Source organism: Ananas comosus, linkage group 6 (assembly GCF_001540865.1).
Source record: "Ananas comosus cultivar F153 linkage group 6, ASM154086v1, whole genome shotgun sequence".
Taxonomy (NCBI): domain Eukaryota; kingdom Viridiplantae; phylum Streptophyta; class Magnoliopsida; order Poales; family Bromeliaceae; genus Ananas; species Ananas comosus.
Genome location: NC_033626.1, coordinates 12,495,324 through 12,610,884, shown reverse-complemented (window position 1 = coordinate 12,610,884; position 115,561 = coordinate 12,495,324). Strand labels below are relative to the sequence as shown.

General features: G+C 37.6%; 16 protein-coding genes and 1 pseudogene across 23 annotated transcripts; 8 read left to right on the top strand and 9 right to left on the bottom strand.

Annotated features, from left to right (window-relative positions):
• On the top strand, nucleotides 3,700–5,601 carry LOC109712144 (protein JINGUBANG-like). Its single transcript, XM_020235568.1, has 2 exons — nucleotides 3,700–3,756; nucleotides 4,384–5,601. Exons 1-2 carry the CDS (start codon nucleotides 3,700–3,702, stop codon nucleotides 5,599–5,601), a joined length of 1,275 nt encoding a protein of 424 aa, XP_020091157.1.
• On the top strand, nucleotides 7,718–11,749 carry LOC109711462 (protein CREG1). 2 transcript variants are annotated; one of them, XM_020234508.1, is made up of 6 exons: nucleotides 7,718–7,902; nucleotides 10,133–10,168; nucleotides 10,267–10,468; nucleotides 11,065–11,143; nucleotides 11,264–11,381; nucleotides 11,521–11,749. In XM_020234508.1, the coding sequence occupies exons 1-6, from the start codon at nucleotides 7,736–7,738 to the stop codon at nucleotides 11,549–11,551; spliced, it is 633 nt and encodes a 210-aa protein (XP_020090097.1). In that variant the 5' UTR covers nucleotides 7,718–7,735; the 3' UTR covers nucleotides 11,552–11,749. The 2 variants fall into 2 exon arrangements, with proteins under 2 accessions (XP_020090097.1, XP_020090096.1); XM_020234507.1 differs by lacking the exon at nucleotides 7,718–7,902 and adding an exon at nucleotides 8,914–9,152.
• LOC109712143 lies at nucleotides 12,754–13,913 on the bottom strand (annotated as a pseudogene).
• Nucleotides 14,691–16,495, bottom strand: LOC109711460 (U-box domain-containing protein 39-like). The gene is given in 2 exon segments (XM_020234503.1): nucleotides 14,691–15,025; nucleotides 15,028–16,495. Coding segments are annotated over 2 exon segments (1,521 nt in total). The 5' UTR covers nucleotides 16,331–16,495; the 3' UTR covers nucleotides 14,691–14,807.
• On the top strand, nucleotides 16,267–22,043 carry LOC109711461 (putative DNA glycosylase At3g47830). 2 transcript variants are annotated; one of them, XM_020234504.1, is made up of 5 exons: nucleotides 16,267–16,393; nucleotides 19,232–20,572; nucleotides 20,657–20,857; nucleotides 21,534–21,590; nucleotides 21,667–22,043. In XM_020234504.1, exons 2-5 carry the CDS (start codon nucleotides 20,264–20,266, stop codon nucleotides 21,904–21,906), a joined length of 807 nt encoding a protein of 268 aa, XP_020090093.1. In that variant the 5' UTR covers nucleotides 16,267–16,393; nucleotides 19,232–20,263; the 3' UTR covers nucleotides 21,907–22,043. The 2 variants fall into 2 exon arrangements, with proteins under 2 accessions (XP_020090093.1, XP_020090094.1); XM_020234505.1 differs by having other exon boundaries at nucleotides 19,232–20,576; nucleotides 20,664–20,857.
• On the top strand, nucleotides 24,930–30,175 carry LOC109711784 (chaperone protein dnaJ 16). The gene is made up of 12 exons (XM_020235005.1): nucleotides 24,930–25,494; nucleotides 26,212–26,335; nucleotides 26,506–26,588; nucleotides 26,695–26,806; nucleotides 26,902–27,006; nucleotides 27,554–27,604; nucleotides 28,134–28,220; nucleotides 28,308–28,416; nucleotides 28,497–28,645; nucleotides 29,073–29,126; nucleotides 29,215–29,435; nucleotides 29,523–30,175. The coding sequence occupies exons 1-11, from the start codon at nucleotides 25,334–25,336 to the stop codon at nucleotides 29,428–29,430; spliced, it is 1,251 nt and encodes a 416-aa protein (XP_020090594.1). The 5' UTR covers nucleotides 24,930–25,333; the 3' UTR covers nucleotides 29,431–29,435; nucleotides 29,523–30,175.
• LOC109712142 (peroxidase 31-like) lies at nucleotides 30,767–32,263 on the bottom strand (the record flags this gene model as incomplete). The annotated part of the gene is made up of 2 exons (XM_020235566.1): nucleotides 30,767–31,634; nucleotides 31,722–32,263. Coding segments are annotated over 2 exons (1,326 nt in total), but the record flags the coding sequence as incomplete, so codon positions are not given.
• LOC109712187 (alpha-mannosidase I MNS5) lies at nucleotides 32,604–38,591 on the top strand. Its single transcript, XM_020235618.1, has 15 exons — nucleotides 32,604–32,922; nucleotides 33,594–33,636; nucleotides 33,721–33,786; nucleotides 33,892–33,953; nucleotides 34,418–34,517; nucleotides 34,669–34,851; nucleotides 35,049–35,097; nucleotides 35,178–35,357; nucleotides 35,567–35,687; nucleotides 36,161–36,242; nucleotides 36,326–36,411; nucleotides 36,859–36,959; nucleotides 37,297–37,438; nucleotides 37,583–37,733; nucleotides 38,172–38,591. Exons 1-15 carry the CDS (start codon nucleotides 32,765–32,767, stop codon nucleotides 38,394–38,396), a joined length of 1,749 nt encoding a protein of 582 aa, XP_020091207.1. The 5' UTR covers nucleotides 32,604–32,764; the 3' UTR covers nucleotides 38,397–38,591.
• Nucleotides 41,619–43,718, top strand: LOC109712186 (xyloglucan endotransglucosylase/hydrolase protein 2-like). Its single transcript, XM_020235617.1, has 4 exons — nucleotides 41,619–41,855; nucleotides 42,481–42,581; nucleotides 42,851–43,044; nucleotides 43,197–43,718. Exons 1-4 carry the CDS (start codon nucleotides 41,672–41,674, stop codon nucleotides 43,594–43,596), a joined length of 879 nt encoding a protein of 292 aa, XP_020091206.1. The 5' UTR covers nucleotides 41,619–41,671; the 3' UTR covers nucleotides 43,597–43,718.
• LOC109712185 (factor of DNA methylation 5-like) lies at nucleotides 44,063–49,021 on the bottom strand. The gene is made up of 8 exons (XM_020235616.1): nucleotides 48,885–49,021; nucleotides 48,038–48,110; nucleotides 47,032–47,936; nucleotides 46,006–46,187; nucleotides 45,430–45,519; nucleotides 45,010–45,297; nucleotides 44,702–44,920; nucleotides 44,063–44,489 (listed from the first exon to the last, which is right to left on the bottom strand). The coding sequence occupies exons 3-8, from the start codon at nucleotides 47,930–47,932 to the stop codon at nucleotides 44,256–44,258; spliced, it is 1,914 nt and encodes a 637-aa protein (XP_020091205.1). The 5' UTR covers nucleotides 47,933–47,936; nucleotides 48,038–48,110; nucleotides 48,885–49,021; the 3' UTR covers nucleotides 44,063–44,255.
• LOC109712141 (protein INVOLVED IN DE NOVO 2-like) lies at nucleotides 49,447–52,741 on the bottom strand. The gene is made up of 5 exons (XM_020235565.1): nucleotides 52,727–52,741; nucleotides 52,376–52,393; nucleotides 52,120–52,175; nucleotides 50,667–51,544; nucleotides 49,447–50,017 (listed from the first exon to the last, which is right to left on the bottom strand). Exons 1-5 carry the CDS (start codon nucleotides 52,739–52,741, stop codon nucleotides 49,791–49,793), a joined length of 1,194 nt encoding a protein of 397 aa, XP_020091154.1. The 3' UTR covers nucleotides 49,447–49,790.
• LOC109712184 (nuclear-pore anchor) lies at nucleotides 53,279–78,722 on the bottom strand. 6 transcript variants are annotated; one of them, XM_020235609.1, is made up of 49 exons: nucleotides 78,304–78,721; nucleotides 78,054–78,200; nucleotides 76,419–76,517; nucleotides 75,740–75,868; nucleotides 75,561–75,653; nucleotides 75,393–75,458; nucleotides 74,851–74,940; nucleotides 74,668–74,745; nucleotides 74,345–74,469; nucleotides 73,409–73,529; nucleotides 73,198–73,290; nucleotides 71,313–71,361; nucleotides 70,613–70,716; nucleotides 70,473–70,541; nucleotides 70,118–70,258; nucleotides 69,922–70,026; nucleotides 69,635–69,748; nucleotides 69,450–69,528; nucleotides 69,189–69,232; nucleotides 69,009–69,082; nucleotides 65,884–65,986; nucleotides 65,532–65,666; nucleotides 65,355–65,453; nucleotides 64,981–65,022; nucleotides 64,840–64,893; nucleotides 63,980–64,159; nucleotides 63,857–63,898; nucleotides 63,447–63,497; nucleotides 62,641–62,724; nucleotides 62,479–62,553; nucleotides 62,170–62,354; nucleotides 61,990–62,092; nucleotides 61,135–61,251; nucleotides 59,820–59,912; nucleotides 58,834–58,986; nucleotides 58,703–58,756; nucleotides 58,372–58,485; nucleotides 58,170–58,247; nucleotides 57,859–58,008; nucleotides 57,704–57,775; nucleotides 56,825–56,980; nucleotides 56,696–56,749; nucleotides 56,464–56,551; nucleotides 56,313–56,380; nucleotides 56,110–56,238; nucleotides 55,659–55,721; nucleotides 55,106–55,286; nucleotides 53,735–55,008; nucleotides 53,279–53,591 (listed from the first exon to the last, which is right to left on the bottom strand). In XM_020235609.1, exons 1-49 carry the CDS (start codon nucleotides 78,607–78,609, stop codon nucleotides 53,547–53,549), a joined length of 6,168 nt encoding a protein of 2,055 aa, XP_020091198.1. In that variant the 5' UTR covers nucleotides 78,610–78,721; the 3' UTR covers nucleotides 53,279–53,546. The 6 variants fall into 6 exon arrangements, with proteins under 6 accessions (XP_020091198.1, XP_020091201.1, XP_020091202.1 ...); XM_020235612.1 differs by having other exon boundaries at nucleotides 69,189–69,229; XM_020235611.1 differs by having other exon boundaries at nucleotides 53,298–53,591; nucleotides 56,313–56,377.
• Nucleotides 83,653–87,225, top strand: LOC109711732 (LIM domain-containing protein WLIM1-like). Its single transcript, XM_020234926.1, has 5 exons — nucleotides 83,653–84,005; nucleotides 85,111–85,207; nucleotides 85,286–85,326; nucleotides 85,470–85,559; nucleotides 86,487–87,225. The coding sequence occupies exons 1-5, from the start codon at nucleotides 83,865–83,867 to the stop codon at nucleotides 86,913–86,915; spliced, it is 798 nt and encodes a 265-aa protein (XP_020090515.1). The 5' UTR covers nucleotides 83,653–83,864; the 3' UTR covers nucleotides 86,916–87,225.
• On the top strand, nucleotides 87,397–91,030 carry LOC109711731 (ankyrin repeat domain-containing protein EMB506, chloroplastic). The gene is made up of 7 exons (XM_020234925.1): nucleotides 87,397–87,846; nucleotides 88,618–88,697; nucleotides 88,891–88,989; nucleotides 89,067–89,165; nucleotides 89,524–89,622; nucleotides 89,701–89,799; nucleotides 90,591–91,030. The coding sequence occupies exons 1-7, from the start codon at nucleotides 87,450–87,452 to the stop codon at nucleotides 90,693–90,695; spliced, it is 978 nt and encodes a 325-aa protein (XP_020090514.1). The 5' UTR covers nucleotides 87,397–87,449; the 3' UTR covers nucleotides 90,696–91,030.
• Nucleotides 91,366–93,432, bottom strand: LOC109711168 (tRNA (guanine-N(7)-)-methyltransferase). The gene is made up of 3 exons (XM_020234089.1): nucleotides 93,293–93,432; nucleotides 92,726–93,167; nucleotides 91,366–92,170 (listed from the first exon to the last, which is right to left on the bottom strand). The coding sequence occupies exons 2-3, from the start codon at nucleotides 93,047–93,049 to the stop codon at nucleotides 91,709–91,711; spliced, it is 786 nt and encodes a 261-aa protein (XP_020089678.1). The 5' UTR covers nucleotides 93,050–93,167; nucleotides 93,293–93,432; the 3' UTR covers nucleotides 91,366–91,708.
• LOC109712259 lies at nucleotides 96,435–98,119 on the bottom strand. The gene is made up of 3 exons (XM_020235729.1): nucleotides 97,562–98,119; nucleotides 97,266–97,415; nucleotides 96,435–96,897 (listed from the first exon to the last, which is right to left on the bottom strand). The coding sequence occupies exons 1-3, from the start codon at nucleotides 97,838–97,840 to the stop codon at nucleotides 96,790–96,792; spliced, it is 537 nt and encodes a 178-aa protein (XP_020091318.1). The 5' UTR covers nucleotides 97,841–98,119; the 3' UTR covers nucleotides 96,435–96,789.
• On the bottom strand, nucleotides 110,853–115,518 carry LOC109711994 (nucleobase-ascorbate transporter 6-like). The gene is made up of 14 exons (XM_020235395.1): nucleotides 115,222–115,518; nucleotides 114,401–114,498; nucleotides 114,082–114,258; nucleotides 113,888–113,988; nucleotides 113,720–113,795; nucleotides 113,546–113,605; nucleotides 113,265–113,449; nucleotides 113,064–113,160; nucleotides 112,849–112,935; nucleotides 112,699–112,757; nucleotides 112,510–112,601; nucleotides 111,985–112,062; nucleotides 111,715–111,875; nucleotides 110,853–111,427 (listed from the first exon to the last, which is right to left on the bottom strand). Exons 1-14 carry the CDS (start codon nucleotides 115,340–115,342, stop codon nucleotides 111,209–111,211), a joined length of 1,611 nt encoding a protein of 536 aa, XP_020090984.1. The 5' UTR covers nucleotides 115,343–115,518; the 3' UTR covers nucleotides 110,853–111,208.

Here is a 115,561-nt window from a genome sequence, read left to right as displayed (position 1 = left end):
AAGAAATATGATATATTTTGTTCTAATTATAGAAACTAAATTTTAAAATTACAGTATAATAATGTAAAACATTCTAAAAATAAAAATCGGCAACTAAAACTCGAGGAAGCAAGTGATCCGTTTACTATAGCATTTTAGTATTTTAAATAAAAGATCCATGAAGTTTATGAGATCTAGTTTAAATTGTCTCGGCTAGCTGCTAAGCTTTCAGCGTTGTAGCTTTTGCTCGACCTTCGTGCCTTCCGAGGCACGAAGGCTATCGTATCTTCGGAGTGAGATATATATATATATATATATATATCTTTTTCTATCAAATTTCAGATTTGGATATTTCTACACCGTTAAACTTGCAAACGGCTCACTACGGTCATTGAAATTTGTTGATTTTGAGCTCATTCGATCACTAGGCAAATGATATCGAAAAATAATAAAATTTATTTTCTAGGTACTCCAAATACTCTAGATCAAGTTTAAGGGAGCCGATCGACGATTTGAAAGTCGCAACATCGAAAACGAGCTGGAAGTACGGAAGGCTCCGTGCTTCCGATAGCATAGTAGCCTCACTCTCTCTATATATATATATATATATATATATATTCTCGAGCTTTTCGAGCCTAATTCAAACGAGCCGAGTAATACTCAAGTTCGGCTTGAAATAAATTTCAAGCCTTTTTTTTTATTCAGGCTCAGCTCATTTAATTTCGAGTCAAGCTCGACCGAGCCAAATATCGAGTCGAACGCGAGTCGAACACGAGTCGAACACGAGCTGGCTCGCTTATTTGCCAGCCCTACCTATATATTATAGATGCACAGATGTATAAAATTATTTTTTAATAAAATTATAATAGTAGTTGTATACTTGTGTTTCCTACTCTTATTGCTCCGCGATCTTACACTGTACGAGAAATATCTAGAACAGTAGAGACCAGCAATTGCAGATCAGAACACAGGTGGGATTCATCATGAGTTCACCTCTGGGTGGAACCATCTACATAGCTGGAAGTGGCAAAAAGAGAAAAAGAGAAGAAGAAAAAGTGATGTCTAGTGGTGCCATGAAGAAGAAACAGTATGGGCTCAGAAATTCCAATAATGGTCATTATCAAATAGCAAGTTGTCTTAAACTAGAAAAGTAATTATATATATATATATATGGCCAATTTATATAAAAAATTTATTAGTTTTGAGATTTTGCAAAATTATATCGTCTTTTTAAATTTTGCAGATTCAGTCAAAATTTTTCATCATCTGATGAAAATGCCCACCATCCTCGTTCGCGTCGCCTGTATCCACTCAGATACGTCTATTATACTATACGGCAACTGGGCGGACATTAAATGTGGTCCATGCCAAATTACGCAAACCTTTTAATTAGTCTTCAAAATTCGAACCAAATCGCTCCCGCTATTCGTCAGCCCCAATATTTGCTATTCGATTTTTCAAAAATAAATTTTTGAAGCTATATTAGAAAGAAAACGCGGTAGCAATAAGAATAATGGTGCAACAATACGTCAAACAGTGCAATACGCACCTCATACCAGTGCAATCCTTCCGCTCACAGTGCAACGCGGTGTCAACTAGTGCAATATGCCACTCCCCCATCAGTCAATCTTCTTCCGCTTTGTCGACCGCCCTCTCTCCGGCCCATAAGATGATAAGGGGTTTAAAAATAGAATAAGCAGCACGGGACATCAGAGAGTGGGTGGATGGTGGAATAGTATAATCTAAGAGGTGGAATTGGTCAAAGCGATAGGGATAGATCTAATGATGGAAAACTTATATGCACCACGTACTTGGTGATTTTAAAGCATGATAGCCAGACTATATATATATATATATATATATAGTTAGGTTGAAATGCTTCTAATAGCACCAAATCATTAATGCTATTACGTTTTCGGCCCTTAAATGAAACAATGTGCAATTAAGATGATAGTGGTTCCTTAAGGTTAAGCGGATGATTGGTTGAATAGTTTGATCTAATGGATAAAAATGATCAAAATGATAGATCTAATGGCAGAAAACTTGGTAACATCAAGCGCTTGGTGCTACTGATAGTGTAATAGCCCGACTATATATATAGCAGGGCTATTGTACAATTAGAAACACGGTAGCCTTTGTACTCGTAAGTTCGTAACCATCCATCAATTTTGATTGGCGGTTAGGATTAATATATCATTTCTCTTATTTCTCTCTCAATTTCTCTTCTTTTTCAATTCTTTTTTCAATTTTTTTTCTCTTTTTCACCCTAGCCATCCATCAAAATTGATGGATGGTTATGAAGTTAAGAGCATAATGACTAATGTGCTTCTAATAGTATAGTAGCCCTACTCTCTCTCTATATATCTAAAAAAAATATAAGTATTCAAAAGCTAGTAACTTACTTCCTTACACGTTAATTTTCACATTGATCTATCTTTTTTGACCATTTTCAACCGTTAGATATACTATTCAACCAACCACTATACCCTAGAGGACCACTATCATTTTAATTGCACATTCCTTCATTCAATGATCGAAAACTTATGAATATAAAAAAAATCTATATAATAAGAGTATAGCATTATATATAATATATATATATATATAATATATATATATTATATTATATATATATATTATATATGAGTAGAACTACTGTGCTATTAGAGACAGCCAGCACCCTTGTACCCTAATTTTCTAACCACCCATCAAATATTGATGGCGTTTAGAATAAGAGAGGGAGGAGATATTGGGGAGAAATTGGGTGTTTCAATTTCTCTTCTCCTTAAATTTCTCTTCAATATCTCCTCCCTATCTCATTCTAACCGCCCATCAAACTTGATGGGTGGTTAGAAAGTTAGGAGCACAAGGGGTGCTGTGCTCCTAATAGCTAGCACAGTAGCCCTGCTCTATATATATATATATATATATATATATGTATATCTCAATAAGTTAACTTTTTTTAATGGTCGAACAGGTTTTTTATGGATCTTACATTACCTAAAAAAAAATGTTATTTAATGAATGGATTAAGATTATGAAAACTCAAAGAAGCCCCTTTGTGTTGGTGTAAATTTTGTTCTGAACTGATGATAGTCCACAAATGATAAGTTGGACTTAATCCAAGAAATTATTATTCCTAAAAATGAGAGCCAAATGGGGTAGGAAGGAAAAAAGAAAAAGAAAAAGAAAACTGCCTTGTGATGCATGGTAATTAAGAAGTAGGAACAGTAACGTATTCATATATAGTGGTTTCTGTTGTGCTAGTTGGGATAATCTTTTAATAGAATCATAAACCCTAGAATTCTTTTTTTCCTACTTTAGAATGACACCTTGGAAGATGATCATATCCAGTGAGAACAGCAATTGGATAATTCATTATTTTACTTTTGACAGGTATAAACTTTTTGTATTTTTGCCTAGTGGTGGACTCCATAGCAAGCTTCTTAAAAACCACTATGTACATTTAAACAATATTATCAAAATTCCAAACACCGAGAGTGAATTATGTGATAAAAAAAATACAATAAAAAGTATTTTATTTATTTTTGAGAAAGATATGGTAATGTATAGATCGTAATAATTTAATTATAAAATAATTTTTGCAATCTCATTAAAATTTAATGCCACTTGTGGCCGGGATACAGAATTTGATCTGATTAAAATTTAATTTTATTCAAAAAATTTTGTGAATTTAAATTAAAAAAAAGGGGTAAGCAAATGTGGGCCACTTTCTTGCTTCTAGAACCCGACTGTTCTGCATGTAAACCGTTGAAGGTGCTTGGCCAACTGCCTCTGCTGCATTGGCACTCGAATTTTATCTGCATTGTCTTTTTCTTGAAATTTTTTTATGCTTCTCTTAGATGCTATTTAATATAAATCTTTTTTTGTTCATGTAGGCTCTTTTCAGTTATATATTAGATAACAAAATTACATGGCAACTTCCAGTATAGTTAAAAATTTTAACTCGGCTACGAATAAAGAAAAAATTACTGAGTTTCAAATCGAACAGTTAAAATAATAGATATTATTTAGAACAGAAATTTTTTTTCTGAATTATAAATACTAAATAAAATAATATTTAAATAATACTAACAAAAGTATTATATTGGTTTATCTCTAATTTTTACATTGTTTTTTTTTTAAATAAAATCTGTTTTTATTAAGAAATAACAACAATGGGGAAGAAAAAAGGATGAAAAAGAAAAAGACACTTTTGACCCACATATAAATATTGGCCTCTGTTCTATCCCTTCACACTCACAAAGTCACAACTCTCCTCTCTCTCTCTCTCTCTCTCTCTCTCCCTCTCTCTCTCATGGGCCTCACACCACCTTGCACCATACCATGTGAGCTAAACACGAAACAACATGTTGAAGAAGCTCAATCTGAATCACACCACAGGCTCGAGCGCCGCCTCTCCGAATCAACCTCGTCGCGACCCTCCGAGCCCACTCCTCCTACGTCTCCTCCCTCGCCCCGCTCTCCACCTCCCTCTACAGCGGCTCCTCCGACGGCTCCATTGTCCTGTGGGAGTGGGACCCCCTCTCCTCCTCAGGCCCCACCACCACCACCACCAGCTCCGTCGCCGCCGCCGCAAAAAGCCCCGTGAAAGCGCTTCTGGTCGTCGGAGACCTCGTCTTCAGCGCCCACCACGACCACAAGATCCGCGTCTGGCGCCGCGGCCGCCGCCGGCACGCGCTGCGCGCGGTGCTCCCGACGGCCAGGGACCGCGCGCTGAGCCTGCTGCTGCCCGCGAACTACGTGCGCGTGCGCCGCCACAAGAGCCGCACGTGGGTGCACCACGTGGACGCGGTGTCGGCGCTCGCCGCGTCGCGCGACGGGGCCCGCCTCTACTCCGCGTCGTGGGACCGCGCCCTCAAGGCCTGGCGCGCGCGCGGGAGCTTCCGCTGCGTGGCCTCCGTGGCGCGCGCCCACGACGACGCCATCAACGCCGTCGCCGTCTCCCCCGACGGCCACATCTACACCGCCTCCGCCGACGCCAAGATCAAGGTCTGGCGGGAGCTCCCCGGCCGGCCGACGACGCTCGCGCTGGTCGCCACGCTCGACCGCCACCGCTCGGCCGTGAACGCGCTGGCGCTCAGCGACGACGGGTCCGTCTTGTACTCCGGCGCCTGCGACCGGTGCGTCGTGGTGTGGGAAGGGTTCGGCGCGGACAAGGCCCCGACCGGAGCGCTGCGGGGCCACGCGAGGCCCATTCTGTGCCTGGCGGCCGCCGGCGATTTGCTCTGCAGCGGGTCGGCGGATCAGACGGTGCGAGTGTGGCGGAGGGCAGCGGAGGAGAAGGGCTGCCGCTACTCTTGTTTGGCCGTGCTGGAAGGTCACGTAGGAGGTATCAAGAGCCTGGCCGTGGCGGGGGAAAGCGCTTCTGGGAACGGCACTGCTGCTGCTGCGGCTGCTGCTGCTGCTGCGGCTGCTGCGGCTAATTCTTCTTACCTTGTTTACAGTGGGTGCATGGACGGCGACATAAAGGTTTGGAAGATTTTTGTTCCTCTTCCGAAGGAAGAGCCCTGCTTAGAAGAAGAAGGACAGACGGACAAAATCAATCCGAACATCCAAAATGTAGGCTCAGTAGTGCAGCAGCTGAGTGTAACTTCTTAGCATGTTCTGAAATCTAATACATGTAACCTGCTCGCTTAATTAGCTAACTAGCCAGATTGCACTAACAATGGTTGAAAATACATCTCATTATTTCAGTTGGAATTAAAAAATAGTAAAAACTTACAAACGGAATAGCCAACATACAGGTTGCTTGCTTTACTAGTCTTCTTGAATCGTTCTTGTTTGATCCGAAATGGAGAATCACTTGATTGGTGCTTAAAAATTTCTGAAATCACACTTAACAATAAATACTAATAAGCCTTTTAACTTTTTTGTTCAGTTCATGCATTCTTCTTTTTGAGTTGGACTCAAGCCTGTGTGTGCTTTATCTCAGATTTTCAGTAAACCCGTACCAACCAAATAAATCCTAACCTTCCACAGTCCATAATGTTTTCGGCTCCAGCATACCAAAATTGCACCACTGCCAGGAAAATGTGAGGCCAATTAAGTTTGGGAGACTTCTCAATCTTTCCCTCATCACAATTTGGCCTTGTACTTTTTTGCTTTTCCATTTCCTACTGAGCCACTTGCTTTCTAAGCGCAGCAGCTTGAAAGTGTCAATAATTTTATCTTGCTTAAAATAATTCATATATTACGGAAAAGTTTCAAGCCTTTTTATGGAAGGAGAGGTAGTTAAAAAAGAATCTTCCTTTATAACACTTTACGATTGCTTTGTACTACATTCCTGTATTATAATGTGATTGATCATGACATTTGAGGTTAGGATGAGCTTTGGAGGAAATTAATATAGTATCAGTTTATAGACCGAGCACTGAACCATAAGTAAATCGGACCTGGTTCGGGACTATCAGTTTGGTTTGGGTTCGGAAAGAACTCAAATTTACAGAACTGGATTGTGTAGTTGTCTCAGTAGACCAATTGGATATCAATAAAATTATACTCTTTCAGAATTTATGTTGCGTTTTGATTCATTACCACCTGCTGCTAATCTAAGCGGCTAACATATGTTAATGGTACTACTGTCAAGATCTTAAATTTGATCCCAAAATCTAGAATCCACGATGCATATATATGAGCATCCTCAAAAAAAGAAGTGCAACTCGTGAAACAATGTTTCACGAGTTGCACTTCTTTTTTTCCTTTTCGTTTTTTGTTTTTATACTCTTTACTATTCCATTTGCTAGGCAAAACCAGCAACTTGAAAGTGTCCACAAATTTTTCTTTTTCTTTATTACTATAACAATTGATGCGGTATAGCTGGTATATAATTTGAGTAAGGCTCCATTTATTGCGGAAAAAAGCTACGAGTCCTTCAATGGAAGGTGTTGTGTTTAGTAAGAATCTCTCCTTGATGCACCTTGAGGATAGCATTAAAGTTTATAGCATCCAAGAGAAACTGAGATTCAACGTGACATTCTTTGTATTATTTTTTCTAAAATAACAAAAAACAAAAAGCCTACAATTTTGTTTTTTTTTTATTCACATTGTTTGCTTGGCTGTAATTCAGAAATCTTAATTATATTTGATATGGCGAGGCAATGCGACATCCTTGTAGTGCTACTCCCAGAGAACAGATTATCATAATCTTAATTTCTCTTCGTTGTTCCTTCATAAAAGTTAATGGGGTATTCTTTTTTTTTACAGGTGAAAGTTCAAAATATAACTCGGAAGATCATTAAAAATATTTACGAGTACGCATTAGAGAAGCGAAGGCCAGGCACAATCTGATCCCTGATACGAAAATTGGGCCCAGTGACGCCTCTGGGCCTATGCCTGCTACCATTAGGCCCATTAATAAAACGGCATGGGCCAGGTCCGTATAAACGACATTAATGGGTCCAGCTGTAATTCTCATAAGGGGACATTCACAATGGGTCTTATAGACTTGTCTCGTCAAAATCTTTTCTTTTTTTCTTTTTTCTTTTTTTTTATAACTAAAATTTAAAGAGTTTAATCCTGGATGTAAATTTGTTCATGAAGTATCTTCTAGGAAAAAAACATTATATCCTCCAATCACCAATTTTTTAATGGGCCCAGCATAGTGGCCCTTAGGCCGTAGCAATCTACTAAATAAATGCGTCACGCCGGGGCCATTTACAATAATATAAGATAATAATAATAATAAGATAAAAGGGCAAAAAAGACGAGGAGGGAGAGAATCTAGAAGGCGCCAATGTCTTCTTTTCATCTTATCCTCTACCCAACTCTCTTCTTCTTCGTCTTCTTCCTCACCTTCGTCTCCGGCGGCGGTCGCCCCCTCCGGCAATCGAAGCCCGACCCCTCCGACGCCGCCGCCACCGCTCGGTGGCTCGCGTCCCAGAACTCCTGGGGCGTCCTCAGGTCCCCCCCCTCTCTCTCTCTCTCTCTCACTCCATAACACTCTGCTTATTAGATCCAAACCCTAATTGAATTGAGTCGATTTCGATTGTGAAGCATNTCCTTTTCGTTTTTTGTTTTTATACTCTTTACTATTCCATTTGCTAGGCAAAACCAGCAACTTGAAAGTGTCCACAAATTTTTCTTTTTCTTTATTACTATAACAATTGATGCGGTATAGCTGGTATATAATTTGAGTAAGGCTCCACTTACTGCGGGAAAAAGCTACGAGTCCTTCAATGGAAGGTGTTGTGTTTAGTAAGAATCTCTCCTTGATGCACTTTGAGGATAGCATTAAAGTTTATAGCATCCAAGAGAAACTGAGATTCAACATGACATTCTTTGTATTATTTTTTCTAAAATAACAAAAAACAAAAAGCCTACAATTTTGTTTTTTTTTTATTCACATTGTTTGCTTGGCTGTAATTCAGAAATCTTAATTATATTTGATATGGCGAGGCAATGCGACATCCTTGTAGTGCTACTCCCAGAGAGCAGATTATCATAATCTTAATTTCTCTTCGTTGTTCCTTCATAAAAGTTAATGGGGTATTCTGTTTTTTACAGGTGAAAGTTCAAAATATAACTCAGAAGATCATTAAAAATATTTACGAGAGGCACAATCTGATCCCTGATACGAAAATTGGGCCCAGTGATGCCTCTGGGCCTATGCCTTCTAGCATTAGGCCCATTAATAAAATGGCATGGGCAGGTCCGTATAAACGACATTAATGGGTCCAGTTGTAATCCTCATAAGGGGACTTACACAATGGGACTTGTCTCGTCAAAATCTTTTTTTTTTTTTCTTTTTTGTAACTAAAATTTAAAGAGTTTAATCTTGGATGAAATTTTGTACACGAAGCATCTTCTAGGAAAAAACAATATATCCTCCAATCACCAATTTTTAATGGGCCCAGCATAGTGGCCCTTAGGCCTTAGCCATCTACTATATAAATGCGTCACGGCCGGGCCATTTACAATAATATAAGATAATAATAAGATAAAAGGGCAAAAAAGACGAGGAGGGAGAGAATCTAGAAGGCGCCAATGTCTTCTTTGCATCTTATCCTCTACCCAACTCTCTTCTTCTTCGTCTTCTTCCTCACCTTCGTCTCCGGCGGCGGTCGCCTCCTCCGGCAATCGAAGCCCGATCCCTCCGACGCCGCCGCCACCGCTCGGTGGCTCGCGTCCCAGAACTCCTGGGGCGTCCTCAGGTCCCCCCCCTCTCTCTCTCTCTCTCTCACTCCATAACACTCTGCTTATTAGATCCAAACCCTAATTGAATTGAGTCGATTTCGATTGTGAAGCATCCATCGATATCGAAAAATGGGCTTGTGTATATATTAAACTTAGGACGCTAGAAAATGGTGTTTACATTCAGTACTTTCACTCATGGCGTTTATATTTGGTGTTAGATCAGAACCAGTTTGTCATTCGGAAGTGTAAGATGGATCTTACATCGCTACGTAATTTTGGTTTACAGAGTAACGAGGGAATTAGACCTGAAGACCCCCTCAACTATTGGCCTCTTTGCAATAGACCGCTCAATTACTTTTATTTTGATTGAGAGTGATTTGAGTTTCTATACAAAATTTGTGTTCAATTTAATGACTCTATTTGCTGTTAGCTGTTTAATTAATCTGGATTTATCCGCTAACAAGTGATAGAAACTATTAAATTTGATGAATCCACCAATGAATTTAACCATTTAAGAAAATCCCCTGTTTAATTGGCTAAAATCACAAAAAATGGAGCTATTTCGAAATGGCCTATAGTTGAGGGGTTCTCCATACATTTCTATCCTTTATCTGTCCTTCTAGTTTTTCGGCAGGAAGCGAAGTGTACTTTGTGCCGTGTTTTACTGGATTGTAATGTATTTGCAAGCTTAACTTATAGTAATATTGGATTTAGAGAGCATGTTTGTCTCCACACTAGGGAATTGAAGGGTATAAAATGATAGTATAGATGCTGTATCTTGCTTTTCTTGAGGATATAGATCTTGATAGAAACAGATAATTGGAAGATTGGAGATGATACTTTGCATATCACAGAATGTTAAAAAAGGGATAAAAAGTAACATGTATATTGATTTTAGGATAAGTACTACTTGATGTTGATTCATCTTTTCAAATCTGTGCATACTTTATACAGTTTTCAGATAAAGTGCTAATGTGCCATCCCCCTTTATGCACAGCACCATCTCGAGTGATTTAGGAGGAACTCCATTTGGGTAATCTTTCTAGCCTTGTTTTGAGAAGCAGCAACTTTCAAAAAATTTGAGGAAGCAAGTTGTTCTATTTTATGATGCGGTATGTGTTATACATGCAGAAATGTTGTTTCATATAGTGATGGATTACCTGGTAAGGGCCGTGGCATCCCCTATTTCTATTTGACAACACTTGATCCCACTGCAAGGGATGCGCTAAAGGATGAAAGATCTTCTTTTACTCTCAGTGAGTTCCCTCTCGGAACTTGTGGCAAGATAGATCCTGAGAATCCCACTTGTGCGAAACTTACCCTTACAGGAAAGGTACATTATCAAACTACCCACCATAGTATCGTGGAGCTTTTCATTATCTCCAATGCTCTTATTAAAATTTCTTTACAGATGAAGGCAACGGTAAATCTTCTTTTAATCTTGGCTCTGTTTCTGATAATTTTTATCTATGTAAATTACTTGTCAACCATGTATTCGTTTTGCTTATTCTGGATTGATCATGCAAAGCATACATGTGTACAGCTTTTGTATGCTTCAGAATCTTATGAGATGGAATTTGTGCCTTTTTTTTGAGAGAGAGAGAGAGATAGGTAGTATGCTACCTGCTTTACTTATTTCATTTAGAAATAAACTTAGCTGAAAATGTGAATCAACTAGGATTCGAACTTGGGACCTCGGGTATCAATTACCAAACTCTTTGCCACTTGCAGTGAAAATTTGTGCCTTCTTGTGGGGTATCCGAATCCTATACCATTTTAATATTCTTACAACTTGTACATTAGATTATGCGGTGGTCTGACCAATATCATACAATGTGTATTTCGGATATCCCGATGAATCAATGTTTATTTTGTTTGCAGGCATGTATTCTCTTTACGAAATCCATGTTTAATCTTTTTACTGTACAGCTGAAGTTAGTTGATGTCCAGTCCGCTGAAGCAGAGATTGCTCAAAGTGCACTATTTTCCAAGCATCCAGAAATGAAGGGTAAGCCTTAATAACTTCTGACTGATTTATATTTTTGAGTAACTTCATTTTTTTGGATTTCAGTGAGACAAATTTTCGAGCAACCCTATTAATTTTACCACTTTCTTTTCTTCGGCTCAGATTGGCCAGAAGATCACAACTTCCAAATATTCAAATTAGATATTGAGAACATATTTCTCATTGACTGGTTCGGCGGGCCCAAACCTGTAACTCCTGCTCAATACCTGGATGCCGGAATGTGAGTAAAGCGGTATTCAGTTTTTTTTGTTTTTTCCTCTTTTTTGTCACTATGAAAATCATACGTTCCTAAACAATTTAAATATACTTTTTTTCTTTTTATATGTTCCGTTTCATAAATTTAATTTCTTGTTAAGCAGGACCCTGCTTTCCCGGATATCCATAGAATAAAGCTTCAAACATCCTTGGTGACATCTCAACTCAAGCATGTATGTGTCCATGGAGTGAATATTGTTTCTGTGCATAGTATGAACTGCATAATATGTAATTCCTGTAAATTAATATTCTGGTGATCAGCGAACTTAAAACTTTGTCGAACACTCAGTACAAGATTATAATAAAGTATACTATTCAAATTGTACTTAACAATATCTGACTGTTGACTGAACTGATCTTGAGTTGCAGCGAGAACTCCAAGAAGGCGCCGAGGGCTTGTTTAAAGTTTAAGATTTAGGATCTTGTTTTGATATTTAAACAGCCTCTTAAGTAAAATAGCTGAAATGTAAGGACTAATCAACGCATTTAACTTCCATTCTGAAACAAATCCGGGATGTATTCATTTGACTTTCATTGGACTTCATTAATTGATTTATTCAGGAATATAAGCTTGATAAGCATGCATCGTATAATTTTAAAAAAGGAAAAGGTAAAAAGAGTGTAGAGGAACAAGCCAATCTTGTTATTAATTAGCAGAAAGATAGAAAGCTCAGAAAACTGACTGTTTTCGACAATTTTAGCAGCAAACACCATTTCCCATCTTTTTCCAGCAAAATGAGTTTTTGTTCATTTTCCTTCATCAATTTAAAAAGAGTGTTGATAGCAATAGCTCTATTTTTCACTTTTCATGTATATATAAGCAATTGTCCCTTAATAAAATACCCATTGAAAAATACCACTGATAGTAGTAGCAAGCAAAAACCACCCGCCCACTTCTCACTGTGAACCGCCCACTTCTCACTGCTTCACAGAGTTTCTTTTTTTGTTTTTTAATTAAAAAAAACGCCTAATTAAGCTGTGTTTTCTTTTTTTTTAAAAAAAGTCATTGGGACTGCACAAGAGTTGGTTAAAGACGGGGTTTGCAGACACAGTTCCGCCGTGGCGCGGCTGCACGGATCGCAAAGCACTATTCGCGGCTCGGAGCGCACAGATGGGGCTGGCAGAAATGGAGCTGAGCTCAGCGAGACTCCCCCTCAATCGATCTTATTTTTGTTCTTCAGAACTCGGTCGACTCGAGATTGAGGAGCCGCCGCCGCTGCGGAGATCCCGCGGCGCCGCCTCCGGAGCGGCAGCAGCCCCTCCGACACGACGCTCTCGTCTCCCTCCTCGGCCGCGTCCTCCCTCATCGCCTGAGCGTCATCCGCGCCATCTCCTCCTCACCCTCCCGCCCCCTCCTCCTCCTCCCTCCGCCACCTCGCCAGACCCTCTCCGCCCGCCGCCCTCGCCAGCCCCCGGAACCTCACGCTCCCCCTGCTCATCCCGCGCAGCGCCGCCACGCAGTATCTCTCCTCCTCCCCTCCCCCTCTCTCTCATCATCCCACCACGCCCCCACCGCCCCCTCGTCCATCAGCGCCCCTCTCCCCTCCGCCGTCCCCGCCAGGCTCGCCACCACCTTCAGCGCCTGCCTAATTAAACCGGCCTCCGCCCCCGCCGCCGCCAGGAGCGACCTCACCGCCCCGCTCGTCGCTGCGATCTTCGACGCGTTCATCCCCACCAGCGACAGGTAGTAGAGCGCCACCCCCGCGTCCCGCCGCGCGGGGAGCGCGTCGGAGTCGCCCCCCGCGAAGACCCGCCGGCACCGCGCCGGCGCGGACGATGGGCACCTTGTTGGGCTCCTCCAGGGAGAGGTTCACCACCGCGGCGGCGGCGTTGAGCTGGACGCCGGGGTGCCGGGAGAGGAGCGCCAGGCAGAGCGCTCCGAGTGTTCTCCTCGTGCACAGGGCGATGCGCTTCTCCGAGCTCGCTCTCGTTGCGCGGCGGAGGGAGACCAGCGCCGCCTCCTGCTCCGAGGGGTCAGAGTCCATCAGCTTGACCAAGATGTCGTCTTCCGAGCACTCGACGTTTGAATCAGCTGGGGAAGAGGATGCGCTCGTGGTGTTCGACGAATCGCCCACTTCAGGGGCTTCCTGATCCCGCGCTTCCTCGGCTTCTCCAGCAGCGACGAGGGAATTCTCCCTCCGCGTGCGCACGGAGCGCGGCCCCCTCGGCATGAGGCTTCGGACGAGGTCGAGAGCCGCGTCGGGGGAGAGGGGAGCGGGGCGAGGGAGCCCGGAGCGGTCGCACCAGCTGAGGATCGCGTTCCTGAGGGCGACGTTGGGGATGAGGAGGGGAGAGGCAGAGGCGGAGGTGGAGAGGTCGAGGGCGTGGGAGAGGGACGGAGGGGTGAAGGCGAGGTCGAGGCACGCGTGGACGCAGCTCCGCTCGAAGGACTCGCCCGTGGGGACGATGACGGGGTCCGCCATGAGAGCGCCCGAGATGGGGCACAGGAACTCCGAGGGAGCCTCCTCCGCCATTTGTCGAGAACGACGACGATGATGGGAGAAGGATTTTGGGGCTCAGCGTGTGAACAGTAGTAACATGTGAGCTGATTCTTTCCCTACGCGTGTTGCTTCCTCTTCTTTGTTAATCTACGTTGGAATTTGTTTTATTACAAGCAACCTCTGGAATAAATGGGAATAGATCAACGGTTTTGGGAGCAGAGTAATGTCGTAATCTGCCACGTCGGTAGCGCTTAGCACACTGTGGCAAATAGCATTAAGCAAGCCAGAGGTCAACCCTTATTGCCGTTGACTTGTGTTCTTTACTGTGTAAATATTTTTTTTAAAACTTGTATAAATTACGTTCTGATAACTGGCATAATTAGAGGCAACAAAATGAAGGGCTAAAACACGAAAGGTATTCATATTTATCATCATTTAGCACTCAGTAATTCCTCTTGAAAACATTCACGGATTCTCTCACTAGTTGTCTCTAAATTACTAATTGCTTAAGGCATTGTATTGTGGGAATTTTATTGAAATATCTTATTCCTACGAAAACTAATTTGCTATCGAATCTACATCGATTAGAATTACTGCTGACTCGCTTGGACCCTTTTTGCCTCTCTCCAATTTCTTTGAATTCGTTAAGCACAAACCAAATTTTATCATTAGAGGAACAAAAATTTTGTGAACAAAATACTATCTAGATTTTCTATTCTTTTTTTTAATTGCATTAATTTGCCAGGTGATCTTTATATGATTGATTGATTTTCTTCTTCAGTTCATAAATACATGTTTATAAACAAGATAAGGCATTTTGCAGAAAATAAACGAAAAAATAAAACTGGGCAATAAAATCACAATAATTCCAAAGCAACAAGCTGTTTAACAAAGTTTACAATTGAGCAGGACCAAATGGAATAATAATAATAATAATAATTTGCAGAAAATCAAAACTTGGTGGTGTTAGTCCCTGAAGTCCCCCGGAAGTCCCTGTGGCGGCCACGGTGCGCCGCTAGCCCTTCCGACACGAAGGTGCCGTCGTAGTCGTCGAACCCGACCGATCCCACCGCCGGCCCTCCCATGCCGTCGTCGTCCCCCCTCATCGCCCTCAGCGTCCTCCTCGCCATCTCCCTCCTCACTCCCCCGCCGCCTCCCTCCGCCGCCGCACCCTCGCCAGCACCGCCTCCGCCCCCGCCGCCCTCGCCAATCCCCTGAACCTCAAGCTCCCCCTGCTCATCTCGTACAGCGCCGATATACAGCACTCCTCCTCCCCCGCCCCCGCCCTCATCATCCCCACCACCGCCGCCACCGCTCCCCCGTCCATGAGCGCCGCTCTCCCCTCCGCGCACCCCGCCAGGTTCGCCACCACCATCACCGCGAGCCTCCTCACCCCCGCCTCCGCCTCCGCCTCCGCCGCCGCGTCTAGGAGCGCCCGCACCGCCCCGGGCGTCCGCGCGATCTTCGACCGGTTCATCGCCGCGAGAGAGAGGTAGTAGAGCGCCGTCCCCGCGTCGCACCGCGCGCGGTGCCCCCGCGAACCACCGGCCACTCCGCCGCGGAAGAGCTGCACCAGCGGCGGGATCGCGCCCAGGACGCCGATCGCCGCGCGGTTCTGCTCGTCCAGGGCGAGGCTGTAGATCGCGCCCGCCGCGTGGTCGCGCGCCTCCGGGTGCCCCTCCGCGAGCACCTCCACGAGCGGGGGCACGGCCCCGGACCGGACGATCGCCGCCTTGTTGGGCGCCTCCAGCGAGAGGTTCACCATCGCCGCCGCCGCGTTGATCTGGACCGCGGCGCGCTTGGAGAGGAGCGTGGCGCGGAGCGCGGCGAGGATCCGCGGCGTGCACAGCGCGATCCGCCGCTCCCGGTTCTCCCTCGTGGTGCTGCGGAGCGACACCATCGCCGCCTCGTGATCCGACGGGTCGGGGTCGAGCAATTTGATCAGGATGTCCTCCTCCGAGCAATGGTCCCCCGCGATCGAAGCTCCTACGGGGGCTTCAAATTTGCGGGTGTCCGAAGAGGCAAAGGGAGAAGAAGAGCGGGGCTCCCTCTTCGTGCGCACGGAGAGCGGAGGCGGGGTTTTGGGGGCGACGGGTTCGGGGGGCGGCGCCATGAGGCGGCGAACGAGGTCGCGAGCGGCGTCGGGGTGGAGGGGGCGCGGGCGAGGGAGCCCGTTGAGCTCGCACCAGTTGAGGATCGCGCTCTTGAGGGCGACGTTGGGGATGAGGAGGAGAGAGGAGGACGACGAGGAGGTGGTGGAGAGGCCGAGGGATGGAGGGGTGAAGGCGAGGTCGGAGCACGCTTGGATGCAGCTCCGCTCGAAGGACTCGCCCGTGGGGACGATGACGGGGTCCGCCATGAGAGCGCCCGAGATGGGGCACAGGAACTCCGAAGGAACCGCCTCCGCCATTTCCGACCGCGACGCAGAGCGCTCGTCGAGCGACGGGGTCGAACGCCGCCTCTCGCTTCCCATCACCACCTCCTCCGTTCCACTCTTCAGCGTCTGCAGGTTGACGTCCCTTTTATCGGTTAAAATGTAAGTATAGCCCCTCAGCTTTCCCAATATTGTGTTTCACTCCCTATATATTCTCCCTTTTTTTAAAAGCCTTTTTAGTTTGTTAGAATCAAAATAGAGTAAAATATTTAGAAAGTTGAAGCTGATCATATACTAACAAGTATCATTAAAGAAGGATAATTCTTTTTTTTTTTGTTTCTCTTATTAAGATGAGTGGGAAAAAACTCATTGGTTCTGAATATATAACCTGTGTGCAATTTTGAATATAGGAATTAAAATGAAACGAAATGTGAGATTTAAAAACCAAATGTGAGAATTATTGAAGCAATAAAATATTCCTCGTTCGTCCATAGGGAGACATGGAGTGTTAGGTTGTACAAAAGAGGAGAATGTTAATGAGTCTTGGATTTAATTTATGCCACCAAATGCCAAATTAGCAATTAAAAAAAGGGACAATGATCAAGCAAATAATCAACTATCTTATTAAATTCCATTTTGAATATAGATAATCAAAAAGTCTTCTCTGCAAATGCTCACACCACGTAGGAGCTCAGTGAGCCAATCACTGTTACATTGCATTAATTAGAAGCTCATAACCAGTATTATTCTTTACCCTCTTTTTTACTTAATTTTCTTGAAATACTGCTAATTCAATAGCACTATCTAATTTAACATCTGATTTAGTAATTGGATTGTCGCTTATAGACGCAATATTATGTATCAACTTAAAAAGAACTCTCCTATTCTACATGATATAACCGAATCAGTAGTTGAATCAGTAACCAGGTCAAACATTATGAATCGTACATTGAATGAATTTCTATAACAACTGGCATTAGTGGTCTAATTTTAATGAGAGTTGTGTGTATTGATAAATTAATTGGTTGGATCATGTATTAAAGGGGCATAATATAATGGGTCGGCCTATAAACATGCAATCCGTATTAGAGAATGTTGCAATCATGCTGTTCACATCCGAACAAGGATATCAGTAGAGACCAGGGAAATTTTCTTTAAAATCCCTCTTTTTGTATTCGTGAATTTCGTCAACGGTTGAATAGACCTCTTCTTTGCATGTTGTTAATATGGTAGTTGTTTGCTAGAAGCCACAAATTATGCTCTTCAATATTTGAATAGAAAGAATCTACCAAAGTAGATGATTGAGCTTGCATAAGAAAATAATCAAAAAACAGAATAAAAAAAAAGATATGCCTTTTGAAAAAAAAAACAAACTGTAGACTAACTTTTAATTTATCTAGTGTTAGTGATAATATGAGCTGGCAAATTACTTTTCAGCTTTATAAAAAGACATTTTTTATGGTGGTACACTTCACAAAGATGTGATACTTAAGGTATTTGGAGGACACGATTAGGAAAATAATTGAGCTCACTCGGTTTGATAGGGCTATGCAAATTACTAGGCAAAATAATTTCCATATTGTTGATTAATACATAATTTTAGTTACTGTTATGAAAAATGTCTAAGTAGTATGAGGACCAACACATGATTAGGAAACTTTCAGAACACGAGGGCAAGATCAGACTGCGTGCGGGTTGATAATGCTGACATATAATTAGAGACAAATTAAACATGTATTTTGACTAATTATTTATTCAATAGAAAAATGCCTTGACCAATTACAAGCAAACTATTTCAAGGGATGTAATAAAGCATGTTGCAGCTTGTGTATGGACATTGATAGAGCAAGAATCATCCTGTGCTTTTAACATCTGATCCTTCCTAAGGAGGTTAAGTTTTTATTAAGTGACTTCAATTTGGAGGAAAGCTTACAAAATCAGTGTGGAGATAGGGACACATTGGTAATAATTCGAAGGCAAGGAAAGGGTGCCCATCTCTTTTTGTTGTATGCATTTGAAGCCAAGCTGTACATTTTTTAAAAAATATTTTAAGTTAATCTCGTTGTAGATTTGCTTGCTATCACTGATATCATAATGGTTAAAGAAAGATATTTAGTGGATGAGAAAAGATCTTTGTTAGTTCAAAAAAATTGAGATGTTTTGCATCCGGTATGTGCGTGAAAGGAACTGCATCAGTCCAAACAAATCATGAGATAAGCAAGGGTACAGAGATTTTGGAGTGTGTGATATACCCTCACAGTTTTAAGGATCAAACAGAAGTTCAGGTATTGATTTGTGCAGCTTACACTAGATTATTCGAAACGATAAAATCGGATATTCGTGCTGCTTCCAACAGTTCACATACCAACTCTTTACAGCTTGTTCTGGTAAACATCTTCTTTATAAAGTTAGAATGTGGTCCACTGTGAGAAGATTTTTGGTACATTACTATTGTGTGGTGGGTCCAAGGAGATACTGAAACTAGTGGCGAACATGGACTGAGCATATATAGATCATGCCCTTACGTCGTCCATGCATTTCAAGGATCAGATGCTCAATCGTTCCGATTAAAGTTTCCTCTTGTGATTCTGATGAGGCGTTCAGATTTAACGAGTCTGAAATCACAATATTCCATTTTCAGTTCTGTTGAATACACTTTCAAAGGTTTTAGCTAGATCAGTAAGATTTTCAATGATAAGACACATAAAGAGAACTCATAAGATGTACTACTTTAACTGGCCTATGATGCATCCATTGCATACAAACATTTTAAAGGCGACATATGTTGGCTGCAGATAACTGCTCAACAGCCTTTAGTATATAATAACAGCACATTATTGAGAATTCAAGTTCAAGTTCAGTTGGAGAATTCGGAATTTGAATGTAGGTGGTGAAATTTCTGATCCTCAAAACTGCATAGATAAATAATCTATTGCCTTGCTCTAGTTTGGTCTAAAAATTTTTATCTAACTTGCCAATGTTATTTGGCTTTGTTTTCAGTTCAAACCTCCTGCAGTATACCACATATGATTCAAGCAATGAAAAGAAAGGGGGGTTAAAATCTCTATTTGAACCAATTAATCCATTCATTGCACAGATAAACATAAAGTTTCTTTGCAGAGTAATTACTTTGGGCTTTCACAACCATGATTTATTACTTCATTTTGAACTTCCTTAGTGCCATTTGATATCCCGGACAAGTGTTTTATACTTTTATTTTTTATTTTCTTACAATTATATCTCTATAAAGTAGTTAATTAGGGAGTGGTCTCAAACGGAGTGGGTGAAAAAAAAAAAAAGAAAAAGGAGAGCTTAATCGAGCCCAGTGAAGAAGCATCCATTAGAGTGTCCCTTGAGTACTCTTGAGCTGTGTCTCCTTGTCCTTGAGAACACAAAAAGGATCAGAAAAAGCAATCCAACCACTAGTTATCAGAATATATTTACATCTTTTGTGAGGAAACCGAACTTCGCTTTTCTTTACCAAACAATTTGTTGGAATCTTGGATGTAGAGAAAACATTAGGAACAAAAATTAGTTTAAAAATTATTTTTTCTCATCTGAAAATTAACTTTTCAAACAGAGAACCAGCAAGGAACAAAGAGAACTCTAATCTCTAAAATGAAATAATTTTAGATGAAAAAAGGTAAAAGTTTTGCGTCTTAATGTACGATTGTATTGTGACTTTATCCATGTAGTGTGATTCTACGTAGTAGAAGATTATACCACAGAGCTCCCTAATAAGAATAATCAAAATGAGGTTATCTTAAAAAATCCACTAATAAGAAAAAAGGTTAATATTCAAAAAATATTACAGGTTAATTATTATTATTAAATATGAAAGCTAAATATTAAATACGCTGTTTTTCTCGCTTGGGCCGTTTGAGCTCGTTGTAGCCCATTAGTACCTCAAATCGAAAGGGCCCTCCATTATGCCCAGCCCAATTTGGCTCATCCTGTCCTCTTCTCTCCCTCTCCGATCACCGTTCTCAAACCCTACTGTCTCGGCCTCAACCACTCCTCCTAACCCTAACAATGCCGAGAAACCCTAAGCGCAAGCTCTTGCCCCCGCCGGATCCACGTAACCCTCCTCCTGAGCCCTACCCGGAGCACCCCCTCCCCACCCCCGACCAATGCCGCGTCGTGCGCGACTCCCTCCTCGCCTTCCACGGCTTCCCCGACGAGTTCGCCAAGTATCGCCGGAACCCTAACGGATCTCCGCCGCCGGTAGAGGAGACGGTTCTCGATGGCCTCGTAATCACCCTACTGTCGCAGAACACTACGGATTCGAACTCGAGGAGGGCCTTCGATTCTCTCAAATCCACGTTCCCCTCCTGGAATCAAGTAGGTCGGCCGATCAAACCGTAACTTTTGTGCTAATTTAGGGGTTTTTGAGCTCATCCGAGTGATTTTGTTGTTGAATCGGAGGTTTTAGATGCGGAATCGAAGCTTTTGGAGGACGCTATAAGGTGCGGGGGATTGGCCGCGACGAAGGCGGCGCGGATTAAGAGCATCATGAGATCGGTAATGGAGAAGAGGGGCGAGATTTGCTTGGAGTACTTGAGGAGTTTGTCGATCGACGAGGTCAAGGCCGAGTTGTCGCAGTTCAAAGGCATTGGACCAAAAACGGTACCTTTTCTCCCTAATTATTTCTTATGTTATTCTTTTTCCAGCGTATAAGATTTTAAGGTAATGATAATTGCAGTGTAATTAGAAAAGCTTTGCTAGTAGTTAATCGAAATGAGTAACTCGTAGATGATAATCTTTGATGGTGGCTTTTCCAGTTCAAAAGTTCAATCTTCTTAAAATTTTTAGCAACAAAATGATCTTTCCTAGCTGATGAGTACACTTTAGTTCATTCATATGAGATTCTCTAGCTCTATAAGGTAATTTTAATGCTTAAAAGAAAAATGTCAACTGCTAGTTTTGAATGTAATGTAAAAGGTTTTGAACATACAAATTGCATGAAGGAACTATAAACCACATTTGAACTTCTGAACATTCACAAACTGCAAGAAAAAGAACAATGGTTGGTCGTTTTTAGTAGGTGATTTTTCAGGGGAATGGCTAGGAGGATCTGACAGTAACTGCATAATATACTCGTTACCTGAGTCGTGATAGGTACAATTGCTGCACTCTTCCTGAGTTGTTTCATTCACGTTGAACTTGCACTGTATTGGACACGAGTATAAGAGCTTAAGCTGCATGTTTGTCGAGGCAAACTTGTTAAATATGGTCCATTATTTTTGGCATATTTACCAAGTCCAAAGTTCAGTCTATATAATTGGTATTCAATTCATGACAGGTAGCATGTGTACTGATGTTCTATCTTCAGAAAGATGATTTCCCAGTGGACACTCATGTGAGTAGATTCTTAACCTATTTTACATCATGTTACATTCTTTAATAGATATAACGTTTCCATGCTTGGGTTATAGGTATTTCGGATTACAAAGGCCATGAGTTGGATACCGACGAAAGCAAATAGGGAAAAAGCTTATCTTCATCTTAATAGGAGGATCCCTAATGATCTGAAATTTGATTTAAATTGTCTTTTTGTAACTCATGGGAAGCTCTGTAAGATATGTACCAGGACAGTAAGCAAAAAGCAAACTGATGATTCTATTGCATTATGCCCTCTGACGAGTTACTGTTGTGTAGATGAACTTCAAGAGTAATTTCTCTGATTTTTTTTTTTTACTTGTTACCATGTACATATGCAGTGATAATGCATGTTTGTCGATTTATTCCTTGATCTTTGCACGGATGACTTTGTACTGATGCAAGTTAACAAGATCAACAGCCATTCCATCTCCAGAGGCTCCACCACTATGCATCTTTGTTTGATATAGTCGCACCAAATTAACTTGTTTGCAGTATGCAAATGTTCATGACTCTGCTAGTTTCTTGGTAGAGCTTTTGTATAGAAGTTGTTGGGTGGTACTGATGCAGGAATGCGAAAGTTGCTTGGTAGATCATGCAAATAGAACTCGCCCCCGGATCTGTTGTGTAACTTGTGTTTCGGCATATGTTGCGCAACTTGTGTTCAGGCGAGATGGTGGGCTCGTCTTCTGTTTGAAGAAGTTCACTGAAAAATCTTGCAGGAATTTCACCGAACCTCTCATCGGTTGTCACCTGCTGCTCGTGTTTTTTAGTACAATATCTCTATGCCATTGCTTTATGATTCTTCTCTGTTTGGATCTTCTATATGTTGGTGATTCCTCTGCCAAGCTGGAGAAAATCTAGCTTCACTTTATTTGGTTTAAGAAAAGTAAAAGGCTGCAGAAAATTCCCCCTTTTTTTATTTCCCCCGCGATATTTAAAAATCTATACTTTATCTTCTTAAAAAATAAAATATATTTACAGAAGAGGTACGGTGTTAATTTTGATGGCAAAATAATTAAATTGCCTCTCATTCTCTTCCACTCCTCCCCAATCCTGTTTATTCGCAGTCTTTCCTCCTTCGTCCTTCGTGCCTCCCTCGGCTCTGGCTCTAACTTCGTTTTTGTGGGCACGGATAGAGGGGTTTTGCGGGCACGGACAGAGGGGTGGGCAAGGGCGTGGCGGTGTGGCCGAGGATGTCGGTAAGAAAGGAGGCGTATCTGAGATGAGGATTTCAAAAATATTTTAAATATAAAAAATATATAATAATATGATATTAACGGATCCTAACAGAATACTAACGGTAAAACTCGAAGTGAATATTTTTTCAATTTTAAAAAAATAAAATATAGATTTTTAAAAATTAGAAAAAAATAAAAAAAGCACATATTGATGGAATGAGTTTTCTGCAATTTAGTCCAAATAAAATAGAGAATGCATGAATCTATTCTTTATGTTACCGTTTGGTTCGGAGTTAAGTAAAAACTTGTTATTTCAGGAGTAGAGTTAAGTTCAGAGTTAAGGTGGGGTTAGAGTAATTTGTGTTTGGTTGAGAATTTAGTTTAATCCAGATGTAGATAAAATACTGTTTGGTTGGAGTATGTCGGATAAGAAGGATAGTGGGTAAAATAGTGTTTTGTTTGATTGGAGTAGTGGGGTGGGGTGGGGTGGAGTAGGGTTAGCTAACCTCACCTCTCAAATTGAGTGTTTGAAAATAACTTCGGAATTAAGGAGTTATTCCACTTTTTAATCCCGAACCAAACGGGTGCTATAAATTCTTCGTTTTGTATATGAGCTTGCACACGGCAGAAATGTCTAGCATATCATTCCCCCCCTTAAAAATTGCCTGTGGCGTGTGTTCTTTGTTATCGTTTAGTCGTTTGTTCGGAGCATAAAATCTTTTAATTGGCATAAAGTATAAACCAAATTTCCTAATTCCTTTCTCGCCACTTGGTCATATCAGAACACTTCCAACACATTGTGTGACCTGTAATTATAGTTGTTCTCTCACCTTTTTTTAGTCCAAAACCTGGTCAAACATGCTTGAAGATTCACAGATCTTGAGTTAAATTTAAAAAACACTACTAAAAAAAAAAAAGCAATCAAAATATTCGCCGCTTTCGTTTACGGCAAATGAAGGATGGCATATGGAGAAAAGAAAGAAACAATTGTTATTATTTTCGAATACAGTTGATTTGTACTCTGACATACTATATTTAGAAGTTTGTTGGACTGGAACATAAGATAACAAAAAAGTAAAAATAAAAACAAAATCGCATGAGAAGAACAAAATTAAGTCTCCCAATGGAAATTGTACAATAAGAAGAAGAACAGATCTATTCTGAGATCACAATGATCAAAAATATTAATTGGAACAATTATTGTAGGAAGGAGACAAAAAGGAAAGCCGTCCAATCTTACACTACCCTTTCCAAAGTTGGTGAATAGCGGCAAGAGTGACCGACATTTATTTAAGGGATATAATTGCCTCTATACTTCTCAAAATTTTTAAATTTTTAAATTTTTTATTTTTTTAATATATTTTTTTAGTTGTTATATGTTTTTCAATTATTCTAAAATACTGCTGCAGTTATTACCCATTAAGTTAACTTGAAATAAACTTGAGTTAAATATCTACCAGAATTTTAAAAAATCAAAATATCTCTTTTTTTCTTAATTTAAAGACAAATAAAAAATATTAGTAATGATAGAAGAATATATTTAAAAAGATAAAAAATTAAAATATTTTTTGTTCTCCTAATTTAAGAATAAATAAAAAAATTAGGTAGTAATAAAAGAGTATATTTGAATAGGCAAAATTATAATTTTATAGAGATAATATTTATTATTAATAATTTATTAATAAAATCGAAATATATTTAAAATAGATTGAAACATAATTTTTTTTAATATTAATATTTTTAAAAAATAAATTAAAAAATTAAAAAATTTTAGGAATATATAAACCTTTTTATTTAACTTTGGCCTCCACATCCCACATCCGCATCATATCACGCTACGGCAGGTCCCAACCTCGTTGGCACAGCGAAAGCAACCGCCCTCCTATAAACCCACCACCGTACGATGTATCTCTATGCGACGTGCGCTATCAACCGTTAAATTTTAAGACAAGGATTTCATCTCAACGGATGGTGATCTGTCGTCCTCGCAGGAAAACTTTATGCGGACGGGCGCATGGGGCTAGGTGCGGGTCGGGTGGAAAGAGAGGGACAGTTTAACCGATCCACTGATCCTAGGGCACAGTAGATCTCTCTTCGCCTCTCCTCCCTCCCCTCCGCTTCCCACTCATTGTTCGTCTCTCTCTCTCTCTCTCTCTCTCTCTCTCTCACCTCTCATCTCTATCCTCCTCCTCCAACCAGCTCGAGCTTCTCGGAGAAGCGCTTTTGGCCTTCGTTTCTCCCCCTTTTCCCCCTTCGTCTCCGTCCTTGCGCGGAGCGCCCCCCACTCGCCTCGATTCGAGATCGAGCGCGCAGGGATGGGAGATTGCTAGGCGAATTCGCCTCTCCGATTCGCCATATCCAGCTGGAGTTCGTTGCGGGAGTTGGTGTGAAGGAGGGATTTTTGGGATCGGAGGAGCCCCTTTAGGGTTAGGGTTGTTGGTTTCGTCCTCGATAGGGGTTCTCCAGGTTCTGAGAGCCCTTAGGGTTGTTGGAGTTTCTTGGTTGCGGGGCGCGCGCGAGTGGGGGTCGAGGGAGGGGGAGGATGCCCTCTCCCGGATTCTCCTTTCCCAAGTCGGAGAAGAAGGGGGATGAGAACGGGAAGCAGCCGCAGACGCAGAGAAGGGACCCTTACGATGTCCTCGGCGTTGGCCGTAATGCGACGGATCAGGAAATCAAGAGTGCCTATCGAAGAATGGCCCTCAAGTAAATCTTTCTTTCTTGATCAACTCCTGTTCATTGGAATCTTTAGGCTGGATTGGTTTTTAGGCTATGATTGATTCAAAGCACTTTTTTGATATTTGGAATTGATTGTTTTTGTACAAAATGATTCCATATACTTGCTAAAGGAAAGATTTAATCGTAGGTCGGAAATTATAATTGGATGATAGTTCACTTCACTGAAGAATGGCATTCGGCTATTCATGGTCTTCTAAGTGATGTGCAATGTTTTCTGCTATTGTAAATCGTGTCATATTTCATTAAAGTCATTAATTGACAAGATGATTTATGACTGCAATATTTATGTTTTGTCACTTTTGTGGTTGTTGCTTGTCAGGCAGGTTTCTCCCCTGTTTAAGACTAAAAAATGGTCAAAGCCTGAACTGTTGGCTTTTTGAATGCGTGATTTTTGTGAACATTATACTCAGGATAGGCTTATTGACCTGATAAAATGAAATGCTAGGCTTATCCTTTTACCCATCTCTTATGTTTATAGCGGAGTTGGCCTGTATCATGCTTTGTTTGTGTTAGTTACAACTCCTTATGATACTGCTGTCAAAGCTCTTTTATTCCGCCGTTGGTGCACAATTGTTATTCTTAACATGATGCGGCTGTCAGATATTGTAAATTTTTTCCTGCCATATGAAGTATGTAAAGCGTACTTTTGGTCAATATGTTTCAATTTTGGATCATACTTTGCAGGTATCATCCAGACAAAAATGCGAATGATCCTATAGCAGCTGATGTATTTAAGGAGGTTACATTCTCTTACAACATCCTATCAGATCCTGATAAACGGCGTCAATATGATTTATCTGGATTTGAGGTGATTAAAAATTTAGGTGCATGTTGTGTATGTTACAGTTTCTCTTCGGTAAAAAAAAATCGTCTTTGTCATAGAGTCTTTTATTCCTTCCTATAATTAATAAACTTGCTCTGTCAATTTAAGCATTTCCCTAATGACACTCTGGTACTAAATTAGTTTCCTTTATCCAGGCTGTTGAATCCGATAGCCAAGATTTGGAGCTTGATTTATCAAGTTTAAATACTGTAAACACTATGTTTGCTGCTCTCTTTAGGTATAGCCAACCAGTATACACTGGCATGTATTTTATTCTCTTGGAATTCTCTCAGATTGGCATAAGTATGTTCCTCATTGTAGTACCGCTTTTGTGTGCAATTTAGTAAATTAGGTGTGCCAATTAGAACAACCGTATCAGCAACTGTGTTGGAAGAGGCGTTGAATGGGAGTGTGACCATTCGTCGACTTCAGTTGGGGCATTCTCTTTACAGGAAGGTTGGTTATTAGCTTTGCTTTTTTCTTCTTTTTTTTTTGCAATTTTTGCATACAAAATTTGCGACAACTAACCTTCTCATTTGTAATATTGACAGGTTGAAAAACAATCTGCTCATTTTTATTCTGTAGAAGTGACAGAGAGGGAAGCCCAAATGGGATTGGTGTGTCGAGTTCATTCAACTGATAAAAGCAAATTCAAGGTTGTATTACATCTTACGAACTGTCTAAGTATAAAATGTAAATACTTTCAGAGATTTCAGATTCACCTTTTTGGCTGAAAATAATTTTCATTGACACGATTTTCATGTTGAGCAACATTGCAAGTTTACAGTCATTGAAAATTGGCTAGTTTACATCTTTGCTATGTGTACTTGAACCCTATATGCCCATCATATACAGTATGTGGACAACGTGTCCTTGAAGCATTCTAGAAATGTTGGTGTTACCAACAGTGACTGCAATGTAGTTGTCTAGATCACTGCATGGAATATTCTTTATTTGTAATGCACTCCCACCCCTCGCCTTCCATCTCAATATTCTTTATTATTATTATTATTATTACTATTATTATTATTATTATTTCCATCTTCTTTGCCAACACCAGCTGCTTTATCACATATGCATGAAGATCTCTTCTTAAGTTTGTTTTCTTGTTTTGAAGAAACATGCAGCATGTTAGCAAATTCTTACAGTAGGAATTGCACTAAGGTATTGGATTGTTATTGAAGTATGGGTTTTCTTTTTCAGTTGTTGTACTTTGAGCAGGAGGAGACTGGTGGGCTGAGCCTTGCATTACAGGTATATATTTGCTGTCATATGTAACTAACAGAAGTTCATAGCTGCGGTACACTTGAAACCAAATCTTGATGATAATTTTCCTCATCTATTTGGGGGTTATTGTGACATCATAAGTGCAAAATGGTAGTAAAACTTGGCAGTTAGCTTATTTTACTTCGGAAGAACTTGCCGTTAGACTTTCAAGACTGTTATAATTGTAATCTTGCTATATAGTTAGTGCATGTTTCCTGTGCTTTTAATGTGGTCTTCAACAATTTCTTCTGGCACATAGAAATCTAAGTGGGAATCAGATTGTGGACTTTGTAGCAGGATATGCTACTGTAGTGGAGACTGTATGGTACATTGGAGGCTAGAGAATATCAAATGGAGGCAATGGTCGCATATAATGATGATGTTGCTATATGCTATTTCTCTATATTGTTTTATGCATTTTTTATTACTATGTTTGATCTGGAGGCTAAACACATTAGTGATCTTACTTAGTTAATAATATTGAGAGCATGTCCATCCAACATTTTGTTGGTTTCAGGAAGACAGTGCAAAAGCCGGAAAGATCACCTCTGCTGGAATGTTCTTTCTCGGGTTCCCCGTGTATCGGTTTGATCAAACTAATTCGGTAGGTTACGGCTACAAGTAAATTTCATTGTGGCAAAGTGCTTCCTCTATGGATTATTCCCTTGTAACATGATGTTCATTCTTACAGATGGCAGTTGCTAAAGATCCTGATGCTGCCTTCTTCAAAAAGTTGGATGGGTTCCAACCATGTGAAGTAAATGAGCTAAAAGCAGGCACTCATATATTTGCAGTTTATGGTAAGCTTATTGTCTCCATGCCACACTAGGTAAGCCGGTATTATATAGCTTTGAACCCTTTCTGACAGAAGTTTATTCAGGCGACAACTTCTTCAAAAGTGCAAGTTACACAATAGAGGTCCTTTGTGCTGAACCATTTTCGGAAGAAAAGAAAAACCTTCGAGATGTCGAGGCAAAGCTTTTGACAAAAAGAGCAGAACTGTCTAAATTTGAGGCCGAGTACAGAGAAGTTCGTTCTCACATCTTGCATCATATTATTATTGTTATGATATTTTCCAAGATATGTACATCTACGCCCTGCAAAATCATGTATTATTATATATCATCCCTGCAAAATCCTTATTTTTGTGTATGCCCTTCAAAAACTTAAATTTTATAAATATATAGTTGTACTTAAAAAATGTGCCTTTGTAATATATATATATATCTGATATCCAATGTTCTTCTGCGAATTGAATGACCCTATGGAAGATATCAATAATTTTCCAAAAGAAAAGGCACCTTTGAGGGGATATGCAGAAATCAAAATTTTACAGGGTGAGTTATCCAGTAAGATGATTATGTGGCAATACATATGTTAACGCTCCTATAATTAGTTCTTATTTCCCATACTCTTTTTCTGAAAGGGTAGTTGCTTTTGATGGTGAGTTTGGCAGGTATTGGCTAAATTTACAGAGATGACCAGCCGATATGCCCAGGAGATGCAAGAAGTAAGTTTAGTGGCACGTTATGCATGGAATAGTTTCTTCTCGTGCGAATTTGAGGTTCAATTTTTCCCTCTCTTTTTGGCTTTTCTAGATTGATGAACTTCTCAAGTCAAGGAATGCTATCCATGCCTCCTACACCAAATCACCTCTCAAAAGCAGTTCCAGTGGCACGAAGTTTAGAAATTCCTCCAAGGACTCTAAAAGTGATGAAGGACATCACAAAAAGGAAAAGAAATCGAAGGACCGCTCAAAAAGGAAGAAATGGTTCAAGATTCATCTGAAGGTGGACAAGAGAAAGCCTTGCTGAACAAAGTAAGGAAACTATTTCAAGCTATGTGGAGTTTCGTAATCATGCTTGCCTTTTCTCACTATTCTATTTTACCTGTTTCTACTCTGTAGGCTTCTCATAAAACCGAGGGTTTTATTGTGACAGCCTGTTCGGGAATCTGTTCATCCTTTCCTTCCTTTGTCTCCTGTTATCTGTTGTTTTTTCTTATTTTTTTCCTCTATCACTTTGATTTGTTTCTTTGAAAGGTTGCAATGTGCATGGTCATAGAAAAATTACGGAAAGAATCCTCTGCTACCATTTTTTGGCCTCATTAAACCTTAAAGATTCAAAGGACGGCTGCCCGTATGTATATGTCTAGCTTGTAGAAAGTTCATAGCCCGCCCTCAGAATCAGGTCATTCTTTCCTGCTGATGGTGGGAGTGCTGATCATTCTGAATATTGATTGCTGCACACTGTTCTTTTCTGGTGTATCATGAAGCATTTTTGACGTGTATTTCCCCCTCCGAGTATTCATTTGAAGTAGCAAACAAGACATGGGATTACAAACAGCCATGTATTGTTTTTCAAATCCTGATACAAAGTTACGTGAGCTTTTATCTGCTATCATTAAATAAAGAAACAGAGTTGATTGTACACAGGTGGCACACAAGTACCCAAGAGAGCAACCTGGTGTGGTGAAATTGTAATTTTCAACATAAACACATGTTCGACTAAGGAATCTTTTGCTACTTTCTGATAATGTGGATTGTGTAATTTCCATTCATTTTTCACCCTCATGGAAAATTGAAATTTGAACCGGATGGAACTATTTCTATGCCATTGGAAACGATACAACTCCAAAAATGTTAAAAAATGTGATTTTTGGGCGCGCGTGCAGCTGCAGGTTACCTTATCTAAAATCTCCAAATCCAAATTAATTGAATCTGACTCTCTCGCTTTGAGTCACACTTTGATCTGACTTTTGGAAAAAGGATGCTGGGCTAAGGACCTCAAGGATCCAGCAAATTGAGCTGTTCATGCATGTATGCTATTTTTAGTGTACTCACTGTTTACTCGTTGTACTGTAGTAGTGCAGCTTATTCATTTCAACACTTGATAACTCTTGGTTGTGCAATGTTGGATAACGGCATGCAAATTAATAAGCATGCAATGGCGAACCAGACGATCAATCGAGCAACAAACACATCACCGTCCTCTTCCAGGATAACAAATTAATTATCATCTGTCGAAGAATTAGAGTCTACTTCTAATGCAATCTTTGTGATGCTACACAAATGATCAGGTAGTATCACCAAATGGAGGTAGTATCACCAAATGGAGCCCCCCGGAAAACGTTTTATAATTAATGACGCCATAACCATAACCATACTTATTAATTTAGCTGTTAACAAGATAAAATCATATGTAAAACCAATTCTCTCTCCCCACAGTAACACTCTTATAATGAGTTGTTGGGGAGGTCGCAGCGGCGGCGCACCTCGCCCTTCCTCCCGGTCTTGACGCCGTAGACGCTGAGCTTCTCCATGGCGTGGGCGAAGTCGGCGAAGAACGCCGACTGGTTCGCGGCGTAGAGCTCGACGAAAGGCCTCGTCCTCTCGTCGGCCAGCAGTGCATGGTCGGACGCGAGCAGCCCCAGCCCCCTCCCCAGGTTCTGGAAGTACGCGTTGTCGAACTTCCCGGGCGTCGTGATGTCGTTGAACGCCGCCATCGTCGAGTCCTTCATGTAATTCGCGCACGCCTTCTGCAGCGCCTGCGCGTACCTCGGATTCATCGACGGGTCGAACGCAGCGGAGCCGCCGCCGTTGTAGTTGTAAATGCGCTCCGCGAACTCCTTGCAGTGGGCGAATCCTAAGGTGTGCGCGCCCGTGAGCGCAACCATTTCCTGGACGGTGAATCGCTTGGACGCGAATAAGGAGATGATCTGCGACATGCTCGTGTTGGCGCGGGGGAGGTTGGCCTCCACGGCGCCCGGGTCGGAGACGACCGAGTCCTTGCGGCCCAGTCGGACCGGGTAGAACGGCCCGCCCACCATGGACACGAGGTCGCGGGTGGCTAACGCCAGGATGTCCGCGCACGACACCACCCCGGGGCACTCCAGCTCGAGGTTCGTCTTCGCGCGGACCACCGCGTCGAATGCGTCGCCCGGGAGGGAGAGGTTGATGTCCGCGTCGCGCTCAGAGCGGTGGAACGCGTTGGTCGCCATCAGAACAGATGCATCGCACCTGATCATCATTGATAAATATATTCTCCGTAACTAATTACTGAATTCAAATCACGTAAGAGATATACGAACGGTTATATCGCAATACCCGCCGACGAAGCAGTCGTGGAAGAAGAGGCGGAGCGTGCCGGCGGCGGTGGTGGGGTTGGTGATCTGCTTGTCGGTGACGACCCTGGACACGATCTCCTGCAGCCGCGGGCACGTGCGCTCGTAGTACGTCGTCTTCAGCTTCGCGTCGGCCGGCGCCGAAGAGCACAAGAATACGATCGCCGCGGCGACGACGGAGGCTACGAAAGCCAAGGAATTGGGACGACCCATCCTTTCTCTTTTCTTTTTTTTTTTTCCTTTTTCGTTTTTTTTGGAGTACTTATATGAATGGATTTGGTGCTTCCTCTCAAGAGACGAGAGGAAAGGGGAGAAATGTGGGATTAGAAGAAGAAAAAGAAGAAGAAGAAGAAGAAGAAAGAAGAGAACAAGTATCCTGCTTGGGTTGGAGGGGGAAAGGAGAGAGGTTCTGTGGCAGGGAGATGTTGTAGGGAGGAGAGAGGGGAAGAACTCTACAGTGCAACGGCTGCATGTCGCGGGTGTAAGGGTGACGTGTGGGGCCCGGAGGAGCGTGGGGTCCACATTTCAACGCTGCAATGAGGACGCCTCGTGCTCGCGGTGGAATCTTTGGAGCGGCATTCGCGGGTTTGAACTTCGGAAATTCTAATTTGGATTTTGCTTCCCCATCTAATTATAGCTCCTAATTAAATTAATTTGGTGGCGTATGTGGGCCCGGCCCACGTTTTTGCCATTTTTAGGTCCGGCCCAATGTAGCGCTCGCTCACAAAATATATATAATATTTTGAACGCGTAAATATAAAACACAAGTTTTCGAGAGAGAGAAGCAATAAATTATACAATTCATATAACTTTTAATTATTAGATTTCACGCAAAACTTGTTAAACTTTGTTTCGACATGTCAGCGGCTCCGACGCTTCTCATTGGCTGCGCCTTCGCTGTTGACGTCACCTCGCATTCCTGTTCTCGAACCCCTCCACCTCCCTCAACCCTCTCCTAAAATCACCCGAAAAAAAGAAAAAGTTAGATAGAGAGGGGGGGAAACCCTACTCTCGATCACCTTAATCATGCGTTCTTTTCGATTCGGGAGAGGAGGAGGAGGAGGAGGAGGATTCAAGGAATGGGTTCTCCTCTTCCTGCTGCTTCTCTCTGCTTTCTCCCGAAGCGGGGCTTCCTCCTTTGGACATGCTCGGAAGATGCTCCTGAGGGAAAAGGTCCGCGAGATGTGAGTAGTATCACTCTTACTTGAATCCCATCATTTGTGTTTCCATGATTTAAATCCTGGACAAAGTATGATGCGTCTCGGATTGAATGGTTCAGGCTCTGATTCAGAGAAAAGTTTAAGCTTTTCTCGGCTAAATAGTTATATTTTCTTTGCATGATGTTACTGTTTGTGCTAAATTTTTCGATGAAATGGTGACGATAGGCGATATCCGTTTTAAGAAAGATTAGATTTTAGTCCAAAATTTTTGAATTTACTAAATGTCTAATGTGCGTGTGCTTGTATTAGCATAAGTTTGATCAAAGAGGTGCCTTATTGGTCGAGAAAGCGTTTCGGCAAGGAACGTTGCTAGAAGAAATAGCAAGAGCTTACCTTCTCGCTAAATTTGGTTTGGTTTCTGATCACTTAAGGATAAGAAAGACATACATCAATCTTAAAGAAGCTTTCTCTGATTAATTATCAGAATTAGGGTTTAGACATGTAGTGAGAGTGTGATGTGAAATTAGTGTTGCTATATCACATTTGAGATTAAGAATTTAAGATAGAGATACATATTTTAGTCAAACCACCTATTTCTTAGGTTATCTAGTGAAAGAATCTTCTTTTGTCTTATAAAAGTTCATGCCATACAAGCTTCTTTGATAGCTTAATTCATGTTTTATGTTCCTTTTCAGGTTTTACCATGCTTATGACAAATACATGGCTCATGCTTTTCCGGTAACTTCATCAGCCTTTTATGGTTTTCTCAAGTTATATTTTTCCTTAAGAAAGTTGCAATCATTATCTCTTTTCACTTTGCAGCATGATGAGTTAAAGCCTCTTACCAATACTTACACCGACTCCCTTAGCGAGCTTGGAAATCTAAATGTACTGATTTGTTGATTTGTCATCAAGTTGAAAAGTTTTCCATTTTAGCTAACAATTACAGATGCTGAATGTGAGATTATTATCTCGTTTCTTTTCTTATGTCAGCTTGAACACCTGCCACAGTATTATAATGGATCTGCCTTGACGCTTATTGAATCATTATCTAGGTATACTTCCTGAGCTCTTCACCTCGTTTGACTTGCAGAAATGCAATTATTGATTTAAAGATCAGAAACAACAATTATTAGCTGCTGCGCAATGTAATTTTTTGTTGTAAGTTTCATTTATATAAGGTCTGTTAAGATCGGTCGTCATGTCATTCGATTTTCGCTTATATTTCAAGCCTAGAAAACCCTTAGTCACAACAATCTTTGTGTAAATCTTTGTTATGTATGTCTAGTCTCCCCAGTCTTATCATTTCTGCCGAAGTGTTTTAGTTTGCACATTTAAAATTTGCAGACTAACTAGATGTATGGAGGATGCTATACATGCTCTTTTTTTTTTGTTTTGTCCTTTCACCTTATAGTATACTCTTTTATGTGTGTTGACCATGAACAGAACTTTCCTCATTTATTATATTAGTCTGTTCCTAAGGTTGAAAGGTGATTCTCTTTCTGTTTGGCTTATGCAGTCTTGTTGTCTTAGGTAACTACACAGAATTTGAAAGAGGAGTTCTTTGGCTTTCACATAACCTTACATTTGATGTGGATGCGCGGATAAATTTGTTTGAGGTACACTTTCTAGTATTTTACAATACGATATGATTTTTCACAAAATAGATAAATTTTTACATAAGAAGTCTATCTTCAATGTAGACATTTTTGTTTTTCCTGTTGTCTTCCGATTGCTCTTATTTTTACCTACTTCTTTTCACTTATGCAGTGCAATATAAGAGTTCTTGGAGGACTTGTTTCTGCTCATATTGTTGCAGCCGATAACAAGAGCAGGCTTGCTGATGGATTATACAAGAATCAGTTACTCAATCTGGCTGAAGATTTAGGTCGCCGCTTTCTACCTGCATTTGAGACTCCTACAGGGTTGCCGTATGCATGGATAAATCTAAAGGTCGTACGCATAAGTCTACTCCTTGATAAATGAGATTTATATTCGATATTTAGGTCTCTGATTATGTTCACTTGGACTACTAGCATACACCAGCCTACTTATTTTATTCGTTGGAATAGTGTATTAGCATTATTTGTTCTGTCCCTCTGTTGTGATTTAATGGCCATTCTGACTTCTGAGGGTCTTTTCTTTGACAGTACGGAGTAATGGAGAATGAGACAACTGAAACAAGCACATCAGGGTGTGGTGAGTAGGCCGATCATCTCAAATCTTGTTGCAGCACTACTTTTTCTTCGGTATACTAAAGAGATCTGCTATAATTTCAGGTTCTCTTATTCTTGAAATGGGAGCATTGTCGCGCTTGACTGGTGATTCTAGGTATGAAGCTGCAGCTGTTCGTGCGTTGCGTAAATTGTGGAGCATGAGAAGTTCTTTAAATCTCTTGGGCACAACTCTTGATGTTGTGACTGGAGAGTGGATAGAGTACTCGTCAGGCATTGGTGCTGGTACTTCCCCTTGTTTAACTGTATTCATCTGCAATGTGATTTATCAATAGAAATTGCCAGCTTCGGCTTAGTTGGTTACTTTTGCAGTTGAACACAGTGATTCCATTTAATTGCCATGATGCTACCAACAAATTAAATGATTAAATTGCTTCTCAATTATGAATGTAAAATTTTGAGTGATTGATATATTTCTTCTGCGACTTTTGTAGGAGTTGATTCATTTTATGAATATTTGATGAAAGCTTACATTCTTTTCGGAAGTGATGAGTTCTGGGACATGTTTCATTCTGCGTATATTGCTGTGCAAAAATACTTCCGGCATGGCCCATGGTGAGGTCTCAATCTTTTCTCTTCTGGATTCCTTCAGAGATGTTCCTAAAGTTCTTCCAACTTATGGATGTGCTATTTGTTTTATATGTTTTGATCTAATTAGATATGGAAGCAAATGTCCATAAATTCTCCTGCTGGTAATGCTATTTATGTGTAAAAAGTTTGCACCTATGAATGAAGTAGGCCTCTTTTGGTTACAATACTATTGTCTTGTCTTTTAAAATCAAATTTATGTGATGGAATCTGCTGGCGGATTGTTTGGCATTTGTTTAGGAATAAGATAAATTTTGTTGCAAGCTGCCATAGTAAACACTACCAAAATGACTTGTCATTTTAGAGAAAAGAATTGTCATAATATAATAATGCTTGTTTTTGTGCTTATCTATAGATAGCTTTTTCTCCCTTTGGAAGTTCAAAAATTTATCTATAAATAGCTTGTTCAACTAAAATTTAGTATAGGCACCTGTTTCCAGGTATCATGATGCTGATATGAGGAATGGGAAAGCTACATATTGGCAGCTAACCAGCCTTCAGGCCTTCTGGCCTGGTCTTCAGGTTACTATGTAGACCCATAAAGGCATTTTGTTAATGGTAAATAGATGTTTACATGTTTTAGACTCATTTCTTATTGCTAGCAGACTCTTGTAGGAGATGTTGCAGCTGCCAACTTGTCACATCGTGAATTTTTTAACGTATGGGAGAAGTTTGGTGTGCTTCCTGAAAGGTATATATGATGTTTCCTTTAAGAAATAAGCAATTTATCAAGGCTGTATCATATATTTGAAGTTAGAAGCACTTGACATCTACATTTAATGTCTTTTTTGCACCTTAGAGCATTTTGGTGGTTCAACTAGTTTAAGATGAATGATTTCCTCATTAGAGTGATTGAACTGGTAAAATCTGGCAATATTGTAAGGTTTTCTATATTAGATTGTTGTCACCATCATCATCTTAACCGCTGGCAGTAATGTGGGTAGGCTAATGACTCAAAAGTCAAAAGGCTTTGGAAGAGTTGACAAACTTTACAACTGGCTATATTGAGACATATCTCTTTGGAATAGGTGTAGCAAACCTCCCTCTTCATGTTTATGCAATGCATGATGTACAAGTTAATTTGTCATGCTTCTCTTGTATTAAATCGATATCGTGAGACATCTGTCTTTGTTTGCAGATATCTTTTGGACCATGACATGTTGCATCCAACGGAGAAATATTACCCATTGCGCCCTGAACTTGCTGAGTCTACATTTTACCTTTATCAAGCAACTAAAGGTAACTGAACTGTTTCTAGGTTTCGTTGATTTGTATGAGTTTCTTTGTATCCCTTGAAAAGTTGAGACTGATGAGCAACAGATGTTTAACTGAATGTGAAAGCAATATTTTATTATTCGGTCTTCACATAATACCGACAAAGGCAGCTTACACTTGTTTCAAATTTATTTGCTTAATTTCTGTGGGTTTTACTTAAAGAGTCCAGTCAGCTATTTTTTTGCTATGCGGCATCAAGTTAGCTTTCAAATTAGCCTTAGTATGGTTAATAGTTGATAATTTGATTCCAGATACTTTGCTATTTTTCTTGATGTAGGTTACTAATACGTTTTAATCTCAGATCCTTGGTACTTGGAAGTGGGTGAAGCCATCATTGGCTCTCTTAATCACTACACTAGAGTAGATGGTGGCTTTGCAAGCATCAAAGATGTTTCCACGATGCAACTTGAAGATCACCAACATAGCTTCTTTTTGTCTGAAACGTGAGTAGCCTTATGTCTGTTATCTATAATCTGCTACTAAGGATAAACATAATATATTTTAAAATACATAAGTGTCATTGGCGACTATTAGAATATTACCTGCCGATGGAATGAATAAAATTTGTTGCTTCTCCTTTTTGGCAGATGCAAGTACCTTTATCTTCTTTACGACAATTCTTTTTTGGCTGATAAAAATTACATATTCACAACTGAGGGCCATCCCCTCCCTGTGAGAAGTTGGTGGCAGGAGAGGCTTCCAGAGAGCCATATTCTGAGTAATTGGACATTCGGAAAGGTGTGTATCAGTCCTTTTTAATAACTGCAATTCCTTGGCACTACCTCTTTTTCTGTATTTTTTTTTTCCGGCATATCTGATCACTGGTTTTATTTTAGCTTGTTTACTTATTATTTTTCCTACTAGTTTGTATAGTTGAGACCTTTTTACCACATGTTTGTCCCTATCACCATAAATTGGTGAGGTCGATTTTGTCATTTAGTAACACAAAGGAAAGTGAAATAACTGCTTTTCTTAGCACATTTATTTATCAATCAAGTTGGAAAGTTCTACCATTAGATCCATAACTTTGATAAAGAATCCGAACTCTATTATCTCCGGTAGTAGTCAACAGATGAATTTGCTGACTTCATACGAAAAATGTGTACCGCAACAAATCCCTTATTTATTGGCAATTGACTTCTAATTTGGTGATGTTTTTTATTTATTTTCCTGTAGGGTGGAAATCAAGCAACTCATGTAAGTGCATTATCATCTCAAATTTGTCCAGAGACTATCTTCAGGGAAAGTGTCGGTTCACAGCACGAGAGTGCATGTCATGTCCCTGATGTCCATCCAAGTCACAGATGCCGATCTCACAACGAATGTGGCATCGACTCAACAACCTGTAGACAGAGAACTTGTAGTATGGCTGGTTATTGTGGCCTGTGGTTATTTGTGTAGCATAATTATTTGCTATATACTAGGTGGTAATTAAATTGTGTACTGTTCTTTTTACCAAAGGCAAAATAAACGCAAAAGGAATAAGCTAAATTAGATTGTAAGATAGTGTACATTAGAACAATATTTTTGTGGTAATTAATCAGCAATGTCGAGTAGCAATAATTTTAGATCTCGCTATTTGCTGGTTGTAGAATATATCTTCTTTTAATCATTTTGTTTGCACTTTGAAAGCTGAATCATGTTGTCATCTCTTATGAGGAACCAAATCGTTTTAAAGTTCAATCACGCTTTTTTATTTTCTTTTGAAGAATTATTGAGCATTTAAATTCTACATGGTATATTCGTTCTCTTTCATAGTAAAACAGGAGATATTACTAACGCTATTGAGTATAAGAAGTGTTCTTTTTTCTTTTCTTTTCTTATATGGTTGTTGTGCTCTTGTAGATTGAGTAATATCCAGGAGCTAACTACCATATGCTGTGAAAGTGTATAGAGAACCCTTCAACTATATATAGCATATTTGGACATCGATACCTAAACATTAACTTTTTCATGTCTTGTTAATTTCAATTTGAATATTCACATCCTTTTCATTTACTTTATGCAATAAAGAAATTTATCACGCTTTTAATTTGCCGATGAAAATATGGATTTTGTTTACAATTAGCTAGACTGATAACGGAAGCATAGGATTGATTATGTACCATATTATCCAAAAACTTAATGTGCCAAAATTGGTTCAAAAATATATATAACACTTCATACATTTTTACAAAATAGTTTTATTAGAACACGCACAAATGGACAACGATCGCGTAGCAGGTAGAGGAAACATTGCCCTTGGACTCAGCAACTTCTAAGAAAAGAGAAGATCATGACATGCGACGTATACTTAACGGCTAAATGGGATGGTAGTATTTCATTTTCTGCCATGAAGCATTGTACTCTTCCTTACCTGTTTGACCTTTAATTTTATTGCAAACGAACAGATGCATCTTCCGATGAAAATGCTATGAGAACCACGAGTATTAATGTAACTTACATTACGTTGCTGAAATTATTATCATTATCATCTAAATTATTCTCAAGCAAATTCTGATGGAATAATTGCACCTTCTCGACTGTAATCACTTCTTCTTCTACGACCGCATTACTCTTTAATCATGCTTTTTTTTTTAGAGTAAAAGCGGAAGAGAGTGTCGGATCGTTGGCGCTAACCATTAATCCCAAAAGGTCGAGCTGGTAGAAATACGCAACTAATTCACTTAAAGCGTACAGATACAGCGCTCACGGGTCTTGATTGTGACTCGGCCCAATCAGCCTCATGCCACTTCAAACATGACTCGGCCCACCCAGCCTTACACCATTTCAAACATGACTCGGCCCAACATGACCTCCCGCCACATGGCAGGATGCTGACCTATTTAAGCCAACAAAAAGGTACATAATTGATCTATCTTAATAGTGTTAAAAGTCTTATAACTATATTTGGAGATACCGCGCATTCACATTATATACATCTCATAATTCTAACTTGTATCAAAATGTGAAATTAACGGCTATCGTCTCAAAAGTAGTAAACTGTTAGATAACGGTATTCTAATTAATATTTTTATATTCAACAATCTTCTTCATATTTGAGCCTGAAATATTTTGATAGGTCTAAAACGTGCACTTAAATTAATAGAAGACAAAACTCATGCTCTAACAACACGTCAAAAATGACAAGCTATATTTAATTCTACTAAAACCACTAGTGAATTGCATAGCCCTTCAATTGGAAATGGTACCTTTGTTTTCTTGTGAAGAAATGAAAACATCACATGTGTAGCATTGATAAATTTGGAATTTCGAATCTACTAATTTGGCAGTGTCATATCCAACTGGACTTGCTTGCATGCCAGCAAGGAAGTGATGCTTCTGTAGAACTACCAATTAAGAAAATTATTGTTCATCTAGCACCATCAAGGCATTCAAAACTACCACTAATTGCTTAGTAGATGAGACCAAACTATATAATTATACAGTCGCTCCGTTTCTAATTAACTATGTTCCTTTGGGCAAATATAAATCAATCAACATTCTAATTTCTTGTTTCATCTCTTCAATTTAATTGCGCATGGCGAGTGGATGCGTTACTGTCTCTACGGATCTCAAGTTGTTATCACCTACATTCATGCATGCATGGCTAGCTCCGCTTCACTTTCTTCATTTTGTCCATGTGAGAAAACAATTTGAAATACCTCGACTATTAATTTCAGAACATGTGGGAGTCAAATAAGCAATGAATAGAAGCACCTGGGAACACAGGAAGAGATCATGAAAATCCTGATAGTAACAAGAATATAAAACAATTAACACAACCTCTAATGCGACATCAGCAGATGTAGTAAGCAAAATAGTACGCAAGGAAAAGGGAGGATATGTATATGTATTCGCTTTCTACAGGTGTAATTACATGATTGTTCCTATCCACTTTGAGTTTTTTCCTAACGTAATAAGCTGATGGAAAAGGTTGGTCATGTTACATTTTGTTAGTTACTTTTCAGGAGTCATAGCCTATCTTTAATTTGCATGGCGCAATTGGCACATTGTGCACTCAAATGATAGCAACACACTTACACTTATCCTAGTTTGTTTTCTTCACTCAACCAATCTTCTCCTTATTAACCAAAACGGCTGATCAAATAGTCAGACCAAAGAATAAGTCTTAAAAACTGTGCTCATGTATATAACATTGATTCGATCAATTGAGCCATGCTACGTGCACTGACGAGAGAACCAACGAAAGGGACATCTGAATATAATAGACAGGAACTTACACTACCAAATGGTCGAAATGAGAATTAAATCTAGGACCTCTTAGACTGGAGATAACGTGGGACTGATTCTCTGATACATGTATATTTATTCAGAAAAATTGATACGATAAGAAATGATCCAAAAATAGTCTAAGTAATCAGCTATCTATCTATCTATCTCTTTCTATCAAAACCAAAATAACCTCATGGAAAAGGATTGCGTCGAGGAGAGGTATACATAGATTGAATGGTTGAGTACGTCCTCAACCGCTCACACCCTCCTTGCTTGCTAGCTGGTGAGATCATTACGTTTGTGAACGCCCCTCTCTCTCTCTCTCTCTCTCTCTCTCTCTCTCTCTCTCTCTCTCTCTCTCTCTCTCTCTCTATATATATATATATATATATAACACCTATTGTATAAGCCACTCGTGCACAAGTATAAGCTATAAGCTAGGACAACGTTGTCAACACTTAATGGCTTCGACTCTTCTTTGGTTGAGTGTTCTTCTTCAAATGATTTTAATTATAAGCAGCGGTCTCACGATACCGTCCGATCAACCTAGCTTTGATCAGAATTATGCTGTGACATGGGGAGGAAACCATGTATCATTTCTAAACCAGAGAAGCGAGGTCCAGCTCTCCATGGATCAAAGTTCTGGTATATATAGATACGTACCCACCACTCAACCTATATATGCATTGTATCTTCTACGCTCACACGTTTTGCCATGTTCATGATGTTTTTAGTTTATTTTTTGAAAAAAAAATATTAAAGGACCAATGTTATTTTCCTTCTTTAGTTCTATCTATGATCCATTGTTCTTTTTTTTTTTCTTGTTCGTAAGATAATGAGTATTAATTTGCTTGAAAGAGCAATTAATATTGTGCATGGTGTTATATATATTACGTATTTTAGAGCTATATGCAGAAGGCTGTATATATTACTACCATGCTTCCGTGCATGCATAAAATGATAAAAGATCAACCGGATTTCTTGAAGCTTTTTCTGCTGATATGGAAATTAACTTTGTTTTAGTATTAATATTGTTTCTTTGTGCGTATGAGGTTGTGTTGATTTTATTACGTATTTATTTACGACGCGGCAAAACCAAATGAGAAACTAGCTAGGTGCGTACTACAAGAATTTTAGAACGTAGGGTATATTTAAGGAATATATATTGCACATAATTCTTTTCACAGCTCATACGTTTATGTTTTTATATTGCTTGTCTAAAATTAATGTTGCTGCAAATATCTAACCCAAAAAAACTTCGCAAATTTAGGTTCTGGATTCAGCTCCAAGTTGGGGTATGGTTCTGGGTTCTTTCACATGAAAATAAAGATACCTAACAAGGATTCTGCTGGAGTTGTCACTGCTTTCTATGTAAGCTTCCAATATTTTTTGTTTTTTTTTTTTTTTTTCGGACATGAATTAATGTCACTGTCAATTTTCATAGGATGACTAGTACTTGATATCCTTCTCATTAAAGTCTAATAAAGTATGTTGTTTACTTGCAAGAATGAACCATGCCATTAGATTTTCAAAGTAATTATAGTTTCCACTGATAATTAATTAAATACGTATGATATTTTTGGACCGCATACATAAACTAGTTAAAAGCGCGCGTATGATTTTTGTGTACAATTTAACAGATGTCATCTAATACCAGCAACCATGATGAGCTGGACTTTGAGTTCTTGGGGAACAAGGAAGGGAAGCCTATTACTCTCCAAACTAACATCTTCACCAACGGGCACGGGAACAGAGAGCAGAGGATATACCTGTGGTTCGACCCAACTGCAGATTTCCATGACTACAAGATACTATGGAACCCTTATCAAGTGGCGTTAGTACAGCTCATATTTAATCTACATATATATATATATATTGTTACACTTGGATTTGGAGAGGAACTCGCGACTTTTAAATAACACTAGTTTTCGTAAATTAGGATTAATTACTGCAACATGTTGAGAGATGTGTTATTTGCTCGATCAGGTTCTTCGTGGACGAAACCCCCATCAGAGTATTCAAGAACCTAACAAGCAGGGGAGTAGAGTACCCGTCACAAGCGATGCAAATAATAGCGAGTCTATGGGACGGCGAGGATTGGGCGACCGATGGGGGCCAGACCAAGACTAACTGGTCCCAGGCACCCTTCACCGCGCAATTCCAAGGTTTCGCCGTCGACGGTTGCATTTCACCTCCGGGATCGAGCGCCAGTTCATGCTCATCTCCAGGCCTCTGGTGGAATGCCGCGAGCTTCAGAGAGTTGGATTCTTCTCAGAACACAGCATATCAAAACGTCAGGAAGAAATATATGACTTACGATTACTGTAGTGACAAACAAAGGTTCCCTGTATTACCCCCTGAATGCGCTATGCAGAATACAAGATGAGTTGCAGTGAGAGACGTAAAAAATGAAGGGTAAATTTTCTGTAGAATAGCATGAAAACAAGAGTATAAAAATGAAGTAACAGCACATACCAAGAGAATAAAACTGGTCCGACGTGAAATTCATCCGCCGTGCATGCTTCGACTAAGTGTTCTTTCGTTTAAGATGATATGCTAATATTCAGAAGAAGTGTAAACAGATTTGGCCAGCAAAACAAGCTTGACATTTACAGCAGGATAGAATAATCACTCATTTACACGAGTACATTAGTTTCTATATTTACACAATTTTGCCTATAGTATTGTTTGAGAAAAACTGTTCAAGAAGCTCTGACATCGTTTTAGACAGCTTTTCAATATGAAACCAGAAGCAGAAGGTCCAAAGTGTAGCCTAGGCTATAGAGGTCCAAAGGATCAAGAGGAAACCGCGCATGTTTGGTTTTGTAAAATTAAACTGCCATACTGCTATCAAATGAAGAGAACTTCAGAAGATCCAAGAGATTTCAGATAGAAAGTGTGTTCCCAAGTAGGCGCACTATGAAATCAGTGTCCTAGAGTTAGAGAACCATGTTTTGTGTTTCTACTAGTTTTAAACTAGCCAATGGCGTTTCTTATACCCTACAACGGGTTTCACAACATTAAGCATAAATCATTAAATAAAGCCTACATTCCACGCTTTCTCTTATGCAACTTCCACTGCTTCAGCACATACTGTATGACTTCCTTCAGTGTTGCTTTCCTGCCTTCTCTGGTGTTCCAGAACTCAGGAACGACGTATCTGCCGCTGGGATTGTATTCATTCATCTCCAGCAAGGCCGTAGTCACTGCCTTGTAAACCTCAACACCGAGCTCTTCCTTCAATCTCTGCAGCTTCTCATCATCCTCCATTAAAACTTCCTGCACCACAGTATATAATTCCCCATTTCAAGTGCTCAAGAACATAACCAAGTTGAGATTGAATCATGAATCAGAAGCTGGGTTTTACAGTCAATTATAAAATCAGAGAAACCGATGAACTATACCTTGAAAGAACAACTACAAGAAACACGAGATTCTATTTACCCAAAGTTGAACTACCAATCGCCAGAATGTGGCTGTAGAAAATATACCTTTTCTTTTCCATCCACCATAACTACTTTGAAAGGAAACCATTCTGGATTTCTGAGCTCATCTTGCCATTTCGAGCACAAAATTGCAGAATTAACATCTGCCTCCTCCTTCGGGAATTTCAGCCTACACGCATTTTGAAAGACCTTTTCATCGAGCTCGCCCATTCTCTTAATTACAATTATTGAGCGGTTTGTACCACTCAACATCTCAGACAAGCCCTGCATGAGCCAAGTTCTTAGAGATAAGATTTATAATACAATAAGAGATTCATAGATCCAAAACTACATAAATGATCAAATTGTCATACCATTATCAGCTCTTTCCGAGCTTCCTGTAGCTCATCATTGCTCTTGCGCTCTTTGATGACAAGTGTTTGGTTGAGAGCTTCCATATCTTCCATTTCCTCAATTTTGTCTTTAAGCTGCTCACTCATCTCATCAATTTTCTTCTTCACAGCAGAATCTTCCTCCCCTCCCATATGCTTCATCACCTCCAGCTTCCCCTTCAGCTGCTGTATTTCCAGCTCAAGCTTCTGTTTTGCATCCAGCTGCTTTTCCAACTGAAGTATCTTCTTCAGAGCAGCCTCTTTCTCTCTCTGCAAGTTTCCTCTAGTCAGACAACTTTAAACGATATAATAAAACTAATTATTATTGCTCATGTTTTTATACAAGAAAAATAAACTGGCCAGGAAAGCATGAGAAAAAGGGGGGAAAAACTAAGCAGAGACCTTCTGTTCTTCCACGAGCCTCAACACACTTTCATCAGACTTCTGCTGCTCTATGGTTGCCAACTGAAGCGAGCTGTTCTTCATTGCATTCTGCAAGAACAAAATACAATCCAAATGAAGAATTTCTAGCCTTCATTCAAGTTTCGAATCATCATACTTACTCTTACACAGATTAAATAGCGGCAGCAGGGAGCTGGATAGCACAAAACAAAAGTGCATTTTAGGTCCAATTATACTGTACAAAGTGAAGTTCCGCTGGGAAAGGCAATTACAAGTAGATTTAATAGTATCCAGTCAAGACTCCTCATTCAAAACAGTAAAACCTTGCACTAACTGGAATTAACATTCTCATTGCTGCATACAAACTTGATTATCTGGAATTAACATCCTCAGACTAAAGGTTTGACAAGTAATGACAATAATGACATCAATAGAACTTTCTGAAAAGCAGTGACAAAGCCATAGGAAAGAGTGACACACAAATCAGACAATAGGCTGAATTTAAGCTTGACAGAAAAAAGATCTTTTAGCTGTTGCATTATCTGGAAGAATAAGGATAAACCGAAAGAAAGTCACCTTCTGCTTCTCTTGTTCAAGCTTTCTTTTGTCAACGTCATTTTGAGCAGCCAGCTTCTCCAGTTGTTCACGCCTTAAATCTAGTTCTTTCTTTTTAGAATCCAGTTCGGTTCGCAGCTTCTCATTTTCCTCAAATATTCTACGTGAATGATCACGAGCAAGATTCTGCATCTTTCGGATCTCTGACACAACAAAACAAGGATAACGAGTGAGAATGCAGTTAAACAATATCAAATGATAGTAATGATGTCCATAACAGAGCTACTAGTTAGGTTTCAACTGAAGAAAACTTAATATCACTACTCTGAGCAGAGAATTTTGGTTGAATAATTTTATGATGGTACCTAATTATTTAATTTTGAAACAAAATGATCGGTGGCAGCTACCTTATGAACTATAGCACATGAAGTTCAACAAGTTTAAAAAAAGTAGTTTCAAGTGCTTAACTGATAGTTAGCAGAACAATGATCCTATTTTGATCAACTTGCTTTAGCCTCTTTTCATCTGACCAGTACTACTCTATAGCACTTACCAAGATCTAATGAGGAATTCATAAAAGAAAGCTATAAGAATCTCGTAAACGAAATGCAACAGTCACAAAAATTTTGCACAGAATAAGAAGCGGATTGATCGTATGTGCGAACTACAATGAATAGATACTGTCGAGGATGAAAAGACAGTTTATGACATAAAGAATATGTTATAGAATATGAAACAACTCTGTAAAAGCTTAAGGTACCAAAGAATTGTATTTTTAATATTTATATTCAACACTCCCACTAACGTCTGAGCTCGAGACTTTTTAATAGGCTCAAGACATTGAATTGAATTGAATTATATAAGAGGATATTAAATGAAACAAAGGAGTCAGGCGGAACTCGAAGTTAGAACCTCCTGCTCTGAAACTATGGTATAGAATATGAAACAATTGTTGGTCTCCAAAAGCTTAAGCTACCAAAGAACAGTATTTTTAATATGTATATTCAACAAAATAAGCAATACTGATAACCTAGATACTAGACAAACCTTCATTATAAGCATGAAAGAGCTGGTCCCTCTGCTCCATCATTGTATCAAGGGCCATGTTGGTCTCGTTGTATTTACTTTCCAGCTCTTGCAAATGTCGATTCTTCCCCTCGATCTCACTAGCTAAATTTCTAACAAGGCTGTCAGTCTTCCGCGACTCTTCACTGGACAGATCGTTGATAGTTTTTAGGTCTCCATTTTTCCTTAAATGCTCCCCTATTGGGCCAGGAGAATTGTAATCCTCAGCACGCGCCACCCATCCAAATAAATCCGTCCCCTTGTGCTTCCTTTCTAAATAGTCCGTCTTACCAAAGTGCTCCGACTCAAAATGATTTTCAAAGGCCATTGAGTCTCTAAATCCAGACCAATCCTTAGAGAAATCGACAACGGCATTCCCAGTGTGGCCTTTATAGTTCCACAATGCATGGACTTTTAACGGGTTGAAGCGGGATAGCTGCTCCTTTAGCCTATTTCCGCTCTCACCGACATACCGACCATCCTTAAAGTCCCTTGGCACATTTACAAGAATGCCCATCCAGGGCCACACAAACTGCTCATCTCTGTTTTTGGAAGAATGTGGTTGTGGCGGCTCTATGATTGCTGATCGCACTAATTTCCCAGAAGTTTCAGAGACATCATTTCGTATGTATTTTTCGAGAGCCCGGTGGGTTGCCTTTAGTTTGCCCTTCCTGTTAGAAGCTCCGATTCCAGAAGCATGCTGGAGCAGATCTTTCAAGTTATAGTCTTGCTTCTTTTTCCCCACACAGAAAGGACATTTATATGTCCTCTCAGTATTTCTTATTTTATACTTCCCGGCCTTTAATCGTGAGTAATATTTCTCGATATGCTCGTTAATTTCTGACTCACTAATGTCAGATTCTCCGTCTGAACTGTGATCCATAAATCTGAAGAGGAAAAAGACCAAACAAGAGCAATACATTAGTGCTTTTTGTGGGATTGATGGTAAAATGTGCAAGTATTTTAAAATCAGAAGACAGTAAGTTACCAAAATTCTTCTTAAATCAGGAGGACGGAAAGTCTATAAATCATGAACAACAATTCTCCAAACGTAGTCCTACCTGCAAGGATATATGATCATTTTTACCATATGGAAAAATCACACTGCATGCACTGAAAAAGATGCAAATATATTATCAAGCATTGGATTTCAAAAGTTACACTGTGAGAAGGTAAATCTAATTAATAAATGAAAACACGAAGTATTCCTGTAATTTCCCCGAAAAACTTCTCAAAGAATAAAAAAAAATAAAGCAATGTATTCTTCTTCTTCTTCTTTTCTGGCCGGTAAAAGCATGAAATTCATGGTGAGTTGGAACAAAGAGCAAGAACAAACTCTTCGCTCTCGGTAGTTCTCCTTAATTACTAATTTACTCTCACATAATTAGTTTTAACTCCCTTAGGATCTTTCACATACTCATTTTCAACTATATCTACCCCTAAACCTTAACAATACTAAACAAGCCCGCTTGAACCTATCTCATACCAAATGCATGAACAGTAAATGTACTACCAAATATATCGGCTTAGCTTCAGAACATAGACCCCGAAAACTTCGGTTCCTCAGCCGCAAACAAAGAAAAATCTAAGAATAGAGGGCAATTTCCTATGACCTAATCTCCTAAACCTTGTTTACTCACTTTACGGAAGATCAACAAAAACTTGAACAAAAATGCAGCATAATACTACGGATTATTTGCTAAAAATCCACATTGTGAAGAACAAAGACGAAAAAAGGATTAAAAAAAGGATTAATTAAAAGCACTGATTTACCGAGAGAGAGAGAGAGAGAGAGAGAGAGAGAGAGAGAGAGAGGACAAAAGGCAGAGATTTACCGATCCTACATCGAGCGAAAGCTCCGTAGGTCGGAGAACGGAGTGGAGAGGAGAGCACGAAGAGGAGGGGTACGAGTAATGAATCAATCGATCGGGGAGAGCGAGGGGTTCATTGTTAGGGTTTTGGTGTGGGCCGGATTCGAGTTGGGCCCGACCCTTTTGTAGCGGGTTTCGAAAAGTAGACGGTTCGATTTCGCGCGTGTTTAAGTATCGCATATTTAGTTTCTTTGATTTGGTTAATTATTTTTTATCCTTAAATTTGTAAAATCAAACTGAAACAAATTATTAATAAAAAGTAATATTTTCAGCCAACCAAAATAAGTCGATTCAGTTTGAGTTTTCAGTTTTTAGACCGAACAACGCTCACAGATACGTGAAGAGCCTCTCTTATTTTATATCATATCTCATATATTAAATTTAAGATTGCATATATTAAAGCACAAAAGCCTCAATATTTTCATATACCCCAACATGGGGGGCTTAAATGGTCCATATCCCCTCGTAACACGAAGCAAGAGAAGATCATTAGACCACACATTTTGTCAATAGAATAAAATAAGCATACAAAAATATGATATACTATGTATGCTAACATAAAAAGATAAAAACGATTCCATCACAGTATATGAAGCTTTAGCTATGCGTACATATAGCACAAAAATGCATAGCTAGGAAGTACTAGATAGTCATGGGACTGAGCCAAGTGTGTGGTTAAACATAGCATAGAGCACAAGGCACCACAAGAACTACAGTAATACAGGCCAAGATAATCAGAAAACAGAAACCCTACTCTTTAAGACCCAATGAACCTAAGATCTAAAATGCAAATTTAAAATCACGCCTCTCATTCGTGATTTGTGCTGCCCGACAGTGCGCTTTGATGTTGCACTGCTTCTTCCTTGTTACTTATATGCTAAACTCCCTCACCTTCTCGACAATCTCAACAGTGTCCACTTCTTCGCTAGGAGATCGTGCGTTAAAGTTATCAGTCGATGGGCCCGCTGATTCAGCACCAAGTTTTCTTTTGTCGCTCTCACTTTGCGCAACCAGTTTCTCCAGTTGTTCTTGTCGTACGTCTAGTTCCCTCATTTTAGATTCCAGTTCCGCTTGCAGCTTTTTGTTCTTTTGGATCTCTGACACAGCACATACATGGAAAAAATGGGGTGAAAAGTAAGGATGTGGTTGATCAATGATAACCGCTAATAAGGAGGTTCATACAGAACTTTGAGAGAAGTAAACTTGCTACTCATTAACTATGAACAAAGCAAACTGGTAATGCTGCTAAAACAATGTTCTGATCAAATTTGAACTAAACTAATTTGCATTGGCAGCCTTATTAACTAATACACAACAGGAGTTACACAAGAAGATAAAATGAAGAGTTTCAGGTTCTTGAGCGATAAGAGGCCATAAATCATACTGTTCCGATCAACTGGCTTTAACATCCCTTCCAATCAACCAGTAATGTATGTCTTTAGCACTTGCAAAATTTAATAAAGAACACACAAAAGAAATTTATGGGATATTCGAATGTATATAACATTAAAGTGGAGTAAGTCTGCAGCAAATAGATTCTAAAAGATTACATTCTTCTATCAGTGTAAAGTACCACTTGAGAAACATCATATTTAGATAGGTTATATACCAAATATAATTTGAACATCATAAGAACAAATTAACCGGACATATATGGACTACGACGAACAGATTCCATTAGAAGCATAAAGAAAGCTTATGACATAAACAACTAAGGACTAAAGATAAGCCTGATATTACACGAACCTTCGTTATAAGCATTAACGACCTGGTCCCTCTGCTCAGTCATCATATCAAGAGACAAATTTATCTCATTGTATTTGAATTCTAGCTCTTCTAAACGTTTGTTCTTCACGTCGATCTGGCTGGTTAAATAAGCAAGAAGCTTGTCACTCTTCCTTGATTCTTCATTGGCCAGATCGCTAAGAGTTTTCAGATCTGCTTTTTTCCGCAAATGATCCCCTAACACACCAGCAGCATTGTAGTCATCAGCGCGTGCCACCCACCCATTTAATTCCACCCCTTGATGTTTGCTTTCTAACGAGTCGGTCTTACCCGCCTCAAAGTGCTTTTCAAAGGCCAACACGTTTATAAAGCCCACCCAATCCTTAGAAAAGTCGACAACAGCTTTCCCGGCGTGACCGTCGTGGTCCCACAAGACATGAACTTTTAGTGGACCGAAACAGGATAGCTGCTCCTTTAGCATGTTTCCGCTCGTACCGACATAGCGCCCGTCCTTATAATCCCTCGGCACATTAACGAGAACGCCCATCCAGGGCCACACGAACTGCTCATCTATGTTTCTAGAAGGGTGTGGTGACTCTACGGCTAATAACTGCACCATTTCAGCAAAGTCATTTCTTAGATATTTTTCAAGGGCGCGGTGGGTCGCCTTCAGTTTCGCCTTCCGGTTGGAGAGACCTATTCCGGAGGCATGCTGGAGCAATTCCCTCAAATCGAAATCTAGCTTCTTTTTGCACACACAAAATGGGCATCTATATGTCCTCCCTCTCTTTCTTAATTTGATCTCCCCTACCTTCAAACACAGGTAATATTTCTCTTCACACTCATCGATTTCCGAATCGCTAATGTCGGATCCTTCATCCGAATTATAACCCATGGAACTGGAGAGATAAAAGGACAAAACAAAAAACAGTAATATTAGCACTTTAAGCAAGATTGGTAGTAAAATGGGCAAGAGTATTAACATCAAAAGACATTAATATACCATTAATCTGCTTAATAAGAGTAGAAAAGGATTAAACGAGTAGTGAAACTACTACATCTTCGAGAATACTGAGAAATTGAGATCATTGCTTTCCTCTTAAATGATTAACCACCTTCTGATTTTTTTTTTTATATATAATACACTTAATAATTAGTTCATCCAAACACCCAACAACAAGTGCTAAATCCGAGGCAAAAATACTGAGAAATCACGCATAACAAAGGAACAGATCCTCCGTTACAACGCCTCAAAAATGGACCAAACAAATCAAAATCGATGCCCTAATCGAAAAAAAAAAAAAAAATCACATCAAAACACGCTACAAGGCATTACAACATCATCCAAATTAAAAATGGGCATCGTAAAATCTAAAATTTGCTAGTAAAAACGTGAATCTATGGTGATTTGGCAAGTTTTATTGGAAAATCGAGGTATATTAGGGTTTTAGGGTAGGAGAAGAGGAGAGAGTACCTTTGAACGAGGATGGGCAAAAGAGAGCTAAAAAAAAAAAAAAAGCGACGAAACCTCTCTCGACCAAAAAACCTTTTCAAAGCCCGTTTAAAAGTAGCCGGGCCGGGCCGAACCACGTCCAAAAGAGATTCGATATATAGATTTTAGAAATGGTATTTCGTTTGACTAACGGTGAAATATAAAAATGGTAAATTTGCAAGGAGCCACAAGTATAAGGTATTAGCTATAAATAAAATGTAATCAATCTTTCGCAAACTCGGACATCGTCCTGTTCCTGAGAAGCCATAAAATCACGTCATACACAAAAGGGCATATTTGTTTTTCTGAAAGTAAAAGATGAAATTATTTTTTATCGTAAATGCTCATTTCACCTATTTGATTTGTTGTTGTAAATTAGATTTGCTCATAACTCCACTTCTGTTAATGTATTGTAATTGGGTAATAGTTGGGATATCTCATCTTTCTATTCAACTCTCTTATGGTTTAATATTGAATGTCAATTGTTCAAGATAGATGCAAAGTTGTAAAACTTTGGATATGCACTGCCTTATCTTACGATTATCTGCGTTGTATTGTTCACCACGGGAAGTTATACATGAGTACTTACCAGAAGTGCTACCATCTCAGTTTCAGGTCAAGGTTCGCACCATTTTCTTTGGATCTTTTTCGGTCATCTTTAATAGCAGTTTCCTTGTTTCTCCACATTGTTTTTTAGTGCGACAACATGCTAACTACACATTTAATTGTCGCAATCGTAGGCAACGAGTTCCCAATCCTTTTCACACACTTCTAACCTGATTTTGTGCACATTGTGTTAAGACTCTTGGAAGAACATCCTGCATTGAAGAGGCTTCAATCCAACAAAAATAGTGAGAAGCAGGTGCTAAAAATTGGGATGCACTTACAGTTCTTGTTTATCGCTGGTGTGTCAGATCGACGTTAAATCATTTAACTCACAGACAATATCTAGTGACGTTTAGATCGTGCCAGCAGAAAGTTGTTCTTGTTACAACTACATCAACAATAACAGCAGAAAAACCTATCGCCATGCATGTATATCAGCCGGGCGAGGCACACCACGCTCGAAAAAATACTGGTGGATCGAAGTTGCCACAAAAAAAAAACAAAACAAAACAAAAAAGAATACAAAAAACAAACAACAACAACAATTACAAAGCTACAAAAACAAGAAAGAGAGCGGTTTGGTGTTAAGACCTCACAGATAGCAGTCCAAGGTTAATGCCTAAGTTATGGTGCATTAAGCAGCAAAAAATTTCCGGTTCTATAACTTTAACAGACAAAGTTTAGGAAATTTATATGCCAATGTGAATTGGTTGGCAAATAAAAGCACCCATAAATATAACTACCCAGTGCATCGAAAGCCTGTCATAAACTTAAGCCGCTGCCTATAACATGACTATGAAACGTTATGATTGTCCACGACCACCTCGGCCACGCGCCCCCCGATTAGCCTATCACAACACAGAATGTAAACATCATCTGATAATTGTCAACAACACAATCAGCCTCACCATCGCTGATGGTACCAGATAAATTAATTGACTGCAGTAATTGAGAAAAGGAAAAGAAATATAAAATGGTAAATCCAACTCACCCTGTAGCCACCAGCTGGTCTACCCCGACCTCTGGGAGTAGTTTGAGCTGCCGCCATCCTGGCTTGTCTGAGAGGGGCATTCTGTCTAGCTCTCTCCGTTATACTAATTGTTCTTCCGCGGCCCCGTGGTTCTTCCGTTTCTGAAACAGTACTGGAACCCTGCTGTTCTGGAGCTGCACTGTGAGGCAGAAGTGAACTTGGAGAACTCTCACGGACTCGTGATGGTGATGCTTGGGGAAGCGTACTAGGTGATCCTTCGCGTACGCCCAATAGTATTGGAGAACTTAGCTCAGTTTCAGTGATGCCCGGACCAGTGCTATTGTTATTATTATTGTTATTATTGCCTTCTGTAACCTCCTCTAAGACATCAGCGTTTTCACTCTTTTCAGTCACAGGTTCAGGGGAAGCAGGCTCCACAGTTTCTGGGGTTTCATCAATAGCATTAACCCCATCGCTAGGAGTAGACTCACTGTGTCCTTCTCCTGACGCGGCCTCCTCTATTTGCTGCTCAGGTTCATCCGGCATCAGCTCGCCTTCCTCTCTATCGTCTTCAACATCAAGGGGCATTATTTCCTTCGGATCTTCACTCCTTGGGCCCTCATCAATCAACTCCCCCGCATCTTTTGACTTATCTCTAACCTCCTCCATAGTCGCATCTTCTTCAGATTGAGCCTCGTTTTCTTGATTCATGCCATCGACTGGCGCACTTTGATGCTCCTCTACTTCATCCTTGTTTGCCATCTCTTCCTCCCCTGCTGCCTCTACAATCTCATCAGTATCCACGTCTTCCATAGGCGATTTTGCATCAAAGTTGTCAGCTGATGGGCCCGCTGGCTCTTGTGCTATGGCCGGGATTTCAGAAGATTGTACATCAAAATCTGCATCTTTAGATTTCTTTGAAGGAGGAACAGTTTCAGTGCCAGCCTCATCTTGTGCTACCGATTCTTCTTTTGGCTCAGAGACTGATGAAGAGGCCATACGTTTGCGAGAAGGCGGCGGGTGTGATGAAGACAATATTACACCTGATAGTTCTGGTTCATGAGATGAGCTGGGCTTGCGGTCCTCTGTCACCACAGGCCCCTCCGCTGCCGACATTTCTATATCAGCTTGAGACTCTTCGGGCCGCTCAAGACGGGGACGTACAAGCCTTCTTCCTGCCTTGCGAACTTCAGTACTAGGTTTGACAACAGTAGTTCCAGTTTTTTCCTCTGTTGCTTTACCTTGAGGAGTCACAGATTGTCTGGTCTGTGCAGTAGTAGGAGGAACCTGCCGACCTGAATAAAGAATATATATTTTTTCATTTATTTAGCCTGATGCATATCTCGTTTTTGCATAAACTGTAAGTAAAAACAAGAGATTAAAAACACAAACCTGCAGCTGCTAAAGAAGTATCTGCTGCTGAAGTTTCGGGTGGGAGAGGCTGAGTTCCTGACCCGTCATTTAGCAAGGAGTTGGCAGCGTCTTCAAAGCTATCAACGGAGAGAAAGTATGCAAAAGTTTGTTCATCTAGCGTGCTCCCAGATGGAAGTTGAGAAGCTGTTATTCCAGTACTCTAAAAACCGACAAATAAAATGCAAAACAAAACCAACAGAAAGGTAAAGACTGGAGATCCAACAAAAACAGATATCTACATAAGAACTCATCAATTCAACAAATTTAGTATAAGTTTCCGGACAGGAACATGCGCCATCTCCAGCTGCATCACTTATTCGCAGTTTCTTTGATGTGCATTTCTCATGGTTACCAATTTCAGCAATGATATACTGCTAAAACTCGATAACCAGGGAAACCTAGAAAAAGACACTCAACAAGAACCATAATAACAACATGGATGTCCCCTTGTCTCTAAAACAGAGTTAGCTTCACCCATAGGACATAAACTGAAGGGAAAAATAAAAATTATAAAACTGAAGTCTAGTCATACCTCCAACATGATGACGATAGCCTGTTTATGCTTTGCAAGCTCTTCTTCAACCTTCTTCTTATCCTGCAAACAACGAGGAAATAAGATTAGCACATCACAATAAAGACAATCAGACAGTATAGATACATGATAAGACAGATTCATCTATAAGTAAAGTGATGAAATTTGATATCCTACGGAGATATGAATACATGACTAATAACAATTCTTACAGCGTAAAAGGCAACAAAAAATAAATTAAAAAATAAAAGATACATAATGGCTGTATATGGGAAAAAATTAATTCTAGACAGGCAAATAGGTTCTCTTCATTTGCAAAGACGCATCAGCTATGCAGGAATTCAATAGAATACATCTTGAAAGTCAGAACTATTGCGGCATAAAGGTGGGTTAAATAACTATTAATCAACAAAAAAGGAAGAAATAGTGAAGCTTAAATTTTTGCAGAAACCTTGTTGACCGTCTGAATAAGATCTAGCACCGTCTTCTCAGTCTTTTGCCGCTTTAATTTCTCTTTCCGGTTGTCATCCCTCTCCTTCCGCAGATCGTCTCTCTCCCTCTCCAAAGTCTTCTCCAATATCTGAAATTTTTTCTTCGTTAGTGCCAAAAACACAAAAGACAAAAAAATAATCCAGCGGTATTGCAGATTCAAACCTGAATCCTTGTATCCTTTTCCTTAGCGGCCTGATCAATCAAAGTTTCATTTAAGGTCTTCCTGCCTGCTAACCATGATTAATTAGGACTAAAAGAGGAAAAAGCAAAAATAAATAATGGATTATGCAAAAAAAAAAAAAGTAACTGGTACTTGATTTAAGATCCTCTATCTGTTTTAAAAGGCCTTGTTTATCCTTGCTAAGTTCCTCCTTTTCCTTCGCCAGCACCTCATTTTTCTTCTGTAAAATAAAAATTCTGAGTAAAGCACACATCAAAGTAAAAATAACTAAGGCAATTACAATAGAATCAAGGAGAGATGAATAATAACTAAAAAAATTTCCACTATTTCGTAAAAGCATGATATGTACACAAAAAAGTACAACCTTCAAAGAAGAAATGATCTTCTTCTGCTTCTCGATTTCCATTTTGATACTTGCCTGCAGGTCATGATGTGTTATAACGTGCCAAATGGAGGTTCTAGAGCAGTAAACAACATTCACGTAAAGCTGTACCTCAACTTGAAAAGCATCATTTAACTTGTTTTCTCTTTCAGCTAACTCTGATTGACATCTAGCAAGGTTTTCTTCCAGCTTAGAAATTAATTCTTGCTTCTCTGAAACAAGATTCTTTGTCAGCTCAAGCTCAGTCTCCTTCTCTCTCAGGAGTACCTGTTGCCCCAAACAACTAATTATTACTCGGAAGTATTATAAGATAATAGATTAATGGGAGGTATTGGGCAACTATTTGATCCCACATGGACAAAAATAAAGGAAAAATGTGACATCGTAATTGACAAAGAAACTACTTTATGATAGCCATTTCATTCATAAATGATGGGCATTGAATAGCCATATTACTACATCCAAACAAGAATAAGCATACTAATACAGGAGTACAACATGAAATGCAAATTGAGGATAAGAAAAGTCCATACAGAGACAGGAGTCTCCGATACCTGAGGCATTTTGCGAAGAAGAATCATGGGGGATGCACCCAGCTTCCTTTTGATTCTTCTACTTCTTGTTATTCAAAAATATTTCCTTGCACTTAACATATCTTTTATTAACAAAACTAACTACATCACAATGATTTCCTACTTATACTAGATATTAACCAATATAATCATTGTAAACAAGATCCCTTTCCGAATAAATCCACACAAATGGAAAGCTTTGACAGCCCGGTAATCCCTCTAACTCTCAACCTTCACAATCTGACAAGCAAAGATCGAGAAGTCCAAACAAAAGTTACCTACAACAACACATAGCTATGCCTCACATAAACTCAGATATTTCCCTTTCCTTTTTTCTATTTTCAACAATTATCATCATAAATGAACTTCAAAGAGCCTGCAGCACTTAAAATAACTGTTGAAGTATTAAGTCAGTAACCTTGATACTCTGAAGCTCATCCTTCATATGTTCATATTCCTTGAGGTCGATGCTCTTATAACTTTCAACTAACTGCAACAAGAAATATATATTAGCCCCTCTAATGGAACAGAGAAAAATAAAACATCTTCCTTCAAATTTAGGCTGAAGTCTACCTCGGCAATCCTATTGTTGAGGTGTTGTGTCTCCATCTTTTGCGTCTCAGCCTCCTTCTGGCAAGCCTCAAATTCTAGCTCCTTCTCAAGTAAAAGATTATGCAATCTCTCGGCTTCCATTTTAGCTTTTTGTGCTTCGTCGCGGAGTTTCTAGGAAGAGAGCAATCATGCCTACAATTAGTCATGAAGCCCCAACTCCAAAATGCATTTAACATCACATCGGTACACCAATCTTCACTTACAAAGCACTTTTGAAGTTTCTCTAAAACAAATTATAGAGAGATTGCAAAGATAAAGAACTTTATCCAGACCTGGCATTCTTCAAAGTTGTGTTTGTTCTCCTCTCGCAGCTGTATGTTGCTTTCTCGAAGCAAATTAATCTCTCTTACCTACATCCATAATTTGGTGGTAAAAAACCATGATTACCAGAGTAATACTCAATCAATTAGCTTATAGTGTAATAAAACCTATCAAAATAGATTAGAAGTCACTGGAAGACAATAGAAATATCACCTGGAGCTGCAAGGACTTGAATTCTTCATCTTTAAAAACTGTTGTTTGAAAATTCTCAGATTGAGAATGTAGCAAGGCTTGAGCCTCCTTGGAGGCCTTTAATGCATTTTCTAGCTGAACGGGCACAAAAAAAAGAGAATAAATATAAATTATATTCAAAGTTTGTTTCTGCAAGATCACAGCCAGTGGCTGCTGAACAGGCACAAAAAAAGAGAATAAACTATAAATTATATTCAAAGTTTGTTTCTGCAGGATCATAACCAATGGGTCCTGAAATGATACAGTAACATAAAAGGTTATGTAAAAGGTGAGTAAAATTTCAAGAGCATACATGGGATTGAAGCCGTATCTTCTCTTGCTTTAACAACGACAGTTCAGTTTCTGCCTGCAGTTTTACGGCAGAGTGCATATCAATATAATAATCTGTAATGTCTAATTAAACTGCTGACAACGTGTACTTACTATTTCTTTCGATCTGCGTAGATAACTAATAACATTTTGCAAATCACTCTCCGTTTGCGAATCTGCAGTTTGGGATGACAATCCAGCGAAGCTACGTTCCTTGTCAGCTAATCTAATGCGCAAAGACTCGAGCTGATTGTGCAATATTTTATTCTAAAGGCCAAAGAAGAAAAGAATATACATGGTAATCAGAAGGAATAAACGTAATAATAGCAAGACACAAAACTAACAGATTCAAAAGCAAAAAAATTGAAGCCATGAACAGTGATACACACCTTTACAAGCTACTTGGAGTTGGATTCACTAAATAATTCACAAATTAGGAGATCAGGTGATCGAAAGATGTAGCTATCATATTATTCTTTAGGGGATGAGACCACCGTAGTGTAAGAATAACTAACTTCGTACAACTAGCGGGTGCCACATTATGTACACTGTGTACCTTATCATCCGATGGTACATACGGTGGAATTTAAATTTCAGCTACCAAAAAATAATGATCCAAATAATTGAACTTTATGCTAAGTAGGAACAAATTAGTGTCCAAATGGAGAAACCAATAAAACCAGAATGCCCAAAGTTTTCAGTCTGGATTAACATCAGCAACCGTATCTCACGAGCATCTATATAAGCAACATAATAGACCAACCCCAGTAAGCTAAAATGCATAAGCTAAACAGAAAGATCATCCTTTGACTGAAATAACACAGCAATACTTCATGAACATATAATACAAATGTACACGCATACGAGTCTCAACATAAATGACAACTACCCACATATTTGAGTAGTTCCTTAGTCTGCCATATTGCAACTGCACACTTTGGTATGATTAATTTGACAGCACAATTCAGTATGATTCATACTAGCAGAAATAAAAAGACCAGACAAATAAAGAACAATGATCTAGGAGTCGTTGAAGTTACAAACAACAAAAGGTATTTAGGCCCAAGTTTCAATACAAACCTATTTTCATTAACACAAACCTGTTCATTGATTTCATTATACTTCCTTTGCGCTTCATCCTTATCTCTCTGTAATTCCAGCTTTTCATGTTCCCATGATGATTTCAGGGCATCCTGAAAAAAATTAAAACAACTGTGTTAAATACCAAATATGTGTAAATACAGAGGAAAAACAAATAAATGCACCAAATGTTGAGCACAGACAGCCAACATCTAGTGGATCGCATATATAAGTCATCAGATGTTTCACACTAATGCTAAGCAAACATTATTATAAAGAGATAAACACAACAGATTCCTAAAGCAGATCTCTAGCATTAAAAAATTAAAATTAAAAAACAGATTGCAGAATTTTCTTTATGTAACATGCCAATTCTTACATGTGTAACATTCCCAGCAAAGAGTTTCCATGCAAACTGATCATAGGATGACCGTATATGAGACCATTAAAGAAGAAGAGGACTGTATTTTTCGCCTTTCTTCTATTTCAAATGTAAACAAGGAAAAATTCTAAACTATAAGTTCCTTGCCTGAGGATTGATAATTTTAAAACAACAAAGCAAGCCGCAAAATCATATTATGTATCAGAAGACATTTGATCATGGAGATTTGATTGCCGCCACATGCCCCCAATTTTTTGGTCATTTGGCATCAGCATGGTATGTGCTACGATACCTGTCAATCTGTCATGACTCGTGATGATACTCGGCTCAACTAGCATCTCTACTACATGGATCCTCTCTCATGTATTAGCATGCGACATGTGGCAAAATCACTATGCGCTCACCTTGTGAAGCAGCATGTATATATAATCATTATTTGCCAAACAACTTTTTCGCTTATCATTTGATGAGTATGAAAAAGGTAGGTACAAATTGACCACCATAGGCATGAAGCAGGAAAAGTTAGGCTTAAGTATTCTCAGCTTCTGGTTTATCTACCATTGGCACCATGAAACCGTATGCCACCGCAATACGTGCAGTGTCTGATTGGAAAGGAACTATGGGATCTTTATATCAATGGACTTCTAGTGGAATGAAGATACTCTACATTTTTTTTTGTTCCACTGCAAAACTATCCTTTTTAAGGAACAACTGATACATGAATATGCATCCTTTCATGTCATCTACTATATGATATAGGAACGACTGATCCATGAATATGAGTCCTTCCATGTCATCTAGCACATGATAAAGGTTCTTTCAAACTCTAAACCAGAAACGTATTAACAATCAGACGAAATCAATTGGCAAATTACAGAATGTAAAGAAATACGACATCAAAGGATAACCAGATGAAAGGCTTTATTTTAAATAGAAAAAGCGAGGAATATTACATTTTCAACTTTTTGTGCATCTGAAATATCTCGGAGCTTTGCCATTTCAGATTGCAATGAAGACAGTTCTTTGGAAACACTCGTCAACTCCTGGATAGTCTCAGATTGCAGAATAACCTACAGAATATATACAAATGTTAATTAGCTTCCGACAAATTATAGAACAAAAAGATAACTCTGAATCAAATAATTACATTACAGAATTCCTACAAATTGATCACTGTTAAAGAAATATAGAAGTAAAATGAAACAAACGTACAGTTTGGAAACAAAAATATAGTTTCTGGGAGAAAGATTTCTATTACAAGTCAACTATCAGAAACTAATTACTTTTGCAATCACAAACAGTTCAAGAATTTTAATTCACTCAAAAACATCAATTCACAACCAAACTGAATGACTGGCAGTCACTGGAGAATATTGCACAAGAATCATAAGAGTCACTAGCATATCCATAACATACAGAAATACATCACTAAAAGTAGAAGCCCGGAGGCCTGCTTGGACTGGCTTCTAGAATAATTTCTCAAATTGGAAAAGCAGTAGCTATAATTTGTACTCAAAAAAAAAAAAAAAAAAAAATCTGGAGCTTTTGCTGTGGTGGAAATCAAGAGTTTAGGCACCTAAAGAAGCTCCAGCTAGGCCAAATAAGAGACAGACTGCATTTGGTGCATAAAGCTGTTAAGGGGATTTTAATGAAAATTTTAGTTCTTCACTGGACAGCTCTAGCTGCTGTCCTAAAACAGCTCTTTTCCAGAAGCTTCAGCCAGGCCAAACAGCCTTCTAATACAAGATATCAAACCACATAGATTCATTAGTTTGCCATAAGCAATAAATATTCTGACAGTTAGAAACCTGTCTCTCGTAGTTGTCTTGGGCAGTTCTCCAGCGTTTATGTTCCTGATCAAGATCATCCTTCAGGGAGGATACTTGAATTTCTAGCATCTCTATTCGTGTTCTATAGATGGTTACAAAAAGAGCATTTAGACATTCAATGACAAAAGTATATTCAAAACCAAAAGTCGAAAAGCTTACACTTTCTGAGCAACTTCATCTCTTAAGGCCGAAGTTTCAGCCAATACAGAAAGGAGTTCTTTTTCTTTAGCTTCAATAAGTGAGCTTGCTTCTTCAGACTTCAATACATAGTTCTTCTCCATTTCAGACAGCTTATTTCTTAGGGACAAAACTTCATCTTCAAAAGTCTTCTTCAATCTTTCAGCCTGCAACAAAGGAAATAACTTATGCTCTATATTTGCTAAATATACTAAAACACATAATAAGTGAATAACAGAGGCCAGAAAAGATTGATATATGTTCATGAAACCACAAGAGAAACAACAGTACCTCTGCCTTGTACTCCTCATGCCTAGACTCAATTTGCTTCAGTGCCACTTCATTTGTGTGGGCTATTTCTTTGTACTGTAGTATAAAATATTAAATGTTAGAGAAACCATTAGTTTAGCATAAAGGGGAAAAGGTAAAATGACATGTAAAAAGTCAAACCACCTGCAACATGTAATTCTTGTTTGCTTGAGCTTCCTCTCTCAGTTTTTCCATTTCCTCTTTTGCTTTCCACAGCTCCTCAGTAACCTAGTAGTATTTTAAAATGTTCGAGAACCACAAAAGGCTATCAAAGTGTTAAATAAAACTTACTACAAAAGGCAGAGAATCAACTCCATATCATATTATTATACCCTATGATGTAAAAGATGGATTTGATGTACAGAATAATATGTCAGCTCACAAATGCACTATAAAACTGAGAAATTCAAGTATACAGGTCCTTCGGACAGATTTTATATGCTGTGAGATGTCTATGTCCCACGACAGAAGGAACTATTGTAGGCACAGACGATTCCAGCAGAGCTGGCAAGCAATTCACATAATGAGCACTACTAGTTATACTTCCTTTCTTTCAACTAATACTGGTGGTTTATTTTACAAAATTTCCAAACTCTTCTTTAACCAACATGTTTATGTAACTAGAGAAAAGGACATTTCTAAAAGTAGCAGAATTCTCGAGCAAACTCCAGGGAGGGACAAAGAAAAAAGAGCTGCCCATAATGGCATCAACTAAGTAGAAGAGAGTGCATCTGAAAACATATTCCATAATGAGACGAGAGCTGTAATAGAGTACTTTATGCTTGAGGCAGTATATTAATGTCTTATAATATACCCCCTCAAGCATGTTATTTGCAAGAATCCAAAAACTTGGTTAAGAAATTATCTTATAATTTCTTAAGCATTGAGCTCTGAAAAAAAAAAAAAAAAAATTCTGATGTAAGAGGAACCACCTCACAGAATATATATACCTCATTGGAGGACAACAATGAGTCATCATGGGCGCCATCCTTTGTTATGCTCTATCAAGGAAAAGATGCAACAACAAGAATTAGCTACCTATTCATAAAATCTTTTTCTTTCTTCCTCAAATAGATTAATAGAAATTAATAAAGAATAATGCACAAATGTCAAGTTCTACCGCCCAACACCAAGATATTGACAGCAAAAATTTACAACAAGCAAGGCACGGAATGACTCCATAAGGCCAAACAGCTAGTCATGAAACATTAATCAGTGTCTAACCAAACTAAGCTGACAGAATAGCACTAAATTGTGGTCATTCTATTGTGCGAGAAAAAAATAATGCAAGACCATAAGAAATAGAAGGAACAGAATTTGCAAGAAAACATCATAACTAAGCAAAGGATTTAAGAGCTACCTTTCTTCCATTGATCCGTCCCTCCAAATCTGAGCATCTAGCCTACAAAACAATATCCAGCAAATCACAGAGAGGCCGGTTGATTTAATTCATAATACTTCGCAAGTTCCAAAGTAAACAAACCTCTGCTACAGCAGCCCTTGATTCAGCAGAAGAAACCGCACGCCATGCGTCAGTTAATTCTTTTCTCATTTCTTCTACTTGATGAACAGTTGTCTCTATAGCTTTTTCTTTTTCAAGCGTTAGGGCACGAACACGATCACGTTCTTCGTGAAGCTCCTTCTTAGCTTCTGCCCACTCTCTCTGCAAAACCAGGCCAAGCATTGAGCATAAATGTTGCAAAGTGAACTGAGAAGAACATAAAATTATAATGCAAGAACAGCAAACGATATGAACAAGACACGCTAGAACCCCATGAAATCAAATTTAGTATGCATATACGTATATATGTGCATACACACACGCACACACACACATATACACATCAAATCAAAATTAACAATATATACGAAAGGACAAGTAGAGAGGAAAAAGGAAATTAGCCAAGCAAACATATTTCCCGGAGAGTAGAAAACGTCAATCTTTCCCCCTCAAAACTACCACCACANGATATGAACAAGACACGCTAGAACCCCATGAAATCAAATTTAGTATGCATATACGTATATATGTGCATACACACACGCACACACACACATATACATCACCAAGCAAGATTAGTAATAAATAAGAAAGGACAAGTAGAGAGGAAAAAGGAAATTAGCCAAGCAAACATATTTCCCGGAGAGTAGAAAACGTCAATCTTTCCCCCTCAAAACTACCACCACAGGGTACAGATTTCAAAGAACTAGGTAATGTGTAAGCATTTAAAGCTTTTCCCATCGGCTGTGTGGACACACTTAAAATAAAAAACAAACCAATACCAAAGGTTTGTTGGAAAAAAGAAAATTAATAACAAATAGAAATCCAAGATGGAGCCTTACTTCAATTCGTTTAACATGCTCTTCCTGATTTCTCCTTTCCACAGCTCTCGCATTCTGAGTCATCCAAGTCACACGGCTCAACAAGTTGCATGAGGAAGTTCAAGAAAAAGTTCGAGAGAAGATGTGAAGTGAGAATCATACCTCACGAACCTCCTCAGTGGTTTGTATCGTGTCAAGGCTTGTCTGTATCATGTACAAGAAATAGATCTTTTAAGTCTGACTATGTTGGAGATTAGATATCGAAGTACACATGCATCCATGGTAGGATAACATAAATGAAAATTAAAAAAAGGGCATCAAACAACTAAAGGACATGACTTGACCAATATGTAAACAGAGATGTAGGAAACTCCAATATTATCTATTACATAACATTTATCACCATGTTTATGCAATAGGGCCACAAAAGCAGCTGAAAATAATGGAATTATGCAAGTTGAGGCAATCAGACCCAAAGATGACAAATAAAAAAAGTTGAAACCAAGCTGAAACACAAATAAATGGCAACAAATGACCTGAAGACGATGAACTCTCTCTATCAAACTGCGCACTTCATCCAAAGCTCTCTTCTCCGAGTTCACTAAGATCTCCTTCTCATGCTTCAAAATAGATACCTGTCCATATATTACATATGACGTCCCTTGGTCGTTGTTAATATGCTCTTGTAAATACAAGGATGGGATAATATCTACCTCCATTGATAGCTTTCGCAACTTATCCTCAGAGGCTTGTTGAGAATCACTACTTTCGCGTAGTCTCTTTTGGTAATCAACCAATAATTGTGTCAACTCCACATTTCTACCTGAAACTGCATTGGCTTCCTTCCTCTATAATGATAAGAATAAAGGTAAAACAAACAAAAATGGAAAAGGCAAACATCAAATAAGCAAAGTGCATCAAATGACACTATAATACGAAGAATAAAAGTATATCAAAAGCAAAACACTACTAATTGAAGATGAAAATTTGGTTTTAAAGGTAAAAAAAAGAATATCCACAGGCACATAGAGAGAATGTAAGTCAACAGAAATTCAAAAAATTTACCTGATGATCAAGCTCTGCCATGAAACTATTAAGCCGGTCTCTAGCAAAATTGGCTTCCAAAGCCATTTTATCACGTTCTGTTCGCAATGTAGTGAGCTCACTCCTATAAGTATTAGAGAAAACATGCAATCACAGGTTCAAATAGCCAGTCAAACAAAAATAATGGATATATAATGGAGATAGACATGAAAACTAAAACCTCCAAGTTTATAGACCTCAAGCAGGTAGTTGAACTACTCATAACAATAAGCAGGTGAACTTTCATAAATAGCATAAAGTATTAAAGTAGACAACATCAATTGAATGTATCACCATGTGTGACAGTTAACAGTTCCTTGATTGTCCTAAGCATATGACTTCACATTTCAAGAACAAGCTCAGTGGTAAGGTAAGGGCTGTTTCGATTTTGTACATTATTTTGAGCAGCATTGGTGGATGACTCTCGCACGGTGATGCTCTTTCTTATATAGCAAAAATAACAATTCAAGCTCAAGTGATAGAAGTTGCACTGTCTCATTAAATGTCACTGGAAGAAATTGTTGTCAAAAAATATATTACATTAAAATGGCATTACCTTCCATTGAACCAAGAACTACGAGGACTGCAAAAACATTATAAAAATATGCTTCATTAATGCGATATATATATATATATAGTATTAGGCTGGAATACTATTGATAGCAAAACGCTCTTTTTGCTATCAAGTTTTTAACCTTTGGATTAGAAATTGTAGGGTTAGGATGATATTAGTCAGTTAGAGTTGAATGGTCCGCGTAGGGTTGAATGGTCCCTACTGGGTTATAATATTTAATTCAATGGTTAGAAATGGTGAAAAGAGTTGATCCAAAGGCTAAAAACTTGATAGCAAAACTGACGTTTTGCTATCAATAGTATTCTAGCCCAACTCTATATATATATATATATAGTAGTATGTATAGTATATATATATATATATGTATATATTATTGCGGATAGGAAATTTTCAGTTGACAAAATGGGAATCCAGATGGAATAAAAAATATGCCATACACATTCAAAAAATAATTTTAATAATTAACTTACTAAAAATAAATCAAATTTGAAAAATAAAATGGTTTAAAAATAGACCTATAAAATCAAAAATTATTTAAATTCAAATAATGGATTCGAAATTAAATTTAAATTTTGAGTTTGTTTATAAATTTAAATCTGAATTCAAGTTTTAATTAAAATTTTGAAATCAATTCAAAATTTCACCACTAATAACCATTTAGATTCAAAATCAAAAATTTATTTTAATTTTAATTTTAAATATAAATTTAATTTAATGTGTACGTCATCACACATGCACTGCATTCATGCATGTATGTATGTATAGAGCTCAGCTATAATAATCTTAGGGCGCGTTTGGTTCGCACTATGAAAGATTAATTGGAGTAAAATGATATCCAAGAATCTTATTCCTATTCATCCTATTACTAGGAATACAGTATTTCGGTGTTTGGTTCGTACGGTCATATTATTTAGTCAATGTTATTTAAGATTACAAAAATATATAATTAATTTATTTATTTTTTTAATTAATTTTAAATAATACTATAAAAAAATTTCAACATCTTTTTAGAAAAGAGAGAGAGAGAATATAGATTAGAAAGAGAAAGCATAATTAAAGAAATAGGAAGAGAAATAGAGTCGAGATTAGAGAGAATGAGAGGGTTGAGATTTTAAAAAAAGAAGGGAAGAAATAGCTTAGTTTAGAGAGAGAAAAAGAGTTGAAGTTTAGAGAGAAAAAGATAAGTTTAGAGAGAGATATGAGGTTAGAGTGCAAAGAAAAGTAATACCAACTAGCCAGCAGATAAGAGATTAGACATATTATAATTACCCCAACCCATTAATATAAGGATACCCACCCTCCCTCAAAGAAATGTGATTAGTACTTTGGGATGCATCTCATTCCCAAGTAAATCTAATATTACCAACTAGATTACTTAGTGCATTTAGCCAAACACCGTCATATTTTTTTATTCCTATTGGATTACTAGGAATCTTATAAAGATAGCGTGAACCAAACGCACCCTTAAGAGAATTCTAACTCCTGTACTATGGACTTGTTTTTGATGTCGGAACATCCGAATCGACAATTTGCTCTGATCAAGTTGATATAGTGTGTTTGAATCTTATAGAAATCAAGTCCGGTAATTTTCAAAATCATTTTCTAGCTCATCAAGCAGCTGCAAAATGAACTGTCGAAATCGAACAAGCCTCTAAAAATTGATGATAGGACTCTCAAATTCAAGATCAAGGTCATTCATTTTGATCTAAGATAGTTTAAAGAAATTTCTATCAAATTTAACTAATTTAGAATGTGCTACCCCGTTAAACAAAAAAACGCATTATGTAAACCATTAAAATTGTTCAATTTCAAGACTACTTGATCCCAAGTGAAATGATTTCGAAAATTACGAAACTTGATTCCAAGAAGATTCAAATACACTATATAACGGTATGTTCAATTTCGAGACTACTTGATCACTAGTGAAATGATTTTGAAAAATTACGAAACTTGATTCCTATAAGATTCAAATACTCTATTTAAAATTGTTCAATTTCGAGACTAACTTGATAGCAAGTGAAATGATTTCGAAAATTTACAAAACTTGATTCCTACAAGATTCAAATACTCTATACAATGGTCTACATAATGCGTTTTCTCGTTTAACGGTTTAGCACATTCTAAATTAGTTAAATTTTTGGCAGAAAATTCTTTAATCTTTGATCAAAATGAATGACCTTGATCTTGAACTTGAGAGTCCTCTCATCAATTTTTAGAGGCTTGATTGATTTCCACCGTTCATTTTGCGGCCACTTGATGAAGTAGAAAATGATTTCGAAAAATTATGAAACTTGATTCCTATAAGATTCAAATAATCTATGTCAACTTGAATGGAGTGGATCGTCAATTCGGATGTCCCAACATCAAAAACAACTCCGTAGTACCTGAGTTCTAGATCCCCTCCGTCCCCCCCTCCCTCTCTCTCGCTATATATATATATATATATAGAAAAGAACAATAAAGTGAGACTTTTTGTATTAATCTGAAACAGAGCCACCAGACAATAAGAGTTGAAGATATAATGAAACCCTACCTTAACTTGGTCAATTCCTGCTCAAGATTCTTAGCACGTTCAGCAAGTTGTTCGTACGCTTTTTTTGAAACATCCTAGTGAATGAAAGATGAAAAGAATGTAAATATCATCTAAAAGCACAGGAATATTTACAACCATACAAGCATGACAGCTTTCAATAAGCTTATTGAAGAAAATTACCTGAGAGCCTTCAAATAAAGGCATGAGCTCCTTCTTGCCGTCTTCTGAAAAAGTTTGTCGAGAATATCAGTATAATACATGATATAGACTATTTTGGCCACTAACATTAGTTAATATCCACACTTCAGAAAACAAATATAAGTCACAAAAATCAGCTAAACATTGACTAATGTACACCCAACAACCAGAAGAAATCAACATAATAATAACTCGATTTCAAGAATAAAGAATAAAAAGGAAAGGGCAGGATGATAAGCGAACCTGGAATAGATTCTAATAAAGTATTGCTAGAAGTACGAAGTTTATGTTCTTCTTCATACAGCCTCTTGTACATGGCAACCTGCACAAAGAAACAAGATATACCAACAAAGGGCATTACATTATGCAACATATATTTGCAATTTCAACAAGCAAAACAGGAGGAGCAATTCACAGCCAAGACATACAGAGCTGTGAAGTGACTCGATTATGCATCCTTGCTCTTCTGATCTCTTAAGCACAGCTTCAATCTTGGACTTTGCCTCATCAGTCACTTTCTGCAGCTCAATTTGGAAACCCTCCTAAAAGGCTCAAACAGAACACAATTTAGAGCGAACTAGTGAATCGATCATAAAGGTCAAATTACTAAGCAGCATCTAATATATACAAAAATCTTATGATATTTTACATCAATAACAGATGTTGCTTTAGAATGCAAATCACAACAGCCATGGAAAAAATACTTGATACCCACCCTTAATTCTGCATCCTTTTTCTCAACCTCAACAGAAAGGCAACGCACTTGGCCCCGGAGTTGCACATTTTGCTCAACTAATTCATTTATGTCCTTAAAAGTCATCTGTTTCAAATTAATGATAGGAATTAAAAACTATATTACTTTTTTTACGAAAATGGGACACAGTATAGACTTCAGCAATAAGATCACCCACATGTGCAGAAACAGCTTTTTCAGCTTGAATGCCATAGGTAACATCTGCTGATCTTGTAGAAACATGAGTATCTAAGTCACTTGATAGGTTGGCACCACAGCGAAGTTGAATATCTTGGCATTCTTTTAACAGGACTGCTACCTAATCAGATAAACCATTATAATTTGGTGAAGGAAACAACAAATCTCACAAAAACAGATAAATTAAAGAAAGAATGTTGCCAGCAGTATGATGGTCCCAATGTAAAAATACTTCAATAATCCTAACAAACAGAATTTAAAGCAGGTAAACAACATAGCGGAGAAGAAGAGCATACGCAATGTCATACATCAAAATGTATAAATTAAACTCTTACTTGCTTCTGAAGATCATCAATTTCCTTCTGTGCAATATCATAATCACGTTCCTGTTTTCTCAACTCTGCCTGTAAGATGATTAGTCAGCATAAAATCCATCTTAGAAAGTTAATTGCAGCATACTGAGACAGCAAAACACCTTGAGATTTCTAATAGTACTCTCAAAATTGTCATGCTCCAACAATGCCTGCTGCAGTTTTTGATTCATCAGGGAGTATGCTTCTGCCATTCTCTCGTGTTCAGCTGAGACAGCAAAAAAGATATGTAGTCAAAAAAAAAAAGGCAAGTAACTAAAGGACAAATTTAACCTATTTATACTTTAGGCATTGTGAAATAGTGCTTCACATCAAGATGGTAAAAGAATGTCCCCACACACCACCCCCCCACCTCCAACCCCCTAACATACAGACACATACACAAGAAAAATCCTAAAAAGAAGCACAAAAAACTCATGTCTATTTGAACTGAAAATGGCCCAACCCAGTGTGATTTTAACTAGATCTCAACCACAGTGGACACGGTGGATTGCCAAATAACAACGCAAACACTCATATGCGGTCTCCAAACACCATTGCACCGACCAGATTAACACAGGACCTAGACACCAAATGGATGATAATCTATAAGCAGGTCTTAAGTCATTAACAGCTGCTAAAAACCCAACAGAAAGTATCATGCTTTGCGAGATCAGTAAAATATAAGCAATTAAGCATAAAAAATGAATGAAAATTCCACGTCAGGCATCTAAGAAAATGGCATCCACCATTCTACGTCGATACTAATTGAAATAATGCCATGCAAAAGCTTAGTAGTTTCTATGAAACATATCAGAAAATTACCCCGTTCATCTAAAATTAGCTCAGCTTTCTCTTCTATCTCATGCAGAACCTGCAAATTTAGAATTGAGATATTAAACTATAGAAAACAGAAGGCAGAAGAAAATGAATTATATTAAAACTATCATTTTATATCATAATTGTCTGCACATATCTATAAGACAATGTTGAACAAAAAGAAAACATAGCTAATCTTATGCATTGATGAGACACTATCAGAAGAGACATTTATAATTATTGCATCGTAGAGTTCAAATATCAAGAAGAAACAAGCTACCCCCTGGATTCATTTATCATTGATTGTATACAAAACTTCAGAATACCACCACAATACCACATACATGTAGTTTCGCATGCAAAAGAAAAGGAGCAAATAAAGAAATAATCCGATGCACAAAATAGAGTAAAGAGTATATGGGAAAAGATCCATGAACACAGCTAGAAAACCATCATAAGAGATATGACGGACAACAACATAAGAAATTCATACAACGTCAATATAAGACTAGCAGGAGACAAATCCAGTACCATCCTCAAAAACACGGAGCAAGTGATGAGGGGAAAACAGTGAAGAGGTTCTCTATTTATAGTAACAAACCGTAGATGAAAAGGTAAATAATAAGATGAATCTCAAATTAGCTAGAAGGAAAAATCATATCTGTATTACAAGAGAAACGTATATGAAATTCTATTAAAAGATCTAATACCTTAAATAAACTGCCATAGTGATGAATCAATAGTTAAAGGCAAAGAAAGGTAAGCTCTATCACTATAACAATAAAAGATAACTTTGATTATTCAGAAAAAATAATTGTTTTGCGAGGTCTCCAATTCAAATGTAGATATCTCAGATATAACTGAGCCAGGTACAATGATGTATCCAATAAAAATATAAAATGAAATATTTTAAGACCAGCATAGCCTGTTTTCATAACATGCTGAATTCAGCATTAAATAAATCAAATCCAGCAAACAACTGGATCAACTAACTGCTCATAAAAAAAAAACCCAATATCCAAGGAAAATGAACCAAATCCAGCAAATACAACCCAAAAAAAGTAAACAGATCACCGTACCAAAAGAAAAAAAAAAAAAAAAAAAAAAAAAAAAAAAAGACCAAAAANCATGATGGAGGGTAGGAAACAGCAATCTAACATCTAAGCAGTTTTAATTCAAACGTGATCAAATTTGGAAAAAAATAAGGGAATTTATGAAGGATCCGTAGGCATAATCAAAAAACAGAAGCAGCAAACAATTGAGATTTTCTGCAATAAGCAGTGATTTCCCAAGCCTTAAGAAAAATGTCAAAGAGCAAAGAAGTCCTGAACTTCTAAAATGAAGTAAAGATTACCAAATATAATGCAGGAAAAAAAGAAGTATTCCTTTTCCAGGACAGGATGAATAATAGATCTCCTTTCAATCAACGAAACACTCCCCATTAGGTGTTGGCATTTAAGGATGAAAAAGGACAGAGTCCCAAAATGAAACAAAAGCACAGGAAAACTAGTCAACCCCATACTATCAGATCTATATCATGTGCAGATAAAAGAGGATTAATGAATCTGTCCTAGAATGTTTTCTTTCTTTAAACAAGAAATAGAATTCTGTCATGGTCTTAAACTCTTAATTCAAAAATTAAGAGACGTTCGATCTGATAAGCCAATTAGCAAGTCGTGTGAGGCAATACAATCATAAACAAGAAATAACTAACAAACGTAAAGGTACATAAATCATTAAAGAATGTCCACATTCAGTTTCAGGCAGTAAGTTAGTACCTCACTGAAGTTCAGATCTTGAAGTAAAACCAGAAAAAGATAAAAAAAATATTGCCTTCATACACCACAATCCCAATAGATAATGAGAAAATTAACAAGTAGATATATAGTACCCTTTCCAAAACAGCTTCTGCATGTTTCCGGCCCCACCGCTCATGTCGCAGAGCATCAGCAGCTTCTTGATATTTTTCATACATTTTAGCAAGCTAAAATTCAAAAGAGATAGCTCGATCAAATAAAGGCATGGTAAAATTGATGACATATAAACACAAAATAAATAAACATGAGAGAGACAGAAAGAGAGAGATGACAGGTCTGTCTTACACTCCAACCATCCCGGAGAAGACAAGCAGCTAATGCAGTCCCGGAAATCCCAACAGGAACTTTAGGAACAATCATCTGCTCAGTCTCATCTGTCTTATCACTATCAGCTTCACCCATTAATCTGTAAACAAATACAACATAAAAAGGGGAATTGATAGGGTGGCAACAACAATCACCAGAATCCACATTCAAGAATAGTTCAGGGACGAGCTAGGGGGAGTTTATTTAGGTGCAAAAAGGAAAAAAGAAAAAAAAGAAAAAGCTTATATTAAATAGAGCTAAAGCAAACAAACAAACTACTAGAGGTCCAAAAGGAAGCAGATTGGTAATGTATAATGTCTTCTGCAGCACCGATTATGTGCTTTTAGTTGTTAACCATAAGTGTTAAGTTTTTCAAACAGCAGCGCAGATGATTAACTTCTGTCATCCTTGGCCAATTCTACCACAATGGCATGCAGTCAGAAAAGTAAATCACATTTAGTTGAAATAACTCCAAAATATTACCCTCAATCGTTCTCCTTTCAAAATCATAAAATTTATCACTGCCAGGATTTCAAACCACAGCAAGTACCCCACCAACAATCAAACATAACAATAATAACAATAATAATAACAACACAACAACTAGGACCTATGATGAAGAATATACCCCAACCTGAATCTTTCCTGGCTTCTTTACTTCAATACCAATTTTTACTTCTTTAAATATGACAGCATGTATGGATGTATTTCGTATTACATTGACTCTACAAGTTGAATATTAATAAACATCAAGGAATTGCACTTAACCAACAACTACAGCCAAACATACAATTCCCCATTAAATCAACTGGGAAAACATGCGAATAAGATACAAAGATAAAGCCTGAATACCTATATAAAAATACAAAACAAATGTGCATTCTAATTGACAGAAAACAAGGCAAAAGAGCATACAGTTCTTTCATGTTCAAATCAGTAGGAAAACTGGCCATTGGCAGGAGACTCAATTCATTAGCCTTCCTTGCATTCTCAAGTTCAGCTTCACATCTTCGAAGTTTCTCTTTCAAGTCAGCAGCTTCCTTCATACCAAAAACTAATCATTCACGTAGCAGATAAAAGAATGCAGAAGACAGGATATAACAAAAACAAAAAAAAATTGACAATAAGTCGTAGGTAAAACTGCAAGATCCATCAGTTATCCGATATACACAAATCAAAAGAAAATACAACAGAAAGTCATTTAACATAAGTCAATATAAGCAGGCACATTGTAAAACCTTCTCAACTTCTTTCCTGGCTGAAGCTTCAATTTCAAGTTTCTCTTTGTACTCATTTTCAACTTGGGCAAGATGTGTCTGCAAAAGAGAAAATAAAACAGAAGATGCCATAAGAAACAAGCTTTGTCTATGCAATAAAGGAGTGAGAACAGATTTGATCCACAGGCCTACTGAAGATATCACCTCCAACGCTTTGATAACACCCTCAAGCTCTCCAGCCTTTTTTGACCACTCATCAGAACTCTCTTTGTAAAGTTCAGCTAGCTTTGTAACCTTTTGAAAAGAAAATGAAAAGAAATTACTACTTCAGAACGAAAGACAGGACCTAGGGCATATTTGAATTATGATATCTTTCACAACCTAAGACTAGGACATTTAAAAAAACCAAGCAGAATAGAAGATGTCTTAATAAACGTATCAGCAGTTAAATGAAAGGAAAATGATTTACCTGGACTTATCGTGATCACACTTAGAAATAGAATTGTGATATACAATGTTTAATACAACTGATAATAGAATTTAATACTTTCGAGTCTAAATCAATGATAGGTCATTGCAATAGAAAGAAGCTTCCAAATATTTCAAATTGAGAATAAGACAGGATTAAAGAAACTAAAATTTCAAAAGCAAACTGACACAATAATTAACCAATGATTATGAGAAACACTCATAAGTAAATCTTGACGTTGTATAGCAGGATGCATAAGTATATGGATGATACATACTGTAGACAATTCAGCACCATACTGTTGTTCATTGACAGCAGCAGCCTCCTTTGATGCACACAGCTCCTTCATTTAGACCGCGAGAGAGAGAGAGAGATAAGAATGATAAACTTTACTTTCCCATGAGAAAGTGAAAATTATTCAAGTTACAGGTAATTATCGAGATACCTTCTCCAAGGAAGAGACTCTGTTCTCTAGTTCGACCACTCTTTCTTTGCTTCTTTTCAATGAATTTGATGATTCACTAATTTCTCTTTCAAGCTGTGAGGCAAAACATAAACCAGGCTATCTTTTGAGTATCCATCCTCACTTATAAGCTGGAAAAGGATCAAGGATGAAAGACTTACATCGGCTATTTTAGCAGACATGTTTGCCTCGGCATCCATGCTAGATCTCCGCAGTTCAATTAGGCTGTTAACTTTTGCATTCAGCTCTTCTTCGAGCCAGGAGTTATGTTTTTCAAGCAGTTCTTTCTCCTACTCATGCGCATATACAACAAAGTCGACAGAACATTTTGATGTCATAGGCTATTCAGTAGCAAGGAGAATTGGAAGTTGGAAAACAGCGAGAAAAATCATAAAGTCAACAAATGACCAGAAGACAATGAGAACATACAATGAAAAATTAATAATAACCAAAATTAATTTTTTCTCAAATTAAATAGTTACACATCTCACCAAAGCTGTACTGATAAGATACTTAGCATTATTTTTCACCAGGCGTAGAAGTAACGGCCCTCGAGGCAAAGAGCAAAAGCACAGTAGCTGGATAACATTAAGGCCTACTGGACGTTCACGTTTATAATCTCTCAGGCATTGCTGGAGGCATTATCCAAGCAATTAAAACAACATGCTCATTAAATGCTAGTGAATCAAAAGAGAAAGGTATGAGTGAACTAAAACAATAAGCCTAGCTTTCGACTGATGTAAGTAATGTGAGAGGGGGGAAAACACTGTTAACAGGTATTCATAATCAAAATTCTTAGCAAATGCTTCATACAATTTAAGTAGATTTATGTCAAAATACCTGAGTTATTCGATTACAGGTCGCATGACAACGCGTCAGTTCTGTTTCAATCTCACTTAATCTAGCTTCCTTTGCAGCAGCACTGTCAGTCAAATTCACCTATCTCACGAGAAAAGAAAGTTAGTCATTTGACTCATTTCTACCGAACTAATGACAAATTTGATCTCTTCAGTATAAACATTGCACTGAAAAAAAAAAATGATAACACCAATACAGTTTGATGGCCATGGGCACTTAACGTGACCGCAAGGCATGCTATCTTATGCTCTGAAGATGCAATTTCATGTACTGGAAACAACTTTCCAACCTCTATTGTAATGGAGGTAAAGTTACATAATCTTGACTCCTCAGATACCACAAACGTGTAAAGCCTTGTATACTAGCATAACTCTTTATCAGTGGTTTAAAACATCATCAGACAAATTTAAATTAAAAAGAAAATCCATGCAACATAAGCAATTCTGTCTTAAGTGAAGCTAAAAGAACGTGGACTGTCTTGGCAATGACCCTCCTAACCTGATCTACCATCAACTAGGTCAAGGTCGGCTGCCATGGAAAGTAGCACTGATTTTGCATCGAATATGAAACTGCAGTATTCCTTGATCCTTCAAGTAATGCATAGCTAAGTATAATAGTAATCTTCTCCGGTACCCCATCTATAATAATATCAAAACACATTATCACTCTAATGTAAATTGTATACGAAAATGTTTACTCATAACCTGCTGAAATTAGCAAAACCTTAACTTCCATAACTAGTGTATTCCAGGATTTATTAAGTTCGTGTGGATTCCAAAGAATCGCTATGAAAGGTGACTCGTGTTCATATACAACAGCAATTTCATTTAAAATAAAGTAATCTCTCATGCACAAAAACCTTCAAACAAATTAAAGGTTTTTCGGTTAAAGGACAGCTGATAAAGCATCATATGTAGGAATGTAAGATAGGTAATATTGAAGAAGTCTGAGCGTATGCCTCAAGATCTATAGTTGATTAGCTTCTACTCAAACAAATCAGCTTAAACCAAGACGGAAAACTTCCACAAATAGAATCTTTTCAGATTGCACTATTAGCGTAAAATCCATATTTACAAGATTTTAGGCTGATACAGCAATTTCTGCTGCAGCTGCTTAGTCGAGCTCCTATTAGTAAATTCTTTCAAGAACTACAAAATGAAATGGCTGTGGCGGCAGTGGAAGAGGTATTGCAAAGGAGATATCCATTACAAATGAGTAGTTCCTGCTTCTCAAAAAGCCGAACGATTGAGTCCAAGGAAAAAGGATAACAATCTAAAAAAAGAAGTGCTAGGCAAGATGTTTATAAGAAATTTCTTGTGTAAGAATTCTCACCAAAATCAAATAATATTTTGAGATCACTTTATTTAGTTTTGCAGTTGTAAAACATTTTCCCCAAACAGATATATCACTTTCAAAGATACTTAAAGAGGGAAATAAGTAGAGAGAAAGTACAATTTCATTATAAACCAATGCTTCTTTCCTTTTTAAAGTCCAAGATAGTTTCTTTTTCACTCTTTCTGGATTAACTAGCCTAAGATCAATTTATACAAGGAACGAACTATATGCATCAACAGCTAATGGTGCGAATAATAGTATGTAAAAGAACAAGGTACTCACAATCTTATCAAGATAGCTCTGGATGGTAGCATTCCTCTCTCTGATCTCGGCGTCCCGCTGCTCTACGAGTTCCAGCGACTGACGCTTAGACTTCTGGAGCTCCGCCACCTCCAACGTTAGCCTCTCTATCTCTCCATCCTTCCCAATCTGCGAATGCAAAAGGAATTAGGATTCAAGAAACCTACTAAACAAGAAAGAGGGCATTAGAAAGAAGGAAACAAGGGCAAGAAATGAAAAGGAGGCAGCGTACGATCTTGATATGGAGTTGGTGCTTCTCGGCCTGGACCTCGGCGAGCTCGGAGAGGCGGCGCTCGACGGAGGCGGCGAGCTGGGCGTTCTCGGCCTGGGAGCGGTCGAAGTCGGCGGAGAGGGCGGCGAAGCGCTGCTCGAGGAGGGCGCAGGTCTGCTCGGCGGTGATGGAGGCGGCGTCGGCCTCCGCGCGCGCGGTTTCGACCTGGCGCCGGAGCTCGCGGATCGCGGCGTCCGCGCGCTCCGCCACCGCGGCGGCGTCGTGGGCGAGGAGCTGGAACTCCTCGTCCGATAGGAAGAGCGGCATCAGCGGCGCGGCGAAGGCGGAGGCGATCGCCGGAGCGGTGAGAGGAAGAGCCCTAGGGTTTGGGGTACAAGAGAGAGCTAGAGAGGGAGGAGAAGGGAAGGGAAAGAGAAGAGAAGGGAAGGTAAAGAGAAGAGGTGGTTTCGAGAGTTCGAGAGAGAGAAAGAGAAAGAGATCGAGGGCGACGCCTAATGAGAAGGCGTTTGGGAGGGGCGCATAAAAGGGCCTAGAAGGTGATATCAGGGAGTTTTAAATGAAATGATTTGGATTTTCTTCGGAAATGGAAAACGGTTCGGGTTCTTGAAAATGGACGGCGATTACAGGAGAAAGTGGAGGGATGGACGGAGTAGATAGATAGATGGGATATAAACGCGACTAGAATAATGGCGTTCTCGCCTGGATGGGTTTGCCCGCGTTGCGACGGAAGGTTGGTTCGGATTAATCGGGGCAAGGCCGAGAATTTGAAGTGTTTCAGCAGAGAGTCGAACCGACCCTTAAAGAAAAATTTCAAAAACAATTTTAATGTTTGAAAATAGAGATGGCTAATTTAAAGTCCAAAATTATAATTGCACCAATTAAAATATCAAAAAAAAAAAAAAAATCTTATCTTCCACTGAATTATTCTATTAGGTAGCAAATTATTGGAGCCAATCCTATAGAGGTTGAATCAAGGAAAGCCGGCCTCAAAATTAAGATGGACCTTAACTATCTGGGCCGGGTCTAACTTCTACACCTACTAACGATCTCAAATTATGAAAGAAAAGGTCAGTTTTGAGCCCGGTCCTGGCCCACTTTGGCCCAATAACTACCTATTGGACTGGACCATTACTGATCCAAGTGATAACGTATCTATTAGAGCTGCATTGCACAGAGCTTTCGCTATGTGCAACTGCAGCAGTTCATTAGTAATGTGAAATTGCAAGTGCACTTCTACACACAACCGCACAATTTCACGTTATTAAAGAACCTCTGAAGTAGAGATTCCTCGGAGTCTTCCGCAAGTTGCGCAGATCATCCTGTGAGCGGGCCGCACTGCTGGGCTAAGAAGCAGATGTAACGACAAATCCGCTCCTCACGTCTATGGCTTCCGCTTTAAAAGATGGAACAATGCATGCATCTGCATAGAATATTTTATTTAGTTGGACTAAGGCAATTATTTTTTTTTTTGAGAGATAGGTAACACGCTACCTGCTTCGTTTATTTCATTTAGAAATAAACTTAGCTGAATATGTGAATCAATTAGGATTCGAACTTGGGTCTCGGATACCAACCATCAAACCCTTTGTCACTTGCTCTAGAGACGATCGGTGATAAGGCAATTAATAAGAGCAAGTGAGCGGCCACATGCCTAACCGGCTATCAACGAACCTTCCTCCCCTCAAAACAACACATTCTAAGATTCCCTCCTTTAGCACTAATCCTAAAGCGGGAATGAACGGCAGATCAGCAGCAATCCGTGACGTGGACGCCTTTGCGGCGGCCACTTTCAGTTGGAAGACGTGCGCGCTCGTACACCCACTCAGTCGGTAGTGGCGCCGCCCGGCGGAATAACTCAAAATGAGCAATTGCAATGCTCACCCCAAGTATTCCCCCGAAGTGTGTAAGAAAACAAAAAAAACTGTAGTTACTCAAATTTTCCCATTTTGTAACATGTTGCTCTCTCTCTCTCTCTCTCTCTCTATCTCTCTAAAGTAACGAAAATGTCATCATGCAACCTAAATTGTAAGGCATAATTTGGTTAGGGAATAGGAATAGGGATAGGTCTAAGAATTTAAGATGCTTATTTCTTGTTTCGGTTTTTTTAGAAAGATATAGTATACTACCCATTTCATTCATACGAAATATGAATTAGGCTATATGGGTGAGACAGTGAAAGGCCTCAAGCAAGATGAGCGTAAAATAATAATAAAAGAAACAATTTTGTAGACTGTTAGTGTTGTTTTGCAGACAGAATTTGCCGCCACAGATTCTTTAATTATTTGATCGTAAAGACTGCTAGCAAGGGGTCGGTTAGATTTTTCTAAAGATCATATTATTTCGGACCTCCTAGGTGACGCACCAACATGCTATTAGCTTGGGCAATCTATTGCAATATGAATGTGGTTCATTATAAATTGTTCACCTATTTAAGATTATATTCTTGTTGTTTCTAAAATTCGCAAACTGTACGCCCTGTAAGGCCATCACTATTAAAAATCTTGTTAGCGGGAGATATTTATGTTCTGTGAAAATAGGACCATCATTGTATATGAAAATGAGTTGGTTTTTTATTCCCATTGCCAGTATAAAATGACAAGGGACAGTACTAATTCTTGTTAGTGCATCAACAATCCATCTACTTTTGTTTTGCCAAACTTGATTATTTATTTTAGAAAAAACTTTAAATACTATTTCTATAGTTTCGTACTTTTTCATTTTAGTATTATGTATTTTAAAGTATATTACTTTCGTACCCTTGATTTTATATTTCTTTTTTTGTTTTCCCCTTTACTAATTTTTTTGTTAAATTAGTAACAAAGTTATAACTAAAAGGTACTAAAGTGAACATTCAATAAACTATATGTCAGGAATTTGAAGTTTTTTTTGTATATAATTTAAAAAAGTTAACAGATGGGTTGATGAAAAGAAAAAATGAAATCACAGGATACTAAATTTATGCACTTTAAATCATAAGACGCGAAAATAAAAAAGTACAAAACCACATAGGCGGTATTTGAAGTTTACTCTTTATTTTAAAAATGTAAACTATTCACTGGCCACTATGTCTGAAAAATTTACTTACTAATTACATTTCATGAGATATGATAGGATATTGATACATATTTTCTCACATTAAAGATATCCATCCGCGGGTCATTAAATAGAGATATTTACTCTGTTCCACGATTCAGTAGATATCTTAGAACTTACGAAAAAAAATATAAATTTTTTATGAATTATGGACCATTTTGAGTCGAACTTTTCAAAAATTTTGAGTTTATTATTCAATCATTTTGATTTGAGCCAGTCAATAACATTATAACTATAGAATTTGAATGCATCATGTTTATTTTTATATATATATTTATATGTTAGTATACATTGTTTAATTATTATAACTATAAATTTATTGAAATAAATAATTAATTTAAATTTTAAAATTAAAGAACTATTGGCTGACTCAAATCAGACTAATTCAAAAAATTGGATAGTAACATCAAACTTTTGAAAAGTTTGATAGCACACTTAAAATGATCTATTTTATAGGTTCTTAACCCTCAAAAAAAAAGAAAAAAGAAAAAAGAAAAAAGAAAAGTTAACTAACTATTATAAACAATAACGGCACACGGTTAACATTACTGTTTTTCTGTCAAAAGCTCATGCTGTCCCAAAAAGTTAAAAAGNTTTGTAGACTGTTGTGTTGTTTTGCAGACAGAATTTGCCACCATAGATTCTTTAATTATTTAATCTTAAAGACTGCTAGTAGGGGGTCGGTTAGATTTTTCTAAATATCATATTATTTCGGACCTCCTAGGTGACGCACCAACATGCTATTAGCCTGGGCAATCTATTGCAATATGACTGTGGTTCATTATAAATTGTTCACCTATTTAAGATTATATTCTTGCTGTTTCTAAAATTCGCAAACTGTACGCCCTGTAAGGCCATCGCTGTTAAAAATCTTGTTAGCTGGAGATATTTATGTTATGTGAAAATAGGACCATCATTGTATATGAAAATGAGTTGGTTTTTTATTCCCATTGCCAGTATAAAATGACGAGGGACGTTACTAATTCTTGTTAGTGCATCAACAATCCATCTACTTTTGTTATGTCAAACTTGATTATTTATTTAAAAAAAAACTTCAAATACTATTTCTATAGTTTCGTACTTTTTCATTTTAGTATTATGTGTTTTAAAGTGTATCACTTTCGTATCCTTGGTTTTATTTTTTTCTTTTTGTTATCCTCTTTACTAATTTTTTTGTTAAATTAGTGACAAAGTTAAAACTAAAAGATACTAAAGTGAATATTCGATAAACTATATATAAGGTATCTAGAGTTTTTTGTATATAATTTAAAAAAGTTAATAGATGGGTTGATGAAAAGAAAAAATAAAATCACAAGGTACTAAATTTATATATTTTAAATCATAAGACACGAAAATAAAAAAGTACAAAACCACATAGGCCGTATTTGAAGTTTACTCTTTATTTTAAAAATGTAAATCATTCACTGACTGAAAAATTTACTTACTAATTACATTTCATGAGATATGATAGGATATTGATATATATTTTCTCACATTAAAGATATCCATCCGTAGGTCATTAAATAGAGATACTTAATCCGTTCCATGATTCAGTAGATATCTTAGAACTTACGAAAAAAATAATAAAATTTTTATGGATTATGAACCATTATGAGTTGAACTTTTCAAAAATTTTGAGTTTATTATTCAATCATTTTGATTTGAGCCGGTCAATAATATTCTAACTATAGAATTTGAATGCACCATGTTTATTTTTATATATATATATTTATATGTTAGTATACGTACATCGCTTAATTATTATAACTATAAATTTATTAAAATAAATAATTAATTTAAATTTTAAAATTAAAGAACTATTGGCCGACTCAAATCAAACTAATTCAAAAATTGGATCGTAACATCAAACTTTTGAAAAGTTTGATAGCACACTTAAAATGATCTATTATAGGTTCTCAACCCTCAAAAAAAAGAAAAAAGAAAAAAAAAAAGAAAAAAGAAAAAAGAAAAAAGAAAAGTTAACTAACTATTATAAACAATAACGGCACACGGTTAACATTACTGTTTTTTACTGTCAAAAGCTCATGCTGTCCCAAAAAGTTAAAAAGCAAAAAAAAAAAAAAAGAAAAAAAAGGGAAAAGATAAAGATACTTTTCAGCCTCATCGTTACACTGACATGTGGGCCACAGAAGTGTGGGCCCAAATACCCAGTCCAACGACCGCGGCATATCACGTTCACACAGGATAATTCTCAAATAGAATATGAACAAAAAATACTTCTCTTCTGCAGTCGTGCTGCCGCTCTAGCTGTAAAATAAAGAGTCCCTACCCCCACCTCCCTCCTGCTGTAGCCAGTAGCCCTGCCGTTATATTCTGACCCTCCCCCTCCCCCCCTCTCTCTCTCAGCTGTTCTCTCTTTCTCTCTTCTCGTCTCCTTCTACATCGTTCTTCGTCGTCCAAGGAGATTCTAGAAGCTTCTTCTTCTTCTTTTTTTTCCTTTTTCGTTCATGGCGTCGGCGTTCGGGGGGACGACGCAGAAGTGCACGGCGTGCGAGAAGAAGGTCTACTTGGTCGACCAGCTCACCGCCGACAACAGGGTCTACCACCGATCCTGCTTCCGATGCCACCACTGCAAAGGCACTCTCAAGGTATCTCCCTCCCCTCTCTCTCTCTCTCCCTGCTCTTGGTGATTTGATTGTTTGGTGGATTTGATTGTGGGATCGTCTTTTGTGTTCCTTGGATTATTTTTGCAGAATTTTTGAATTTGTGGTGCGTTTTTTTTTTAAATTATTTTGGAGTATTTTCTTGTATGTCTAATCATACTTGCACTTCCCGTTGTTTGATTCTATCGTCTTCGTCAATTAATCTGAGGATTATTATGTGCTTTGGAATATATTCTCCCATTTGACCCTGATCTTTGCCTAAACTTTTAAATCTCTGTTGTCTTTATTTTATCTGTTCTTATTTGATTCGGTTTGCTCTGAAACCATGATTCAATTTCCTTTACTTTAGCTGTAATTTGTCCGGTTAATGTCTTTTTCCTTCTTCTGTACATGTTATTATTACTGCGATGCAATTCGTGATCTTCGTATAGACTTATGTTTCAATTTGTACAACTCTATTTCTAGGCTTTGAGGCTTTTTTCCAAATCTGTTACAGTTTGCGAGAATCTCGCTAATTTTTCTCGTGTTTTGCGCTGTAGTCTCTACCTTCCCCTTTTCAGCATTCTGGTTCCAGTTGTGTGAGATCTTGGCCCAGATTTTGGTTTGTATTGTTAATGAGCACCTAACATATCTTTTTACCTATCATCCTCATTATCCGGGTAGGTATGAAAAGATAGAAACCGAGATATGAGGCAACTGCTCACCCAATGCATAATGAGGTGTGAGGTTCGAAAGTTATGAGGATGTTTTAATTCATAACTTGAGCTATTTGAACCAAGTGAAGTTCTGTATTCTGAGACTATGACCGCATTATAATTGGCTCTGAAATGATTGGCAATATATACATTGTCGAACTCGAATTGTTCGATTGCATTCCTAATGACCTCGTATCATGTCAGCTATATTTCAGCTACTTGATGCCTCAGTTAATGGCTGTTCTTTGAAACAGTTTGCCATAATCACGCCAAAAGCGTCACTTATCGATAGTGTGGATCACCGATCTATGCCATGTTCTTGCGTGAGAATTCTTGTTTGGATGTGATTTTGTTATTCTCATCATGTCAGTAATATTTGATGCATGATAATGCAGCTGACAAATTATAGCTCCATTGATGGCGTTCTTTACTGCAAACCTCACTATGACCAGCTTTTTAAGATGACCGGCAGTTTGGATAAAAGTTTTGAAGGTACGTCGACTGCTACGTCTGTACTTCTTCTTGAGTGCCTTTTTATGCATATAAATTTAACAAACCTTGTGAATGTAGGTGTGATGAAACATAGGGCGGAACGATCAAATGGGCATGAGGTATCCTACCATTTAAGAACTTATAACTAGCATATCTGGATTTTTGTGTAATGGAGATTTTTCTTAAGGCAGTTGGGTTACGCATAAGCAGTTGTTCTCAGCATACCTTTGCTTCCAACTTACGCTGTATTGATATTTTGCAGGGTCAATCTAGCAGCCGAGTTTCAAGTATGTTTGCTGGGACACAAGACAAGTGTGTTGTGTGTAAAAAAACAGTGTACCCGATAGAAAAGGTCAGCATGATCCCTGCAACTTTTCTCTAGGGGGGACAAAAAAAGATTCCTTTTTAACTTAAAATTTTCTGTTTTAGCTGTTCCTCCTATACTCAATTTTGATTTTTAACCTTTCCATTTATGCAAACCTTATTGATCAGTTTTGTTTCTGTTATCGCCTTAATCTCGAGTTTGAGGTACGTTTTAGTTGATTGATTAGTCACTTCTGGATTGATGGGAAAGTGTTTAATCCTTGGGCTATCTCTTCATGTTGACTAGCATTTTAGATATGCGTGTATTATACTCTCCGCACCATTTAATTTCTTTGACCGTTCTCTGAGGGTCTAACATTTGGTTAGTTGGTACAGTTTTAGCAGGTATTATGATGATCAATTTTGATAAGCTTCGCTTTATAGTTGCAAAATAGGCAGTTGGGAGATGACGTAAAGTGTGTAGGTGGCCTCGGGAAGAGGAGATTTTTGAATTCAGATTGTGTAAAACCAACTGTACCGTCTCAGAAAGCTAGGTTTAGGACACAGTTAACATCACACACAGTTGAAGGGTAGTTGATTCCACTCTATCATGATATTTGCTGACAAACCCATGTTGCTGGAACTATGGAGACGATATCTTGTTAGATGCTGGTTCTGCCGATCTGGTGGAGTACATTTGCAAGAATTAGTTTGTTAAGTCAATTCTTAGTATTCTTGATTGATAATTGGCCCCAAATTTTGAGCAATCCTGAACTGTAAACTGATATATGCAATATTGAAGGGTGAGAATCATTTTGCTCGGAGATCAAAAGAGTTGACTAGATTAATTAATTACTTGCAATTCTGCATTTTACTTAATACTATGTATATCATGGTTGACATAACATGCTTGGTTGACATAACTATGTAAATCTTCGGGAGTGCACACTGAAGTTTACTGAATTTCATCTTTTAGGTGGCCGTAGATGGAATGGCATACCATAGACCGTGCTTCAAGTGCAGCCACGGGGGCTGCGTAATTAGCCCGTCTAACTATGTTGCCCATGAGGGCAAGCTTTATTGCAAGCACCACCACTCTCAGCTCGTCATGGCTAAAGGAAATTTCAGTCAGCTTGAAGAGAAGGATGTAGAAGCAAAAGTTGTCATCGAGAAGCCGCCTTTACCAGATAATGTGGCTGTCGAGAAGCCGCCTTTACCAGATAATGTGGCCATCCAGAAGCCACAACAACCAGATGATATGGCCGTCGAGAAGCCGCCACAACCAGATAATGTGTTCACCCCAAAGACCCCACAAGCAGAGAATGTGTCCATTGAGCAGCCACCGCAGCAAGATAATGTGGCCGCTGAGAAACCATCGCCGGATGGTAACGGGGATAGTGCTTAATTGATCTCCGCATGCTCCAATGTTGTACTAAAGCACTGCCTTTTTTAGGGGCTAACTGGAATGGTAAAGTGACTGGATGAAGGCTAATGTAGCCGAATTTGTTTGTGTTTCATATTCTTTGAATTCTGGAGAGTTGGAGAACATTCGTTGAATTCGCCAGCAATAACCATGCAACTAGTACATGCAACTAGTATTTGCCGGTTGTAAGTAGGTTATGATAGTTTTGTTTGTGTCATTGTGTGTATCCTACTTGGGAAGAGAGAGGATTGCCGAGTTAAATACAGCTTGTTAGATTGCTTGGTTTTGTTCATGTATTATACCTGCAACCATTAATCAATAATGTTGATCCGCTCCATACAAGTTTGATAAATTTAAGTCATAATTATTTTTTTTAAAAAAAATTGTTTATTCGTTGCGCTAAATCAATTTATTTAAGAAATTTAAGAAGCAAGACTCAAACTGAATAATTTGTTACCTCTTTAATTCGGGATAAAGAGTGGAGGTTTTAGAATATCGCTCTTTAGAACGAAGGAAATGTACGCGGGAGCCTCCTTAGCACCTCGGCGCTCCCTCCTCCTCTCACCGCCAACCACCGCGTACGTAATCGCCATTTCTCTCCACCCTCCTCTCCCTTCTTTTTCTCGATCCTCTCTTCGATCTCCGTCCCCGAAGCTCCGTTTCCGATCCCCGGCGCCGCGCTCCATAAACCCTAGCTTCCGCCCCCGCTCCAAATGGGAATCTGCAGGGGTTTGGGAGGACCCGGACGATGGCTACGGGAGCGAGTACGAGGAGAGGGGCGGGCTCGAAGAGGAGGACGACGATGATGTCGAGGAGGAAGAGGACGGAGGTGGAGAGGCGCGAGGAGCTAAACCCTCCCTTCTCGGTATTGCTAAAAGCCCGATTGCACAATTCGACGAGGAACTTGTAAAAGGTTTCGTAATTTTAAGAGCATATTAGTTCGCTATCGTTTTATATGCAGCTTCTTTTTAATTTTATATGTTTGTTTTATATGTAATCTTAAGAGCTTTTGTGCATATTTCTTCTTTACATGATTGCTTTCATCTCTTTTATAGATTATCTCACAACAGCGATCTAGATTCATGAGATAGAAAATTTTAGTAGTTTGTAACTCTGTGCAAGCATGAGTGATTTATTCCAAAAAAATTCCAGGCATTAAGAAGATTGTGGTTTCATGGAAGTTATACATTTGAGATTTCTACATAAGCTACCTAATTGTTATGGCTGACCATATTGTATACACAACCTTAGAGTTGCAAAGACATTTTGGATAACGTGAGTTTAATAGGAAGAAAAGGAGTTTACGAGAGGTATAAAATGCTGGTCATTGGCTACAACGATTGGGAGAGATTGGTTGCTGCTGTTTTAACCGTAAAAAGTAGATCCCTTGCGTTAGCACATTTCTTTCATGCCGGTATATTCCCATTATAGAGTGAGTCAAGCGTAGCAGGTAATAAATTGAAGATTGTGCTTTTTGTAAATGAAAAAAAAAATCAAATGTATAACTCACTCTATGGAGCGAAAGAATACTCAATATTATGCAGTAAGAGTTAGGGCATAATAAAACCAAATCTATAAGCTACTTGGGAGTAGTGGCATGTAATTGCTCAAAATTATAGATATTTGTGAGAAAATTTAATATCCTTTTCATCTGAGCCATTTATGTTTCACATTGTTTCTGCAGAAGTTGAGCTGCTTTTAACACCGGAAGAAAAGGCTATTTTAGATCAGAACGAGGCCCCTAATCTTAGCAAAATATCAACAGTTAAGTTTCCCCTCCCTCGACCAAGCAACTGATAAAATGTGGTAAAGTGTACTTGTTTTTATTCCCCATGCATTAGCTGACCAAATTGACATTTTTTTGTTGTGATCTTTTAGAGCCGATTAATATTGGGATAATATTCCTTCTTCAAATAACTTTTTGGTTTTAATTGTTGAAATGGTTAATTTCATGCAGCTGAAGTGGCACCCACTTCACAGTTTTGCACTAGCAGGCCAGATTCCTTTCATGGATAAACTGTTGGAAACTGGTACATGTATTGATTCTTTCGACAAAGTAGGTTCGACACCCTTACTTTCACTCGTGCAATTGGCTGTAGACATTCTGAGTGAATTCTGAAGTTGGTAATGCAGGATGGTTTCACTCCTCTTCATAAGGCAGTGATAGGTAAAAAAGAGGCTGTGATTAGCCATCTCTTGAGGAAAGGTGCAAATCCTCACGTCAGGGATAGAGTAAGCAATCTCTCTTTTCTATTTTTTTGGAATTATCCTTACAGAAACATCTATTCAGATATATCCCCCTGGATCTGAGCTTTTATATGTACCCCTGGTCAGTACACTTGCTTATAAAAATACCCTAATCTTAAGTTGGGGATTCTTACAATTTCTGGGAGGTAGTTGGTTGTGTATTAGAAAAAGGTAATTTTAACTGGGGTCATTGTCGTAAGTAGAAGGAAATATATGTGAGTTGAAGGGCTCATATGAATACTCAGATTTGGAGGATATGCAACTGGATACGACAAAGCAGTATATATGGAAATGTGTCTATATGAAATCATCTCCAGATTGCACATGTTTAGCCATATTGCAGGATGGTGCCACACCGTTGCATTATGCTGTTCAAGTTGGTGCCATGCAAACTGTGAAGTTACTGATCAAATATAAAGTTGATGTTAATGTTGCTGATAATGTAAGTGGAGTCTAATTCACATATTTTCTGTTTATTCTGTGCCTTTTGGTTTGCTTATTGTCTTCATTTATTAAACAGGAAGGCTGGACACCATTGCATGTTGCCATACAAAGTAGATCAAGAGACATAGCAAAGGTTTTGCTTGTAAATGGTGCTGACAAGTCTAGAAGAAATAAGGTAACTGTTGAAATTTTATATGTTATTGATTATCTTTCCCACTTTTCCTGTAATTAAAAGTATTCGTATTGGTCTTTTGTCTAAGAAAATCTACTGTAGCTGAGCTCGTCAAACCTCGTGTAGCTTACCATTGTACTAGTTTGCCAGTTTGCTTGACTTAGTTGATCAATTTTTCTGTCTGAATGGATGGAGGTCTCTTGTTCTTGACTTTGTTGCCTTTTCTTTTGATTTAACCGTTCATAATAAATAGTATGTCAATGATTGAGAAGGAAAACAGACACTTGATGTAACTACTTAAATTTATGTAACCAAAAGGTTTATAGGTTACATGTTATACACCGTAAATCAGATTACAGCACCAAATCATGATATTGAAATTTTACGGTTTCAGTCCGCTTAAATATTCTCTACAGAATTTAAATCTTCATTTATCCCAGTTCTCATTTATCTTATTGGAACGTTCTTGGAAGATTTGGATTGGCTTTATCTATGGTTTACTTTTTCATTTACACCCGTCTGGCTTATGACTCATTTTTATTTATCTGATCATTTAATTGATGGTTCTACCAATGTTGTAAAATTGATGCATTCTAATATGGCGGTACTTTCCATCTACCCATCTGTACAATTTTCTTTTCTGTGATACCACTATGGTAGAAATCTATTTGGCGGTTGTTTTCTACAATGAAATATGTGAAGCGTCTCATGAGAAAGCGTAAAACAGCATGAAATGTAGTAGTGCACTTCTATGTTGGATATGAAGATAATGTTTCTTTTTATATGCTTTACAGGATGGGAAAACACCTTTGGATCTGAGTTTATGTTATGGAAAAGATTTCAAGTCATATGATCTAGCAAAGCTTTTAAAGCTTGTTCCAGCAAACAGGGATCCGTGACATTCCTCCTACACATATGCATTCAGAGTTTGAGAGGAAAACTAGAAGGTTTTATTTTGTCAATTATCGCGATGGCTAAAAAGAGGCTCAAGTTACAATTTTTATTTTATTTTTTCAAAATCTAGTTTGGAGGGTTTGGGAAGAACAGATTGCTTGAGATTGCTTGATAATGCATTCTCCGAGCTCATTAAGATTAAACGCAGTATGTTTTAACTCAGTTGTACTTAAAAAATTTTGGCAGGGAAGCTTCATGGAGCCGTAAATTTTTAGCTTTGTAAAACATGTGTTTCCACTTGAAATTAATCTGATTTGAGTATGATGTACCTTTATCATCATTGTCCGAGAATCTATAAATTTGAATCTGGTCGCAAATATCAATTTTGATCATTCTACATCTTTGAGAACCCAATCCAAACTCGTATGTAGTTTATGGGGTTCTCAAGCAGCAGAGGGCATAACATTGGAACGCGGAGGATGTGTGTGCATTATTTTCATCAAATGTACCTCATATGATATATAAAGATCCAAGTACCGCGTCAAATAACGCCCACCAACAAAGGATGATGCTCCTTTCATCAATATATATTAGTGCATATACATATATAAACAATTGAATTTTGAAAATGTGAAGTACTTTATGATTAGAATGCATAACATTGTGAAAATCTCCCATCCAAACCAGAGCAACACTAGTCATTCCTCAAGTAGGAAATCCTGACAAAATAGTGCAGCAAGCATTTGCATGTCCACTTCCACTTCTCTACTTCAAGGTGCAGCCTATTCATACCAATCTAGCATATAATCCAAATTAAACTTAAAAAAATAGCAAACCCTAACCACGTTAAAACAACAGAAACCAAATAACTGCAGATAGTAAAAAATACTTCGAAAAACAGCTCCAAAGCAGCTCATCTGATGAGAGAACTCTAAACCGATCAACACCACGAAGCATCTCTTTCTGCGATTGAGCAGCTTCAGCAAAATCACCCTATCCTCCGAAAAAGCCATTTCGGCTACTCTTCGTGTAACGCTACGCGCCTGTACACAGCCTTAAAAGTCTGCCCTCCATTCCTCGCAACCTTCTGGCCTTCTTCCGTGGCAGAAGACAAGAGCTTAACAACCGGATCAGTCTCCAACTCTTCCTCAGAAACAGCTTCGAACAGCGGGTGTTCCTCCAAGCAAGACCTCATCCAATCTCCGAGCTCCTCCACGTCCGTGATCGTGTATATGACCCCCCCGATTTCCATCACATACGCATACTCGTCAAGCAATTGAGGACTGATCACCCGGCGCCGATGGTTCTTCTCCTTGAAGTGGGGATCCGGAAATAGAAAGAACATCTTGGATAGCTGCCCCTTCTCGAAGTAATTCGGTATGTACTTCATTGAATTGGTGCGAACGACGGATATGTTCTCATATTTCCCTGGGTTCGAGTCTCGCAAGGCTAAGATTCTATCTTTGACATACTCAGTTACCTGCACATGCATGTTGCAATATAAATACAACAACAAACAAACATTCTATAACTATGCTCACCAACAAGCGAAATAAAGGCTTTAGATACTCGCGGTAGAACCCGATTTTACTTTATAAACTTATTCAACATGCAACACTCGGCCGCCCTGAGGTTACTGAAATTACGTGATTAAATCATCACTAAATTTAGAGTGGCGAAGTGTTACAATTCAAGCCACAGAAGAGTAAAGTGAAATCGAGCTATACTGATGCAAATAGAAAATTTCAGTTAAATTATATGAAATAACCGTTATTCTCAAAAAAAAACTTTAGGTTCTTAGAAAATAGTGCTTTTATATTTTTATATTTATCACTTCTCCTCATATATGGCCTCAAGATTTTTTCTTTTTTCATAGATACATGATATAGATGTGAATTAAATAGAAGAAAACTAATTATACCAATAGTCTAGCGTGACTCGAACTATTTCGATAATATGTTAAATTATATGAAACAACCGTTATTCTTCAAAAACAAAACTTTTAGAGAATGATATTTCTATATTTAACAATTTCCTTATCTCTGAGCTCCATTCCGATCATGAGTGTGTCCGGGAAGAGCGGGGAGAGGCCGACGAGCAATCCACCGAAACCGCAGCCAACATCGGCGAATCGAACTTTGGGCGAGAGCGCCATTCCATTTCCACGATCAGGCTCGGCCGGGGCGAAGAAGTGGGGGAAGTGATGGGCGTAGTCGACATCGGCGGGGCTGAGGGGAATTGGGAAGTGCGAGTCGCTGAGCGGGTTGCTGTGCGCCCGCGCCCGGTAGAAGCGCTTCCGGGGAAGCCGCCCCGATTGGCCGTTGCCCGGATGCGCGCCGCTGTTGTTGTCCTTCGACATACTTATACTCAATTGCAGTTAAAGCGTTTGTGATCGATTACAGCAGGAATTTTTACTATTGTTCGTAGAGGCATTTCATCAAACACTTCATATGCACGGGTTCATCCGACGAGAAGCGCTGCAATAACATAATAGCAAAATTAATTTGACGAACAGAGGAAACTTCAAAAAAAAAAAGGATTGATCGAAGTTTGAAGTGGGAATTAAAAAAAAAAAAACAAAAAGGAAAATTAGCCTACTTACGAGAGAGAGAGAGAGAGAGAGAGAGAGAGAGAGATCGTAACGGCGCAGAGGTGAGATGCGTGAAGAGGGTTCGATCGAGGGTTGGAAAATCGCGGAGATGATCCAAAACGGGCCGGGTCGTGGCCAACAAGGTCCGATGGGTTCCGAATTTGGGCCCGAGTTTGGGTCAAAATTCACTCCTTACAAAAAATTCGGATTCGGATTATTGCCCAACCCCAAATATAATAGACCGTTTTGTCCCAACCCGAATCCGGCCCGTACGCCCGATAAGATTCTTGACGGTGAAGGAAAAGGATACAGTAATAAATTATTTCATTGCACGTGACTGTTATTTTAAATAGGTTATACCAAAAAATAATAAAATAAATAAGTCAAATATGCAAGTCGTAATTAAACTTTTAGGCAGTGTTTGGGTTAGAGATTAGGGGAGAGATAATTCCTTATCCTCTTTATATCCAAACGAAAATTTTTTAACCGAAAATGGTAGTTTTCGGATTACTGAAATAAGTTGGTATAACTATCCCCGCCAACAATTTTTTTTTTTTATATATAATTATCCATTATTTTTCTTATTTCATATTATCTATTCAAACGTTATTTTTTTTATCCGAAAAATAATTCAATTTTTATCTAAACGCTATTTTGCTTATTCCCATACTTGCATCTATTCATGTCATTGCTAGTTCTTATTTATACGGAAGTAATTTGTTGGTGCGAACTTTTGACAAAGCCGACGAAAAGCAGAGGCGTAATAGGAAAGGTTGGTTGGCACTGGATTCCCTAACAAAAATAAGAAAAAGAAAAAGCTGCAGTTGCATTGTGTGTATCTCTTTAAAGTTAAAAGTGGTGTGAATGATGGAGCCGAAGAACATAGAGGAAAAGTCATATAAAAGTAAATGAAAGCTGAGTAAGATAAACTGGAAAGAGAGCTTAGCCCATTTTCGCTGGCTTATCCTCAGAGATAAAGAATCCCCAATGCCACACCTCTTGCTGATAATTATCTGTTACTTCGCAAAATATACGTAGATATATATATATAGAGCAGAACTGTCGTGTTCTTAGGAGTATAGAGGCCTTCGTACTTTCAAGCCGTTTTCGATAATGGAATTTTCGAATCGATGATCGGTTTCGTTAGACTTGATTTAGTGTATTTGAAGTTTCTAAAAAATAATTTTTGCGGTTTTTCGATACCATTTACTTAGTAATCAAAATATCAACCGCTGAAAATAAAAAATCTATAAAAAATAGTGATATAGCACTAAAATTTTTGATAAGTGATATTGATATGTATAAAGAATTTTATATCAAAATTTCATTTGGTTTTTCGATACCATTTACTCAGTAGCATGGAAGCCTCCGTGCTCCTAAAAGTACAATAGTTCTGTTTTATGTATATATGTATTATTTTTTTCTTAAAAGAAATTTTATGATTGGAAAAATGCTACTTTTAGATGTAATGTGGTTGTAAATCTTACAAACTTATCCAAAGTAAGTTTTTAGTTAAAAGAAATGATGAGACAAGCAACGGATATGAACCTCAGTATGAGTGGGGATATCGAACATACTCCTGGCCTAAGGATGTGCATAAGGATGTGCAAGTAGTATTACTCATAGGATTAATATCTTTCACAGAAACCAGCTCAACCTGACTTTTGTTTCTCAAATGACTCTCTAATAAATGTTATCTCGGTAAAAAAAATTTGGATTAATTGCACCGATAAGTCACAAATTTTTATAAATTTTCTTACTTTACTCTCTATTCTTTTGTAAGAGACATAATAGACCCTAAACTTTTTATGAATATTAGAAGGAAAAAAGAAACAAATGCGAAACGAAAAGGGTGGTTAGTTTTTCGCAAGGCTTAATGATAATGAGTGCTACAAATCGTACACAAGATCTCTCGTAAAAGAGCGAATATGCAGGCACGAGGGCTAGGGCTCCATCAGGAGGCAAAATCAGGGGCCACTAGTTGCATGTTGGTTTCATTATTTGAGACCACTAAATCCTACTGGTTGTATAATTTATATTGAGCTACATTGCATCAGGATCAAATGGTACAGCTTAAAGGGCATTACCAACTATTCAGATCAAACATTGATGTGCTTCTCTTTAGGCAATGCAGGACAATGTTCTCAGATATAGTAGCACTTGAGTTCAATTCCTTTAATATAATATCACTACTACTTGTTTGTTTTGTTTATATTGATTACGGTGTTTATATTCTTTTATATATCGTTGATAATGACTTGATGTTGATGCATCAGATGGCTACAAAATTAGTTGCTAATAAATGGCGCGTAGACGATGACATTACAAACTTATCATCTTTAAGCATTAAATTACTCATCCTTTTTTCTAACATCCTGTTGTATATATATATAATGAAGTAAAATATTTCAGCAACTTATAACAACCCATCAAATATGCTGCTACTGTAGTGTAAACACCAAACAACCACTTTTCTTTTTTTTTTTTTTTTAAAGAAAGACACAATCTTAGGTATTTCACTCAACATGCAAAGCTTATTTACAGCTACTGCAGAATTAAAGGAAAGAAAGAGTTGTTGTGTGTATAAGTTGCGTGTATAATTAGTTATGATGAGTCTATCAGTGATATTTCAGGAGAGAATATGACCCATCCCCTTGTTTTTTTCCTCTTTTTTTTTTTCCAATGCTTCATGAGTAGTGTCCTGTTGCAGATCTTTGAAGGTTCCCATGAATACAAAAGCCTTGCTACACAAGGAATATAGGGGGGGTCCAGGTGCCCTTCTTAGTGGAGCCCTTCAACTATGTGGTGTTTGCATGTTACTCCAGAAGAAGAAAACATCAGAAGCTCCTGTGGCAGCAATAGCTATTGTGTTGTATACAGTATACACAGAGCTATGCAGAGCATAGCTAGTTGGTATAAGTGAAAAAAAAAAAAAAAAAACAAACAAACTTGTAAGCATCTCTCTCAAGAAAAGACAAAAAAAAAAAAAAAAAAAAAAAAAAAAAAAAAAAAAAAAAAAAAAAAAAAAAAAAAAAAAAAAACTATACTTTCAAAACATAAAAAGATTTAGGAGTTTGAGGTGGATTATAAAGTCAAAATTTTAAATTTTAAATTTTTGCCAGATTGTTAAGCCAAAAATAAAGAACTAGTAGCATTTCAAGAAGCAGAAGCAGATCTTTCAGATAACAAGTGACAGTCATTTACATGTCCTTCACAAGACACTCTTACAATCTTAATCATCTTTGTACCCTTTTTTTTTTTGTTTTTTGCCACAACTACTGGAATTTACATCACTCAATCTTGGCCCTTTTTATGATTCCTAGATCACAATGAGCTGAAAAAAACTACCTCCTTTTCCCTGCAAATTGTCTTCACACACAGATGCTCCTCTAAAGGGCTTCTCTTACAGATTCACTTCCTCCCTACAATGAACCTGATCTGATTCTCCAACTCCTCTTTTGAACTCTCTCTCCTTTCGTTTCTTTTTTTCTTCGCATGCTCGAATCCGATCAGCTTGCGCCTTCGGAGATGCTCTGCAACGAAGGGCGCCACTGTCGAGACCTCGCCGCCGATTGCGCGGCGGCGCCTTTTTGCCGGTCTCTCTCATGCTTTGCTACCTGATGTATAGTCGGATGAACACAAAAGGGATTAGTTTTAGAACAGACCCACATTGGCTCAAAGCAATGTGTACTTGGGCTTTTAGACTAGCAAGTACATTGCATTCACTCTCACAAAAAGTGCTTCTTTAATTCAACCAGAGCCTCCGCACTTTTTTTTCACATAATTCTTCTGTGAAAATCTAGCCTCATATATATATCCAACCAACTAAATTAAAGCAAACAAAAATTAAACATTACTCTTACCAAGTTACTAGCTACCATCATTTCTCGTCAATTATATAATAATAGTAATAATATATGTAACAAAACAATTAATATCTTAAAAACATGAAATTTCTATGCAACAGCAAAGCAGGTGAATTCACCTGCTCATTATGGCAATTGCGCGAATCAATCTCTCCTCCCGCGTTGAATTCCACAACCTGATCATCGACTCTCCTGTGCGACTGCTGCTGCTGCTGCTGCTGCTTGGCCAGCTCAGACTGAGCCTTCTTCATCTTCTCATATTTTCTAGCCTTCAGAGCCCTTTTGCAGAGTATAATAATAATATTTTTTTGTTAGAAAAAAAGGAGATGACTGCAGGTCTGCAGCTGGTGGAAGCAGGAGGGAGGGAGGATTGAGGGAATGAGAGAGAGAGAGACGGACGGACAGGCAGGCAGGCAGGCAGAGAGAGAGAGAGACCTTGGGTGGTGATGAGGCGGTAGACCTGGCCGATGAGGAGGAGGTCGGTGGGCTTGAGCAGCTTGACGCGGGTGACCCTGACGCTGCCGGCGCCGTCGGGGCGCTCCTCGGCGCGGCAGAGGGTGACGAGGGCGACGTGGTGGCCCGGGTTGCTCCGCATCACCTCCGACGCCGCGGTCGGCCAGTACAGCCTCTCCACCCTCCCCCCCGGCTGCTCAATCACCACCGTCGCCGCCTCCGCCGCCTGACAATTCCCCATTCCCTATCCCCCCCTATATATCCCCCTTCTCCTCTCTCTCTCTCTCTCTCTTTCCTCTTATTTTTTTTTTTTTTTTTTCTTCTGTCTTTATTTCAGACGATGTAAAGAGACACTTTCTTCGCTCTCCTTCCTTCTTTTCCCTTCCTTCTTCTTTCGTGTTGGTGTATGATGGGGGTGGAGATATGATGATGAGGCCTGAGAGGGGGGATGGAGGTTCGCAACCAACTGTATTACGTCTGTGGTCGAGCGTTATTTAATGGGATGATTGGTGTGGCTGTGGAACCCAACTAAAGAACAAAAAAAAAAATCTTATATTATATATATAATTATATATATATATATATATATATATATAGGGCTTACTATGCTTTACTGCTTTGGGAAGTATGAAACCTTCCATGCTTTCCAGATCGTTTTCGATGTTGCGACTTTCGAATCGTTGATCGGGCTCCTTAAACTTTGATTAGAGTATTTGGAGTACCTAGAAAATAATTTTTATTATTTTTTCGATATCATTTGCCTAGTGATCAAATGGGCTCAAAATCAACAAATTTCAATGGCGCGTAGTGTTGCCCGTTTGCAAGGTTAACGGTTTGTAGAAATATCCAATCACTCGTGAATTTTGATAGAAAATTCTTATATACTATATAAAACAAGATCATATCTTTGATTTAAAATTTAATGTCACATATTATTATATTTTGTAAGATTTTTATTTTCAGCCGTTGATTTTTGAGCCTCTTCGTTCACTAGGCTGTGGCTACTTATACTTATATGGTATAGTAGACTCTCTCTCTCTCTTCTCCGTCTCTCCTCTCTCTCTCTCTCTCTCTCTCTATTATATATATATATATATATATAGGCGTGCTACTATAACTATATGAGTATGGAGCCCTTATACTCATAACTTTTTGACCGTTCAGATAAAAAATGTTGTAGTTAAGATGAGAGTGGTTAACGGTTAGGTGGATAGTAGGTCCTTAGAAAATAGAAACTTTATCCTATCAAGTCATTTCAGATGAGATGGGACTTCAAATTGATAATCGACACTATAAAATTGACTCTATACTATTAGAATATTTAAAACCGAATTTATAATTTTAAAAATTATTATCAAGTCAATCAAAGAGTCGAAAGTGAACAGTCAAAACAAATGTCCTTCTAAAAATAGAAGTTGGACTTTCTCATTTACTATTAGTGTTATTAAACATTAATCTAAATGTATAAAGATATTTCTCTAAAATATCAATGGTTTGGATTACTCACTATACCGTTAAACGATCAAACAGCTCATATACGCCATCAAAGACTGCCAATTAATGCAATCTTTAATATTATGTAATAAAAAATTTAAATTAAAATTTACTAAAATTAACTATAGAAATTCAAATACATCTAGATCAATTTCAATGGTTTCAATCATCGATTCAAGCTCTCTGTCATCAAAAACGATTTGATAGGTACGAAAATCTATATATATATATTATATATATATATATATATATATATATAGAGTTGAGTATAGAATACTCTCGTAAGTAAACGCAGCCGTTTTACTCCGCAGTTGTTTTTCGATGATAGAGCTCAATTGACGATCGGTCCGTTAAATTATGATCTAAACCATCTTAAACTATTCAAAAAATCAGATTTCACGCACTTTCGATCATTGTTTTATATCCATCTACGATACAGAAAAATGAATGGCTGAAATGATATATTCTTAAAAATGATGATAGGAGTCTTGATAATCAAGATCAAGAGTATAGATCTTGTCTTTAATATGTTTAAAGAATTTCTAACAAAATTCCAATTGATTTGGATATCTTTAACCACCGTTAACGAGAAAACGTCTCTTATCCACCATTAAAATTACAATATTTTAACCCTTTGATCATTAGGCAAATGATGTCGAAAGATATTGAATTTTGATTTCTACAACACTCTCAATGGTTAAATCATGTTCAACGCGAGCCAGATATCAAAAATGTCAATTTGGAAGCTATCATCGAAAACAACTCGAGACGAAACGGGCTCGTTAACTCTCGAGATATTCTAGCGCTCAACTATAATATATAATTAATATAATATATTATATATAATAATTATATATTTATAACTATTGATAATTACTATTTAGATCAGGATTACTATAGTTTTTTTTTTTTTTTAGAAGAAGATATGGTTTACTATCGCAGTCAATATATTTTTTTCAGAAACTAAATTTAGGCTAAAAATGCGAATCAACTAAGTATGAACATTGGGACTCGTGATACAACCACCAAGTCTTGTGCACTGCGCTAGGGACAGTCGGTCTAGTTACTATACTATTCAATGTAGCAAGCATTGGTGGTACGCATAGTATAGCGCCGAACTTTTCTTTTTTTTTTTTTTTTTCTTCCTGTCCTGTATTTCGACACTGCTAAGAGACCTTTCTTCGCTCTCTTCTTCTTTTCCTTCTCTTCGTTCGTGTTGGGTGTTGATGGGGGTGGGATATGATGATGAGGCTTGAGCAGGGGGTATGGGCCTTCGCAACAATGGTATTACGTCCCCTGTGGTTGGTCGAGGTTATTTAATGGGATGATTGGTCATGTGGTGGTGGAAACCAACTAAAGACACAAAAAAAAAAAATCATATATTAATATATAATATATTATACTATATATGTATTATATATATATAATTTATTAGGAGTATATGCTTTATCTTGGGAAGTATCGAAACTTATATGACTTGGAGATCGGTTTTCGGCTGTTGAGCCGACTTAGAATCGTTGATCGGCTCGGTTAAATGATTGCGTTATTTGGCCCAATCACCGCCCCCCAGGCCGCGCCCCCCGCCGACACGGCACAGAACCTAGAAAATAATTTTTATATTTTGTCGGATTCATTTGGTAGTGATCAATGGGCTCAAAATCAACAATTTCATGGCAGTAGGTGTGCGTTTTGCAAGTAACGGTTGTAGAATTATCCAATCACGGTGAATTTGATTAAGAATTCTTCCATTACTATATAGAAAGATATATCTTTGATTTAAATTTTATTGTCATATTATTATATTTTGTTAATTTTTTTTTCAGCGTTGATTTTGAGTTTGTTACCTAGGTGTTGGGCTACTATCGTATATTATATGATAGTAGCTTTCTCTTTCTCTCTTCTATCTTCTCTCGTTTCTCTCTCTCTTCTATAGTGTATATTATATTATATTTATAGGGCTGTGGCTACTATAATTATATGAGTATGGAGACCTTTATACTCATAACTTTTTTGACGTTAGATAAAAAATGTGTTAGTTAGATTGAGATGGTTGACGGTATTAGGTGAGATTTAGGTCCCTTAGAAAATAGAAATTTATCCTAATCAATCATTTCAGCATTGATTGGGACTTTAAATTGGATAATCGACACTATTAAAATGATCTATACTATTAGAAGTATTTTAGGAAACGATGTTTATATTTTTAAATTTTATCAAGTCAATCAAAGAGGTCTGAAAGCTGGAAGTCAAAGCAATGTTTCTAAAATGAAGTTGGACTTTTCATTGTTTACTATTGTGTTATTAAAATTATCTATAATAGTATAGATTTTCTTAAAATATTAATGGTATTGGGATTATCCGAGATTACGTTAACGATCAAACAGTCATATACGCCATCAAAAGACTGCATTATGACAAATTTGAGATCATGTATGTAAATAAAATTTAAGTTTATAAATTTTATTATGATAATTTAATATATCTAGATCAATTCAATGGTTTCAATCTTCGATTAAAGTCTCTGTCTCAAACGATTTGAAGGACGAAAATCTATATTATATTATATAATATATATTATATATATATATATGAGTTGAGCTTGATACTTCTGTAAAGTAAACGAGCCGTTTACTCACGAGTTGTTTTGATGATGAGCTTCCAATATTGATCGGCGCCGTTAATATCGATCTAAAACTTCATTTTAAACTATTTAAAAAATCAGATTTAGCGCTTTTGATTGGTGTTTATTCATCTAGTGAACAGAAAAATGAATGGACTGAAAATTGATTTCTTTAAAAAATGGATAGGGTTTGTAATCAAGATCAAGAGTATAGTCTTGTTTTAAATGTTTTAAAGAATTTTTCTTAACAAATTCAAATGATTTGGATGATATTTAACGTTAACGAGAAAGTCTCTTATTCCAACATTAATTACAAATTTTGAAACCTTTGATCTTACGGAAATGATTGTCGAAAAGATTGAAATTTTATTTTTGACATTCAGTGGTATAAGCATGTTCACGGAGCGATCGTAATTTGGAAGTGTATCTCGGAAAACTCGAGAGTAAAGGGCTCGTTAACTCTCGAGAGTATCTAGCTCATATATTATAAGTATATATGATATATATATTATATATAATATATATATTATATATATATGATAATACTATTTGATCAGGTTCATGTTTTTTTTTTTTTTTTTAAGAGAAAATGTATATTATCCGCTTCATATATGTTTTTCAGAAATAAATTTAGCTAAAATGCGAAATCACTAGTATTCGAACTTTTTTTGGGACCTCGGATACCAAACCAATTTTTGATTGCGGTAGGGGGGAGTGGTGAGTTAGCTTTTCTATTAATTAGTAGCAAGTTTTATGTGCTACGATGTATAGCGGGAACTTTTTTTATATATATATATATATATATATATATATATATATATATATATATATATAATTAGATTGGAATACTATTAATAGTAAAACGTTCTTTTTGCTATCAAGTTTTTAATCCTTGGATGAAAAATTACAGGGTCAGGATGATATTAGTCGGTTAGAGTTTAGTGGTCCCTCTAGGGTTGAGTGGACCCCACTGGGTTATAGTATTTAATCCAATGGTTAGAAATAATGAAACGAGTTGATCCAAAGGCTAAAAAACTGGTAGCAACAATGAGATTTTGCTACTAATAGTAGTCCGGTCCAACTCTCTCTCTCTCTCTATATATATATAGAGAGAGAGAGAGTTAGACTGGGCTACTATTATATATATATATATAGAGAGAGAGAGAGAGAGAGAGAGAGTCCAGCTGTGGTGCTTGTAAAAGCACCAAGCATTTAATGCTTGTAAATTTTTTACTGTTAGATCTACTTCTTTGATCATTTTCATCCGTTAAATCATACTATTTAACCAACCACCCACTCAATCCTATGGGTTTCACATTATCCTAACCGCACATCGCTTAATTCAATAGCACAAAATCTACAAATACTAATAACTTGATATTTTTAAAAACATAGCAGCTCAAATTTATATATATATATATATATATATATATATATAATTAAGAGACTTACCAACCTACTATCGTGTGGCAGGAGTCGAATTGCTCTGAATAATGAAAGGCCTGCGTGCTACATGACAGAAGCCGATATAAATCCAGTCACAAATCGAAATCCGCAAGTGTTACATTTTATTACTTTAAATAAATTAATTATTTCTTTTTAACCGCTCAAATTTTTAAAATTAATAATTTAATAAATGATTAGACACTAACGACTCAGCTGAGACTATTATAAAATTTACAAGTATAAGGTATCCGGTAATGTTGCTAGGCTTAGTAGTTGAGAGGTCTATTTACTACTGGGTTTTGTTTTGGACCGTTGAAGTCTATGCATGAATATTCTACGAGTCGAGGAATACATGAGAGAAAGTTTTGGCCGGCCAATAACTTAGGCCTCATTTAATTTTAATATTCTTTCTTTTTTTTTTCCTAAAACTCGCACTTCTTGTGAATTGAATGCGACAATGAGCATACCTTTTTTATTTTTTGATGTAATTAATTTGCTTACAAGTTCAAAACTTTTATAAGAAAAAAAAATTGTTTTGTTTCTAAGGATATATGTAGAGGTTACAAATAATTTTGAGTTTAAAATATATAAAAATATAATCAAAATATAGTTTTAAATTAGAGCTTTTGCTGTGCATACAAATCGACTTGAAGGTTTTTTTTTTCTTTTCCTTTTTTTTTTGGCTCATAGCAAAATTAGCATTTGTTTTGTAAGTATCTAAGTGTTGCTTTTTAGGATCTGTTTGCTATTTGATTAAGAATGTACTAGCAACTGTCAATAACTAGTCTAGTAATAGACATCTCAAATATCGATACATAAGGTCAGGAGTTCGAATTTCTGCCTGCATATTTATTAGCGGAGCATTCAAGCTTATCTCCGTGTAAGTTAAAAAAAAAAAATTTACATGAGTTCTTGAAATGGGGCCTATAGACTAGTTTGAAAGAAAGGTGCTAACAAAAATAAAAATAAGTAAATAGTTTAAATTCAGTAACACAGTCTTTATTTTTGTCTGTCTCATTGTTCACACCATTATTTCCTAATTTTTTTTAAAAAATAAAAAAGTTTAAATCTAGTTACTCAGTTCTTACTTTATCTATATCATTTTTCATACCACTATTTCATACTAATTTATTTTTAAAAAAAAAATATGTTGGCCGTTTAGCTCTCAAATGATAAGGAGCATGATATTTTCGTTCTCAAATTTTAATTTATTATAATTTTTTATTTAAATATTTTTAATTTGTACAATTAATTCTCTAATTTAATATAGTTAGCTAAATATTAATAAATTATTAATATAAAAGTGATGTAAAAATGAAAAACGGCTATATTTGTTGATATAAACATAAATTAATGGAAAGAGGGGGACGTTCTGGGGTACATTTTATTCTCCACGGAAGATAATCCCCCCTACGATAGATCTGCACCCACCACGTGTCAACGTAGCATTGGCCAGAGACTGTTAACTGCACTGTACGCATGGCCTTCGTACTGGAAGGCTATTTTTGTTTATTTATTTATTTTTAAGGACGTTCTGGGGTACATTTTATTCTCCGCGGAAGATAATAACTCAAATACGACTGATACGACTGATCTCACCCACCACGTGTCAACGCATCATTGGCCGGAGACTGTTAACGTTACTGCAGGCGTGGTTTAACGGAGGGCTTCTTTTTATTTTTATTTTTTTTTAAAAAAAAAAACTTTTCTTAAGCGGGGGGGGGGCAGCAGAAGCGTGAGATTCTTCTAACCCGGGCTCCTAATGGGCCCCACTTTTGTTGGTGGGCCCCCACGTGAGGGGGAAATAACCTCGTTCCATTTTGACGCCTCGCTCTCGACCGCGTTAAAAAGGCAAAAACAAAAATTGCGACGTGACGTGGCGTGGGCCCTGAGGTCTTATCATCTCCTTTTGCACGCCCCTTCCGGGTTGTAGAAGATCACGTACGGTTGGCTCACAAATCTTATTTTCCCTCTCTTTATTTTATTTTCCACCGTATTTTTATACACCTTCCAAATTTTCAAAAATATCTTATATTTTTTTTTTCTTTTTAATACATCTCTTGTATGTTTGTCTGTTATTGTAAAATATTCCTATGATTACAACCCGCTAAGTTAATTTGAATTAAACATGAATTAAACATCTATTAAATTTAAAAAAAAATTAAAATACCTCTTTTATTCTTAACTTAAGAATAAATGAGAAATGTTGGTGTTGATAGAAGAGTATATTTGAAAAGATCAAAAATTAAAAAAAGTCGATAATGATGGAAGGGTATATTGTATTGCAAATAATTTATTAATAAAATTTAACTCTAAGAATATATTTGAAATGGGTTGGAACGTGAAAAGATATTTTCAATATTAGCCTTCTACGAGAGGTAAATCAGAAAGTCGGAAACTTTTCAGAAATATATAAGCAATTGCCCTTTAATAAAATATTCTACTACTCGTGACAATTATTTTTAGTTTTATTTACTATTAAATCGATTTTTTGAATAACATGATAATTTGGATGTAACCAATTAACCATGTGTGAACTTTTGAATAAAGATATAAAAATTTATATTAAAAAAAATACAATTTTATGTTTCAAAAATAAAACTCTAGCTCTAGAGCCTTTTTAAATAGTAGTAAACATTAACATATTAAAATCTTAAGATAATAAAAATTTGAATTCAAATTGAGAATCTTCTGCTTTGAAAGCATGTATTTACACCAACATATATGTAGAATTTTATCCAAATCAAATAACATTTTGATTTCGCTCAATTTTAAGTATTGGAGATCCAAATTAACCAGAGACCTAGCTTACTAGCTGAGTTTGGTTTTTGAATCGGTTCAGTTTGAGCCCAAATCAAAATATGAAATTATTAATAACACGGACTTATTTTATAGGCACTTTTGCCGTGATCAAATGAAAAAGCAACTTCTACTTTTCCACGCATCAACATGTCTACTCCATGGATGAGTTGGTAGACCGGGTTCAAGCAAAATCCTCACCAACAACCCGCACCACTATTTTGTTTCTTAGTGCACCACTTGGAGTGACACTATTAAATTAAATATATATTATTATCGAAAGAATCTATAGTTTTTAAATAACCTTTTCACGTCTAAAATATTATCCACTATTATAGTATAAAGCTCATGTCACTAACATGCTTTATATTATTAGCTTTTAAATGTAGATTAGATAAATAATGCACTAAAGGAATTTTAAACAAGTTGGTACATTTTATTTGTTTATTTTTCCACACTACAACTTCCTTAAATTAAGTTACTAAAAATAGGTTAAAGAGTCGCAGGATTGGTACTATCAACAACCATAACTAAATTTTGATCGGACGATCGTACGATTATTACTAAATAGGTTAATATCACAATGTAGGCCCCAAGATCACACCCAATTTCATGCACCAATTACTCCATATATGATATATAGATGAGAAATTACTGCTTATATATATATATATATATATATAAGGATAAATAAATTCAAATTTGTTAATGGAATTCATTTACTCCTCATTTATTAGAGTAGATTAAAAGTGAAGTTTCAAATGGTATACAAAGTGTATGGTAACATCATTGATCATGTGATGATATATATACCAGTCATTTTCTTATTTCAAGTAATTCATTAAGCATATTAAGTATGTTTTAAGATACTTTCTTTCTATACAAAACAGTGTGATTATAAGCTAGCCTATATGATCTGATCCAACATCTCAAAAAGCCATAAATCATGGTAAGCTTATTTAAGGGTGTCGCTTCATACTTCATGTAAAATTGCTTTTTTTCTATACCAATTATCTCGTTTAACAATATGTATTGTATTTTAATCAGTACTCTTCGTAAGTGATACGGTAGATCAAATTTTTTGTAAGAATTATAATTTTTTACAATATTTTTCTCTATTTCTCTTCGTTCTTGAGATTAGTATCTAAATTTCAGTTTCGAAAACTCTGGTCTATAGAACACGGTCCACCGAATAATTCTTTCGCTCACGGGCGATTGTTTATAAAAATTTGTTGAAGGGGACAAGCTTGTCATACACAATTCTCCCAAGCAAACAATTAAACTTATTCACATGTTGTCTCACTCGAACCAAAGCAGTACACTTCAGTGTCAAATTCGCCTCATAAAATTCCACATAACCAACTTTAATGATCCCATTTAATGAGGGCATGTGAAGTTGTTGGTGATCTTGGTATCACATGGTCACAAATTTCATGCAATTATTTTGTAGCCCAAAGTTCAAAATGAGCCAAAAGAGAGAAGGTGATGGTCTACACACCTAACTCTACCATGATCAAAGTATTGTTATTTATTCATCTATTGAGGAATTAATTAGAGCTAAAGTTAATGATCATGCATTAAGTACAAAATAATAATTGTATAGTATAGGAGAGGACCCTTCTTCTCATTGATTGTTATATATACATATTGTTGGGAGGTGCAATATCTTATATATATGGTGGCAATGTCTAGTTGTTGGACATAAATTCCAAAATGGAGATGAATCTTGGTAGGGTTTCATGTATTGGAAATGTGTTTGTAGATTGGATTTGTGCAGGATCAATTGTAACTTGATGAAGCTTGGTCTTATAGGATTGTCAATTAAACAATACATAAACTCACACATCTTGTTTAATGAGACATGTATTAGCTAATTAACTTTGAGATTAGGTTAGGCTTAAACTCCAGATCCAACAGTGTGGGAGGCCAAGGAGCAAATAAACTTAAGAGTTTGGCACCTGCCCTTGTCTCATTAGAGGACATGGATTCTCCATGAACTGCCAATGTCTCTGTGTTGTCCCTAATGAGGGACTAATTAATTGAGGCATTTGCTTTACTTTGATATATATTTCCCATCAAAAAAGCTTTGTTTCGTGTGATTGTCAAGAGGGAGCATGATTACATGACACGGGAGGCATAACAAGAATCCTTGCAAAAAACTCATATTTTTGTCGTGCGGAGTTTATTACTGAAACATTTTCTACTAAAACGGTATTTTTGTATAGATAACATATCATAGGAGCTAACCAGACGCTTCCTTAACGGTATTTTTGTATAGATAATGTTATTATGTTGCAGAAGCTATATTTTGGAGCACATTATGTTTCTTTGATTCCTGATGTATAAAAAATTTGCATACACTGCGCAAGTATTCCAAAGGCATATTAAAACCGGGGTGGTGCTTAGTGGGATCAGATCCTGAACCATCTGAATTGATTGGCACTTGACCAGGTTGATCAAACTTTCAGTGCAATAATAATAATAATAATAATAATATTAATAATGCATTGAGATCGTCCTTAATGGTTGGTTCTTAATGTAAGGAAAAAAATGGTCCCCTCTCTCTTTTCCTGTTTTGGAGAATAGTGGAAATTTGAAATCGGAGATGTACCCATCACCTCATGATCATCTCTTTCTCTCTCTCTCTCTCTCTCTCTCTCTCTCTCTCTCTTTAAATTTATGCCAACCTTTTTTGACCGAGTAATGTGGGAATGACATAATCATGATGGTCTTTGAGCAATTCAAAGCTCACTCATTGAGCCTCTTTGTAATCTCCTCTCACTTTTGCGTAGCTAACCATGGGAGGCTTTTTCGTGTTCCCCTTGTAAAAGTGGCCCCGTGTCGATCGACTAATGATGCCCGTATTACAATAGAGGTGAGGCTATGCGTACCCCTTTGTGTACCCGGTTGGATTCTCAGGCAATTTGTCTTGTATGTAGAGCCCACTTTTATATATATAATAATAATATATTATTATTATCATACATGAAGGGGATGTCACAGGCCACTCACATTAAGCACCTCTCTGTCACCTGAATCATGACTTGGTTGTGTAGCCCAAATCTATAGTACAACAATGACAACTTAGAAAAATGGCAAATTTATTTTTGGAATATTTTATATGGATTTTTTTTTTGAATTAGCAAAATGCAGAATTTGTGTGAGATGAACGGCGCACTAACAACCTAATTTACAAATTTACAGGTATAGGAGCACCGTTATTGCCCTCGCATTTCAATTTTTCATTTCATGCGTGGTTCATATGACAATTTGTTAATAAGTTTTTCATCTGAACTGAACTCTCAAATCCCTACGAAAAGCAGGCGACGGTAAGAAGTTTAATTACATAAGAACATAGTTGATATGAATCTTGAACAACTTTATAAGTGGAAATAAAACAAATACTAACTTGGCCTGTATTATTGATTGAATTAATGATTAATAATCAGATAATTGTAGCCATATGTCTTTTTGAACCATCAGTGCTTCATGCGCTGGAAAGAAATGCACAGCAAAACCACAAGCAAGAATACAAAATTACAAACAATAGATAACATGGCATTCCATCCCCACCAAATATGCCCAGCCTGATAAAGTAAAAGGAAGAGATTCTGCTTGCAATTTTAAGGATGTGCTGATCTTATTTAGGATGTTGCAGCATCTCATTAAAAAAAAAAAAAAAAAAAACTTGCATAAAAAATCAAACCAATTTCACATGGGCTCACATGGGAAGCAAAATTCAGAAACTACAGAGCTTCAACTCCTCACATTCTCTCTCAATGATTGCATTGATATTTGAATCCATGATATTAGTTTCAAAACAAACCGTAGTACTAATGAAAATTTAAACATTTGTTAAGTAAATGCACCGCATGCTTAAGCAAGGGTAACAAAGAGATAGGTACAAATTCAGAGGATCTACATGTCCTCTGTATTAATATTTTTTAGCGCAAGAGAATTGATCTTTAAGTAATTAAATGCCGCAATCTGCGCGGCACATTTAATTTAATTTAAACCCTCATCAGAAGTTTTCATCAGGCCAAACTGGTCCACAGCAAAAGCATTATGATGCCCTGAACACTTACATGAATTAAAATCAGAAAAAAAATACTGATTCTCACATGTCTAAAATAATCAACAAAAGTCAGAAACTAAAATGGTTGCTTCATACTTGATAAAGCTATGCGTGACACATAATAAGGGATTCTTTATTGCTATTTCTTATTAAACAAATATTACTTCTTTTTTTTTATCATACAAGGCAATTGACCTGCAATTAGAACAACAGAGCATTTAGTACAACATAAGTTTTGTGTGCTCATGGAACAAATTCTATCTGATGTTTAAAAGAAATTCGAATGATATGAAATGTATGCAAAATCTTACAATGAATAGTAAACAAACTACCTAGTAGAGAGAATACATATAAAAAGATTTAGAATCAGTGGTCAGTTGAAACCCAAATATTACAGCATCAGCTACAAAAACCCAAACAAATCAAGTAAACCAAAAATCAGGTACTAGTTTCACAAATTGCATTAATTCAAGGTAAACATTGTTCTCACTGCCTAGAAGGCTACCTAAATTGCCAAATCTCGATAAAAAATAAGATACAGATGGCCAATATCTTAAGATGTTTACACTAAGATAACACTAAATTTGAACACTGCTGAAAAAATGTTCACTAATTATATGCACACAACCACATAATTGATCACTATTCGGTTTCACTATATTTCAAATATGTATAACAGTAAACACAAATCACAGTATGATATTATTCAGGAGTGATACATGATAGATGCAATTTTTTGCTACAGTTCATAGAGTTCACGGTCTCGATATTTTCCAGCAGTGCGACATTGATTAAAAAAACACATAAATAACAATGGTATAAGCAAAACTAAAGCATAATAATTTATAGGTGTGGGTCATTAATTATGTCGCGAAGCATCCCATCATCTGATGCAATTAGCAGTACACAGAATAAGAACTAGTGAATATATGGAACAAAATGCAGCTATCACTCTAAAAGTTTCCTGCTTTAAACCACAATACCTATCGTATATACAAGCAAAACACGAGAGAAAAAATTCGTACCGGATAAATCTAATAGGACTTCATTTATTGTGTGAGATTTTTACCAAGGACAACCAAAAAAGGAAATGAAATGAACACCGCGGCATTGCCCAAAGAGCTCTAGAAGGACAGGATGTGGATAGGAGTGGGTACATTGCCTGCATGATAAGCTTACACCGAGGGAAAGAACTTGTTGAGATTAAACGGCAAAGAGTAGAATTCTTCGCTCCTCGTGTCCGTCTTGAATGATCTGAACTTATCCCACCAGTGATAACCTCTGTCTTTCCTTGTAGCACTGTCGTGCCTGTGGAGCGTGTTGTCCAAGAAAAACGCCACGAGTCCGGCAACGAAGGGCTTTGATGAGAATATCACGTTTATGATGTCGTTGAACTGTAAAATTCACAGATGTCATTAAGGTAGCAAACCACAATTAATATTAGTGGTCGGCAAACAAAGAGAACGGAGGTTTTGGAATGGCTTCTAGGCTCCGAAAGCAAAAGCTCCGGTTAGAAGCTTCTGCTGCTTCGGTGGGATGCTGTAGAGGGAGCCTTTCGCAATAAAATGGTTAGCAATTTAAACTGCTCTACTAAAAAAGTACTGTTACATAAGCTCCACTGCTCCACTTAAAAAGCACTTTTACAGAAACTCCCGCAGTGGAAAACAGATATTCAACGTACCCATCTTGCATGCGTGTGAACAGGACCGTAACCAGCAACAGAAGTGTACTCGTTGAAGTACTGTGGAACAGACAACCCCATAAAGACAGCGAATCCCAAAATGAACTTAGTCCTGAAGCTATTAAGATTGCAAAACTGAAGGAAACTGAGGCCGACGGCACCTGTTTAGGTATATAGGCATAAGTTGATCGTACAGAGAGTCATGCAGAAATAGTTGGAATATATCGAGTCAAAGAGGCAGGGATATAAGTCTGAAATGCATAAACCTACCGACATAAGCAAAGAAAAGACAGTATAGAGCTGCGAATATAGGTGCAGGAATAGATGCAAAAACTGCCCCAAATTTTCCTGGAGTACAAACACAACAAATAGTAAAAGTTAGATGGATATTAAACGCTAGCCAAGAAATCTGAAATTACAGTTAGACTATCACACCCATCTCGTGACCCACATCTTACAGTAGTCTCATAATACCAAAACTAATGTGTAAGTGGACGAGCAAATATTCTCCAATAAACACAAACCAAGTTCGAAATGAAGAATTGCATGTAATGGATCGAACCAGTTGAAAAACTAAAAAAAGTTCTCAATTCAGTAGAGGGGAATCCTTTATAGATAAGTTCATAATTTTCTATAATGTTCCAACATTTGTCATATTATGGATAAAATTGGGGGCTCACCTAAATGGTGAAGTTAAGATTTTATGGCATATCGAAAACAGAGATTGATTTCAAATCAGAAGGTCGCACCTTCAGCTAAAAATTATATATAGAAGACTGAAGATTGCAACATCACCTAGAATTGAGAAGAAAATCATGAAACCAGCCGATATTTGAACGACTCTTCGACTACCAACACGTGTCAGCGCTAGCAATCCGGCATTTTCACTGAAAGAAAATTGAATAGTCAAAATAACACCCTTACAACAAGAATAAAAGGATTATTATGTAGACAGAAAACAGATGGTAATGTGAAGAATCTTACACTGATACAGAGGATCCAATTCCAGTTCCGAATAATCCATCCAACAAAATTCCAATTCCCTGGAGTTCATAATCGATAATTTTGTACGCCACTTAGCAAATAACTTGATCACAAAACCAGGGGTGTGTAAAATTGAAATTGAGAGTTCACCTGCCAACCAATACCACGGCTGAGAACTGAAGGAGGCACCGGTGTGGCACTTGCATATCTTGATACAGCAATAAAAGCACCAGTAGACTAGAAGATCACAAAATGCGTTTAAGAAATACTGGTCAGCGAACAAAACATAACCAAAACACATTAGAAAAACAAAGCATAAAAGCTGTAGATGATTGTAAAGGCCGAGAAAAGAAGTGGGGCCAAACCTCTACAAGGGCAACAAATGAAGCAGCCATCATTGCAAAAGCTTCACCAGCATCAAAAGTCGGCGCTCCCCACTGAAAGGGGTACGGAACTCTAATCCTATATAAATGACATATAATTATCAAAAATGCAAAATTTAAGTCTCTTACACCATACTAAACGTATTCGAATATGGTATCTGCTGGAGAAGATAGAATAAGTACCAAGGAGCACCACTGATAAGCCCCGAACGGTCGGTACGGCAATGAAACTGTGTCTTTGGTGGGGAATGTCTGTATGCTCCTCCAACAGTGAGTAAGTATGCATAGAGCCACACTATCGGAATTGAAAATAACACAGCAAATCTATCGAAAACGTGTCTTCCCAAGTGTACAGCATGAGGAATGTACTGCACAAAACGCAAACATGAGTATGTTGCCGAACTTTTCATATACAGGATTACTAGTTGGTAAATGTTGGGTGCATGAGTAATGCAGTTAAGTACCTGTGAAATGATTACAAGTAGAATCAGCTGGGGAAGCCCAATCTCGACACATTTGGCAACCTAGAATTAATCATAATTCATGTCAGCAATAGAAGTAACAATAAGAATTTCATGGTCATTGCATACTCAAATTTCCCACTGAAAAAACAAAGACATAACCGAGTAAAAACTTACTCCGGGAAAACCAAGCTCATAGAGCCCAAACCCGACAAGGGCAACAAGAGGAACTGCTGATAGCGGACTTAAAAACCTGAATGTATAACAGATTGAAAGAATATTAATAACATACCACGACCCACTGCCACATTTTCTTTTTACCTCACAAACCACGTTTCTACCAACCTAGTGACATTGCGCCATAGGCCGCTGAAACCAAGTATAATTTGAAGCGTCGAGGCAACAATTAGAGCACCTTGCGTTCCTCGCATGATACGTAGGAATTTCTTCGCAACAAATACCATAAACTTGTCAGCTTCAAATTAGAGAAATCATAGATGAGACACAAAGGTTAAATAAATGTGCAGTCTATTAGTAACCTCATGAGGGTCCGGTTCGTTACTATATCGGCCAGCCAAGATGATCGAGATCGTCGGAATGACAAAAGAATATGAAGCCCCAATCACCGCTGGCAATCGAGTCCCGAAGAAGGTTTGCAGCAGAGTGTTTATCCCAGCAACAAAAAGCACTGTCTGTATAACCCTTGCTTTCTCGTCCTAATATAATGGAATGGAAACCAGAAGTCAATTTACCAGTAAAATATATAACAAGGAAATACAAAAAGCAAACAACTTGTAATTTCTAAAGATGTTTATTAGCAAGCAAAGATATGATAAGAGAAGGTGAACTGAGTCTTACATTTCCTCCTCCCATCTGAGGAACAAGTGCAGTGGGAATGATAACAGTTGTGCCCAGCATGACCAGGTAATGTTGAAACCCAAGAAGAATGGCCTCAGCTGCATCAGAATTTTTTTAAAAAAAAAAAATCAAAAAAAAGGGGAGAAAAGGTAATACCATGAAAACAAAGAGTGTATATATATGAAAGTGGCAAGACAAAAATAGCTAAGCTCTTCTTTTACTACAATTATATTAGGAATAAGAGGCATTCCAAAAGCAAATGCAAATGATGGGGCATTTAACTATGTTGGTAATTCATGTTGGAAACAGCAAAAAGAGATTTTGAAAAAAGGCTCTCTTATAATGTAAAAATTGCAGCTTCAGACACAGAGAAAACAACAAATTTTGGATCTATGATAAAAGAAAACTAACATGTTATAACTGAACCTACCCACATAAAGTAATGGAGAGTTTATAACTAGAAACTGCTTAATAACAGAGAATTTCTTTCTCTTTTTTTTTTTTTTTTTTTTTTTTTTTTTTTTTTCNNTTTTTTTTTTTTTTTTTTTTACTACCTGAAGCACTCCAAAGTGGTTTCCAAGCAGAAAAAATCAAAGTGTTAGCCAAAAAAAATTCTGAAAAAAAAAATACAAACTTGAGAATAAGAAAAGAACTCCAAAGTGGTTCGAGCATAAGCAAAGTGTGAACCTCAAAAAAAAAAACCTCCCAAAAAAAAGCAGAAAATCCCAGAAATTAAGAGATAAAAACAACTAAAATAAACAAAAAGATTACTAAAATAGAACAAAATAGGATTTTTGAAAAAAAAAAATAAAAAAACATACGCCATGGAGGTGGACTAGTGATGCAATAGGAGACATTGGGCAACTGGTCCTTCACAGGATGCGGCTGCAACTCGTCCTGCTTCGGCGCCGGCGCCGCCCCACCACCACCACCTCCGGCCATCTCCCTTCTTGCAAAAAAAACCCCAAACTTTTCCCACTCTCTCCAAAGAACCCCTCCCCAGATACACCCACAAGCTGTTTCCCACACAACACTACCAAAAAGGAGTATAGAAAAAGGAAAAACAAGCAAAACCCAACAAGTAAAAACGAAAACTCCCTGGTTTTTCCTACTCTTTTTAAAAAAAAAAAAAACTTCTATAAAGCTTGTGGGAGGTGCGAC

Bases quoted from the DNA above. Each gene is read 5' to 3' on its own strand.
- LOC109712144 (XM_020235568.1), top strand. From the start codon at position 3,700: ATGTGGGCCACTTTCTTGCTTCTAGAACCCGACTGTTCTGCATGTAAA. The intron at 3,757-4,383 runs GTGCTTGGCCAA...ATCACACCACAG, and splicing joins CTGCATGTAAACCGTTGAAG to GCTCGAGCGCCGCCTCTCCG.
- LOC109711462 (XM_020234508.1), top strand. From the start codon at position 7,736: ATGTCTTCTTTTCATCTTATCCTCTACCCAACTCTCTTCTTCTTCGTC. The intron at 10,469-11,064 runs GTACATTATCAA...TTTACTGTACAG, and splicing joins AACTTACCCTTACAGGAAAG to CTGAAGTTAGTTGATGTCCA. The intron at 11,382-11,520 runs GTGAGTAAAGCG...CTTGTTAAGCAG, and splicing joins CAATACCTGGATGCCGGAAT to GACCCTGCTTTCCCGGATAT.
- LOC109711461 (XM_020234504.1), top strand. From the start codon at position 20,264: ATGCCGAGAAACCCTAAGCGCAAGCTCTTGCCCCCGCCGGATCCACGT. The intron at 20,573-20,656 runs GTAGGTCGGCCG...GTTGAATCGGAG, and splicing joins CGTTCCCCTCCTGGAATCAA to GTTTTAGATGCGGAATCGAA. The intron at 20,858-21,533 runs GTACCTTTTCTC...AATTCATGACAG, and splicing joins AAGGCATTGGACCAAAAACG to GTAGCATGTGTACTGATGTT.
- LOC109711784 (XM_020235005.1), top strand. From the start codon at position 25,334: ATGCCCTCTCCCGGATTCTCCTTTCCCAAGTCGGAGAAGAAGGGGGAT. The intron at 28,221-28,307 runs GTAGGTTACGGC...TCATTCTTACAG, and splicing joins GGTTTGATCAAACTAATTCG to ATGGCAGTTGCTAAAGATCC. The intron at 29,127-29,214 runs GTAAGTTTAGTG...TGGCTTTTCTAG, and splicing joins ATGCCCAGGAGATGCAAGAA to ATTGATGAACTTCTCAAGTC.
- LOC109712187 (XM_020235618.1), top strand. From the start codon at position 32,765: ATGCGTTCTTTTCGATTCGGGAGAGGAGGAGGAGGAGGAGGAGGATTC. The intron at 35,358-35,566 runs GTACTTCCCCTT...CGACTTTTGTAG, and splicing joins CTCGTCAGGCATTGGTGCTG to GAGTTGATTCATTTTATGAA. The intron at 37,439-37,582 runs GTGAGTAGCCTT...CCTTTTTGGCAG, and splicing joins AGCTTCTTTTTGTCTGAAAC to ATGCAAGTACCTTTATCTTC.
- LOC109712186 (XM_020235617.1), top strand. From the start codon at position 41,672: ATGGCTTCGACTCTTCTTTGGTTGAGTGTTCTTCTTCAAATGATTTTA. The intron at 42,582-42,850 runs GTAAGCTTCCAA...ACAATTTAACAG, and splicing joins GAGTTGTCACTGCTTTCTAT to ATGTCATCTAATACCAGCAA. The intron at 43,045-43,196 runs GTTAGTACAGCT...TTGCTCGATCAG, and splicing joins TGGAACCCTTATCAAGTGGC to GTTCTTCGTGGACGAAACCC.
- LOC109712185 (XM_020235616.1), bottom strand. From the start codon at position 47,932: ATGGATCACAGTTCAGACGGAGAATCTGACATTAGTGAGTCAGAAATT. The intron at 46,188-47,031 runs GTTTGTCTAGTA...TTGTTGTGTCAG, and splicing joins CTTTCATGCTTATAATGAAG to AGATCCGAAAGATGCAGAAT. The intron at 44,490-44,701 runs GTATATTTTCTA...ACTGTGGTGCAG, and splicing joins TGGTGGATGGAAAAGAAAAG to GAAGTTTTAATGGAGGATGA.
- LOC109712141 (XM_020235565.1), bottom strand. The intron at 51,545-52,119 runs GTACTCTCTCCT...TTATCTCTCCAG, and splicing joins TTGCCCATCCTCGTTCAAAG to TTCCATGGGTTATAATTCGG. The intron at 50,018-50,666 runs GTTCGTGTAATA...GTGCTGTGTCAG, and splicing joins CGTTAATGCTTATAACGAAG to AGATCCAAAAGAACAAAAAG.
- LOC109712184 (XM_020235609.1), bottom strand. From the start codon at position 78,609: ATGCCGCTCTTCCTATCGGACGAGGAGTTCCAGCTCCTCGCCCACGAC. The intron at 63,899-63,979 runs GTTTGTTTACTT...ATTGTTTTGTAG, and splicing joins CAAGGGCTGCTGTAGCAGAG to GCTAGATGCTCAGATTTGGA. The intron at 62,355-62,478 runs GTACTGTTGTTT...CCTTTGTTGCAG, and splicing joins ATGAGGAGTACAAGGCAGAG to GCTGAAAGATTGAAGAAGAC.
- LOC109711732 (XM_020234926.1), top strand. From the start codon at position 83,865: ATGGCGTCGGCGTTCGGGGGGACGACGCAGAAGTGCACGGCGTGCGAG. The intron at 84,006-85,110 runs GTATCTCCCTCC...ATGATAATGCAG, and splicing joins ACTGCAAAGGCACTCTCAAG to CTGACAAATTATAGCTCCAT. The intron at 85,208-85,285 runs GTACGTCGACTG...TTGTGAATGTAG, and splicing joins TTTGGATAAAAGTTTTGAAG to GTGTGATGAAACATAGGGCG.
- LOC109711731 (XM_020234925.1), top strand. From the start codon at position 87,450: ATGTACGCGGGAGCCTCCTTAGCACCTCGGCGCTCCCTCCTCCTCTCA. The intron at 88,698-88,890 runs GTTAAGTTTCCC...AATTTCATGCAG, and splicing joins ATCTTAGCAAAATATCAACA to CTGAAGTGGCACCCACTTCA. The intron at 89,623-89,700 runs GTAAGTGGAGTC...TTTATTAAACAG, and splicing joins ATGTTAATGTTGCTGATAAT to GAAGGCTGGACACCATTGCA.
- LOC109711168 (XM_020234089.1), bottom strand. From the start codon at position 93,049: ATGTCGAAGGACAACAACAGCGGCGCGCATCCGGGCAACGGCCAATCG. The intron at 92,171-92,725 runs GAAATTGTTAAA...ATGCATGTGCAG, and splicing joins GAATGGAGCTCAGAGATAAG to GTAACTGAGTATGTCAAAGA.
- LOC109712259 (XM_020235729.1), bottom strand. From the start codon at position 97,840: ATGGGGAATTGTCAGGCGGCGGAGGCGGCGACGGTGGTGATTGAGCAG. The intron at 97,416-97,561 runs GCCTGCCTGCCT...AGGGCTCTGAAG, and splicing joins GTCTCTCTCTCTCTCTGCCT to GCTAGAAAATATGAGAAGAT. The intron at 96,898-97,265 runs GTGAATTCACCT...ACTATACATCAG, and splicing joins GCAATTGCCATAATGAGCAG to GTAGCAAAGCATGAGAGAGA.
- LOC109711994 (XM_020235395.1), bottom strand. From the start codon at position 115,342: ATGGCCGGAGGTGGTGGTGGTGGGGCGGCGCCGGCGCCGAAGCAGGAC. The intron at 114,499-115,221 runs GTATGTTTTTTT...ATTCTGATGCAG, and splicing joins CACTAGTCCACCTCCATGGC to CTGAGGCCATTCTTCTTGGG. The intron at 111,428-111,714 runs GTACGTTGAATA...TGAATTTTACAG, and splicing joins TTCACACGCATGCAAGATGG to TTCAACGACATCATAAACGT.